At 35.1% G+C, this 133786-nt stretch overlaps 5 protein-coding genes across 7 annotated transcripts; 3 read left to right on the top strand and 2 right to left on the bottom strand.

Annotated features, from left to right (window-relative positions):
* Positions 1–14195: 14195 nt before the first annotated feature.
* Positions 14196–16542, top strand: LOC113117814 (stonustoxin subunit beta-like). Its single transcript, XM_026286744.1, has 3 exons — positions 14196–14353; positions 14623–14669; positions 14786–16542. Exons 1-3 carry the CDS (start codon positions 14205–14207, stop codon positions 15325–15327), a joined length of 738 nt encoding a protein of 245 aa, XP_026142529.1. The 5' UTR covers positions 14196–14204; the 3' UTR covers positions 15328–16542.
* Positions 16543–19471: 2929 nt separating this feature from the next.
* Positions 19472–24968, bottom strand: LOC113117817 (protein FAM167A). Its single transcript, XM_026286747.1, has 3 exons — positions 24867–24968; positions 21022–21592; positions 19472–20122 (listed from the first exon to the last, which is right to left on the bottom strand). Exons 2-3 carry the CDS (start codon positions 21331–21333, stop codon positions 19862–19864), a joined length of 573 nt encoding a protein of 190 aa, XP_026142532.1. The 5' UTR covers positions 21334–21592; positions 24867–24968; the 3' UTR covers positions 19472–19861.
* A 564-nt stretch (positions 24969–25532) lies between these two features.
* LOC113117799 (bis(5'-adenosyl)-triphosphatase enpp4-like) lies at positions 25533–31832 on the top strand. The gene is made up of 4 exons (XM_026286719.1): positions 25533–25689; positions 27211–28092; positions 28796–28966; positions 29108–31832. Exons 2-4 carry the CDS (start codon positions 27246–27248, stop codon positions 29476–29478), a joined length of 1389 nt encoding a protein of 462 aa, XP_026142504.1. The 5' UTR covers positions 25533–25689; positions 27211–27245; the 3' UTR covers positions 29479–31832.
* A 1621-nt stretch (positions 31833–33453) lies between these two features.
* On the top strand, positions 33454–38376 carry LOC113117813 (chloride intracellular channel protein 5). The gene is made up of 6 exons (XM_026286743.1): positions 33454–33713; positions 35578–35687; positions 35888–36013; positions 36094–36200; positions 36424–36605; positions 38011–38376. Exons 1-6 carry the CDS (start codon positions 33663–33665, stop codon positions 38173–38175), a joined length of 741 nt encoding a protein of 246 aa, XP_026142528.1. The 5' UTR covers positions 33454–33662; the 3' UTR covers positions 38176–38376.
* A 20958-nt stretch (positions 38377–59334) lies between these two features.
* On the bottom strand, positions 59335–122745 carry LOC113117801 (runt-related transcription factor 2). 3 transcript variants are annotated; one of them, XM_026286724.1, is made up of 8 exons: positions 122332–122745; positions 122108–122216; positions 98088–98335; positions 96465–96621; positions 91177–91281; positions 72146–72322; positions 69890–70051; positions 59335–63332 (listed from the first exon to the last, which is right to left on the bottom strand). In XM_026286724.1, the coding sequence occupies exons 2-8, from the start codon at positions 122163–122165 to the stop codon at positions 62836–62838; spliced, it is 1404 nt and encodes a 467-aa protein (XP_026142509.1). In that variant the 5' UTR covers positions 122166–122216; positions 122332–122745; the 3' UTR covers positions 59335–62835. The 3 variants fall into 3 exon arrangements, with proteins under 3 accessions (XP_026142509.1, XP_026142507.1, XP_026142508.1); XM_026286722.1 differs by lacking the exons at positions 122108–122216; positions 122332–122745 and having other exon boundaries at positions 98088–98914; XM_026286723.1 differs by lacking the exons at positions 72146–72322; positions 122108–122216; positions 122332–122745 and having other exon boundaries at positions 98088–98914.
* Between the last annotated feature and the right edge of the window lie 11041 nt (positions 122746–133786).

Here is a 133786-nt window from a genome sequence, read left to right as displayed (position 1 = left end):
AAAAAAACTTTAAGTCTGATCAGTCTGAAAAGATATAGCAACCAGCACCGCTCTATCCCGCAGGTGTCTGCCGAGTTTGGGCTCGTGGCTTTAAAGCCCTAGGAGGAGTAGCGTTCAGAATTTCTGTCAGAAAAAATAATAATAAGAAAAAAAAAAGAAGTTTAAATAGCAAACAGTATGTTGGCTTGTTGCCAAGCCAACATAACTAGAATTAAAAGTTAGTGAACTAACTTTGATGTTGGCTTTGGCCATCTTTGCCATGGAGCAAAAGAGCCAAAAGTACTTGTGTGCCAACATGAGTTGCCCCGCTGCAAAATTAATACACATAATAATGCCATAAAAAATACACCTGCAACAGTCTTTTTCCATGCTCCCTTGCTGTTTTCTTTTTTTAATAAAAAGCCTGGGCTATGTAACAGCTATGACAGGGTTGTCTTAGCTGGATGTGAAATAAGTCATGCCTATTTTTCTCGTGTATGTATTTCACAGTCCTGCCACCGTTGCGTTGTGGGGCAACGACCACACAGATTACTGAAACAATGCATTTTAAATCAAGGAGATCATAAGGGGTCCAAGCACAATGGTTGTATAGATGATGCAGTTACACACTGTTTAAAATTGTTTAATTTGTACTGTATGTTCATTCTATTTATTTATTTGTGCTATTTACATAATGTTTACTTTTTTTACGTTGTTTTTTTTTAATGTAAAATAGCACTGCATAGTCTTCACTGTAAGATAAAATACACAATCAAACCAAAATGTATTCAGGACACTTCAACATTTTTCACATAATCACAGTTTATTTTGCCTGTAGTTTAGAAACTTGGTAATAATATATGACAATAACTCAGAACAAATTCATCTTGATAATTTCGGATAACTTTTGATAAAAAGATATGTAATGGAATCAACCAAAACTTCAGACTGTCAGTATGACAATATTTTACACAACTATCAATACTTTGTTGAACAGTTACCAAGCAAGAAATGCTTAATTTGGTTCAGTCTGTGGTGTGAAAAGGTTGCATTAACAATTAAAGAAAGAAACACTTAAGCAAAACATGGGCAGGTCCTTAATTATTATTTTTTTTTAAATCAATTTCACTGGTAGCCTACTGTATGAAGAATTAGTGGGTATAATATTTCACAGATCACTATTTTGCCATACTCACTTACATAAATGAACTAGTGGCCTGCACCCACTAGTAAACAATCTTCTTATTTTTGGATTGACTTTGGATAAATTCTTGTACTACAAGGTAATTCAGTCAAGAGCAGTGAGTGATTTACTTTCATTTTCATACATTAAAGACTCTGACAGCAGAGCTAGTAATTAGGCGCGGTCCCTTTAAGAGACAAACGCATCCATTATGATGATACACATCCGATTTTTTTTTTTGCAAATCTTTACTTTCACTTAAGACATAACCACATACTTATTCGAACACACTTTCCAACACGGGTATTTCGACATATTTTGTATGTATTTGTTGTCGGTACAAAAGCAAGAAGACTTTGAGACGCGTCTCTGCTTGCTCCCTGAACAACACCGCGCTGCTTGAATGAGCTCTTTTGCTGTTCGCTCTTTTTTCTGTTTATTTAAACTGCGATTTGAATTTGTTCGTTCAGGTCCAGGAGGAAGTGAACGTCCTGAACGACAGCTCTGTTCAGTGTTGCTGTCCCTGTCCGCGATACGCGCGGCTCTCTCTCGTGCACACGCGCCATCAGCTGCTCAGTTCAGCTTTCCCAGCAGCGCGGGGCTGAAGCCAACTTGATGTGTTGAATGCTCGGAGCACGTTATAAAACGTATTCTTAAAATACACATTTCTGTTTTAATAAATGGTCATATTAATCATAGCATAACACATAAGTAGGTACAAAAATAATCAGTGATGCAATGCGACCCTTTTGGTCTCAGTGTAGCTTCCCTGCTTTAACCATGTTATGCAACGCTGAGCAATTGCTGCGACGTTAAGCCTGACAGAGAAATCTCACAAGCACATATAAACACTCATTTTCATATGTGTAATATATTCTTCTAATTGTTTTGTGCCGTTTCGCTGCAGTGTTTTAATGTGAAAGGCTGTAAATGTGTACTTCAAGTGTTCAGACAAATACATCGCGAGCTCATCTGTGACGTTCAGCATGATGATTCAGTTAGAAACCAGCTAAGACCAGCGTGACAGTGGCCAAAACTACTTTAAAACCATATAATATATTATTCTAATTGTTTTGTGCCGTTTCGGTGCAGTGTTTTTAATGCGAAAGGCTGTAAATTCTCTGTGGACTTCAAGTGTTCAGAGAAATACATCGCCAGCTCGCGAGCAGTTGGCTGCCGCGAATATATAATGTTATTACTTTAAACAGTTCAGAAACATCTGAATTTAGCTCTTGGTGTGTTCTAACGTGTGGATTGCGTGTAATCGCGTTCTTAAAAGGTCTTAAATAAGAATGAATTCGCTAGTTCTCGGCTCCGTGTAGACAGCCTGGGCTGAGCAGCAGTATTTTTAACCAGTTTAAAAGTGAAACGAAACCCGACTCCGCCCCTAATGTCATTGCAACTGTAGGGGCGCAATTTTTCTCAGGCAATGTAAGTCTATGGGTAATGAATTTTGACATTTAAAAATTAATTTAAAAAAAACTTTAAGTCTGATCACTCTGAAAAGATATAGCACACACCACCGCTCTATCCCGCAGGTGTCTGCCGAGTTTGGGGCTTGTGGCTTTAAAGCCCTAGGAGGAGTAGCGTACAGAATTTCTGTCAGAAAAATAATAATAAGAAAAAGAAGAAGTTTAAATAGCATAACAGTATGTTGGCTTGTTGCCAAGCCAACATAATAATAACTAGAATTAAAAGTTAGTGAACTAACTTTGATGTTGGCTTGGCCATCTTGGCCATGGGGCAAAAGAGCCACAGTACTTGTGTGCCCAACATTCTTGAGTTGCCCTGCTGCAAAAAAATAAAAATAATAATACCATAAAAAAATACACCTGCAACAGTCTTTTTCCATGGTCCCTTGCTGTTTTTCTTTTTTTAATAAAAAGCCTAGGCTATGATAACAGCTACGACAGGGTTATCTAGCAGAATGCGAAATAAGTCATGCAAAACCATAATCTCCTAAATACCATTCAATGTAATCTTATTTTAATAGTACTGACAACATATTTTAAGTTATCACACATTACTGAAAATTAAAGAAGGGACACTATATATAGTATACTTTGGCGAGTCAAGAGCTAAACAAAAAGTCCTGTTTCATTACAAAATACTGTAACTTTTATAAACTTTATACTATCACCACAAAATTTTAATTAATATTTATTATAAAATAAATATTTCATAAAACTGAAACTTAAATATATTATTTCTATAGGCTATACAAAACAGAAAGAAAAAAGACTAAATAATAAAGCTGAATAAGCTGATCTATAGCATGTTAAATGGTGGTTGACTGTCTATGAATGGTACAGCCCTCTAAGCTCACAGAAGTGGTTTGACCCAAGTCCTCAGCAGCCAATGAAATTGACCTCTTCAAACTGATTTTTAACGTGTACTTCACGTGTATTTCACGTGTATTTCAACATGAAATACATGTTAAATACCCGCTGATTTTTCACGTGTAAACAACATGTATTTAACGTGTTAAACAATATTGGATATAATATCGGAGTAATTTAGTATTTTAAGAAGCTATTAAAAAATATACAAATGACTTTACCATGTTGTGCAGTGCCGATAAATAAATAATATTAAATACGTGTTGTCTACGCATGAAATACACGTATTTAACGTGTTGTTGACGCGTTAAAATTCACGTGTATTTGACCCTCTTGGCCTTCCATACACATTAAACGTGAAAAAAGGACATCGCGTTGTTTTGATATGGATTACTTTATCACAGAATATTTGTTCGGGAGCACTTGTTTGGTTTAAAAGTAGACATGTCAAGTTTTCTATAGATATATCTCTCATGTCTCTTCGTTGAGTATTCATGGAGTTACAGTTCATTTTAATGTCGTGTTTGTAAATGAAGATCAGCGCAGACCAAGGCTGCAGACAGCACACCTTGTTTGTTATCTTTATTTTATAAGTGCCCAAAGTTTTGTTGTTATTATGTTTGTATCCAAAAAAAGTAGACCCTTTACAGAGACACGTTAAAATTCACGTGTATTTGACCCTCTTGGCCTTCCATACACATTAGACGTGAAAAATGGACATCGCGTTGTTTTGATATGGATTACTTTATCACAGAAATATTTGTTCGGCAGCACTTGTTTTGTTTAAAAGTAGACATGTCAAGCTTTCTATAGATATATCTCTCATGTCTCTTCGTTGAATATTCATGGAGTTACAGTTCATTTTAATGACGTGTTTGTAAATGAAGATCAGCGCAGACCAAGGCTGCACCTTGTTTGTTATATTTATTTTATAAGTGCACAAAGTTTTGTTGTTATTATGTTTGTATCCATAAAAAAGTAGACCCTTTACAGATTCGATTGATGTATTGCTCGATTAAAACTGAAAGTTTAATTTAAGTAAATTTCGGGGTTATCAGGAGAAAATGACTCAAAACGCGTATATGCGTTAATAGACTCCAGAGTTAAAAGGCTGTCGTGACTTTTTTTCCTTCCAGTATTCATAAGCTGTATCACGCTGTCAAATTATATTTCATTTTGCACACATAAACAGTTCAAAAACACCTGAATTCTGCTCTTGTTGTGTTCTAATGGGTGGATTCGTGCAATTCGCTGTGATATTATTTTTGGAAGCGCTCATTTCTCTCTCGTCTTTCTCTCTGTTCTTTGGCCAGAGACATAATTTACGTTATAAAACGTATTCTTAAAATACACATTTCTGTTTTAATAAATGGTCATATTAAATCATAGCATAACACATAAGTAGGTACAAAAATAATCAGTGATGCATGCGACCCTTTTGGTCTCAGTGTAGCTCCCTGCTTTACCATGTTATGCAACGCTGAGCAATCGCTGCGATGTTCAGCCTGACAGATAAATCTCACAAGCACATATAAACACTCATTTTCATGTGTATAATATATTCTTCTAATTGTTTTGTGCCGTTTCGCTGCAGTGTTTTAATGTGAAAGGCTGTAATTTCTCTGTGGACTTCAAGTGTTCAGAGAAATACATCGCTAGCTCGCGGGCAGTTGGCTGCCGCGAATATATCATGTTATTACTTTAAACAGTTCAGAAACATCTGAATTTAGCTCTTGGTGTGCTCTAACGTGTGGATTGCGTGCAATCGCCGTTTTAAAAAGGTCTTAAATAAGAATATATTCGCTCGTTGTGAGCTCTAAGAGACAATGCCTCCAGCAGCTGACCAGCCGTGATTCTTCTCTCGTCTGACTGGTCTCTGCCCAGAAATAAATTATTAATGAGCCCTGACCCCTGTAATCAGATATGTTGGTTTAGCTTGTCAGTTTGAGGGAAATTGTATTATTTACTTGTATTTTTAACCAATGTAAAAGTGAAAGTAAACAAAACTCCGGGTATTGCAACCAGTAGGGGCGCGATTTTTCTCAGACAATGGAAGTCTATGGGTAATGAGTTTTTACATTTAAAAATTAATAAAAAAAAAACTTTAAGTCTGATCATTCTGAAAAGATATAGCAACCTGCACCGCTCTATCCCGCAGGTGTCTGCCGAGTTTGGGGCTTGTGGCTTTAAAGCCCTAGGAGGAGTAGCGTAGATATAGCAACCTGCACCGCTCTATCCCGCAGGTGTCTGCCGAGTTTGGGGCTTGTGGCTTTAAAGCCCTAGGAGGAGTAGCGTTTGACATTGCTCAGAAAAATAATAAGAAAAAAAATAAAAATAAGAAGTTTAAATAGCATAACAGTATGTTGGCTTGTTGCCAAGCCAACATAATAAGATTAAATAGTAGATCAGTAAGTTGGCTTTTTCAAGCCAACTTAATTAAAAGTTAGTGAACTAACTTTGATGTTGGCTTGGCCATCTTGGCCATGGAGCAAAAGAGCCAAAGTACTTGTGTGCCCAACATTGAGTTGCCCCGCTGCAAAATTAATACACATAATAATGCCATAAAAAAATACACCTGCAACAGTCTTTTTCCATGCTCCCTTGCTGTTTTCTTTTTTTAATAAAAAGCCTGGGCTATGATAACAGCTATGACAGGGTTGTCTAGCTGGATGTGAAATAAGTCATGCCTATTTTTCTCGTGTATGTATTTCACAGTCCTGCCACCGTTGCGTTGTGGGCAACGACACACAAGATTATTGAAACAATGCATTTTAAATCAAGGAGATCAAAAGGGGTCCAAGCACAATGGTTTGTATAGATGATGCAGTTACACACTGTTTAAAATTGTTTAATTTGTACTGTATGTTCATTCTATTTATTTATTTGTGCTATTTACATAATGTTTACTTTTTTTAAGTTTGTTTTTGTTAATGTAAAATAGCACTGCATAGTCTTCACTGTAAGATAAAATACACAATCAAACCAAAATGTATTCAGACACCTTCAACATTTCTCACATAATCACAGTTTATTTGCTGTAGTTTAGAAACTGGTAATAATATATGACAATAACTCAGAACAAATTCATCTTGATAATTTCGGATAACTTTGATAAAAAGATATGTAATGGAATCAACCAAAACTTCAGACTGTCAGTATGACAATATTTACACAACTATCAATACTTTGTTGAACAGTTACCAAGCAAGAAATGCTTAATTTGGTTCAGTCTGTGGTGTGAAAAGGTTGCATTAACAATTAAAGAAAGAAACACTTAAGCAAAACATGGGCAGGTCCTTAATTATTATTTTTTTTAAATCAATTTCACTGGTAGCCTACTGTATGAAGAATTAGTGGGTATAATATTTCACAGATCACTATTTTGCCATACTCACTTACATAAATGAACTAGTGGCCTGCACCCACTAGTAAAACAATTCTATCTTATTTTTGGATTGACTTTGGATAAATTCTTGTACTACAAGGTAATTCAGTCAAGAGCAGTGAGTGATTTACTTTCATTTTCATACATTAAAGACTCTGACAGCAGAGCTAGTAAATTAGGCGCGGTCCCTTTAAGAGACAAACGCATCCATTATGATGATACACATCCGATTTTTTTTTTTTGCAAATCTTTACTTTCACTTAAGACATAACCACATACTTATTCGAACACACTTTCCAACACGGGTATTTCGACATATTTTGTATGTATTTGTTGTCGGTACAAAAGCAAGAAGACTTTGAGACGCGTCTCTGCTTGCTCCCTGAACAACACCGCGCTGCTGAATTGAGCTCTTTTGCTTTTCGCTCTTTTTTCTGTTTATTTAAACTGCGATTTGAATTTGTTCGTTCAGGTCCAGGAGGAAGTGAACGTCCTGAACGACAGCTCTCTTCAGTGTTGCTGTCCCTGTCCGCGATACGCGCGGCTCTCTCTCGTGCACACGCGCCATCAGCTGCTCAGTTCAGTTTCCCGCAGCGCGGGGCTGAAGCCAACTTGATGTGTTGAATGCTCGGAGCACGTTATAAAACGTATTCTTAAAATACACATTTCTGTTTTAATAAATGGTCATATTAAATCATAGCATAACACATAAGTAGGTACAAAAATAATCAGTGATGCATGCGACCCTTTTGGTCTCAGTGTAGCTCCCTGCTTTACCATGTTATGCAACGCTGAGCAATTGCTGCGACGTTAAGCCTGACAGAGAAATCTCACAAGCACATATAAACACTCATTTTCATATGTGTAATATATTCTTCTAATTGTTTTGTGCCGTTTCGCTGCAGTGTTTTAATGTGAAAGGCTGTAAATGTGTACTTCAAGTGTTCAGAGAAATAGGCTACATCGCAAGCTCATCTGTGACGTTCAGCATGATGATTCAGTTAGAAACCAGCTAAGACCAGCGTGACAGTGGCCAAAACTACTTTAAAACCATATAATATATTATTCTAATTGTTTTGTGCCGTTTCGCTGCAGTGTTTTAATGCGAAAGGCTGTAAATTCTCTGTGGACTTCAAGTGTTCAGAGAAATACATCGCCAGCTCGCGAGCAGTTGGCTGCCGCGAATATATCATGTTATTACTTTAAACAGTTCAGAAACATCTGAATTTAGCTCTTGGTGTGTTCTAACGTGTGGATTGCGTGCAATCGCCGTTTTAAAAGGTCTTAAATTAGAATGAATTCGCTCGTTGTGAGCTCCGTGGAGACAGACTGAGCTGAGCAGCAGTGATTCTTCTCTCGTCTTTCTGACTGCTCTCTGCCCAGAAATAAATTATTAATGAGCCCTGACCCCTGTAATAATCAGATATGTTGGTTTAGCTTGTCAGTTTGAAGGAAATTGTATTATTTACTTGTATTTTTAACGGTTTAAAAGTGAAACGAAACCCGACTCCGCCCCTAAATCTCATTGCAACTGTAGGGGCGCAATTTTTCTCAGACAATGTAAGTCTATGGGTAATGAATTTTGACATTTAAAAATTAATAAAAAAAAAACTTTAAGTCTGATCAGTCTGAAAAGATATAGCAACCAGCACCGCTCTATCCCGCAGGTGTCTGCCGAGTTTGGGGCTTGTGGCTTTAAAGCCCTAGGAGGAGTAGCGTACAGAATTTCTGTCAGAAAAATAATAATAAGAAAAAAAAGAAGAAGTTTAAATAGCATAACAGTATGTTGGCTTGTTGCCAAGCCAACATAACTAGAATTAAAAGTTAGTGAACTAACTTTGATGTTGGCTTGGCCATCTTGGCCATGGGGCAAAAGAGCCACAGTACTTGTGTGCCCAACATTCTTGAGTTGCCCTGCTGCAAAAAAATAAAAATAATAATACCATAAAAAAATACCATAATCTCCTAAATACCATTCAATGTAATCTTATTTTAATAGTACTGACAACATATTTTAAGTTATCACACATTACTGAAAAATTAAAGAAGGGACACTATATATAGTATACTTTGGCGAGTCAAGAGCTAAACAAAAAGTCCTGTTTCATTACAAAATACTGTAACTTTTATAAACTTTATACTATCACCACAAAATTTTAATTAATATTTATTATAAAATAAATATTTCATAAAACTGAAACTTAAATATATTATTTCTATAGGCTATACAAAACAGAAAAGAAAAAAGACTAAATAATAAAGCTGAATAAGCTGATCTATAGCATGTTAAATGGTGGTTGACTGTCTATGAATGGTACAGCCCTCTAAGCTCACAGAAGTGGTTTGACCCAAGTCCTCAGCAGCCAATGAAATTGACCTCTTCAAACTGATTTTTAACGTGTACTTCAGTGTATTTCACGTGTATTTCAACATGAAATACATGTTAAATACCCGCTGATTTTTCACGTGTAAACAACATGTATTTAACGTGTTAAACAATATTGGATATAATATCGGAGTAATATAGTATTTTAAGAAGCTATTAAAAAATATATAAATGACTTTACCATGTTGTGCAGTGCCGATAAATAAATAATATTAAATACGTGTTGTCTACGCATGAAATACACGTATTTAACGTGTTGTTGACGCGTTAAAATTCACGTGTATTTGACCCTCTTGGCCTTCCATACACATTAAACGTGAAAAAAGGATATCGCGTTGTTTTGATATGGATTACTTTATCACAGAATATTTGTTCGGGAGCACTTGTTTGGTTTAAAAGTAGACATGTCAAGTTTTCTATAGATATATCTCTCATGTCTCTTCGTTGAGTATTCATGGAGTTACAGTTCATTTTAATGTCGTGTTTGTAAATGAAGATCAGCGCAGACCAAGGCTGCAGACAGCACACCTTGTTTGTTATCTTTATTTTATAAGTGCCCAAAGTTTTGTTGTTATTATGTTTGTATCCAAAAAAAGTAGACCCTTTACAGAGACACGTTAAAATTCACGTCTATTTGACCCTCTTGGCCTTCCATACACATTAGACGTGAAAAATGGACATCGCGTTGTTTTGATATGGATTACTTTATCACAGAATATTTGTTCGGCAGCACTTGTTTTGTTTAAAAGTAGACATGTCAAGCTTTCTATAGATATATCTCTCATGTCTCTTCGTTGAATATTCATGGAGTTACAGTTCATTTTAATGACGTGTTTGTAAATGAAGATCAGCGAAGACCAAGGCTGCACCTTGTTTGTTATATTTATTTTATAAGTGCACAAAGTTTTGTTGTTATTATGTTTGTATCCAAAAAAAAGTAGACCCTTTACAGATTCGATTGATGTATTGCTCGATTAAAACTGAAAGTTTAATTTAGTAAATTTCGGGGTTATCAGGAGAAAATGACTCAAAACGCGTATATGCGTTAATAGACTCCAGAGTTAAAAGGCTGTCGTGACTTTTTTTCCTTCCAGTATTCATAAGCTGTATCACGCTGTCAAATTATATTTCATTTTGCACACATAAACAGTTCAAAAACACCTGAATTCTGCTCTTGTTGTGTTCTAATGGGTGGATTCGTGCAATTCGCTGTGATATTATTTTTGGAAGCGCTCATTTCTCTCTCGTCTTTCTCTCTGTTCTTTGGCCAGAGACATAATTTACGTTATAAAACGTATTCTTAAAATACACATTTCTGTTTTAATAAATGGTCATATTAAATCATAGCATAACACATAAGTAGGTACAAAAATAATCAGTGATGCATGCGACCCTTTTGGTCTCAGTGTAGCTCCCTGCTTTACCATGTTATGCAACGCTGAGCAATCGCTGCGATGTTCAGCCTGACAGATAAATCTCACAAGCACATATAAACACTCATTTTCATGTGTATAATATATTCTTCTAATTGTTTTGTGCCGTTTCGCTGCAGTGTTTTAATGTGAAAGGCTGTAATTTCTCTGTGGACTTCAAGTGTTCAGAGAAATACATCGCTAGCTCGCGGGCAGTTGGCTGCCGCGAATATATCATGTTATTACTTTAAACAGTTCAGAAACATCTGAATTTAGCTCTTGGTGTGCTCTAACGTGTGGATTGCGTGCAATCGCCGTCTTAAAAGGTCTTAAATAAGAATAAATTCGCTCGTTGTGAGCTCTAAGAGACAATGCCTCCAGCAGCTGACCAGCCGTGATTCTTCTCTCGTCTGACTGGTCTCTGCCCAGAAATAAATTATTAATGAGCCCTGACCCCTATCAGATATGTTGGTTTAGCTTGTCAGTTTGAGGGAAATTGTATTATTTACTTGTATTTTTAACCAATGTAAAAGTGAAAGTAAACAAAACTCCGGGTATTGCAACCAGTAGGGGCGCGATTTTTCTCAGACAATGTAAGTCTATGGGTAATGAATTTTGACATTTAAAAATTAATAAAAAAAAAAACTTTAAGTCTGATCATTCTGAAAAGATATAGCAACCTGCACCGCTCTATCCCGCAGGTGTCTGCCGAGTTTGGGGCTTGTGGCTTTAAAGCCCTAGGAGGAGTAGCGTTCAGAATTTCTGTGTCAGAAAAATAATTATAAGAAAAAGAAGAAGTTTAAATAGCATAACAGTATGTTGGCTTGTTGCCAAGCCAACATAATAATAAGATTAAATAGTAGATCAGTAAGTTGGCTTTTTCAAGCCAACTTAATTATGTGCTCATGTACTGCATTTTAATGCAGCCAAAATACTTAATAAAATGTTTTTTTCTATTATATGTTAATGTTTCTGTTGTCCGACAATGGAATTAATATTATAATGACTGAAACGCTGTCCATTAAGACTAAATAACCAGCTCTTAAAGATGTTAATCTCTGCACTAAAATCCTATTCACAACATTGTTTAATGAGATCACATACACATAAGATTAAGACAATGGTTGTACTGTGATTTTGGCTATACTTGTATGTAAAATAGAGTCGGAAGAAACAGAATATCTTTTTTTAACTGAAAGTGCTGCTCCTCTCTGCTCGTTGAATAGAGCAGATGCAGAGAGAGAGAGGCGTGTGCGCGCGCTGGGAGAAAGAGAGAGAGAGAGAGAGAGAGAGAGAGAGAGACAGATCGTGCGGCAGTACCGGAGAGTCTCATAGACTAAATAAGGTCTGTCAAAAAAAGTCGCTAGATTTGTCGATAGTCCCTTTTTTGGAAAAAAGTCGCTAAATCTAACGACAAAGTTGCTAAGTTGGCAACACTGGTTCCTGTCGCTCAAGTGGTAGAGCATTGTATTAGCAAGCACAGGGTTGGGGGTTCAAATCCCAAGGAACACATGTTAGGAGAAATTGTTAGCCTGAATGCAAATGTAAGTCTCTTTGGATAAAAGCGTCTGCTAAATGAAATCCATAAACATGCTTGCAAACAGAATCGCAAAGTAGATTTTAAACAAATCAACTAGTGAATTACCCACTGCTTTAAAACAGGTATATTTTGGACATTATCCAAGTTAAATGCATAAGCACACAAACACATTAAGTAACATTAAATCTTACTGAAAATGGCCGATTAAGCAGTTCATATTCTGAAACTTATTTCTAGGTTGTGTTCTGTGTACATTTAATTACATTTGGATGTAAATGGTCTTTTTTTCTGACATAAATGTAAAACACTGTGCTGCTGAGGGAGCATCTAATGGATCACCTTTACGGTGCTGTCGGGGTCTGGAGTCTACCTTCATCTCTCTTTATTTTGGTTAGGTACAGATCCTCTGCAGTTGTTGTATGTTGTTAAAAATAAAACACACTAAATATCCATTTATGTCGTGCAACAGCATGCAACAGGCAAGCATAAGCTTTATCCGCCAAAATGCAGATTCGTCACGCGCCAACATCTTACGCAAGTAAGATTGGGAAAACCTGTTAGTAAGTTTGATTTTATTTATTAATTTACTTACAATAAATAACAGTAAAATATATTAAATTAACTACATTATGTGCATACGCACTTTTGAGCTGAAAATATTATTAATAAAAAAATATATATTTAGTCAAATCTTTCAGTTGTTGGGGGGGACAAGGCCTCAATCTCTGCCTATGTTTCTACTATGTTAAAATAGCAGGACATTTTGCTAATTACCTTTTGCAAATAGTGGAAATTAAAAGCACATCAATATATACATATTCCGTATTTTACATATCAGTATATGTAATACATTATAAACGAGTATGCAATAACTGTTGAGTGTAAATTTTAATTAAAATTATTAAAGGCATGCCATCATATTGGGAAAAAAGCCCTCCCTACACCTACCCTAACCCTACCTGATACTTTATTTTCAACTTTTTGATGATTTTCTTCAATTTATATATATATATATTTTATATATAAACAAATTATTTTCTGATGCAGATTCCAACCCAGGTTGATAGCGTCAAAATGAATAGAATGTCAAAGTCTTTACCACCACTGGATTTGACTGTTAGCAATAGTTTTTTTTTTAATATTGACTAGCACAATCATAATCCACCAACAATACTACTTGAACTTGTTTAGTGTAAAATAGACACCTTTTTTTTTCAACAATTAAACAAATGCCCACAGAAAAAAAAAAAACGGGGTGCTGCAGCACTCACAGCACCTACGCTTCCCACGACTATGTATAAGATACTGTGCAAATAGAATTTCCAGTGTAAACTTTTATACAGAATACCACTGTAGTACTTCTTATTTCCTATCTTATTTATTTATTTATTATTTAAATAAATGAAGTTTGATGTATCCCTTGATAATTATATCACAAAGTAAAGTAAGTGCATGGAAGTAATGATACAATTATTATTGTTTACTCATTATTAATGTAATTATATTGCTCTTTACTGTTTGTAGAAGATATTCCCCTGCACACCTTACTTAAGATACCTGTCAAGTGTCTACTAGAGATGCATACAAATTTCTCCACTTCTCTATTACTCAAGCATGTCTACTGGCATTGTTTGCAGAGTCGGATGACATCTCGTTCTTTTTAAACAATATCACTTAGGACTAAGTTAGTGTTCCACTAACCTGCAGCACAGCAGTAACCTGACAGACTTCAAACAATTCCTTTAAATATGCTTTAATTACTGCCAGATGGACCTCATACCAATCACAGAGAATCCGTACCTCAAAAGGAATGCAATAGTTTATTTAGCATATAGGTGCATTGCAAAGATGACAACCCCCCTTCTGTTACACTTCCATAATACAAATTATGTTGCTAGATCCCCCCCCCCCCCCCCCCCCAAGGCAATAAAAGAGATGCGATGTTAAGTGTGTGTGTGTGTTTGTAGATTATCTGGCTGTATGGTGACAGAGGAAGGCTGTTGTTTTCTGGCTTCAGCTCTGAGTTTAAACCCCTCACACCTGAGAGAGCTGGATCTGAGCTACAATCACCCAGGACAATCATTAGTCAAGCTGCTCTCTGATCCATACTACAGACTGGACACACTCAAGTATGTTCAACACTAACAATGTATGTTATAAGATTGTATTGCAAAAATGTAACAAACTAGCTGATCTTCTGAAGGCGACAGAGTAAAATTATGTTGTTTGATGCATCTCTTTGTCAACAATAAACCAATAAAATAGATTGTGAGAAAATAAGAGCATGAAAAACAGTGTTTCTGAACAACCATATAGTCTTTCATTTGGCAAAAAAAAAAATTCTCCCTTACATAAATTGAGTGTGATCTTTTGTTTGTGTCATCTTTTGTTTTTATAGTCTGGATCATGGAGGAGAGATCAGGATTAAACCAGGACTAAAGAAATGTAGGTCTCTATCTCTCTCTATAAATCTCATTCTCACTCACAATCTCACTCACACACACATAGCTCAGTCATTTGTTTTATGTTATAAGTGTTAAAGTCTCTCTTCTTGTGTTCAGATGCATGTGATCTCACACTGGATTTAAACACCGCACACACTCAACTTGCCCTGTATGAGATGAACAGAACAGTGGAATTTGTGAGAGAGAAGCAGCCGTATCCTGATAATCCCGACAGATTTGATAACTGTAATCAGGTTCTGTGTAGAGAGAGTCTGTCTGGACGCTGTTACTGGGAGGCTGAATGGTGTGGGAGGGCAGTTTCTGTATCAGTGACATATAAAGGAATCAGCAGGAAAGAATGCAGTGATGACTGCTGGTTTGGATTCAATGACAAGTCTTGGAGTCTAAACTGGTTTATTGACAGATTCTCTGCCCGTCACAATAATAAGTGCACAGAAATATCTGTCCCTTCACATCACTCTAACAGAGTAGGAGTGTATCTGAACTCGTCAGCTGGCATTCTGTCCTTCTACAGCGTCTCTGACACACACACACGCACACACTTACACACATTCACCAGCACATTCACTGAACCCCTCTATGCTGGATTTACAGTTTTTTATGATTCTTCAGTGTCTCTGTGTGAGATTAACCATTAAAGACAGACAGTCACTCAAAGCTAAAAATAACTTTTTTTAACTGCTAATACAATCTGAATGCTTTAAAGAGTCATTAGTATGAGATTCTCTTCTGTTCAGAGGTATTTATTTCAAATATGTCGTGTAACAGTCTCAGTTGGACATTCAGCGGCTCCATAGTTAATGTGGTCATATTTTGATCAGTAATGGTTTATCAAGTCTGTTCTTCTGAGCAAAACAGGAGTGACTGTTGATGCTAAGATACCCAGATTGGTTCATACTGTCATCTACTCAGTAAAGGTAGGTTTTGGTTTTCTTTGGAAATCTGAACAAATGCAATGTGAAAGTAGTAGTGTAGATGCATATAAAACACAAAATAACAGATTTGCATGACAGTACATTCGGACAAAGCATAGCAAAACAGATAGGGTGCACGAAACCAAAAACAAGAATGAAACAGCAGTACATATCAGATAAAGCAATGAAATCAAGTAGCTAGGCAATATCCCAGTAGGATACCTTTAATTCAGATGTCTGGTGCAGTGAGGAGGAGTACTGCCAAGGGATCAGTCCATCTGGTGGTTTTATCATGTAAATAAATAAGTTTATACTTTGTGAGGATCTGTTTAATTGCACTCAGTATATTTATCACTCATTTTGTGTGTAATTTATAAAAATCATTTGGACTGTTTATATTTTTGTTTTGTTTATATTTTTGTTGTTTTTACTATTTACTACCTTGATTGTGTTTGTTGTTTATGTTCAGATTGAAAATATATCTCTTAAAAAAGCCACTTTTGCTTCCGTGTTCTGTTATTATATAATAATCTTTATTATATTATGAAACTTTACCCCCTGAATGTTTTGGACACTTCTTGTCAGTAAATAAAATAGTTTTTCCACTGAAAATGCCAATAATTATATTGTTATAGCTTGCTATAAATTGCTTATGGAATTGTAGTTGTAGAAATAATTTCATTCGGAATTGTGTAACATTTTAAAGTATAACTAAAGAAGAAGAAGAAAAATTGTTGCTAATGTTTTTCTTAAAATGTCTGTCAAATTCAACCATTTGTAAGAAAGCAAATGTAAAATTGGGACTTTAAATCAATTAACGTGAAACTTCAAGTTCTTAATATATGGCATCTGATGCCGACTGCTAAAATACAGTAAGTTTGAAAAACAAAGTACAGACAGGTCATGTGCCCCAAACGTTCTTTTTGAAGGGTGAAACAGCTTCCTGTGAGAAACAACTGAGACACACAGGCTGATTCATTATATTTTTACAGTTTTCTATAATATTCCAATCGTTTAAGACATTGTGGTTTTTACATAAGTAATATGTGATTTCCAAAGCTATTTTTTCAACAAAAAAATATCATCTTACACTATATTTCTTCCTTAATAATCCTAATTTTAATTTTATTATTGATTTGCTGATTACTAAATATGATTAACTTTAGTTTGCTTAAATTCAGTGATAGACTGTTAACATCAAAACATTCTCTTAAAATTCATTTGTCTTACAATCACAGTGAAACTGATTGTTCAATAGAAATGAAGATGTGGGTCAAATTAAATGATACATTTGTGTTAAGAAAATTGTAGTGATTGTTATGTTTTGATCGGTTCCATGACCAATTTCAAAATCAGTAACATGATGGTTTGGTATTTTTAATATCAAATGAGTGTGTTAATCCTGTGCAATATGTTTATCTCAACACCAGAGGTTATTTTTATTTATTTATTCTTAAGATAGATAGATAGATAGATAGATAGATAGATAGATAGATAGATAGATAGATAGATAGATAGATAGATAGATAGATAGATAGATAGATAGATAGATAGATAGATAGATAGATTGCAACGTTGCAGGTTGACACTGCTCTTTATTGACACTGATTTATGAAGATTTTTGAAATATGAAATATGCAAGTATGAAATATGGTTGAAGTAACCATAAAAAAGTTGGTTTTATTTCCCTTTTATGGCCAAATTTAAACAATAATAAAAAAAGAAAATAATGAATTAAAATAGTAATTATGTTTTTGCTCTGATAAAATATGACAACAAATGATATTGACAACATTACTAAAATTTTAATTCCTAAAATTATACTTTAGTGAGATTTAAATTAAAATAAAAACATAAATTCTTATAATATTATTAAAATATTGAAATATTAAATATATATTTAAAATAGTAAAATAAAATGTAACATAAAATCATCAGACCAATTTTGGCCGATAGAAAAGTTGTCACTACTTGCCATTTATGAAAAATACCCTTATCCAGTGAGCAGTTCAACATTTAATTTAAAATCTGCCTTTATTATGTTATAAAGACACTTATCTTATCCATGTGTTTTATCGTGCACTGTAAAATGCAGACTGACATGCAAATGTTGAAATTGAAGATTGGAGAATAAAATTCACAAAACTCATCCTAATGCGAGACAGTTTTACATTTTAGACAGGATTCATCAAACGTTCCTTCAGTGGAGCAATGCAGAAGATACGTTTCCCTCCAGCCGAGTCTTTGCTGTAGGCCTTATCCTCTTTTGACTGAACAAACAGGTTAAAATGGACAAAGAGGGAGAGGTTTGCAGATTAATGATGCACACAAACGTATTTCATAACAACAGCTGGCATTTTAAACAACATAAATCTTTTACTGTTGCACAGTATATCTGTGAGAGGATGTGATATTTGCCGCATACTGTTATGAAATATGATATTCAACATTCATTCAAACCATTTATTGTATTGTATGCAACAGATTCTGTAGGATATGTTGAATTAGTTTAAATAATCTAAATAGTGTTTGATCACAACACTAACATTAAATATGAACATTAATAGTAATGCTTATCTTGACAAACGCCACTTTTATTAACAGCAGTATTATTATTAATTAGGTGTCATATTTGAGGCTGTTCCTGACCTTCTATGAACTTCGCCCCAGGCTCTAAGATCTCAAACAGAAGGATAAAAAAAAAAAACAGTGTTCGTCTTTGGGAAAACCGGTTTGAACTGCTTGGAAGTATTGGCAGTACCATGTGGGGTTCCTCAGGGATCAATTATAGGACCACTGCTTTTTAATCTATGTATGTTACCTCTCGGTCACATCATCAAGAGGCATGGTACAGTATCTCTTTTCATAGCTATGCTGATGACACACAGTTGTATGTAGCCATGTCTCCTGATGACCCTTTGCAAATCGATACACTGCCAAATTGCTTCCAAGACATACATTTTTGGATGTCACAAAAATTCTTACTCAACCAAGATAAAACTGAAGTACTGATTATTGGATCAAAAGCGCAGAGTGTAATTCACCCCTAAATTAAATATACACTGATCAAACCCTAACAATGTGGCAGCTCTTTGTCTGAGCTGTCTTTATCATCTGAAGAACATTGCTAAAGTAAGGCATTTCTTTCTCTGAGCAACACAGAAAAAAATAATGCATGCATTTATAACTTGACTATTGTAATCCTCTTCATATTGTTCTACCAAAGTATATATTTTTAGTCTCTAGTTCTCTAAAGAACTAGTATATTTTATACATTTTTATACATTTTATACAATGTTTTGTTTTGCATCATTTTTAATGATTTATTTATATTTTAATCTTTATAAATGTTATTATTATCCATGTATTTTAATAGGTCTATTTTATTTTAATTCTTTTTAGTTACATTATTTTCTGTTTAGTTACATTTTATGAATTGCTGTATCATTGTTCCTTCATGTCTGTAAAGCACTTTGAATTGCATTAACCTATTTAGAAACCGGTTATATAAATAAAATTAGCTTGATTGCTAGTTTTTTGTTAAAAATGATTGTGGCATTTTTTATTCATCTCTGATAAAATATGTTTTAATCATACTAATACTTAGTGGCAACTGTGGAAGGTTTTTAGTTTCACTGCAAAAATAAATAAATATTAAATATACTATAATGCAGCTCGTTTTTAATGTCATTAAAATACAAATTATATATATATATATATATATATATATATATATATATATATATATATATATATATATATGTATATGTATATGTATATGTATATATATATATATATATATATATATATATATATATATATATATAATATTTCAATATTTGAATTTCTTCAATAAAATAATCAAGTATTGTTTGTTGTTGTTTTATTGACTCAAGTTCAGTTGTATGAAACAAACATTCAGCTCTAATGAAATAAAAGACACAGATGGAAATAAAAACAGCTGATAAGACACCCATTAGGTAAGTATTCAGATAATACAAGTAAAATTCAAGAAATAAATGACAAAGGTATTTTGAACATTTACAATTGTAACTGTCCCCCCAAATTATAGAAGTGTGTCATATCGAACACAAACTGTACAGATGATTGTTAAGATGAACTCAAAGCTTTAATTTTGAATTCAATGCAATGAAAGCACAACATCAGAGATGTTTTAAAAAATACCTTTATCCTTTAATATTTGATCATCTATAAAAGCACTCACAATCATTCGTGTAAGATAAATCTGTGTGCTGTGTTAGCACAGGGAGAACCGGCGAGAGTTGATGTTCATCTTGGTGACCCCGATGACCTTGAGTGACTCTGAGAGACCTAATCCAGGAGACATGGGGACATCACACAGGTCAGACATATCGTCCCGCTCCTCCAGCTCAAACGTGGCATCGTTCAGCATCTTGCGGTGCTGGTGACATGTCTGCACGATTCTCAGGCTGTTGATGTCAGTGCGCAGGTTCATTAGCTGATGCGCGAGCTGCTGATCCTGCAAACGCATCTCTGCCTGAAGCAGGAGGGTAAAGCACACACAGTTAAAACTTTCCTTGAATTCTGTATATGTAATGCAATTTATTGCAAGCCAGTACTGCAGTACTTATGCAGTAAATGGAGTTGTAATACTAATAATTTTAAAATTATTTAACTTTATTTTTTTTCCCAGTACTATTTATATTGTTACCAGCAGGTGGTGCCGTCAAATGTCCATGAATCAGTGATTGATTACAAATGGTCAGTATATAAAAATGCTGATCCAAATAAATAATAGTAAAAATATAAATTTTTAATAAAAATAATTTATAAAAATTGATATATATTTTTTTTTTAATCAAATTCAGGTTCAGTAAAAAATGTTTTTTTTTTTTAAAATACAAAAAAAAAAAAAGTCACAATGTAAATGGCCGCTGATATAACAAATCTGGGAGAAACAAAATTATTTAGATATATAAATGCCAACAAATTAAGTTAAATAAAATTATTAATAGTTCATTACACTACAGGAATAATAGTAAAAAGATTTTTTTAATTGATACAAATCAAAAATCTTAATTCATTTAGCTTTTTAGCTTAATAAATGAATAAATAAATAAATAAATCTGCTTTGTTTTTAAATAAAAACACTTTGTGTGTTTGTATAAACATGTACATACATATACATATATATATATATATATATATATATATATATATATATATATATATATATATATATATATATATATACATATACATATACATACAAGATTATTTTTCTAAATTAAGTATTTTATATATCTGTTTTACACACTAAAGTTTTTTTTTTATTTTAACTACAGTGTATACATTTTTTCCCCACAAATGACACCAAATCAGATTTATTTATTTGTTTTTCATTTATTAACACAGAAACCATGTTGAAAAACTCACCAGCTCGTTCCTGAGCCACTCCAGTGCTTGGTCTATACTTCCAAATCCCAGTGTGTTTCCTAACGCCTTCCTCCCTTCATGGAGCACACTAACAGGACCTGATGTTGTCTGTTTCTCTGTGTCACCGGCGGCCGCTGGCAGCTCTGAGTCTCTGTGGCTCTGGACAAGCATCGCCTCCAGCTGCGCTCTCCAGTCCAGGTAAGACGGCTTTCTGGTCTCCAGCTTCAGCTTCTCAGTCAAAGCCTTCAGACTGGAGAGGTGATCGACCTGTGACGTAACGAGGCTTTCTGGGGTCTTAGATGCATGGGACATTTCCACTGGCTTTTCACAGCGTTGCTTGCAGGAAAACTAAAATGTGTTTTAGTTTAGCAGACCAACATCACTAGATATAGTTTAAGTAACCTGGATCCATGGATGCAAAAATGCAAATATCTTTTGCTTTAGAGAACTTTTATTTTAACTTTTTTTTTTTATTCTTTTCTCTCAGTGTCGTCGAACTTCTTTTTCAGTTTCTCCAAACAAGACTTGCAGACAATGTTTCACTTCTGAGACTGCTGAAATAATGAGGCATCTGAAACACAAATAACATCGAACCATGCAACAAGTAAATATCACAATCTACTGTATGTTTTAATATGCTGTCGTATGATATAAAATGTAAAAATTGTCTTATAAAGAAACACACCTGTGCAGCTCTGTAACGATAATGACAAGTTTATTTCAACAGTAGTGCTTGTTTTACTAGTTAGTCTTCTTTTATAAAAACGACTTCCTTATAACTTTGTTCTTGACTCATTGTTTGCTCTTGTAAAATGACAGGCACTAATCCTTGTGCATAATATATCAGAGAAAACAAACTCTCAAGAAAATGGGTCAAAACTCAAAACAGGGGCCTATAATAACAATCTAAGCGCATGATCTAAAGCCATGGTGCAGGTGCACTCAGGGCCCTATCATTCACCAGCGCAAGTGTGTTTTCTAGTTTCAGCCCAATGCAGTTCTCATTTTCCTGCCCTGAGCCAAGTTGTTTAAATAGAAAATGCATTTGCACCCATAGGCGTGCTGGAAAAAATATAAATGTGTTGAGGCACATTGTTTGTGCGTTGTTATTTTGAGGAGCTGAAAATAGACTGCGCCACAGACCAACACAAACCTGGTCCTAAAGTCTGGCACAATATTTTTTCTTTCTTATTTAAAAGAGTGCCCTAGTAATATACAGCTATAGGCGGGTGCACAACGCACCAACTTTGCTTATTACACACACAGGTACACACAGCAGCACACAAACATTTATTTAAAAAAAAAAATTACATTCCACCATGTAAATAGCAAACCTGCCATGGCACGAGTGCAACTGGCTTTTAGTGGGATGGGAGATAAGACTCTGATTAATTTATTGCACGTTATGTCATAAAAACACCCATTACTCATTAAGAGAATTGGGACAACCTGTTTAGACCGTGCACATTGTCCCTATTCTCTTCATGAGTAATGGGTGTTTTTGGGGTGTAACGTGTAATTAACCAGCCCATCCCCTTTAATTGGCAGTTGCGCTCATGAAAAAGCAGATTTGCTATTTACACGGTGCTTGTGTGTGAACAAATAGTTAGCCTGTTTCTGATACATGCAATGTATTCATTATTTTTGTTTTTCACCTTTGTTTCTGTGTAAATAATTAATTAATAAATAAATCTGCGTTATGTTCTGTTTTCATTTTAAATTTTAGTAATTCACACGGACCCTTTTTTTTGTGTGTTTTGTCATTTTTATTATTTATTTTTAAAATGCCTTTATAGTTTTATTTTTAATTTATAGTTTTAGTTAAGTACTTCAACTTAAACTAGTGAAAATTAGAAATGTTGCCCTGGCAGTCAGTTAGCGGAAATAAAATGAGTTTACAGTTTTTTATATTTTAGCTTATTTTAGCTTATTAGTTTACTTTATTTCAAGTAATGAATGAGTTGACGTGTCCATAATGCATGAGTTAACAGCAGCTTTTGTATTAATGGATGAACAGATGCATTGTAACCAGAACACAGTATTTATTGTGCTAACAATTTGTCTGTTTTTTTTACACGGCAGGTGATTTGTGATATCATGCAATCAATTAATTACAGTCAGGAGATTCCCATATACCTCTGTCATGACAGTGTCACTTAAGGAGAAATTTCGAAATGGTTCCAAAGTTCTAATAACATTCTTTTTGGAATTCTGACAAGCAGCACTGTTACAATGTTAAGAGTTTCTTCGAATGCACTGAGTCATATATAGAAGCAGACTGTTTACATGTGATACTGGTGACAGTCTGCTGGACTCATATGACTGTGGAGGAGTTTGAGCACTGAACTAGGACACAGCAGCAGCTGCCTGCTAAACTGGGAACCCCTCGAGTCCATCGTGTCTCTGAGTGATTCTAGTTCTCATCAACCAGAGCAGACCAGTCAAACACCTAATGTGACCAAATCAAATCATACGATCATATCTTATCAGCATCACACTATGCAAATTCTGTTCCCTGTGCTTAAAAGAAAAGTTCACCCAAAATGAACAATTGCTGAAAAAATACTCAATCTCAGGCCGTGCGAAATCTGAGTTTGTTTCTTCATCAGATTTGGAGAAATGTAGCATTGCATCACTTTCTCAACAAATGATTCTCTGCAGTGAATGGGTGCCATCCGAATGAGAGTCCAAACAGCTGATAAAAACAATAAAAGTAATCGAACACTACTCCAGTCCATCAGTTAACACCCTTTAAGCAAATCCATCATTAATATATGTTTCTGACCAAAATTTTGGTCCATAATCCATAATAATGCTTCCATCATGGTGAACAAGTCTTAAACTGTTTTCATTAGTAAGTGCTTGATCTGTGCAGATGTCTCTCCAGATTCAGATGAGATTACTTTCACTAAAGAAAATATTATGGATTATGGATACTTTAGCTGAAAGCAACCGTCCGAAAGTCTTAACTTCACAAGATGTTAAACAATGTACATATTTGATGGAGTCAGTTTCCAGCAAAGTTTCATTTTTGGGTGAACTATTCCTTTAAAAGGGGGAATCCTCTAGTGACAGACTTTCCACAAGACTGTGTGAGAAATGCAACTCATTATATTAGAAATTCAAGAAAAATACTTGGAGGACCAACTAAAGAAAAAGTTGGCTAAGTAAACAGAGAGTCCACTGTGGAAAATGTAATGGATGAAATGGCTACAAATAGTTTCCCGCTGTTCAGTATTTTTGCAATGTTCTGATTCGTGGAAAAGTCCCCATTACACTGAGCAACAGGACGCTGTCCCTCAAAAAGAAAGAATACAATAAGAACATGCAGAGAGTCTGTTGACCTTTGTCATGGTGCCTAAACCACTCAGAAAAGGGAGCCTTGCGAAAATTGTGTGTACTTACATATATTATATAATTACAACTTTTAATATTTAAAATACAAAAAATATTTTACAAATTCTAAATAAAAATGTTATTAATATTTATTTTATATTATTTTATTCATTATTTACTTTTTAGATTATCTCATTTATTATCTTTCGTTTCATGAAAGATAATTTAGGTAAAAAAACAAAAATAATAATAAATAAAAAACAGCCTTAATTAATACACAGATCTCTCTAAAAACTAATATTCGTGTTTTCTTAAAGGATGGAAAGCTCGAAATCAGCCGTGATGTCATTTCTACAAATACAGTATCAGCACAGAGGAAATATTACAGACGACACGCTGAGAAAACACACCAGTCAAGAACTGCATTCCACTGACAGAGCTTGCGTGATCCCTCTGTATGTTACTATTATAGAGATATGAGGAATAAAAATGTGTTAATAACAACCTACCTTCACCAAACCGCATTAAACACGGAGTCAAACCCATCTGCTGCGAATGAACGCGTCCGTGCCGCGTCGCGTCTAGGAGGTCGTTCATTGGTCGACTGGGTACTGATGAAGCCGCGTAGCGCGGCGCTCATTATAATACGAGCGCTCTGATTGGTCAACTTCGCTTGTTATGTTTGCGTCGCGTCACACTGGAACGTTTTTATGAACTTTCCGTGTCAAACGCATCAAGAAGCGTTGGAATGCGTATTTTATATTATTAATAAGTGCGTATGTTTGAAAACTAAAGTATCAGAATGGTGTAGAAAAATCTGCGTCCTTCCTTAGCGGAGCTGGTTGTCACATTTGTCACTCAGATGCTAGATTTATTTATTTATTTTTAATGTAAAATGTTGTATAGAAACAAACCTTTAAGCTGTCTGTGTGGTTTTATTGTTTATTCAACAGCTATCAAAAATATGATATTGGATTTTCGGAAGAGAAAATTAAATATAAAATATTCAGTCTTAAGAAGATGTATTATTTTCACATTAGCTGTGCTTAATTCAAACAAATGTCGTATAAACAATAAATAAATAAAAATAGTAACTGTAGATCAGTGCTTATGAAAAGTGAATTGCACCTGCAGTGGGACGTACCTCGCGTCTATTGGCTGCTGGATCTGTCAGTCATGCGGTGACGTCATGTGGGTATTGTGTTTGAGGAAACGCAAGAAACTGCATCGAACCTGAAACATATTTGACTTTCTTAAATCATATCGACATCAACGAAGAGTTTAATGTGACTGCACTTAAAATATACGATTTCCAACGTCCCGAGCAAAAAAGGTATGCTAACATTTCGTCTGTTTTGAGTTCATTAATGGCTAAGTTTGGGTTAGCGTCATTGAACATGTATGTCATAATCAATGCATCATCAGTAATAATGTTATCAGATCCGTGTTCAGTGATAAACTGTCAAATTTTCCTTTTAAGTTGCAGTTTTTTGTAGTTTGTTGAAACCATTTTGTCTTTGAAAGGGCAGGTGGACGTTATATAGAATATCAGTGTATTATAAATGAGTTTTGATCAGGCCTCTATTGATTATTAGTTATTGATCTGCTCCATTGTATGTTTTGCACAAGCTCAATATCAGCATGAGATTAGAAGCACCTAATTTGTCCTCAGGTGTTTCCTGTAATGCTTCCTTGTTACACAAAACACATAAACAAAAGTTCTACTTATGAAATATATAGAGATGTTAATAATTATATGTCATTTTTTTTCTTAGTTAAATTAAGGGAAATCTGACATTTATTAGGTGAAACTTCCTCTGGACTGTCCAGTATTGACTAACAGTTGAAGTTCCTGGTCATGTGGTCAGAGCTGCAATACGTTTATAAATACATGCATGTGATTCTTCAAGAAAAATGTATTTATTATATATATCGTGTGATGGTTTGATAATACTTATTTAACACTTATTTAAATGGACTTTGAATTAAAATGATAAAAAAAAAAAAACTTTTTTTAAACGAAATACTTGATTAAAAAAAGTATAATTATTACTGAGACCTCAACTAGTAATTATTTTGATAATTGATTAATCAGTGAATCAGTTGTTTATACAGTATATATGAAAACTAAATTCATTTCAATGCATCATTTAATATGAAAACATTATGTGCAATGAAACATTATGTGAAGTTATCTGACTTGATTATCAATTATTAGTCTTTATATTTCATCTAGTTGTCCCTAAGTCTCTCCCTATAGCATTAAATCAACACTATGACTGCAGTTAAAATATTTAATATCCTCTGCATTCATAATTGTCTTAAACATAATAATAAAACTACTAATGAAAGCAGTTTTTGTGGAAAACAGTATGTGCAAGTGTTGCATGTATGACATATATTGACATTTTTAAAAAGTTGCCTTTACAACAACCTAAATTAGTTAACGTTTTAGTAATTTTATTGCTTTTTTGTCATTTTTTATGTATGTACATAGTTTATTAGTTTATTTGTTTTAATTTATTTTAGTACTTCAACTTAAAATAAATAAAAATTAAAAATGCCAGCTATCTAAAATAAGGAAGAATAAGTTAATGTTGTGTTTTTGTCTTTTGTCCTTTGGCAACCGGTTGAAATAAAGTGAGTTTTAAGTTAAGTTTAAGTTGTGCATGTGGTCAGTAAAGTTCAGGGTGGGTTAGTAATAGTTTGTAACATGCACAAGTTAAGTAGAGTCATAGTCTGCTGAAAAGAGTGTCTGTTAATGAGGAAATGCTGACTTGTGGGTAAAAATTCATTTAATTGTGGGACTTTAACTTGAACAAGCGGTGGTCTGTCTCTCTGTTATAAATTGCCAGTGAGGAAAGTGACTGCCACATCCGCAGCTCAGGATGCAGGTCAGCGGTCATCTCTGCGCTCTCATCGCCTGTTTTGGATTAACCCTGTCAGCGCTGGCCGGAAACCAAACGCGACTGGATTCTGGAAACACTGCGCCGCCGCTCCTCTTGGTGTCGTTTGATGGTTTCCGCGCAGACTACCTAAAGAAATACTCCTTTCCCAATCTGGAGAAGTTCTTCTCTGAAGGCGTCCTTGTGCACGAGCTGACCAATGTGTTCATAACGAAAACCTTCCCCAATCATTACAGTCTAGTCACGGGCCTGTACGCCGAGAGCCACGGCATGCTTGCCAGTGTTATGTACGACTCAGTGTCCAAAAAGACATTCTCCATTCAGAACGACAGTGACCCTTTCTGGTGGAACGAAGCCACTCCGATCTGGGTGTCCGTGGAGGAGTCTGGGTCCAAGGCAGCCGCTGCAATGTGGCCAGGAACGGACGTCAATATCCAAAACCACACGTTAACTTACCAGTTCGAATACGACCCCAAGGTGACTTTCCAAGAAAGGCTGGGAAACCTCACGCAGTGGATGACCGCAGACAAATCAGTGAAGTTTTCCGCTCTGTATTGGGAAGAGCCCGACCGGAGCGGACACATGTACGGCCCGGATAACACCACAGAGATGAGCAGGGTTTTAAAGGAAGTGGATGGTCACATTGGCTTCCTGATGGAGCAGCTCAACAGAACGGGATTATGGGGGAAGATAAACGTCATCATCACTAGTGATCACGGCATGGCGCAGTGTTCTCAAGAGCGTCTTATTAAACTGGATGACTGCATCCATCCGAGCAGCTACAAGGTGGTGGATCTTACTCCTGTGGCCGCCATAATCCCACTGGAAGGTACTTCTTGATTTTTTTATACTATGTTTAATTCATTCATTGTTTTCCATAGTGAACTGTGATTTTGTTGCTATATAGGTTTTTTTTTTAAGAGTTTAGGGAGACCATTGACCAGTATGTACATGAAAAATGGGATATTAAGAATGTGTTTTATATATGCATGTACTGTATATGTATATGTGACCACAAAACCGCTCATAAGAGTCAATTCCTTAAAATTTAGATTTCAGCATCTGAAAGCTGAATAAACAAGCTTTCCATAAATCCATTGATGTATGGTTTATTAGGATCGGACAATATTTGGCTGAGATAAAACTATTTCGAAATCTGGAATCTGAGTGCAAAAAAAATCGAAATATTGAGAAAATTATCTTTAAATTGTCCAAATGAATTCTTAGCAATGCATGTTACTAATCAAAAATTTAGTTTTGATATATTTACGGTAGGAAATTGACAAAATATCTTCATGGATCATGATCTTTACTTAATATCTTAATGATTTTTGGCATTACATTTTTCTTTATAATTTTGACCCGTACAATCTTTTTTGGCTATCTTAGCTCGATTTTATGCTTTTTACTTCGTTTATATTAATTCCACAATCCCCCAATGTTTCCTTCCAAAGTCCAAAGATTTTATCTGGACCTGCGAATAAGCATGTTTCCTCATAATTACTTTATTATTATTTTAATTTAATTGACAGATAATTCGACTGTGTACAAAAACCTGTCCAGCTGTCACCATCACATGAAAGCGTACCTGAAAGACGATGTTCCCGATCAGTTGCACTACAAAAACAATGAAAGGATCCAGCCGATCCTTCTGGTGGCGGATGAAGGCTGGACGATTGTCAAAAATGGCAAACTCCCGCGCCGTAAGTGTTCCCACGAAAGCAATGTTTGAGTCTGAATTTGCATTGAATCAATCAAATTCAATTGAATTCATTGATAGCATTCATAAAACTGCTTATTGTGGCAATTGTGAATTGTTTTCATGAGTTTATTTTCGTTCGCAGTGGGCGATCATGGCTATGACAATACGCTTCCCAGCATGCACCCCTTCCTGGCCGCCCATGGGCCTGCGTTCCGCAAAGGCTACAAGATGTCGAGCATTAACAGCGTGGATCTCTACCCGCTCATGTGCCACCTCGTGGGCGTCCCTCCGAAGCCCAACAACGGCAGCTTCGCTCACGTGCGCTGTGCGCTAGCTAACGAGCAGTGCGGAGAGCTAGCGCTAGCGGTGGGCCTCGTCATCGGGGTTCTGATCATCCTGACCATCTTCACCTGTCTCTTCAAGCTGATGAAGAACAGAGATGTCTCGTCTCCTCGTCCGTTCGCCCGCTTGGAGTTAGAGGACGACGGTGATGATGAGCCGCTGCTGGAATGAAGCCTGTTATTAGGTGTTAGCAGGTAAAGCGACTTGATTCAAACACATACGTTAAAGGAATCGTTTACTGACCTACAGTTTAAGGTGAACTGTTCCTTTAAATGAAAATGAAATGCTGCAGAGATCATACTGAAACTGAAAGAGAGAAATGGAGCCATTGTAAAGCCAGTAACATACACTGAAGACACAATAATGATAATGAGTCATCGTTAGTACTAAACAACATGACAAAACACGTCCTCAACATTATCAACAGCTGCTGATGCTTTAAAATGAGTTCTTAAAGGGACAGTACGCCCCAAAATTAAAACTCTGTTGTTCCAAACCTGTATGACTCTCAAATCGTTCCACAAAAAGTTCCAAGACTTTCTTTCTTCTGTTAAACATAAAAGAAGATATTTTGAAGAACGTGAGTGATCAGACATTTGCCAGTCGCCATTGACTTCCATAGAATGGGGGAAAATATTTTGGAAGTCAATGGTGACTGGCAACTGTTTGGCAACCAACATTCTTCAAAATGTTTAAGAGGAGAAAGAAACTCTTGGAACCGGTTTAAAAAACACAAAATGAGGAATTTGTATTTTTAGGTGAACTATCGCTGAATGAGTTCACTGGTGTGGAATCTTTACTACAGAATAAAAAATAAAAAGGTAGCTGTGACTGTTTATCTCATAATTCTGATTTCTTCCCTCAGAAATGTGAGATATAAAGTCAGAATTGGAGCACATAAATTTGAAATTTTAAACTTTTTGCCTTGGCATTGAAGAATAAAGATATTTGCTACTTTTTATCTCACAATTCTGACTTTATTTGTTGCAGATCTCATGCATTTACCTTTACCCAGAACTGCAAGATAGAAACCTAGAATCGTGATATTAAGGATTGCAATTTATAAACTCACATTTATAAGGAAAAAGTCTATCTTGTTTTTGCCATGGAATTAGAATAAAAAACACAATATTTGCCATATATAAACTCAAAATAGCGAGATTAAAAATAAATAAAAAGATCAGAGGAAAAAGTTAATTTGTTTTTGGCAAAAATTGCAGGTTATAAACTTGAGCTTCTCATGGAATAAAAAAAAATCTCAGAGTAAATCTGATTTATCTCACAATTCTGAGTTTATGTCTCACAATAGTTTTCCCCTCATAATAGTGAGATAAAAATTCATAATTCTGAGGAAAAACTCAAAAAAAAAAAAAAGGGAATGATGAGTTTATATCTTGTATTTTTCCCCTTAATATTGCAAGATATAAACTTAAATTTGTGAGATATAAACTCATTTTGAGAAAAAAATTTCAGAATTGCAATGAGGAAAAAAGTCAAGCTTGTTTCTGTCATGAAAGAAAAAATACAAAATTGTAATTGTCTATTTATCTCACAATTAATTATACAATTATTAATTCAGACTTTTTCTCAAAGTAGTGACAAAATACTGAGAAGTCTTTTTTCATGGCGGAAATAAGTTTCCATACCATGTACAGAAATAGTTTAAATGTGTGAGATAATTTCCTTGAAAATCTCACACGCACAAGTCTCTTCGAATGATTAAATCATGCTACTTCCTGTAATGCTTTTTAGCATTATCATATGCATATAAATATTGCTTTATATCTATGCACTCTGTGTGTTAGCGGTCAGGTTACTGAGGTACGCTTCATGCTTTTAAACTGCTGTTTCATCCAAATGCATCGAAACAATGATTTCTACTTAGGATTGCTATGCTTTAGGAAAATGCAGAACAAAAAACAAAAAAAAGTGCAGAACGTAAGCAATAATAATTATTACTCTAGCTTCTTTTCAGTAAGAAACAGGATACTGAGGTTACTTGAAAACGCTGTACTGATGTTGCTCGTAGTGAAACTTTATTTATTAAGTCACTTTTCATCTGTTCTCACCGTCGGGGAAATACACAACCAGTTAAATCTGAATATTTATTTTCTTTTTCTAGAAGTTGCTTAGTCTTTGTTTCTTTTCAGAAAAGGTGTATTTAGATCAGATGCAACTAAAGGAATGCTAAATAAATCTCATGTTTCTTCTTGAGTCCCTACTGGGGAATGTTTCTGTAGGGTTTCTGAGGGCTTTTCCCTGAATGTTTCTGAGTGTTGAATGTTTCTCAGAGATTGTTGTGTGTGTAAATACACTGTAAAGCTTGTGTTTTTGCTTGTTGCACTGTAATCTGTAGGTTCAGATTTGGGGGAAGGGGATTTTTATTCATGCTTTAAAATGTTTCCTATTTTTCAAAAGTGTTTTGGACTTTTAATGCTGGTTTTTGACTGTTGACTTGAAATGACATTGACTTTTTATCCATGGCTTGTCATTTTCTAAATATTTCTTGCCGTTTTTTTTCTGTGCATTTAGCCGCGTTTAGTATTATTTCACATCAATCTTTAGTTACAGAGTGGAAGGTTACTGAAACATAGGAAATGAAATCACTCCGGCTTGTGCAGTATTTGGTTATCAAATGTTTGTGGCTACATTTTCACAGCTTTTTGAATCTTCATGAAACTATGCAAAGCAAAGACTACATATAACATTTTGTCACTCCAGAGTCATGACATTTGTCATCTGAAAATCTAATAAAATATATTTATTTCAGATATTTAAAGTGTGTGGATTTATTTATTTATTGTGCATGTGTGTGGGTAACTTGTTATTGTTATAGGTCGATTTTTGTAATGACGTCAAGCAACCACTAGAGGTCTCGCTTTGTTGTCCAACTACCAGGTGAACTACAGGTTACTGTATTTCTATCATGACACTACTGTGAGGACAATCAGTTGTGACTTATTCAGTCAAGAGAAACATGATGTGTTTTTATATACAGAAGTGATTTTAATATAGCAGAAATATGTATGGCTCTTGGCTCATATGCATATTTGTGTGTGTACATACACACCAACACAAAATGCTGCTATTCAAAAATCCTTAAATTATTTTTGAATCTCTTCTGCTCACCAAGGATGCATTCATTTGATTAAAAATACACTAAAGCCAGTAATATTGTGAAATATTATTCCAGTTTAAAAGAACAGTTTTCTATTTGAATATATATTAGATTGTAATTTATTCTTGTGATCAAAGCTGGATTTTCTTGAGTCTTGAGTGTCACATGATCTTCAGAAATCATTCTAATATGCTGATTTGGTTATCAGTTCTTAAAAATAGCTATTTCTTATTATTATCAATATGGAATACAGTTGGAGCGCATGATATTTTAAATATGTTATTCCTTTTTTTAGGATTTTTTTTATTGAATATACAGCATTGATTTGAAATAGAACTCTTTACTGTCAATTTTGATACATTTAACATTCAGTTTGCTAAAAAAAAGCATTCAATTATTTAAAATAATTAAACAAAAAATTACTTACTATTATTTATGATCAATCTAAAGCATTTCTGCTGAATAAAATTGATAACTTCTTTTAAAATATTACATCTTATGACCCAAATATGGTGATGTGTATATATAAAACTTATTCGAAAATGTCAATGTGCCCAATCTAATACGACTTACCACAAATACTTATCTGCTCAGTTGGTGTTCAAAAGAGTGACTTTTTTAGTGTGTGACTGTTACCGAACCGTTCTGAGGTCAGTAATCATGTCTAAACCAGTGTTCGAGGAGGCTACTGCTCTATATTTAGAGAGAACTTACTGGAATGGTTTCCCCACAACCCTCCCAAACTGATTATGAAGCCCAAGCGGCCTGAGAGACAGTGACCCAATTAAACGTGTTACTTACTGTACCCCACATCTGCCATCCCACTAAAAACCACTTGAACACCAGCTGACTCGAAGATGATGTGCAAAAACGGTTATGTTAGTGAGGAAAAGACTACTAAACACAGTTTGGATTTTCTCTTCAGTGCTGTGAGAGGTCAGTGTTTCGTGACTCAAGTTCTGACAGGAAGGATTGAAATATGATTCATCATGTTTCTATAAAGGTCCCGAGCGACCATGAGCTGGTGTAGGTGACACTGAACGCTTGGAGGCTATTTGTGGCCCTTCTGTGACATTTAGAGCGGCTCTCACCGACAGCTGACCGCAGGGGCCTGATCAAAACAAGCAAACCACCCAGAGACCATCACAACATAACGGCCGGACACATAACAGACTCAAGGAAAAGAGATTACATATAGTTCTCCATCAGCTTCTGAACTGGAGTGAGCTTCAGCGATATGACCTCAAATGAGGAGGACACAGATCATGATATTGAACTCTTCGTGAAGGTAAGCATTAGTGACCTGCGGGTCTGAACTCTCTGGCTGTGTTTGTGTGTTGCATACTTAATCAATAGTCAGAAATCAATGCTGGCATTACTTTTAAAAGCTTTCGGACAGTTCTAGCTGTTAAGATGGGCGTTTGACACGGAGAGGGGTTGAAAAATGTTGTGTTTACTATTGATACATGACCTTATTGATGTTTGTTAAGTTGCATAAACAGAGTTAGTGATTCGACTAAATTTTAGTATGATCATTTCACATACTGTGTAACAGACATGTATAATTCACTCACCTTCGATTTGTATGAGTTTCTTTCTTCTGTTGAACACACAAAAAAAGATGTTTTAAACAATGTTTTGTAACCAAACAAAAAATGACTTTACTATGGAAGTCAATGGCTACCGTCAACTGTTGGTTACCAGCATTCTTCAAAATAATTTTTTTTTAGTCCTCTATACAAGAACAAATTGATATAGATTTTTTGGCTAAACTATCCACCAACACTTTAAAAAAATAAATGTTTCAAAAGCAAATGCCCTAAAATAACTTTTCAATTAACATTTGGGTGTTCATGCACCTTTTTTCCCCTTTTTTCCATTATAAAGAACCTTTTGTGCAATGGAAAGATTCTAAGCATGTTAAAGGTCCTTCATGGAACCATAGATAATTAATAAATAAACTTTATTTTCAAAGTTTTGCATGAACAGAAAAATCTAAGAAATCCAATGCACAGAGAGTCATAAAACACTATGACTATCTGTTTGACCAAAAAAATAACTTTAACCCTCTAGAGTCAGAAGTTTTGTCATGCCCTGATATCTGTGCTTTTTTCAGTTTCTTATAAATATCTAAATGGGTAAAGTCTAATCTCACAATATCATTATATTTCATCCCTGCTCTGAATACACTTTCTCCCATGGGAAGGTGGATTGAGGGATGTCAGATTGAAAGATCTTGCATATCACATACTGTAAATATCTCTGCGTGTGAGCAGAACCTCAGCTTTGCATCAGCAATAACTCGGACATTAATTGTCTGAATGCATTTTATCCCAGCATAGTTAAGTGCTAAACAAATTAATTTTAGGTGGCGAGGGTGGTGTCTACCTCATAGTTGTGTTGACAGGTACAGTATGACCCCAAACCCCTTTGCTGTGTGCTATTGGTGCAGGTAATGGAATATCCATGCATAATTCAACTTAAGCACGGATCTGATGTCCAGCTCAGGTTACTGGCCCAGTTTATAAGGATGCCATTGGATAGCTCTATCACCTAATTTCAGATATGGAAATTCGGCACTCAATCCCCATTGGTTGTTTATTGTCTGCTGTTGTACTGAAGATTACAAATCATGCACTAAATGGTGAATGACTTTTTTAGGGGTTTAATAATTTCACATTTGCCCTAACATGCATGTATTTTTCTTTTTTTTTTTAGAAAATGCATGTTTTCTATTTTGATATACTTTGAAATATAATTTATTCCTGTGATGCGCAGCTGAATTTTCAGCATCATTCCTCCAGTGTACATGATCTTCAGAAATCATTATAATATACTGATTTATAATCAGTATTGGAATCTTGTGATACTAACATTTTCAAGATTTAATGACTGTAATATGCTGAATATTTTTTTTACAATTATGCAACAGTATTTTGTATATAAAGCACTCACACACTCGCACTTTAATTTTATATAATTTTCTTGAAATACTTTAAATCTGTTGAGCATGTATGAATAATCTTATATAATATGTAATTTATTCATAATGTTTTCAAGACCTTGCCTACACAATTATTTTTTTTTTTAAATAAAAATGGTGTTGTATTTCTATGATGTGATGTATTGATTTATCAGTTTGTGTTCTTCAGGCTGGCAGTGATGGAAAAAGCATTGGAAACTGTCCTTTTTCTCAAAGGCTTTTCATGATCCTGTGGCTGAAGGGAGTCGTGTTCAACGTCACCACCGTCGACCTGAAAAGGTAACGAATTGCACTTAAAAATATGCTTCTGGCATAGCTTTCAGGTTTATTAGCTTTAGACAGACGTCCCACCCAAATGTCCTGTTTCAACTCCTTTAGAAATACATTAACAAAGCAAAGTAACCCATGCAACCTATGCAAAAATCAAACTCAGATGTTAATGTGCAAAAAAAATCAACAGTTTTCAATTATTCTTCAAGGAAACCAGCTGATCTTCATAATCTTGCTCCCGGGACTCCTCCACCATTCCTTACCTTCAATGGCGAGCTGCGGACGGATATCAACAAAATCGAGGAATTCTTGGACGAGATGCTAGCGCCTCCCAAGTAGGTTGACAGAATGTTCACAGATGAATTAATTTTTTATGTAGGTTAAAAAGCAGACTTTTTTTCATGCATGCCCAAAGGTATCCAAAACTGGCTGCGAAGAACAAGGAGTCCAACACGGCGGGAAACGACATCTTCGCAAAGTTCTCAGCCTACATCAAGAACACAAATCCAGGAGCCAATGCAAGTGAGTTTAACGTCTGCTCTTTGACTTATTAGACAGGTTCAAGGAATATCTACAGCTCTTTATGGATGCTCTGCTGTCAACGGGGAAATATGGAGCCACATGTCATCCAGAGCTCTTTCACATTCTGCTAGGCTTACACAGGGATTGTCTTGACTTAAAGCCGCTGTATTTCTTCAGATAAAAACATTCAGCACAAGCACATATCAAACTTTTGGCTGTGCAGGTCTGGAGAAGGGGCTACTGAAAGCTCTGAAGAATCTGGACAACTTCCTGAACTCCCCTCTGCCGGACGAGATTGATGTCGATAGTACGGTGGAAGAGAAGTGCTCCGACCGCAAGTACTTGGACGGCAATGAATTAACGCTCGCAGACTGCAACCTCCTCCCAAAACTGCACATAGTGAAGGTGACGTACCGCTGGGAGATCTGCTGTGTATAAAATAGTGGCGATTCTTGAAAGGAAAAGTTCCAAAAACATTCATTTTTTATCGCAGTGATTGATTCTTGGGGTGGATTTATTTTTTATAAAAGTCAGTTTCTGTGTAGACACACACCTTTCCAGCTAACAGGGAACGTTCTTACAACTTTCAATGTTTTGTAAAAGTTATAGGATAAAATTATCTTTTAGTAAAGTTAATGGAACTTTCTTATAACGTTATTAAGAGGCTACTTAATATCCCTTCTCATAATGTTGAGAGAAAATGTTTTTAGATTATAAAAATAAACGTTAAAGTTAATAGAATCTTAAATTTAAAAGGAATGTTTTATTAATCTTTAAATAATGTTCTAATTATGGACATTTTAACAGTATTCAAAAAAAGAATGTTGTAAGAAATGTGTTCGCAACTTTTAAATAACATTCGAATCATGACGAGAAATTGGAAATTTGAAGATTTTAAATGTTTCCTGTTATTTGAAGGGAATGATTTCTCAGGGTAGGTTTACATTTTAAAGTACATTTTTGCACAGATACACATTTTAAAGTCTTTTGAACGATCTCTCCACTTCTGGCCATTAAAACAACAACAACGGGGCATGTTGTCACCTCATGGGGTAAATTGTCGAAACAGGATCCTAAAGATTTTTGACACTGATTCAAGATGAAAACCTTTTCTGAAATATGAAATATTACCTAAATTAAAATAAAAAGTAATCGTCCACATAATACCTGCATTTAAAATGTATTAAAGGCAAATTAATGGATAAAGCAAATTTCAATAAATCCTTGCATGTTGCATTTACATTTTTATTTTTGATGAATTGCAACTTGCAGTTAATGAATTGCATAAAAATACAACATATAAAACACGTGATAACTTGCCCCCACCTAACATTTATTAAAAATCTCTTGATTTGTTCAGATTATAAATGAGTAGATTCAGTTGTTGTTTTATTTCCGCATTATTTTTCATCCCACATTCAGATGGTTTGTAATTACAACATTTCAGCACAGACACACACCTTTTGAACATTCCTAGTATTGCCAAGGAGAAACATAAAAGGGGCATTACATCACACTATGTATTAAATAAGGGGTAAGTTGTCACAAAGAGACCCTAGAGTTTATTGAAGAATGCCTTTTCTCAAAAAAAAAAAAAAAAAAAGATTCTACCTAATCTATCAGAAAAAAGTCATATGCTTTTAAAATGTATTATAGCCTAATTAACGGCTAAACTGAAATGGTAAAATGTTGCATAAAATTAAAAACATATAAGCCACATGTAACAACTTGCTCCAATTTAACAACTAAAATCTTTATATTATGATTGGTTTGGATCATTAACTAGCATCATGTTTCTTTCCACATACAGGTGGTTTCTAAGAAGTACCGTAACTTTGAGATCCCATCAGAGTTCAGTGGGGTCTGGAGGTACCTGCAGAACGCCTACGCCAGGGACGAATTCACCAACACCTGTGCGGCAGACAGAGAGATTGAAGTGGCCTATCAGGACGTAGCCAAGAGGCTGGGCCAATGAAAATGCGTGAATCAGTGAATCCAATAATCATATGCAAAACTGCTAAAGTGGGGACCTTTGCCTTGGTGTCAATGTCTCATTTTCCTTCAGCAGTTGTTGAGCAGAACCTGACATGCTTGTGTTTAGGTCTTCACATTCTGTTGCCATTGTGTTCACTGTCTGTAAGTGACATAACCTCTATTAGTGTTGCTTTAAAAAAAACTGTGCCACTGTTTCTCTGCAGCTTTTCAGTGTTGGATTGTGATTCTCCTCATTTAAAGTCCAAATCTTGTTGCATAAAAATTATTTTTTTAATTTTTCTAATGTGCTTCATCTAAGAGCAAGATTTTTAACCCTAGGTTTTGGTTAATGTGTGTTAATCTCCACAGGAGAAAAGAATTAGCTTGTGAACAATTCTATTTAAGCACACAGCCCCACCTAGTGGAGAAAGTAATAAAGCAGAGCTATTTAAATTAGTCTCATTCTGCAGTTTATATAAAGGATATATATATATATATATATATATATATATATATATATATATATATATATATATATATATATATACACACACACACACACACACACACACACACACATAATAGTGCAAAATGTATATATAGTATACAAAAGTAATGATTGTTTCTAAGCCATCACATAAAATAGGCACATGTTTAGGTCTCAGGTATCTTTAGCCCTGTCTGGACTTTTCCTATATTTAAAGTAAACAGCAATATTGTGTCTTATTAATAAAAAATATATATTTTTTTCAATAAGCTTTCAATGTTTCGTTTGTGTTTAATCATGTTTCATACTGAAAGATGAATATTTCAAGTTGAAAAAAAACCTCTCACCTCATCTCATTGATTAGCACAGATAATCGACTCATCTCTCATCAAAGCTCAGATTAAAATTAGGTCACCAAAAAAATGCATTTTTGTTTAATTAATTCTTCTATACAAAATCTGTATTATGTAAAGTTGTCGAAATCGTCGAAGTAGCTGCGGAACTAGTTTTCTGGGCATATTACTCATAGACATATAAATACCTAGACGCCTCATTGGCCGCTCTGTGTTCATCTTCAGGTCTCTCTTCACAGCAGTTCAGTCAGTGTACTGTTTGAGTAAATTAATTACTCCGGGATATTGGTTTGTTTGAACTCAGAGGGAGTGTCAGCCACATTAAAAAAAGTTAACAGCTTAAGTCACTTGTGAATTAATGCTTATTGGAGATGCAAACCGTTTAAAACGATTAAGTTCGATTTTTATGAACTGGTTCAAGAAGATCCAGTTACATCGAATGATTCGTTCGCGAACCGGATATGACAAACTGCTTTGTTTTGATCTCTTTCACAACAGACACGGAAGAGAAGACAATGCTGAATAAAGTCACAGTTTTTGATAATTTTGGACAAAAATGTGTGTGGTAAGTGGGGCGGGGCCGAGAGGCGTGGGAACGAGGAGTGAGGCCATGTAGTGATTGGAGATGAGCTACACCTGCGCCCCACCGCCAGTATCGAGTCCCACGTCTCTCGGCCCCGCCCCACTCGCCACAATGTGTTTTCGATGCTTTAAAATATTCTAACGGACCCTCTGATGTAACATGGACTACTTTGATGATGTTTTTCTTACCTTTCTGGACATGGACAGTAGACCATACACACAGCTTCAATGGAGGGACTGAGAGCTCTCGGACTAAATCTAAAATATCTTAAACTGTGTTCTGAAGATAAATGGAGGTCTAACTCGTTTAGAACGACATGAGGGTGAGTTATTAATGACATAATTTTGATTTTTGGGTGAACTATCCCTTTAACTAATGTTAACAAGCACAACTTTTGATTTAAATAATGCATTAGTAAATGTTGAAATGAACAAGATTAATAAATGCTGTAGAAGGATTGTTCTTGTTTAGATCATGTTAACTAAAGTAGTTAACTAATATTAACTAATGGACCGTTATTACTGATTAAGTTTATTATCACTTGATTTCATTGCTTTTCATAAAACTGTGAACAGATTCTATGTATTCTTTTTTTCTTCCCTTTTAGCCATTTGCAAACAGGACAAGGACAGCCATAAGGAAAGCTGAGGAACGCTGTTCTCTGCATTTCCAAGAGACAAGACTATTCCTCCCTAGACTAGTGTTGTGTTTGTACTAAACCGAGCAGCCCTGAATGAATCGACAGAATGGCCCAGCTCATATTCTAATACTATAGACTGCATTTAAAAATTACGAGTTAATTTGTTTAAAAAGTAATGCTACGGTATTAGTTACTGTCAAAAGTAACTGTGTTACAGTAACGCATTACTAATAATGTAACTGCCCAACACTGGACAACACTTTTAAAGAAAGGGTTCATTGGGGTTCTATAAAGAACCATAGGGTTCTTTACTCAACTTTTATGCTAAAAAGGTTCTATAATGACAAGAAAGAACCCTTTTGGCACAAAGGTTCTTTATTATTCATTCATATATTACATTATTCTGCAACATTTTGTATTTGTTATTAAATTATTGTTTGTAGTAACTTAATATCACATTTTAATCATGCTGATTTTTAGAGAAAAACTGAAATGGCACTCTTCGTGTGTTATTGATTTTAACTAGCCTACATAAAATGATATAAATATATACATTTTCCAACCCCCATATCTTGAATTTTGTGATCATTCACATGGATTCATAAATGCATTTGAATACACCGTATAATGCAGTGAAAGAACGCACTCAAACTGCACACGCGCCACACACACTATGACTAGTGTATCATGTAACTTTACATTAGCCCAGATGCGTGCACTTTTTAGGCACGATTTGTTTAGTTTTTGAATATACTTGATACTGATAAAAGGCACATCATTAAAACAAAAAAATACGATGTCACATATCACACATAAACACGCGTAGAAAACGTAATTAGAACCAGTGTTAATTTTGACAGCAAATTCGGATTTAGTCTTAGTCTTAGTCTTTTGAATAACACACCATTTAGTTTTAGTCACATTTTAGTCATCTGAAATGTTTTAGTCTTAGTCTAGTTTTAGTCGACTAAATATCATAAGAGTTTTAGTCTTAGTCTAGTCTTTAGTCTTTTAGTCTTAGTCTAGTTTTTTTTTTTAGTAGAACAAAGTCAACTTAGTTGACTTGACTAAATGTTTCCATCAGTCTGTTATGGAATGGTATTTATAAAATAAACATAAGGCCTGCTCTCAATGAAAAATATACATGCTCTCTGAAAAAGATATGCATTCGTCCTGAATGATATGCAATGCATATGACATTCTTTCAAGATGAAGTACAGTATTATTGAAATAGACAACCACCTATATTATATTTGTATGTTCATTCTATTTCTTTATTTGTGCTATTTACACAAAGTTTACATTTTTTTTAAAGTTTGTTTTTGTTCATTTAAAATAGCACTGCATAGTCTTCACTGTAAAATAAAATACACAATCAAACCAAAATGTATTCAGACACCTTCAACGTTTCTTACAATATCACAGTTTATTTGCTGTAGTTTAGAAATTGGTAATAAAATATGACAATAACTCAGGGTTAAACTGTGTCAGAACAACAAATTCATCTTGATAATGTCTGACGCAATGGTTAATTTGGTTCAGTCTGTGGTGTGAAAAGGTTGCATTAGCAATTAAAGAAAGAAACACTTAAGCAAAACATGCTCAGGTCCCTAATAATGTTTTTTTTTTTTTTTTTTTTGTCACTAGTAAAACAATATAATCTATTCTATCTGATTTTTGGATTGACTTTGGATAAATTCTTGTTAAAACTACAAAGTAATTCAATCAAGAGCAGTGAGTGATTTACTTTCATTTTCATACATTAAAGACACTGACAGCAGAGCTAGTAAATTAGGCGCGGTCACTTTAAGAGACAAATGCATCCATTATAAAGATAGGCATCCGATTTCTTTCCAACGCTTTACTTTCACTGAAGACATAACTACAGACTTTTTCGAACACACTTTCCAAGACGGCTATTTCGACATATTTAGTATGTATTTGTTGTCGGTACAAAAGCAAGAAGACTTTGAGACGCGTCTCTGCTTGCTCCCTGAACAGCAGAACACCGCGCTGCTGAATTGAGCTCTTTCACTTTTCGCTCTTTTTCTTATGTTTATTTAAAATGCGATTTGTATTTGTTCATTCAGGTGCAGGAGGACGCAAACGTCCTGAAGGAGAGCTCGATTCAGTGTGTGTTGAATGCTCGGAGCATGTTATAAAACGTATTCTTAAAATACACATTTCTGTTTTAATAAATGCTCATATTAAAACATAGCATTACACATAAGTAGGTACAAAAATAATCAGTGATACATTTACGACCCCATAAAAATTTGGGTCGCAAAGGCATTTCAAAAGGTTGCAGTGTAGTTCCCTGTGTAAACAACTAAACTGTTATAAAAACGTCCTCGAAACTGTGCGAATTTCTGCAAACTCATCTTTGTTCTCTTTTCTGTGTAACTGCTGCTTTGTTTAGCTGTTGCGCTTGCATTTGCCGCGGCTTTTTAAAATGGCTCGTCAGCTTCTGCATAGATCAACCTACCCTCAAAGATTCACTCTGATTGGATCTCTTCTCCATTCGTCCCTCCCATATATTTTCGTCTCATTTTTATTCGTTGACTAAAGTGTCAGTTATATTTCGTCACGTTTTTCGTCATCATATCTGACTTTTTATTTAGTTTTTATTTAGTTTTCGTCCGTGAAAAAGGTTAGTTGACGAATATTTTTCGTCATAGTCTTCGTCAACGAAATTAACACTGATTAGAACTAGCTACTAAATTAGTTAAAAATGCCTATCCATAAACAGCCATGATTTGCAAACCGCAAACTCACTCAAATAATTCGCGAACTTGCTCCAAACTTACAAACTGACATAAACGATTCGCGAACCCGCTACGAACTCCCGGACTGATTCAAATGATTCGCGATCCCGCTCCGAACTCCCGAACTGACTCAGATGATTCGCGATCCCCAAACTGACTCAAATGATTCGCGAACCCCAAACTGACTCAAATGATTCGCGAACCTGCTCCAAACTTTTAAACTGACTCAAAATGATTCGCGAACCCGTTCCGAACTCCCGAACTGACTTAAATGATTCGCGAACAACAAACTGACTAAAATGATTCGACAACCTGCTCCAAACTTCCAAACTGACTCAAATGATTTGCGAACCAGCCACGAACTCCCGAACTGACTCAAATGATTCACGCTCCGAACTCCCAAACTGACTCAAATGATTCGCAAACCTGCTTTAAACTCCTAGACTGATTCAAATGATTCGCTAACCCGCTCCGAACTCCCGAAATGAATCAAATGATTCGCAATCCCCGAATTAACTCAAATTACTCGTGATCACGCTCCAAACTCCCAAAATGACTCACATGATTCGTGATCCCGAAACTGACTCATTTTGACCCCAAAATGATCCTGCTGCAAGCTCCCGAACTTATTAAAATGATTTACGCTCCGAACTCCCAAACTGACTCAAATGATTCGCGATGCGAACCCGCTCTAAACTGATAATTTTTTTGCGTTATGTCATTAGTTGTGTCTTAATTTGATTAATAATTATTACACAAATAGTATTTTAAAATTACATTTTTTTATTTTTTATTTTACTCTTTAATTTACTTTTAATTTATTCTTAAATTTTGTCTATTCTGTATTATTCCACCCTTGATATTACATACAGAAAATTACATTACATTAGAGAAAAATCCATGTAAATCCAAAGATTTACCTTATTTAAAATATACAAAAACAATAAAAACAAAAACAAATTTAAAACATTTTATTTAAAGTATTGAGGAAAATACATTAATTAAGAATTGCAAAACAAATGAAACAGCGCAAAAGCAATGATTTTGCAATACATATTTTCCATGGTCATATCTATTAATTTATTTGCAATGCTGCTTTTATTTTGAGTGTCAGTCTATTTTGAGCTTCCAATACCATTTTTCCTTTGCGCTTCACTTTTCTGCACGTCTCTCTTTGTGGCACCGTTTTTGACGTGGGGGCGGAGTCAATGGACGGGGGCGTGTACAACATGCCTCCATGGAAGTGACGTCATCGGCCCGAGACGCAACTCACTGATCCAGGTCCTGTCATGATGAGCAGAGACTTTCGACTGGATCGTTTATTTTTATTCAGTAGCATTTAAACATTCATATTTTGTTTTATTTATTTTATTAACATGTATGTGTATTAGCAGCATTTGAAAGAAGAATCAGAAGTTGTTAACAAGAATCAGAAGTTGTTAACATGAACATCTGCTGTTTATTTCTCTCGATGTGCACACTTTTATAGCATTATGTGTATTGGGATCGCAAATCATTTGAGTCAGTTCGGGAGTTCGTAGCAGGTTCGCGAATCATTTGAGTCAGTTCGGGAGTTCTTAACGGGATCGCAATTCATTTGAATAAGTTCGGGAGTTCGTAGCGGGATCGCGAATCATTTGAGTCAATTTGGGGATCGCGAATCATTTGAATAAGTTCGGGAGTTCGTAGCGGGATCGCGAATCATTTGAGTCAATTTGGGGATCGCGAATCATTTGAATAAGTTCGGGAGTTCGTAGCGGGATCGCGAATCATTTGAGTCAGTTTGGGGATCGCGAATCATTTGAATAAGTTCGGGAGTTCGTAGCGGGATCGCGAATCATTTGAGTCAATTTGGGGATCGCGAATCATTTGAATAAGTTCGGGAGTGCATAGCGGGATCGCGAATCATTTGAGTCATCTGACTCCAGTTTGGGAGTTTGAGCGGGATCGCGAATCATTTGAGTCAGTTCGGGAGTTCGTAGCGGGATCGCGAATCATTTGAGTCATTTTGAGGATCACGAATCATTTGAATCAGTTCGGGAGTTCATAGCGGGATCGCGAATCATTTGAGTCAGTTTGGGTTCGTAAATCATAGCTGTATATGGATAGGCATTTGTAACTAATTTAGTAGCTAGTTATAATTAAATTTTCCACGCTTGCTTAGGTGTGAAATGTGAACTCGTATTTTTTGTTTTAATGATGTGCCTTTTAACAGTATCAAGTATATTCAAAAACTAAACAAATCGTACCTAAAAAGTGCATGCATCTAGGCTAATATAAAGTTACATGATGAAGTCATACTAGTGCGCGTGTGCATTTTGAGTGCGTTCTTTCACTGCATTATACGGTGTATTCAAATGAATTTATGAATGCATCTGAATGATCACAAAATTCAAGATATGAACCCTTTGTGCCAAAAGGGTTCTTTCTTGTCATTATAGAACCTTTTTAGCATGAAAGGTTCTTTGGAGTTGAGTAAAGAACCCTATGGTTCTATATAGAACCCCAATGATCCCTTTCTTCTAACAGTTTGTTGTCTTAAGCAGGGTTGGTTCTAGGGTGAGTGGAGATCCATGTATGTGACTTTTTATTTTAATAAATCAGAAATATTTACCTAGTTTAAAATATACAAAAACAATAAAAACAAATTTAAAACATTTTATTTAAAGTTTATCCCTTGTATCCTGACACATATGCTGATGTTGTGTCTCTATCTCACTTTTTTTTTTTTTTTTTTTTTTTTTGTCTCTGTCTCTGTTTTATTTTATTTTCCAATCCTTTTATTTTCCAATCCTAACTGGCTACACTCGTCCTGGTAGAACAGGGATAAGAAGCAAACATGAAGCAGTGCACTGAAATACTCTTACTCTATAAAGATATACCGGTCAAAGGACTTTATCTCTGTGTTTAAAGCCAAGTATAATTATAAACGCAGGGCTCTATACACTTATATTTTTGAAGGAGGACTTACACAGCACTTACAAATTGCATAAATAATCATAAGAAGGTTAATGTATCATATATACAATCTGGAATAGGCTACAGAAATATGAAATTATGAAAAAAAATTAGAATGGTACTTTGCCACTAGGTGGCGGCATGCCACTGCCTTAATGAGTGAGTCGGTCAGTCATTTAATCAATGGATTCGTTAGAAACGGATGATTCATTCAGAAAAAGTGTGTGTGTATGTGTGTGTGTGTGCGCGCGCGCGCGCGCGTGTGTGTGTGTCCTACAGACTGTGCTGCGCAACCGTTAACTGTTCGATGTTCAAAATGTCTCCAAAAGATCTCACTTCATTGGCTGGATCGTACAGACTCTCATCGATGGTTGGCCAGTTTACATGTCAGTTAAAAGCACTAGAATCTGTGGGCGGTTTTCGTCGGGAGTGAATGACAACGCGTACTTACTTGGGTAAATTTACAGACACTGTGGACTTGAGTCGAGAGATATTTATTTATTTATTTAAATTCTAATATAAATTACTTTATTGGGCATGAAAACTCATTGATGGCATGGTGGTAATAAAAACATTCGGGGCTTTACTGAAAACATTCGGGGCTCCAGCCCCCTTAGCCCACCCCTAACGCCGCCCCTGTCACATACCGGTATATTATTGTACCGTTGTACTCGCTTTTCATATTATTCACTTTACTTTAAGTTGTACTAATACTTTTTAATATAAAATATCACTTTTACTATATTTCTTCTGGCCACTGTATCAGTGCATATTTTCATTTTCACTGGATCCATAGCCTCATCAGTTACATGTGTTATTATTTGTTGTGGAGTTCATCTGTAGGCTCTCAAAATGAAAAGCAGACTACAAGTGTGTCAATTTTTGATTTGTATTTACTTATTTTATTAATTTTTTTCAACGTAAGTAAATTATTAGTGTTTAAAGATGTATTATTTAGGTTTTATCCCAGTATTTCAAAGGGATTGAGTTGTGTTCTGACCTGAGACACAAGAAACCCTTATGAAACAAAAATATATGCAGTATATTGGAAAATATCATGTAATATATTAGGCATATTCTTATATATATATTATTTTTTTCAAAGCGGCAATCATTTGTATATTTTGCAATATATTATATAATATATGTATCATCAATATATTATTAAATGTATTCAAATATATAAAATATTAGAAAATAAAAAGGGAAAATAATATATTACAATATATCACAATATATTTTAAGAAATATATTGGTAAATATGTTTTCCTTTCGTAAGGGAAGAGAAAAAAAAAGAAAGAAAAATGTTGGGATTGAACACAGAGAAAGCAATAAAACAACTACATGTCATGTAATGTACATTCAAATTACATTACATGAATATGACACAGTTATACTAAATTAACAGATTTGTAAACCGAAAAAAATCAATTAAATCAACAAGTGAGACAAATGTGAGCTTTCAATTAATAATTTTCCAAACCTAACTAAATAACTGGAGGCAAAGTTTTTTTTAACTGCACGTAGATCACAAACCTTTGAAATCGGTTAATAAATGTGAACGTTATCGTGTATTTATTCAGTAAAAACCGCAGCTCCCCCGTTTACTTCCATTTGTTTTAAGGCAGTCTTGCCCTCACTAACATGGCGGACGCGTTGACGACGTATCGCGGAAACAGCTCAAAGCGGCAATGAGGTGTCCAGGTATTTATATTTCTATGGTATTACTTGCGTTAAATGACGCTCCTGATTTGTATCCTTCCGCGTGTCGTTAGAAAGTTATTAAAGTTGCCGCGTTTTTCGACTTGACAAGATTTGAAAAATTCAGGTAAGTAAACGATTTTAACAGTCCACTCTCATGTTTACACTGCAGTTTGTATTGTTGTTGCTCTACCTAAGTTTATTTTAAACGTTTGTTCTTGTCTAGACTTATAAGAAGAAGCGTTTTTGACGCCAAGTCTTAATTTAACGTGTTATATGTTTTGAATAGGGTGTATTGAACATTTAGCATTAATTTTCCCTGAAAACAACCAACAAACAAACAAACAAACACATAGATGAAACCAGTCTATTACAGACTGCTGGTTTCTGTCAATATGGTTTACTTCGATGGTTTTTGAGGTGTTTTAGGCACTTCTCAGCTGGCCAGGCTGGGAGACCATGACCAGTTAAACATTGAAAGCCAGCCTACCATATCAAGTTGGTTTAATTGTTTGTGTTTGTTTCAGCAGAATATAGATTCAAAATAATTGTTAAATAACTTTGAATGACGCTGCAATTGGTAACATTGGTTTTGACTTGGTGTGGTTAAAGCCAAACATCTGCTGAGCTGCAGCAGCACCATCAGCTGGATACAATATGAGACACTTAAGATAATATTTCACAAAAACCAAATGGTCATCGTCTATCAAACTGTCAAGTAGGTGTGAAAAAAGTTGTCGTTCCATCTGATTTCCAGCACGTTACGTCTATACTTCAGGTTCAGTTGGCAGCTGAATAATATTGCTTTATACGAGCACAGAGATCAGATTTGAACCCAGGCCGAAACAGGAGAGGTTTTCCTCTGGTAGCTCAGGGCCGCTTGGCCTCATGGGTTTTAATTACTCTACTTCCTGTTGAGGAAGCCCTTTCACCATCTCTGAGCAGTCCAACACATTTCTTTCACTGCAAATTCAAACCATCTGCATTTATGTCTGCAGTCTTTATGTGGGCAGTGGGGCAAAGGACCGGTCAAACATGCACTTGGCTCCTTCCTTGATTGTTTCAGCAAGTCTTGCACTGTTCTGAATGAAATGTCCTGCGGCCTCAAGCGCACGGAAGGCCCGATCGACTCACTCACACTCCACACATCACACACCAAACACACAATCATCTGTCTTTAGATGGAAATCCTTCTCCAACACGCTATTCTTTTTCCTCCAGAACAATTTTTTTCTGTGAGGAATCTTCAGTTACACAACATGCAAGCATGATTTATTGAATAATGTGTTGTTTTCCCAATGTGCATTGAAGGAGTGATCAAAATATTGACTTGTTCACTTCATGTAACCTAACTAATCGAATTCAGTTCAACTAGGCATCCTATTCCATCTACTCTTGGCTATATACAGAAGATAGAAAAATATACTTCCATGATGATGCTAATCATTGTGCCTGAGTTTTGCAGTTGCTTCATACATATATTTTCATATATTTATAATTGCTCGCTCGTGTAGATTATGGGGCTTAAAAACCTCTGCATTTTAATGCATTTCTCTATTTGGGTGGAGTACATTTTACATGCGTTGCCTAAAGAATCAAATGCATTTAATCTTGGCTGACCCTTACGAAAGGAAAATATATTTACCAATATATTTCTTAAAATATATTGTGATATATTGTAATATATTATTTTCCCTTTTTATTTCCTAATATTTTATATATTTAAATACATTTAATAATATATTGATGATACATATATTATATAATATATTGCAAAATATTCAAATGATTGCCGCTTTTAATATATTGCAATATATTGGAAAAAATAAATGTATATAAGAATATATGCCTAATATATTAAATGATATTTTCCAATATACTGCAATATATTTTTCTTTCATAAGGGGATATGCATCTCAAATGCACCTTGAAGGGTGTTTACACTTGGTCTGAGTGTAGATAGATGTCTAATAATAAAAACTTATGAAATATACATGTAAATACCTCCATATTAGAGACTCTAAGGTGAGAACAAAAAAAACACCTTTGCTACTGCATTGCAAAGCCCTGGTGGATGCTTTAGCATAATAGAGGTACGTTTTTCACTCACATTTGTTTCAGGAAATGTACAAATAATTTTTATGTCTTTACAGTATTTACAATAACTGGAGTATCTTTTATTTTGACAGAAACTGTTGTAACTGTGTTTGGATGGAAGAAAGCAAGAATGATACTATCACAGGACTGGAAAAAGCACATTATATGTCCTGGAACTGACAATTACATGAGAGAAAATTAGTCTTTTCCTGAATGCTTCTGCCTTTCTTGAAGGGTGTCAAGGCATTGGCATCCGCTGACTTCACTGCTTACTTCCCACCTGATTTAACTTATGCTGAAGTGGCAATTGCATTTTCATAGCTCAAAACCCAAAGCTAATCTAAAGCAGAGCCCACTCCATGGACACTGCCAAAGCACCACGCAAAAAAGGCATGTGATTCCTCCACAGTTCGGCTTGGATAACCAACATCAGAGGATTTCAGGGCATTAAAGGCAAGGCAACCTGTACAGCTGTATACAAACATTTTGGGAATAGCACAGATGTTACTATGATATACTGAAGTATAATTACATGAATTCCATAAGTGTCAATGGCTTTTATTGACAATTACAATAAGTTTATGCAAAGAATGGCCCTGGCATGCTGTCAATCAACTTCTGAGCCACATCCAGACTGATGGCAACCCATTCTTACATATTCAGTGCTTGGAGTTTGTCAGTTTTTGTTTATCCACCCGCCTCTTGAGGATTGACCACAAATTCTCAATGGGATTAAGGACTGGGGAGCTTCTTGGCCATGGACCAAAAATATTGATGTTTTGCTCCCTGAGCCACTTAATTATCACTTTTGCCTTATAGCAAGGTGCTCCATCATGCTGGAAAAGGCATTGTTCATCACCAAACTGTTCTTGGATGGTTGGGAGAAGGTGCTCTCAGAAGATGTTTTTTGCCATTCTGTATTCATGGCTGTGTTCTTATGCAAAATTGTGATTGCCCCAACTCCCTTGGCTGAGAAGCAACTCCACACATGAATGGATTCAGGATGCTTTACTGTTGGCATGACACAGGACTGATGGGAGCGCTCGCCATTTCTTCGCTAGATTAGCCTTTTACCGGATGCCCCAAACAATCGTAAACGACATCATCAGAGAATAAGACTTTACCCTAGTCCTCAGCAGTCCAATCCCTGTGCCTTTTGGGGGATATCAGTCTGTCCCTGATGTCTTTCCTGGAGAGAAGTGGTTCCTTGTTGCCCTTCTTGACACCAGTCCATTCTTCAACAGTCTTCTCCTCACTGTGCATGCAACTGCTGCCATTCCTGAGCAAGCCCTGCACTGGTGGTGTCCCGATCCCGCAGCTAAAATAACTTTAGGAGATGGACTTGCTGGACTTTCTATAGGAACAATGAAACCTTTAAACCTGTAAATCCCTTTTTGTGCAATAATAACTGCACATATTTCATTGCAGGTAACCGTAGTTAAAGGGAAGGACAATGATTTCAAGCACCACCCTCCTTTTAAAGCTTGAAGTCTGTTATTCTAACTCAATTGGCATGACGAGTGATCTCTAGCCTTGGTCTCATCAACACCCTCACCTGTGTTAATGAGAGAATCACTGTCAGGATCCTCCTGGCAAAGCTGAAATGCAGTGGAAATGATTTTGGGATTAAGTTGATTTTCATGGCGAAGAGGGACTTTGCAATTATTGGCAATTCATCTGATTATTCTTCTTGAAGTATATACAAATTGCCATCATAAAAACTGAGGCATGCAGACTTTGTGAAAATTAATATTGGTTTCATTCTCAAATCTTTTGGCCACGGCTGTAGTTCAGTCCGACCGTTTTATCAAAACAAGCATTTGCTTGAGTCTTATAATTATAGGTTAACACACAGGGTTGGATTCAAGCATCACTGCACAGTAATATCCTTCGAGATCTTGTTGGATTTGTGACTGTGGATCGGTTGTGCATCAGTGACATCGCCTGGGCTCTAAATGATACCAAATGTTGAAGTTTCAAACAGCAGGGTAATTGTGGGTATGCATCAGTCAGATCTTGATTTAGACTTCAGTGCTGTCTGTCTGCACCTCATGAGGAGATCCAAGAGGTTTCACATTTTATGGTGGAAAATTAAAAGTCTTCATGCTGAGAGTATATGAAATGGCATTTGGTATTGTTTGCTTTGGTAGGAATATTTTATTTTGTCCATCGCCAACTTGCCTTTTGGGAGTTCGGGATACACTTTTATCTACTTAAAATTTCCATCTCGCTGTATGTGTTCATTATGCTTTCATGTGTTCCCCATCTGTCCATCTTAGCGTTTAGATCTGCATCACAATATAATGAAAGTTTATTTTCTGTTTTTCCATTGAAAAGCCTAAAGGGATAGTTCACCCCAGCATTAAAATATACTCATTGAGTCACCCTCATGTTGGGCAAAAGATTATTTAAATTAGATATTTTGGGGGGGAAATGGCTTCTATTTTTTTGTATCAGGGTTATTATAGTTAATTTAATGTAAATCTATTAAAATTATGTTAATAAATGTTGATTTAAATAAAATATAACAACATATGTCATTGGCATATTTGCCAAGGCAACATATCAAATTTTTATTTAATGCATCTTGATGAACTAAAACTAAAACGGAAACAAAAATGTATAAAGCCATATTTAAAAATAAATAAATTTGAAAACAACTTACAAAACCTGACCTAAAAAAAAACTAACCTCAAAAAGGCCACAAAAAAAAAAAAAGTTTCTACAATTTGTGTGCTGTATTTTAAGTCATTCAATAGTTTTGCATACAGAAATAGACTGATTATATGAGGTAAATTCACTCGTAAGGAATCAAAGACTGGAAATAAAGTGTAAAAAAGAAAATTATGGTGCCCTTCATGTCCTTTTTGGAGCTTGGCAACTCTATGCTTTCATCATTTATGGAAAAGCAGCAAGAAAAAAAAAGTCCTTTGGGTTTGGATCAACATTTCAGCGAGTACGTGATGACAGTATTTATTTATGGGTGATCTATTTATCTAATTCGATATGTTAAACCAAATGTTTTAATGAAAAAGCTTGTGATGTCATCAGAACACCTCGACATCATCTTTTGAAGTAAAACCTCAAAAGAACTGCGAGAACAAACCTCAGTTAGTGTAAACAGCTGCTACCTACTGGCAGTAAGTCACTGTATCGCTCTGTAGAGCGTGGAATGACCCTTCTGCGGTCACGATATGAGCCGTTCCAATGGTGTCAGGCCCCGCTGCATGCTGGGAAGATAGAGAGGGTGAGAGTGATGAGGTGGAACAATGTCTCTCACACACGTGTGTCTGTTTAGGCTTTGGCACGCGGCGGCTTCCAGCGAGGTGTCAGAACGAAGCCTCACTTCTGTTTCACACGTCCTTTTTCTGAAACTAGAGCACATGTCGCGCAGAGCTCAAAAAGAATGATTAAAGCATTGCTGCATGTTCTTACATTTAGTGTGGTCATGATATCAAACGTTTATCAATACCAGTAAAGTTTCATGATTCTAACCATGTAATAATCAAATGACCACCATGTTTTCTGAAAAAAAAAGTAAATTAATACAATATTACAATTGTGTGTGTGTGTGTGTGTGTGTGTTTGTGTGTGTGATATTTCTGTCCTGAACATTCACATTCACAAAAAACAAACTGTCTTGTCATAATTTCATATCATTTTTATTTTACTTTATGACAAAGCAAGCACAATGAAGCCTTGATGCTAGTTTATAATTATGCACACACTCACACACACACACACACACACACACACAGACTTTTTCAGATAAATAAATGAGATTACATTTAATTTGTGTCTTTTTTTCCCCCAGTTTATTGTAGATGCTTCACTTTCACCAAACTATACATATGAAAATGTACTTCTTTCTCCAAATTACTGACTTAGAAACCACCATGACTGTGATCAGAGACATCCATAATCAGACTCGGATTAATATTTCTGCTTGTGCATCAGAAAATTGCTTTTTCATGGTTTCTAAGGGCCGCCATCCACCGTCTCTGACTCATAACTGTATTTATGGAGACCGAATGACTGATCTTTGGCTCTCTGTGCACAAATCTCCTCCTCACCTCCTCCATCCACCCTCGCCTCTCCTTAGCTAGAGGAAATCCCAAGTTTACCATGACGTAACCACATTTTCCATCAAAATACCATATTTACTGCAGGCTGGCCAATAAGAACACACTCTTGCAACTGTATATCAGTATCGTGTTTTTTCAAGCATCCATACTGTCGTGCACAAGCATGTTTTAGATTTTAAGTAGCTTGTAATTATCATGCTTCAACATGCTTTGAAAGTAATACTGAGAAGAGATTGAATTAGTATTCATTCATGTTTATTTTGTGTTTTTGTTGCAGCTCCAGCTTGGGTTTAATGAAGTAGTTGCAAAGAGTTGTAAACACCCACAAGAGGGCAGTGTTTCTTAAAATTTGTCTAAAGCAAGTGAGGTGATGATGCATTTGAGGTCTTACATTCATTCAGTTTTGCACCCTTTTTAAATTCCATCCCTGCATATATAAATCTCTGTAAGAAAAAAGACTGAAAGAAACTATCACTGATGCAGGACCTTTTCAAAAGGTCCTCTCCAAAAAAACTTTAAATTCTTTTATTTTTTCCAAAAATGCTTTAGAATTCTTATCGTGTTAATGTAAAACATCTTGTGTAGATTTAATTATTGTATCTTTCTATTACAATGCATCCATTTGGGGTAAATATGGTAAAGATGTGAACCATTTCAAAATACAGTCCCTGTGACAGTTTTTGTAATGCACTAACATTCAAATGTTTGGGCAATGAAAGATAAAAAAAAAAAATTAAGAAATTACTTACTTTCAAATAGGCTACTTTTATAAAACAAGGATGCATTTAAGTTGATCAAACGTGACAGTAAAGACATTTCTAGATTTAAATTTCAAATAAATTCTATTCATTGTAATTTCATTCAGACTTTAATATTTCAGATCAGTCAAAGAATCCTGAAAAAAACATCTCAAAAACATTCCATAAAAATATTAACATTAAAAAACAAAACAAAAAAATGTATACTTTAAAGTATGTGTATAGTATATATAATAGAATATATAAAAACAATTGTTTTAATTGTAATAATATAAAAAATAATTCTGTTTACTGTAATTTCGATCAAATAAATGCACCCTTGGTGAGCAAAAGAGACTTCTTTCCAAAACATTATAAAATCATATTATTCTGAATCTTTGTTTGGAAGCATCTGGAAATATTCCTTACTATTGCACTTCATTGAGTTTCATTTACATTTATGCATTTAGCAGATGCTTTTATCCACAGTGTATTCAGGCTAACAGTTTTTACCTAACGTGTTCCCTGGGAATCGAACCCACAACCTTTTGCGCAGCTAATGCAATGCTCTACCACTGAGCCACAGGACAGAACACTTTAAATTAGTTATATGGCTACCACTGTTTTTGTTTGACAGGATTGTTGATCAAGGACAAACGACGCTGATCCAGGAACACGTCCTACTTGGCAACTTCACAGTCAAGTTTTTTTAGCAGAGGATGAATCGTGTGCTTACAGGTGCGATCAGCTTTAGATAACACCTCTATGCATTACTTCCACCCCCTCTTGCAAAGTGTCCCGTTTACTGCCGGCGTGCTGGAGGTGTTTAAGGATTGCGCCCCGCTGCCTCCGTGCTCCCGTGAGCTTCACACTTCATTTGTACGGAAACTTCCCAGCGGCAGCAAATACTTCACGAGCGCTGCCAGCATAAATCATCAGGACCGACAAACCCGTCTGCAACCTTCAGACAGCCGTGGGACACTAAGGGTCTCTATTTTCAGATGTCCCGCAGGTTTCACCCTGTTAAAGGCGTCGAGGCATTGTCCTTGGCACACCTCCAGCCAAACTGGGACAGCACTATGCAGATTTGATTGCTTGTGAAGTGATTTGGAGCAGCCAGGGGCTAAACTGTGTGAGAAATGACTGACCCTCACAACACGCTGTGAAAGCAGAAGCCTCCTGTTTCACCCGGAGAGAGCGATAGGAAATGATGCGTAAATCAGACACTGAGGTGTTCGGAGAAAAGACTTCTGTTCTGTTCTTACACTTAAGAAAAAAAAAAAAATTAAGAAAAACATCCTAGCAATTAAATTAGATACTTTCAAAAGAAAATTAAAAAAATTAATAATTTTTTTTCATAGTCTTCAGTTAACAAAAGTACAAATTTAAATGTTTTTTTTTTTTTTTTAATATCTTTTTTTTTTTTTTACCTACCTTGGCTGCCTACCTAATAATTATTTTATTAATTATTTAATTAATAATTATATTTTATCTGACATACAAAAATAAACAAACAGTACAATAATCAAGAAAATCAACATTTATATTATAATTTATTTTATTTTTAAATAAAGTAAAATTTAATAAACTGTTTAAGTAGATGATCTGAATTCAATGTTGTTTTTATTATTGTAATGAATTATGACTAAAAAGGGATATCAGATATAAAAAATAAAAATGTATATAAAAAATAGTTTTCAGCCCTCCAAAATAATGAGGCAGTGTTTTGTTGTTGTTGTTGTTGTTGTTGTTTTGAGCATGGCACAAGAAACTATACAATCCATTTATCAGCAGCTGCTCTGAGATTTGTCTTTAAAAGGCAGAGATGATGTTCCTAATTCTTAGACCGTCTCAGCATTTGGCTTTTGCACTATCAACCCCACTTTTATTTGATACGGAAAGACCATCATTAGTTCTCTCTCTCTCTCTCAGTACTTGTTTATTTTCACTTAAAACAGTCAGGCAACGTGCCGACCCACGAATGAAAACAGAATCTGAGAACTTTTATCAATTAGCCCTGATAAAGATGACAGAACATTGAGCACAATGTTCATTTTCAAAAGGAAACGCACGTGTTTTGTCTTAAAACAATGTAATAGTGTCGAACTCACTCTAAGTAGCACTAAATAAGCCCATTGAGTCGTTTCCTGGCTGAGGTGATCCAAACCAAACATTGATCCAAGCTGAACTTATGGATGTTTGTGTTCATTGATAGGGCCGTTTAAAGACCCTCAGTGCAGTTTTAGACAAACAGTTGGCAATGTGTTTGAACAGCTCACAGCATTAACCGATCCGTTGCATCTGACACATTAACGGCGATTAATCATCACATGCTGCAGAATGGAGCATTTGTCCGTCTTGAACTGTATGTTATGAAAGTCTCCAGTGGAAATTCAGGAAAAGTGACAGGAAATCATCTAAAATCTCATGGAGATTTGGGCCTACATATTCTGGCAAGATATGCACAGATAAGACCCGTTCAACAAACTCGAGGAAGTTTACACATCGCTATGCTCTTCAAGTTAAAGTACCGTAGCACAATGTAAACCAGGACCAAAAAGCTCTCTCAGATTTTCATCAGAGCTGTTGAGAAAGCCATATTTACTTTCAGCATGTATGACAAGGAAGTGTAATGTAAAATGCAGACCAGCTATATCTTTCATTCTTTGGAAAGATTAAGAAATGCGAACTCATAAAACCCGCAGGAGGCCGACACAGCGGCAGTACAACTTTAGTTCTGTTCAGTTTAATTCAGTGTAGGTCAGTTTAGTTGCTGCTGGCAAATGTAATTTCTACAGAAAAAAATAGCAGATGTTTCAAGTTTTAATTTCCAGTCCAGCTATGTTAAGTTCAGTTCGGTTCTGCTCTGTTAAATTCACTTCAGTTCAACAAAGTTGAGATCAATTTTAGCGTCAATTCAGTTCATTAAACTACTGATGACCTTGTTCAGTGCAGTTAAATTCAGTTCTGTTTACTTCAGTTTGGCTTTGTTCAGCGAGTTCAGTTTAGTGTCCATTCAGTAAACTGATCTCTATATGTAATTTATAAATGTTCTCTTTTTATATTTGGTTCAGTTTGGTTAAATTCAGTTTGGTATTTCCCTTATTGAATTCAGTCCAAGATAGTTGAGTTCAGTTTTATTAAGTTCAAGAAAATTGGCAAATGTAATTTCTAAATTTAGCAGAAGTTTCTTGTTTTCGTTCGCAATCGGTTCAGCTATGTTTAATTCAATTTTTGGATTCAATTCAGTTAACTTCATTTCAGTTTAGTTAAATTTTAGCATCAGTTCAGTTTATTAAAATACTGATTGCATGTTTCAGTTCAATTCTGTTTACTTCAGTTTGGCTTAGTTCAGTGTAGACTGAATCAGTTTTGTATCAATTCAGTAAACTATTAATGGCTAAATGTAATTTCAAAAATTTCCTCTATTTTTATTTATATTTAGTTCAGGCCAGCTAAGTTCAGTTAAATTCAGTTTGGTTCAGTTAAATTTAATTAAGTTCAATAACATTTTGACAGTTGAACATAGTTTAGTTCAGCTCAACCAGTCTTACTTCTTTTAAATTGTTCAGTTTATTTCATTTAAGATCAGTAGTTAAATTCAACAAAATTGCTGGCAAATGTAATTTCTAGCAGATGTTTATTATTTTCCTTTCCAGTCTGTTCAGCTGTTAATTAAAATGTCATGCAGTTCAATTCAGTTCACTTCATTTAGATTCTGTTCAGTTTCATAGTCAATAAAGTTCAACAAAACTGTTGTTAGCAAAATTCCTGTTTTTGAGTATAATAAATTAATTTCAGCTATGTTCAGATAAATTTTATTACATTTGAAGTTCAACTGCCTTAAAATTAATTCCGTTAATTGGTTTATCCAATGCTATCTCGCGACCAATTCGTACGTATTTTACGAGGTGGCTTATTCGTACGAATTTGTACGACCTCACTCGTACGATTTTATACGATTTGTCTAAACCCCTGTGACGGTTAGGTTTAGGGGCGGGGTTAGGTGTAGGTCATTCGTACAAATTCATACAAATTGTGCAACTCGTAAAATACGTACGATTTGGCAAAAATCGTATAAATTTGTACGAGTGTGGTCGTACAAATTCGTACGAATAAGCCACCTCGTGAAAAATTTACGAATTGCTGTGAGATCGGCTTGGTTTATCCCTTCTGTTCTGTTTAGTTCAATATGGTTGAGTTCAGTTTGGTGTAAATTCTGTTGAGTTCAGCTCAGTTCAGCTTATTTATTAGCTGCTGAATGCCAATTTTATAAGACATTTCTAAATGTAACAGAACGTGGACGTGTTTGAGTAACTGTGATTTAGATACAGACGTTGTAATGAAGTACTTCCTTGATGATTAGAACTTTTTTTTGGTCGTGGGAGTTTTCCAGTGCAGCCATATACATATATAATACAGACTGTCAAACCAGCAGTGCCTGAGGTTGTTATTTAAATAAAGCTCAGTTAAACAGCAGTGAATGTAGTTTTTCTTGCTCCCCTTGGTGCTTCCAACACAAGTTCACGTTTTCTAGGAAGCACCTGCTCTTGAGGTTTTTTTTTTTATGAAGTCAATCACGATTGCAAGACTTTTTATTCTTGAAAAGGGGTTCAAAATAAATCTACAGTTTGTGTAAAACTGCTTATTTTAACAGTGGTACATACGGACAATGTAATGACCAAAAGAAAACGGTGAGTTATAACAAAAAGCATTTTTATTCTCAAAGACAAATGATACAATTGTCAGAAATGCTTGAAAATCTCACAATTTTATTTTATTTTTTTACTGGATTGTTAGTCCCATACAGACAGGTTAAAGTTTCCCAAACTCAATGGATGAAACAGGACGAAAGATTGTCGAAACTGAAACATCTGTACATTATGTGCAAGGAAGTAATGCTCCTGTTGTTTACAAACCAAGGATTGTGTCCAATCAAAATGATGCATATTTCAATAGCAGGATTTTCAGGGTTTCAAATACGAAACGCTTCCGTTAACAGTTCAGAAACGAGAACAATGGAGCGCAAAAGACGCCACAGAAGCATTTGGTTTTCTTCATGTGTTAATCTGACCTTGTAAATGAAATTTGCAAAGAAGCCCAAAACTTTCTGTGTGTCTGTGATGATGACAGAATGAAATCTCAATTTTTTTTTGTAATGTATAGTATGAATATAAATAGCCTCATGGAAGGAATCTCTGCTATTGAACCATAAAACCGACTCGTGCAAGGGTACTACATATAAAAGGGTCAATGAAAAACATGGTCTATAGCCTAAAAGCATATAAATATTTGGCCCTGTGACATGTTTGATTAAGACACACCAATGCTGTTCTCGTGTTATCAGGCATATTGAAGCAATTAAACACGGATTCATACAAAGTTAACAGTGCAGAGGTTTTCTTTACATTTGCAGTTACCTGCTTGCAGCTTTTTGTAAACATTCTGTAAACATAAACGCTCTCCTTACTACCAGAAGACACCACGGTAAAAGAAAAGGCTAAATCAAATAGTGGGGCAGTTAAGAACAGCAGTGTAAGTGTAGTTATTGTAACCGAACTCAAAGAATTGGAGTTTAATACTGTACAGAAGAAATGACAAATGTGGGTGGTACACACATACAGGTTTGTTTTAAGCTCAGATGAGTTGTTTCTGCCATGACCTTTGTGACCTAATTTTGGCCGATTTTCTCAAAACTGATCTTGTTCAGGTTATATTTCATCACACACACAAGAAGGAAAAAATAAACATGATATTATATTTTTAGGACCACGTTTGGTATTTGCAATTATTATTTACTACAAATTTACATTTATCAAAAATTATTTATACTATCATTACCAGTTTGCTATAATTTGGAATACGATTTTTCACGTTAAAGCAGTTTTTCCTGAAAAAAATAAATAAAAAATGTTGTAAAAATTTAAATTTATTTTCTTCATGCTAAATGTAACTTCTAGAGTAAAATATAACCCGAACATTCATTTGCGTTTTTGTTTTTGCCATTTATGCTTTGTTTTACATCCCTTTAAAAGAAGAAGTGCTTTGTTCTAAACAAAAATAGAAATAAAGAGACAAGTGACGTTTGTTTCAGAAGGGCGCTGCCAGCAGCCTATTAACTTACATTGGGACAAACATTAAATCAAGTACCACTTGTTGTTGAATCCAAAAGCATACACAATATTCTTCAGAGACGCCAATTACAAAGTGTAAAGAAAATTGGATTAATAAAAATATAATTGTTTCAAAATCGTTCTCTTTGTCAGTGATAGTTTCATCCCAACTCATTATGGATTGCTGACCAATAAATAAATTCTAGAAATGGAGATGATGAACTTTTCTGGTAAACATCCTTTGTGTAATTTGGGCCACTCAATTTGTTCGTCCGTTCAGTAAAATGTCTTGCAGCTCAAAGATTCTGTCATCTAACATGCCATTAATATCAAAGTACTTGATTATATTGTACCTCAAGAACATTAGCACACAGCAAAGAGACATTTCTGAGTTTGATTGTTGTTGTAAAGTTTGCATAGTGTTTAACTAACCAACAAAGTGCAGTTAACAATCCAGTTATAGAACAAAAGGCTGTCGATCGTATTGGTTTCATATCTGCACAAGAGACGGAAACTGTTCGTTTTATTATTGCAAGTGCATGCGTGAGATTTGATCATGTCTGTATCTGGAGATGCAAAGGTTTAGGCCACTGCTGCAAGAGTTTGGTCATTCTTGTAGTCACCGAAAAACATTAAATAAAAAATACATCTAAAATAAATTAACTAGATAAACACCGGATACCAAAATCAAACAAGTGGAGAGCGCAGCACGTCGACTCCCGTAACATATCTTTGTACATTTATTGATCGTTTTTTGTTACTTGCTCAGATGTACTCAGTCTAAAACATTTCTGGATGTTTTAATGCTTATTAATGTCTAACATTTTTGACTGAGAACAATCCACAAACATTTAATTGTGGATATAGTCTTACAATGAAATGTCCTTCCTTCATTGCTGACGTATGATTGGCTTTTCTTTTTTGGTTGCTTTAACATAACAATAAAAATAACAAAACATTTAAATTACAAAACGAGTAAATATTTCATTAAGTTATTAATAGATGTCCCAAAAATAATATTCAAACGCCTTAAATTTTGTCCCTCTCAACACATTGCATAATTTAAAGTTTATATGGCTTCTATTGCTTCTCGAATCAGTACTGTTTGTTACCATTTCATTCTTAAATTAAAATAATTAGAGGGAATAAGCCAGTACTGTTTCAAATAGCTGACTTCTAGCACGCATAAATAAAAAACAAACAAACAATTGCTTTCAGTGTTAAGAAATGCTAAATCATACCGAGTTAGTATAAAAATATTCTGCGCCAATAGTGTGGATGCATTCCTATTGCAATGAAAGTTTACTCAAGGACAGAAAAAGGGATAGTTCATCCAAAAATAAACATTCTGGCATCATTTTCTCATTGCTTTGCACAAAGCTATTGAATGAGCTCACATAGACCAATCTGTTGGTACTTTTTGGAGTTTAAAACCCCCAAACACCAGAATTTTCGGGAGAAAGACAGTGACAGTACACTTTTGTCAATCTAAATGTGCAGCATCAGCATTGTGCCAAATATTTAATTTTAAAGAAAGAAAGTCATACGGGTTTGGAACAAAATGAAGGTGAATGTATAAACATTTTTGGCTGAACTATTCCTTTAAATTCAGTGACTTGCATTATATGTAATGTCACCGATGAACTGGAATGTCAGATGAATTAGACTAAAGATGCGACCTCATTTACCATTGCTCTGTAATATTGCTAATATGATCGCACCTTAATGCCGTAGATCACTCCCGGTAAGGGTAATTTGTTTTATATAATATCATAAAAATACACTGCAACCATTCAATATTGTACCAGTTAGTACCAGTGAGTACCGGTGAGTACCAGTGAGTACCAGTGAGTACCAATGAGTACCAGTGAGTACCAGTGAGTACCAATGAGTACCAGTGAGTACCAATGAGTACCAGTGAGTACCAGTGAGTACCAATGAGTACCAGTGAGTACCAGTGAGTACCAGTGAGTACCAATGAGTACCAGTGAGTACCAATGAGTACCAATGAGTACCAGTGAGTACCAGTGAGTACCAATGAGTTTGTGCTTCTAATCCAACGATTCTTTCATGCAATTATCTCTCGCTCTTTGTCTTTAAGGCTAACAGTGCTGCATTGAGGTCTTGTTCAACCAGACCGTCTCAGTATGGTCTCCAAACGGACTCGTCCATCCTCCCGCTGGAGTTGAGAACGGTTGGCGAGCTGCTGTGGCTGCCGTCCGCATCGCCTCCGTCCGTCTGATTGGGCAGGTTGGGGTTGATGAGGGTGCTGCCGGTGGATGCGCTAGTGCAAGGCGGCAGCATCCTGGAGGGGGATCGATCTCCACCTGGCACCATAGAGAACTGGTACGACCCGGACGAGGCGCCGTAGTAGAGGTACGGCGTGCTGCTGGTCTGGAAGGGCCCGCTTTGGTTTTGGGTGGATCCGGGGTACGGCGGAGGCAGGTAGGTGTGGTAATGGCTGGTGGTGGACATGCCCAGAGACATGCCCGAAGTGACCGGTGTAGGGGTGTATGTGAAGGTCGCGGGATAGTGCATTCTGGGACTGGGGAAACGGGAGTCTGTGAGGGAGGACAGACCGGGAAATTGACGTTCAAACTGCCGCGGGTCGGCCGAGAACGGACTGAGATCCGACGTACCTGGTGGAGAGAAAAGAACAGCTTTTTTAGTGATATTAAAATCAAGAAAAAGGTTTGAGCATGCCTTTTTTGTGCATTTTTTTTTCAATTGCTATATACTTTTCAGTACAATTTCTGTTATATAATCAGAGCATTTATATGGTATGAAAACAATCAGTAAAATTAGGTTAAAAAGGTACAACATAATGATTATTACAGTTCAACATGATGTAAATTTTACTCATTGTTTTTTGTATAAGATGAATGCTCTGATTATATAAATAAATTGTCTAATCTGATGTTTATCTGATGTTCGTGCATCCATTTTTTAAAATTGAGATGTATACATTTTCTTAAAGCAGAATAAATAATCTTTTCATTGATGTATGTTTTATTTAATGATAGGACAATATTTGGTTGTGATACAACTATTTGAAAATATGGAATTTGAGGGTGCAAAATCAAAGTATCAGGAAAATCATCTTTTAAATTTGTAGTTTAAATTAAGTTCTTAGCAATGCATGCTAATAATCAAAAATTAAGTTTTGATATATTTACAGTGGGATATTTACTGAATATCTTCAATGGAACATTGGGGGGGGGCTATTTACTTATCTATCATGTTGAAAAAGTGCAGAATCTGACAAATTTTAATTTTGGCATTCAACATTTTCTTTGTATCTATTTTTTAATCATAAAAAAAGTTACATGATATATTACATAATTTATTGTAAGACTTTTGGGCCCCATTTCATAAAACATTCAAATCAGTTCATGAAAATAAATCAAAATTTCAACATTGATTCATTAGTTTATTTCAGTCAATGGAAGTTTCATACCATTATATTTTTTGTAGTTAAATGTGTAGTTTTGCCAAATGCTGCTGGTTCTCTTCAACTCTTTTCAACTTATGCATTAACTCATCTGTGACACCCTACATTGTTTTTGTACTAGATGCATGCTTTGACTTTTCTGGGACTACTTTAAATTAAGAGTAACTTGAGTTTCATAGTAGCTTCATCCACATTAATTGAGACTGAAATGAATAAAGGAACACCATTAAATCAGACAGAAGAGGGCGCTTTCAAACTTAATTTCCATACAGCTTTAACTAGCCTGCCACACAAAACTCCCTTTTATAAATTACATGCAACTTTATCTGCATTTCTCGTGCAAATAATGGATGTAAAAAATAATTGGAAGTAAATACGAAGAGACTCTCCCAAACAATTTAATTAGAGTGAAAACAGTTTTGTCTTTGTTATTATACGAGTCAGTGTTTGAAATATCCCAAGTCATGAAAACATCAGAATGACACTTCAAAGTGCAAGAAAAAAGTTCATATTGTTGCTCAGTGATGCCGTTTGTGACTCCACATGAACCGATTCCCTTTACAAGCTCAGTCTGAGGAATTTTAATCAAGGAAACTGCAATAAATTTTAACCGACCGACAAGAGAGACTGGCTCATCTTGCATGTCAGCAGTTTAATTACTCTAGCAAACATAAACTGAATTAAATGTTTATTTGCAACCTGGATTACACAATACTTGGGTTGATTCAAGGTCAAGACGAAGACTAATGCTGCAAAAATGTCACCGGGCCGTAAGGGTTCAGTATGCAAACGAAGTGTCAAAAGGCGCTGACGTGCTGCTGAAAGATTGTGAGTTTGGCTTCTGGCTGTTTGTTTCTTTAGCGGCGTTTGCTGAAAGTTGTCTGGGGGTTTGTATGCAAACGCGTCGTGTGCGTTCACGCTCACATGTGCAAGCACATGCATCCTTGCATTTATATGAATATCAAAGAGAAATGTCGGAATAAACTGCGAGCGCACATGGAACCGCTTAGAGGAAAAAAACGTTTCCACAGGATGCATAATGAGCAGTCTCAGATGTGGTGGCATGTCTGCGATTAGCCAAAGAGAAGGGCCGATCTTCTCTCTTAGAACCACAAGATGTTTTTAAATTATAAACCACTAATGGGCTGTGACTCCCAGATCCCCAGGAGAGAGAATCCCAGAGGAACGTCTTATCATCTCCACATCTGTCTATTTTTGCACTCTGTATTCTTCATGATCTGCTTTTCAAATGGAGCCGCCTGCTAAATTAAAGGCTATAAACAAACAATCCCTAACTCCTCTCCTCTTTTCCATTCCATCACATTTCCCCTTTCTTTTCCTTTTCTTTCTTTCAAACAAACCCAAACTCTTTTCTCTTCCTTTCTATTTCCCCTTTCCCATTTCAGTCAGTTACCCATTTTATTTCCTTTAGTTCACAGAAAAGTAACTACTCCTTTTTCCATTCCCACTTTTCTTTACTTCATAAAAACCCAAACTCTTTTCCTTTCCACGTCCCCTTCAGGAGACCTTTCCCATTTTAATTTCCTATTTTTTTTTCATCTGATTTTAAATTACCATTTCTTCTTTCCTTTGCCATTACGTTACTTCAATGAAACTCTTTCTGTTTCCAGTCCATGTTCTTTCATTTTTTTCAAACAAACCAAAATGATTTTCCTTGTCTTTCCATTTCCCATTTAACTAAAACACTTTTCCCCTTCCTGATAATTTCCCCTTTTCTTTTCTTTCCTTTACTTCAGACAAACTAAAACTCCTTTTCCTTTCCATTTCCCAGGTTATTTGACCATTTTCCTTCCTTTACTTCAAACAAACCGAAGTATTTTGCTTCCCATTTCCCATTTTCTTACCATATAATTTCCCCTTTTCATTTTCTCTACTTAAAAAAACCCCAGAATACATTTCCTCTTTCAAATGTCTATTTCCCTCTTTTCCTTTACATCAAACAAGCTTTACTTTCCATTTCTTGTTTCATTACTTTTCCCAACTTCAATTTCCCCTTACTCCAAACTAAAATCTTTTTCTGTCTGTTTTTCCATTCTTTTACATTTTCCAAACTACTTTTCTCTTTGAATTCAAATAAACCAAGTTTATTTTCCTTTCTGTTTCACCTTTTCCTTGTCCATTTGTCCTTTTCTTTCCTTCACGTCAAACAAAGTCTCTGATCTAATCACATCTCATCCTTCCTCTAACCCTGTTGCTGAGGTAAAGTACTGTTTTATGATGATAAATCCCATCAGTTGTCTGCTGGTTTCGGAGCGGTCGCGTGTCGTCCATGAGCGCTGCTTTATGAGTGACAGTTCGGCAAACTTTACAGAACATGTGTGGCCAATTATGAGCAGATTGTCTCTCCCCATTATCAACTCTTGACATTTCCAACCAAACAAAGAAGACACTTCAGGGAGACAGTGCAGAAGAGAGGAGACCCAAGTCACATTTCCAAAACAATGACAGAAATTCACATATACAACCTTCAATCACCATTAAACATCGCTCCTCGCTGCAGACATTCACGAGAATGAACCCATCATGCTTTCGGCTCTTGCCAAACCATTTTTGGCTTAACTTAATACAACATCAATCACTTTGTGTTACAGGGATGGTGTGGTCTAGTAGCTGAAGCTCAAGGCTAGAAACCAAGAGGAGCATGATGGCTCAAGCTGTGACCTATCATCAGTGTGATCTTGTGACCTTTGACCCCGGGTTGCTTCAGGGTTGCCTGCTTACTTTAAGAGCACATTAAGGGATACAGAAGCCACTAATAAAGATGCATCATGGAGTTTTGGGGTCAGTAAGATTAAATGAATACTTTAATTCACCAAGGATGCATTAAATTGATCCAAAGTAACAGTAAATATTTAAAGTGTTCCAAAAGTGTTCTATTTGGAATATATTAAAATAACATGGTTTATGTTTTTTTTTTTTTTTTTAATACCATAACACATTATGGTATATTTCAAAGCAACCATGGTATATACCAAAGAACCGTGTTTTGTGGATATGTACCATGATATTATTTGAAGATTCTTAGATGAAGATCAGTTTACTAATTTGGAAGATGACTTTTCATCAAGGTATATATTAGATTTGTTTATGCATTCTGTGTTATTGCATACATCAAAGTACTGAGATATTCAGACTTGATGCCATCATTGAGTCCGACAAACATGCTTTTTAAACACACTTCATACGGAAGGAAAAATCAAAGTTCTATACAGTTCTCCAGTGTCCCGTGATCCTGCTCTGATAATATTATGCATGCCTTCATCTGCGTGGTTATCAGTCACCAGGTCTCTGGCTGAAAGGTGTAACACGAGCCCATGCTTGAGAAGAATAACCACGCAAGCAGCTGCAGAGGGTGCGATGCATTTGGGACGTGTCTTCTCGAGCCATTCAGTGGTGCTCCGAGGAAGAACAGGGGCATTAGGACCAAGCGTGCGTGTGTCTCTTTGAGGAAAGAACAAAGGCTGACATCTCCAAGATGAAAGCGGGGTGAAATCTAAACTAATCAAACCCAACGAGGCAGCTGGCCGGGGTTCAAAAAGCAGCCACACCAAGAAGTCATTTAAACTTTCACATTCGCTCCAGGCTCAAAGAAAACAGTTAGGGTGGGGAGCCAAGAGAAAGAAAAAAAAAGTTCAAAAACCAACCTGGCGGAGAGTCAAACAGGTGTATTAAAGAAAACGTCCACACTGTGTGTTTGTTTCAGAACGAACCCCAAAGGGCGGGTGGACTGCAATCTGGTGCCTATTTCATTAATAAAGGCACGGTCACAGCAAGCTCTTCCTAGGGTTTGGACTCTAGGGCTTTGGGTAGTTGATGAGAATTGCCTTTGGAAAGCCCATCTAAAACTATTTTTAAAACCCCATCTAAAACTATTTTAAACAACATTCTCTTGTAATTGTTGTTCATGCAACCGTTATGAATGCATGTGAATTTAAATCCTATGTGGAATATTTGAATGTTTACAACAGGTCATTTAAAATTATCTGGTATGATTTAAAAAATGCATAAGATTATGCATGAAATATATAAATTATTGTGCATGCAGTGTGTGTATGCAACTATTTATTTATTTTATCTCTTTAATATTAGATTTTTTTATTATTTCATTTATACTACTTTTCATTTATTAGCTTTAAATGCAACGTTTGTGCATTTAAAAAATGCATTTGTGTATAATATATATATATATAATTTCATTTCATTTACTTATACGACAAAATAATAATAAAAAAGTATAAATGAAATAAATTTAAATATGTAAAATATATTATTTCATATTAATGTTCAATATATATTTTGAGCTCATATGAAGTGAAATACTATCTGCAATATTCTAGAAATCTATTTTTTTACAATGCATGATCATTTAAAATAAAAAGGAAAATACAACTGAATGAATAAAATAACATTAAAGAGATAAAGAAATAGTGATCAGTTACACAAGTTATGACATAAACTTTCCCTGCATTCAAAATAATTATATTATAAAATCCAATAGACGTGTTATGCAGCAACTACCCATTTACTTTGTGAGGTCCGTGAGTCAGAAACTCTAGTCTGTTTTATTGTTCCTTTTCAAGGCATTTCAAAAGAGAATTGAGTTCAAAGACTCTATTGGAGAGGATGGGGTTAGGGCAGATATTCTTTCAAATGCTCTCTATTTTTAAAGGTGCTATTGCTTGGAAGCCATTTGCCCACGGGCGACGTATCAAACGCTTACAAAGCAGAAAGTTAACACTGGAAAAATGCTTTGATTCAACTTCAGCGAATGAGTGTTTGGACAAATGTTCACGGCTAACACGATCAGCTAAGAAAGTAAATACAGGCACGTTGAGACACTCCATTTCCCACATTTCTGAAATGAGTGGGTGGCAGAGAAAGCGATATGGGCCAGAGGAGAATTTTATTGTTCAGAGCTCGCTCTTTTATTGCGCAGTTGTGATTTCATGTGGAGTCAACAAGTGAAAAACACACTTTACTTCTGTAATCCCACATCTGTCTGAGTGAAACAGGATGTTCAATGCATAACAATCAGATTCATCTTTAATTGATTGGGTAATAAAAATGGTTGCTAAAACAGCCTGAAAATTTTTGATTTCAATTTTGATTTGACTCAAAAAAATGTAATTAAACTTTAGGAAAAATAAGTAAATAATATAAAAAAATAAAATAAAATAGGACAATTAAAAATAAAAAAAACTTGGAAAAAATATAAACAGACAACATGTTTTTAAAAGATGATCACTAAGACATATATATTTCTATTTCAAATAAATGTTGTTATCGATTAAATAATCATGAACAAAATATAATAAGCTGTTTTCAGCATTAGTTATAATAAGAACTATTTTTAATAATTGAGTTGTAATAATAATTGAAAATGAGTGAGCAACAAATCAGCATATTATAATGATTTCTGATGCTGAAGATTCAGTTTTGCATAGCAAGTATAAATTACATCTGTAAATATTTAGCTAAAAATATTTTTTAAATTATAGGAATATATCACAATTTGACTGTATTTGTGCCTCGGTAAGATGGACCCTCTTTTAAAAACATTTAAAAAATAATTAGCATTTCAAACTTTTAGCCATTGGGCATAAAAAGAAGGTTGATTTGAGTTTATACTGAGCCATATCCGAGCACAGTTTGAGATTGATTGTCGCATTTGAGATAATAGAGCTCTTGTCTGTTGATTTGACTTTCTTTAAGGTGTTAGTTTACCTGAGAGGCGTCTTGGCACGTCGCTGATGGAGGGGAGGCCCGTGGCGCGGGTGGAGGACAGCGGGGTGGTGGAGTGGATGGAGGGAGATGTCATTTGGCTCAGGTAAGGAGTGTAGGGCTGCTCGTAGGACCAGGGCGGAGAGGACTGCGTCTGCCGTGGATCTGTGAACATGACAAATGAGACGACTCCAGTCAACATCAGCACGACAGAATCCTCAAAGATGTGTTTGGGTGTGATTGGAGCCTCTTCTCTCGGGACCACAGCAGTGCTTTTATAGCTCCGTGATGTTTACAACAGTGACCTCAAAAATGAACGGTATCACACACCACCACACACACACACAAAAAAGAGTCAGTCTTGTGAAAGCTGTCCGGAACACAGGTTATGTTTCACTATTAAAACAAAAGAAAATTTTGTTTTGCAAATACTCTATTTTTATAACCATAAAGCATTGTTATATCTTTTATATATATATATATATATATATATATATATATATATATATATATATATATATATATATATATATATATATATATATATATATATATATATATCATTATTTTAATGACACACACTACACACAACACACACTCTCGCTGTAATGCATCCTATTAATTTTTTTTTTTTTTTTTATTAATAAAAGTTTTATTTACTTTAATTTATCTCTCTCTCTCTCTCTCTGTCTATATATATATATATATATATATATATATATATATATATATATATATATATATTGAAATTAAAGTAAATAAAACATTTTATTAATTAAAAAAACAAATTAATAGGATGCATTACAGCGAGAGTGTGTGTTGTCTTTAATTGTCATTAAAATAATTATGCAAAAGAAAAAAGTAATGCTTTGCAGAATTTTTATGTTTTTGCAAATGAAAAGAAAATTTATTCTATTTTTAAGACAATTCAGATGTTTTGCATTATATATAAATATATATATATATATATATATATATATATATATATATATATATACACACACACACACACACACACACACACACACACACACACACACTGAAATTAAATTAAAGTACATTTAATAAAACTAAATAATAATAAATATGATGCATTACAGGGAGAGGGTGTGTTGTGTATAATTGTCATGAAAATAATGTGACAATACACAAGAAATTTATATATATATATATATATATATATATATATATATATATATATATATATATATATATATATATATATATATATATATATATACACACACATATATGTAATTATGTTTTTGAGATTCAATCTCAGAAGAGTCCTTCCTGGTGAGCCAAATGTAAAGATTTGTTGTGCACACAAAGTGGGTGACCTTTCTTTTTATAACAATAAAGAGCGAGACAGAGCAGACTTGTATAAAAAGCTGTGGTATGTAAATAGCTTAATCACATTCAGAGCCAAGAACAGTTTCCTGTTTGCTTTCTACAGTATTCTAGTAAACACAGCGTCCGCTCTGACACGAGAGGGAATGGTAAACATTATGCAAACTTTAAAGCTGAGCGCATATGAGAAAAAAGAAAAAAAGCCCACGCTCCAATTGCCAAAAGTGAAGCAGGAACTAATGAAAATATTTGGACAAATGTAATGGAATTAAAGCAATAGCTCACCCAGAAATGAAAATCTGTCATTATTTACTCACTCTCATGTCGGTCCAAACCCGTAAGCTGTTATTTTTTCCGTGGAACAAAAAAAAAAGGAGGAATCTTCATCAGTCTTCGCCAGAACCTGGTCTGCACCGTTCTGACTCAGATTTGGGTCTGTTCCTCACTTAAACAATCATAGGATTTCTGAAGACTTGAATGGACTGATGCTTTTCTGTCCTTCAAAGACGTCATTTGATCGATGAATAGAAGCACAGAGTTTCATCAAAAACATATTTGTGTTCCAGTAAATTAAAGAAACTCAGATTAAAATGAGGGTGAGTAAACAATGAGTTTTCATTTTTTGGGTGAACTATCCCTTTAAGGTGATGTAAGCAGCCAGTCCCAAAGAAAGATAATGCCTCATTCCCGTGCCTCAATATCTCCTGTTTAAATCTGATTGACGCTGTCGAAATCTCCATTTCTTGCATCATTCTGGCGTTTATCTTCGCAGGTTAACCTTCAGCAAATCAGGCCTCTTAAATAAACCTACCTGTTCTCCAAACACTGATGTTTGTACAGTACATAAACCACAGCGATTCTCCAGTAAAGCTCACGGCTGGTGGCCAGAGAGGCTGATGGCCGGTTTACCTGAGATCTGAGTTTGCCCCTGCGGGTTGAAGGAGTTCGGCGTGGCGTTGAGAGACGGCCGGGGACTCTGGGTTTGCATGGCAACTCTCATGGTGGTCTGGCGCAAACGCTCTAACTCGCTCAGGCGCTCGGAGAAGAGCGGCGGTTTAGGGGGGTCTTCCAGTTTCTGTCTGTGTCCTACCGAACAATATCAGACAGAAATTGCAGTTAATACACCTACTGCTCGATTCTGACCAGCTTTAAAGGGATAGTTCACTCAAAAATGAACATTCTGGCATCATCCACACACCCTCATATTGTTGCAAACCTGTATGATACAGTATATAATTCGTCTGAGAAACTCAAAAAGAGATATTATACGGAATGTTCAAGCTGCTCTTTCTATGCAATGAAAGTGAATGGGACAGAAAAAAAAGCAGTTTTGTGTGACAAATAGATGCAAATGAGCCTTTTAGATTGGTAACATCTTAAATTTAGACACAGATCTATTGTATTGTACTTAAATAAAGCACGTCTTGTGGACCATTTTCATGGCACTTTTAATGTCATTTTTGATCAGTGTTTACTTCTATTGTATGGAAAACATCAGTTTGTAGATTCCCAAAATTTCTTAAAATGTCATTAGAGTTAATAAATGATGACAGTACTGTCATTTTTGGGGCAAATTGTACTCCTTTACATGGATAGTTGGCCAAATAATTAACATTTTGGCATCATTTACACACCCTTGTGTTTTTTTGTTTACTTTCTTCTGGGAGACTCAGAAATACAGTAAATGTTATGCAAAATATTCAAGCTGCTCTTTCTATACAGTGAAAGCACTGTAAAAGTAATCCGTTATCTGTTTTATCAAGGCATGTGATTGCTTTGTGTGACAAATAGATGCAAATGAGCCATTTAGATTAATAATACCTTATATTTTAGACACAGATCTATTTTATGGTTTCAGAAGAGAGCAAATAAAGCACAAAAGTCACGTGGACCGTTTTCATGGCACTGTATGGAAAAGATAAGTTTCTAGATTTCCCAAATTTCTTAAAATGAATAAATTATGTCATTTTTTGACTCCTTTAGGTGCCAAAATGTTCTAGCTGCTTTTTCTTTACAGTGGAAGTGAATGAGAAAGTAGCTCTAAAAACACGGTAAAACAATTAAAAAGCAACTTACATTTCTGGCACAAATCTGCTGCTTGGTTTCAGATCACTTGCAATAAAGCATTTTCACTGTTCTTTAATGCCGTTTTTGTGACTGTACAGAAAAGTTCAGTTCGTGGATTTCCCGAAATATCCTATGATGACATTACGGTGAATAACTTACGACGGAAGTGTCATTTATGGCTGAATTGTTGTCTCACACCTGCTGGATTGTTCTCTTTCTGGGTAACCAACTCAATGAAAGTGATACGATGAATGGTGCCAAGCTCCAAAAAAGACTATTTCTTCCTATACTTGTTCTTCTTTTAAGTCTCTTGAAGTCATATGACTGCTTTGTGTGTTGAAGAGAAGTCGGAGAGGTTTCAGAGCTCAAATAACAACTGCAATTTGAACACAAAGCAATTGTAGGACTTCATAACAAATCATATCGACTATTTTCATGGTGTATTTCTTACTTTCGGTCAGTTTCACTGTATGGAAATGATCAGTTTTGAAATATTCAACGATGAAGGATTGATGACAGAAGGGTCATTTTCTGGGTGAGCAAATAATGAACATTCAGGCATCATCTACACACCCTCACCTTGGTTGAAACCTGATAGTCGTATGAGAGAAACAGACCACAACTAATTAAAATAGTCATTACTCAATGAAGTGTAATGAGATTTGAGATCTACAGCTGAAGGCAAGATTACAGTCTGTTCCACCCAAGCAGCTATTGTATGACTTCAGGAGACATGAAATATAAAATTATCATTACGGTGCATCCACAGAAAACATGTTTCAAACAACACGGTGTCCAAAGTTTGAGGTATTTGGGTGAACTGTCTCTCAATGGCCAACCAAACAATTAAACCTCGTTATTTACCAAACAGCACGACATGTGTGTCAGATGCATCAGCGATCTCTGGGTCTCTCAGTTTTCACAATAGCGACTGGCGCACAAAAGGAGGGGAAGTAATTCGACTTTCTACCTGTCCGTACATGCCGTTGTTTAACACGGTGGCGTGGATCCAAAAGAATTCACAGTCAAATTACACAACTGCTTCATTTCCCTATTATTCCTATCATGCTTGAAACTATGTCTGTGAGTCACGACAAAAGAATGACCCGCCAATGTTTATTCAATCATTTCCCATAAAAGAGGACAAACTCAGTCCTCTATCCTGCAATAAAGAGTACGAGTCACGCCATGCCCCCACGTCCACCCCTTTCCCCTTCACGTGAACCACCCTTTCTAGCTCAACATCTCCACTAAAGAACCTGACTTCACTGGAACCGCATCGTTGTGTCAATACTGGAGAAGAATATGTGTTAAAGAGGGACTTAGGCTTATTTTCTGTGCTTGTCTGTCTCGCCCCGGTCGGTTGCTCTGAATAGCTGTAAAGTAAATATCACATAGAAGAAAAGAGAAACTCCTGCAAAAGCTTGGCGGCTCTCCAGTCGGTACCTCCAATCTCGCAAAACCTGATTGTGCTCTGGAGTTCACTTGAACAAACACAGCTCCTCATTCACAGTTGAATGTCGAGCACTTTGCGTTGAGAGCGCGAGTAATTCCCTAATGGTTCCTCTCGCTGGACGCTATTAAAGAAGCACAATCAATACTGCAGCTGCTGAAAAAAAGGAACTGGTTTTATTTAGTTTATGGTGAATACGGCCCACTGTGTGTGTGTGTGTGTGTGTGTGTGAGTGTGCATGAAGGTGCATGGGATAAAAAAATAATAATAATTCATTTCACAAACTTTTTTCACAATACAAAAAAAGGCAAAATTGCAGGATATAAATTATGAATTGCAAAAAAACAACAACAACAACAACAAAAAAGTTGCAATAGCCAGAGTGCAAGATGAAAACTACAATATAGAAGGGGAAAAAAAGTCAGAACTGAGAGATAAAAATGTGTAAATCTTACTTTTTTTCTCAGAATTGTGAGTCTAAATATAACAGTTTTGATTTACATAAACTCAGAATTTTCAAGATGTTAACTCTAAATTGCAACAACAAAAAAAGAATAGTCGCAATTAACGAGATGTGAGATGAAAACTAAGAATACAGAGAAAAAAAGTCGAGTGAGATTTTAACTCGTAATGCTGACCTTTTTTATATATCAGAATAGTGTTAAAATCTTAGTTTTAAACACACATCTTACAGTTTAAATGTAACAGACTTTAACCCATAATTGCATAAAAAAAAAAAAGATAATTTAAAATTTGGAATCGCAAGGAAAAAAGTTTAAATCCCTTTTTTTCAGAATTTTGAAAAACTAAATCAGAATTGTGTGATTTGAATTTAGAACTGTGAGGGAAAAAAGTCAGAACTGTGAGATAAAAATTTGAATTTGAATTTTTTCATTCTGTGCCAGAAACAAGCTTCCATATGAAGTAACATTGCTGTAGCTATAGATATCAATGCAGATTACAGAATGCAAACCGGTGAAGTCAAAACATCAACACGTAATGTCAAGGTCTTCGTGAGTCTATAAACTCTTTAATGTATTGCTCTTTAGTTGCTCAGGAGACATAAAGGAGACCATTAAAGTATCAGCAGATGTTTCCTTGGGAAAGCAGACGAATAGAGAAAACAGTTGTAAAAACAATAAAAGTACGTTTTTAAGAGAAATCATTTTTTACCTTTGAGGAGAAAGATTCCTGAACATGTTTTGAGCACTGCTGGAGAGTATGAAGCTTTTATAGGCGAGATCATTTTTGAGATAACTTTTTAAGTGTTCATAATGCGATTTCTGACTTTTGATAGCAGACTTGGGCAGTTCTGAAACTCTGACAGGGAACATTAATTTCACGTACAATTATGGCATTCAGCAGATGCTTGTATCCCGAGAGCCTTGGATATCACGTTTAACGCTGTCATGTGTGTCTCATGAACACGTTCTGAGCACCGCTGGAGAGACCCAAGACTACATTTCCAGAATGAAAAAAGGGGGATGCGAATGATTCAGCACGAACGAAAGGAAAATTCCTAATGCTCATCATATGAGACATGCAGTGTGCTCTTACGTTTACATCAGTGCCAAAAACATCTCTCAGCGCTAGAGCTCAAACACTCAAATGGACACGTCTGCAATAAAGTAAAAAGATCCTGTTACAGCAAAAACAAAAATTGGATTATTAGTTTAAGGAACAAGACTTTAGGTGGGGGGAAGAAAGTAGTCTCTACAAAACTTCCTGGCACAATGTTGGAATGTTATGGATGGTTGCCAGGTTGGTGTTATGCGGTTGCTAAGGTGTTCTGAATAGGTTGTTATTTGGTTCTTATAATGTTGAAACCTCTTCTGCTCACCAAGGCTGCATTAATTTGATCAAAAATACAGTAAAATTGTGAAATAGTTTTACAATTTAAAATCACTGATTTGCATTTGAATATGTTGTAAACTGTAATTTATTCTTATGATGCAAAGCTGAATTTTCAGCATCATTACTCCAGTCTTCAGTGTCACATGATCTTTCAGAAATTATTTATAAATGCTGATTCGCTGCTCAAGAATAATTTCTGATGATCCTCAGCGTTGAAATGATGTGTGCTCCATACTGTTGTGGAAACTTTGACGCATTTTATTTTTCAAGATTTTTTGATGGATGGAAAGCAATTTAATGCATCGTTGCTGAATAAAAGTATTCATATTCATGTACGTATGCATATTACAGAGGTCAAACATTAGAGTGTGGAGAAAAACTGAATAAATAAGCTTTCCACTGATGTATGGTTTTTAGGATTGGACAATATTTGGTAAAGATACAATTATTTGAAAATCTGAGGGTGCGAAAAAAATCTAAATAATGAGAAAATCATCTTTAAAGTTGTCCAAATGAAGTTCTTAGCAATGCATATTACTAATCTTATATGAAGTTTTGATATATTTAAGGCAGGAAATTTACAAAATATCTTCATGGAACATGATCTTTACTTAATACCCTAATGCTTTTTCGGCATAAAAGAAAAATCGATAATTTTGACCCATACCATGTATTTTGGGCTATTGCTACAAATATACCCCAGAGACTCAAGACTGCTTGTGTGCTCCAGGGTCACATGACCCACAGTAACACCCTGTGCTCGTTAAACACCAGCACGCTTTCAACATCAAATATCAGCCAGAGCCGTCAGAGCGCATCAATCACGCCGCGGCGACAAGGGGAATAAAACGCATGGAAGAAGAAAGGGAAACATATATCCGTCTAGATTTCATTTCTCTAATTGGCGTGCCGCGGAGGGCCGACTCCTCTGAAGAGTCAAACAATGGATTATTTCACATGGCAGCTCCCGCGAAATTAGCAAAGTGGGGGAAGAAAGCTTTTTAAGGACAGAACGGTGGGCTGAACGCCGGCTCAGTCTGAGGATCAGAAGTAGACGGAGAGGAGGGAGAGAAATGGAGAAAGCTGACGGCAGCCAAGCAGCGCTGGAGGTTTGCCAGTCGCCTGTGTGGTCCGTGTGTTCAGAGCTTCAGGAAGTCGACTTCGCCAAGAAGGGGCACACATGCTACTACAGCTTTATAAATCGATGGGCCGACTGCAACAATCAGACACCATGCGAGCGTATGACTCCAACAAGCAAAGTTTTATTTCAGGGCCAACACGGGTTTGTTTGAGGGGTGATCTGGGGCCAGACTCGGTGCCGTAGGGTAATTGGCCGCCAGTTGACAAAAAAATCTATTCGATTTGCCCCGTGTGCATCGTAAATGCAGCAGACACAGTGTCTCACAGTGTGTGTGTGTCTCAAAAACCCTGAAAAGCGAAGATGATCTATGTGTGGATCTAGTCTGGTTAAGTTGCAATGATCCCTAAAACACACATCTTCTGATTTGTACACTGAACTCAAAAAATATATCGTAACAGAAACATTTAAGTGATGTTTTTAAATGTTTTAAGTTTGCATAAAATAAAAAATTACATTTCCAGTTGCCTCCATGTTATCTAATAAATATCGACATTTCTCAACTTATAATTAGGGAGTAATTCGCTCAAAATGTTCTCTGTTTTTCAACTCATATAATGTGGGAAATACACCCAAATTCTGTCATTTGCTGTCCATCCTCATCCCTGACACTAACACTACAAAACCAGCATAACAGAAACCTTTGTAAATCCTAACATAACACAACATTTAAGTACTTTAAGAACTTGTGTCCCTATATGTTAATCTTGTATAAAAACACACTTAATTTCTACATTTATTTTCCTTGTTTTCTGATGCAAAGCATGCTGGGAACTAGAAAACGCAAACATTTTAAGTTCACCTCACTACAACAAAATTTTCAATTTTTTAAATCGAGTCCAATTAACTATTTCATTTGATTAATTTCACTGTTCGGTTTTGACACAACAGTCAGTCTATATTGTTGAAAAGAATGATTTCTGATTTCTGATTTCATATTAGAATGATTTCTGGAGACTGGAGGAATGATGCATCATCACAGGAATCAGTTTTACAATATTGTCACATAGAAGACAGCTATTTTAAATTGTAATAATATTACATAATTGTCATTTTGGGGGGTTGAACTTTTCCTTTAATGAATATCAATGGTGCAATTTAGTGAAATGTAAAAGGCAGCTCACTCTGAGTTTTCTGGGTCATCTTGACCCGGGAGGATTTTCTTTTTCCCGAAAATTCTAGTTACTGTTTTCACACCGGACTAAAACTAACTGACTTTGCTGACACAGGATGTAACAACTCACCAAAAAAATATGTTTCGATGTACTTTTGGGGGAATTATTTCTCTCTCCGTGTTCCCGGTCAAAAATGGCCAGCCTAGAAAAAGTTGCTTAGTAATTTCTCATATTATAACCAAATATCAGATTCATTATTTTTATCAACTTGTTTTGTTTCATTTAGCACCGTTCTTGTATTATTTAGCTTATGAAACTCGTGTTTTTGAGTAAACCTTGTCAAAATGATGCACAAATAATGCTTTTTTAACTGCATCAGTGAAGTCTGTGACCAGTCAGTACCAAACAAACACTAAAACTGTGCTAAATGAAATAAAACAAGGCTGAATCCAGTATGTGATGATAAGGTAGCTTAATAAGAGCTTAGTGAGATGCCAACCATTAATATAAACCAACACAAATTCCCTAAAAAATTCCCTAAGCATGCATTATTTCCATAAGGGCCAATACATCGGTGAAATGCGAGTTGTTGTTGATGGAAGCCATCAAGTTTCTCCCCTAACAGCAACAGTCATGTGCTTTTTCAGCCATCCTGCATTAGCTTTATTTTCAATGTCCTGCCTTGGTTTTGTCTGGAGGCCTGCTGTATGTGTTTTGTGTATTCTACCTGTCCGGACTCGCAGAGCCAGGTTCAAAGAGAGAGAAACATCACAGGTTCACAGCTAACGCTCATCTCAGCACTGAGCAATTAGAGCGGCTCCACGCAAACCACAACGTAAACAATCAGACTTCAATAGAAGATTTGATGTGCAACATATTGATTGTGTGAAGCTGTTATGCAAACAATACACTGAAACGTTTGGTGACACAACACTGAGGCTGAGGAGAAAGATTTATTCATGCCTTTAGCCTGTGAAAGCTTTCGAGCTTCTTTTGCGTATAGGACAACAGGACTAATAAGGAAATGGGATTATATTATTTATTTAATAATACAAAATTCAGGTAAAAATTTATTTAAATGTGATTATTATTATTTGAGCACTGAATAACATTTGTGTAAAAAGAAATGGCAAAACTTGCTTTGATTAAACCCCAAAATTGCGTGCAAATTTTGAAATTTGATATTTAATTTGACAATTAATATGTTAATGTTTTTTTATTTAGTATTTAGTAATGTATTTTATTTATTTATTTATTTATTTATTAAAATGACTTTTGTTGGAAAATATTTATTTTTAGTAAGAAAATATGATTTGTCTTTATATATATATATATATATATATATATATATATATATATATATATATATATATATATATATATATATATATATATATATATATATCTATATCTATATATATATAACTTAAAACTTTTTGGTGGAAAATATTTTTTTGGATTAAGTAGCCTTATTTAAAAAGAAATGGTAAAATATGGGTTTTTTGTTTTGTTTTGTTTTTTGTATAAACCACAAAATTGCATGCAAATTTAGGCTTTTTTGCAGAGTGATTACAATGTAGGTTAATGTAGTGATTTTGTTATTTATTATTTTTATTTAGCATTTTATTTATTTATTTAAAAAGTATTTTTAGTGAGATACATTTTTTTATATATATTTTATCATTATATTATTTTTATAAAAAGAAATGGTGCTTTGATTAAATTCTCAAAACTGAATGCAAATTTAAAATTTAATATTTATATTACATTTTTTTTATCTGGTGTTTTGGTTGTTTAGTTTTTTGTTATTATTTTGTATTTTATTTATTTTTTAAAAACATTTTCTGGTGGGAATTATATTCAATTTTAGTAAGGGATTGTGATTCATTTTTATTCTTCGTATGTAAAAACTAACATTTGCTGGTGTAAATATATATTTAATTTTATTCAGTATTGATTAACAACATTTGTGTAAAAAAATTATAGCACAAGCAGGTGATGTTATATGATATTAATGTGGTTGTTTTGTGTTTTAGAATTACAAAATACAATCAGTGCCTTTTATCCCAGGGTCCTTAATTCTTGATGTACCCTACTCGAATGAGAAGTAAACTAGAAAGAAAGCAAGAGTTAAAATCAAAAAGAAGTTTGCAAATTAGATAGTGGTGGAAAAACTCGGTGAGCAGAACATTTACGCCATTTACCGTCCTGCTCTCTCTGTGAAACGTGTTTGGCTGAGTTCTGCATTAGTGAGACAATAGCTCTTTTCCAGCCGTCTTCATGGCAGTCAAAACACAGCGTCACAGATAATCTTGGCAAATACCTTTTGAAAAACAAGCCATGTTTTCCATCTCCCCAATATGATGTGGCATTAATTAACAGAGCCAACAAACACAGGCAAACTCCAGAGTGCACTCCTCACATAGATTCACCTTTAGAAGAACAGACTGTGCACAAAACTTCTGCTTAAAATGCTTTCTTATGTTTCACTGATGTTCCAGTAATGCCAAATCACAGCACTGGAGCCGAAGAGCTAATACAGGCCAGAAAATAAAAATACTGCATCTTTGTTGAAGAAAGTACATGCATCATTTATCATTTTATTATTAATGGTCCATCAGATGAAAATGTCGCATCTTATCAGTAAGTAAAGAAACAGCACACTTTTACACAACGAGACTTAATAAAAAAAAAAAAAAACTTTACATTTTAAATAAATGAAAAATGAAAAATGCACAAATCAAAACTAATTCAAATTATTAATAAACATGATGAATTCTCCCAAATTATAATACCCTATTTTACTCAATCTCAACCATTAAAACATTGAAATAAACATGCTCTAAAATACAATATTAAAAATATGATACTTAAAGAGCTAAAACTGAAATAAAAAATGAGCATAATGAAGTAAAACATGCAAAAACTACTAATTCAAAGTATTACTAATTATTAATACTCTCAAGACACTGAAATAAAATGTATTTAAAAATATAAAGATATATTTAAAAACTATTTAAAAAAATATCTAAAAAATAATAAGCTAAAAATAAAAATGGAAACTATTATTTAATAATTGTATTTTAAAATTAAAAGCATAAATATTTTTATACTATGCAAATTAATAATAAAAATTAATACATAAATTATTATTAACTCAAAATATTAATTTTGGAAGAGTTTTCTTTTTTTTTACGCACATAAATTACAAAAATGAAAATGGATATAGAAAATATATAAGAATAAAAATATTAATAAAAAATATATTACTATATCTCAGTGGATACTACAATAGCACAAACTCAAACTCTGATTTGCATTTCAAATGTTTATATTTAGTCTATTAAAAAATGATTCTATACTCTTTATATCTAGGGTTCATAAGCCAACTTTTCCATAAATTTTCCATATGTGTGCGTCTGTATTTAGTGGCACCTGTCTGTTTTTTTCGTTTGTTTTTTTTACGTGAGATTATAAGAATCAGTTGGCATGACTGTATATTGATTTTGTTCTTTTCCCTCTCCCATGCTTTCACGTGTCAAGCCCACCAACAAACCAGCGCTAAAGGATCAGATATCGATGTAAGAATGGCTCTATTATGATGGTGTGAGGAACACTGGCAGTCATATTGGGAAGAGTAACAGAGCCCCTTCTCTGAGCCGCTCCTCCCGCTCTATTAGTCCAAATTACTCTTAATAACCACAGTTACACCAGATTACAGCACCGACTCCAGCCAGCCCTGCGTCTGATCACTCGCTCAAGTAACAAGCATTCACTTGACTTCACCAGCTACAGCAATAACACTGATGCTTGTCTTCTTGTGTGTCTTGGCTCTCATTGGCTGAAGATAATTGGTTCAGTCTCGTAAGTGATATTTTCTTTACAAATGAGCAGGAATTTCACGCTAGACAAAATATCTGCACTTTATCAATAGATTTAACAGTTAGGGAAACGTGTGGAGCAACTCAGTAAGAATCTAAACACAAACTAATCGAGCAGTCTTATGTTTTCTGCTGAAGTCTACTGAGATCCCAATTAGGGTTATTATAATGAACTAAAAACATAAAAACATTGTTACTGTTTAAAGTAAATTAAAATGCTATCTGAAATTAAAGAAAGTATAAAACAAAACTTATTTAGTTACAGCTAGTTGCTGAGAGAACATTTCTCAAAGACTCAAAAAAATAGACAAATAAATAAATTAAAATGACAAATACGAGTTGTATACATTATTGATACTCTACGTATAATACTTTATTTTATTTTACTATACTATACTAATCAATAATAATACAATTAACTCTCAATCTCAAATTGAACAAAAAACTAAAATTAAATACAGACAATTCAAAGTATTAATAATATTTTGTTTTAATTATCAAAGCACTGAAAGAGTTTAAGAAAACTAAGATATGTTTGAAAAAATATTTAAATTACAAAAAATAATTGATAGATTCATTCTCAATCTCAACCTTTTAAAAAAACATTATTTGAACATTTTCTGAAATACAGTATTTTTAACAATGTACTACAATATTGTATAAAATAGAAATACAGCTAATTCAGAGTATTAATTATTATTAATATTATCATGAAACAGAATTAAAATGAATAGAAACTATAAAGATATTTTTAAAAACTTGTAAAAATATTACAGAAACACCCAACACAATTACAAAAATTCATTAAAATTAAAATAAAAATGGAAATGATACAAATCGAAACTAATTTAACCTATTAATAATTATTAATACTCTCAGTGATAAAAACAGCATAGTAAAATTATAAAAATATGATGTACTACAATATTGTATAAAATAAAATACAACTAAAAGTGTTATAAATTATTTTTTATATTATCAAATGGAATTAAAATTAATAGAAACTATAAATATATTTTTAAAAACTTGTAAAACAATTCTAGAAACACTACAAAATTACTAAAATTAAAATAAAAAATTATTAAACTAATTTAACCTATTAATAATTATTTATACGCTCAGTGATTTTAAAAAAAACAGACATAAAATAATAAAATATATATAACAAAAACGCAACAAAATGGCTAAAACTTTCAAATGAAAATATAAAATATAAAATAGTTAAAACTATTAATAAAAATATATAAAAATGGTATCTGGTGTCTAGTAGGTTAAAGCTGGTCTGGTTGTTTGCTGCTGGTCTATCAGCTAATGACTAACTAGAAATTTACATTTATGCATTCAGGCTACACATTTTTTTTTTTTTTACCAGACAGTATGCGTGTTCCCTGGGAATCGAACCCACAACCTTTTTGCACTGCCAACACAATGCACTACCATTGAGCCACAGGAACACAATGAAACCGATGCAATTTCACGTGCCTCCTCTGATATTTCAGAAGATCTCAACAATGTCTCGGACAGACGGACAGATTCATTCTGCTGCTCTGTGCTCTTACACACTGCATGAACAGCTGATACATAAACACAACAGAGAACTCAATGAGCAATGAGACTGTCCTTTGGGAAAGATCTGTGTGACGCTGAAGCTTAATTAAAGGCCTGAATGTCTGTCTGTGTCTCTGAATGCGACTTTTTGTGTGTGTCTCTCTGTTTTTCTCTCTTAAGCGCAGGAGGAATGTGTAAACAGGCAGAGGCAGCTACACAACACACACTCACAGGACGTTACACAACTCGAGATGCCTCTGAATGTGTCATTTCCTGCCTGGCCACCTGCCTTAAGCTTACACACAGCAGCATGCTCGTGAGAAATACACTACGAGGTAGATCGTGTGGGATAGAAGGAAAGGAGCTGACCTGAAACATTATTTGCTTAAAAATAAAAGCCATTAAATGAATGTGATTGTGTTCTTATTCTCTGTAAAGGAAAGTTTCTGGTTCTATGAAGAATCTTGAACATCCATAGAATCTGTCTGTTGCACAAACGACTATTTATTATGGAAAAAAAATAAAGATTGTTTAGATGATTACAAATTTGATCTTTTATGAGCTACTCACTAAAATTCTTTTGGATCCTAATAAAATGGATCTTGTTCATTTAAATGTCCCTGGTCTTGTTTGTGATTCATTGTTGCATGATATTCAAAAGGAAAATAATTTGACTTTCCTTTTCAGAAGACGTCACCAAGTCTCTCTTATTTCTCTCATACAGGTTGGCCTTTTTTGTTTTTTGAGTACATTTTTCTTTGCTGATGGACAGATATTTCAATGTACATGTTTATACCAGTATTATTTAAGTATACAGTATAAGTATTTTGTACACTATAAAAAAAAAAGTACAGGTAATTTTCTGCCCTGAGATTTTTGTTAACTCTAAAACACAGTCCAAAATAAAAAATATAAGTAAAACACCTGTTTAAAATACATAATGCCATATCTTTACGGGATTTTATTTATTTCGTATAGTTTTTTTTTTTCAGTGTACTATTATAATTTTTTATAATAATTGTAATTATTATATATATATTAGGGGTGTAACGATACGCGTATTCGTATTGAACCGTTCGGTACGACGCTTTCGGTTCGGTACGCGGTACGCATTATGTATACCGAACGGTTCGTTGGAGTATTTAATTATATTTGAAAAAAAAAAAAAAAAAGAGAGAGAGAGAAATATAATGATATGCGTTCAACAAGGTAGCCCAATAACCCAAACAACGTAACAGGCAACGCCCCTGACACTCCCGAAGAAGAAAAAAACACCATCTTATATGTTGATGTTAGGCTACTCAGCAGGCGCTCGCTCACTCAGTACGCGCTGAAGGCTCGTTGCAAAATAGCCAATGCGTTTAACAGACTAGAAATGAGAAGATCCTCCAATAACCAACAGGTCTGGTGTTTGGGTGCACTTTGGATTCCCTTTAAGCTATAATGGTGATGGCAAGAGAGTGGTTTCCTTTCCAAAGCGCTCGGGCAGAAGCGCTCATGAGGCGTCTGTCTTTGCTAAGCAACAATGACGTGCTCTCTCCATGAGACGCGGAAATTTCAGCGAAGGATAAATGGATTTGCAGCTCTAAAAATCGCTTGCAGTAGCTCTGCTACTAAATTTATTTCAAAATTGCAATCCATATACAACTATGATCAGCTGATCCTTCATCTTGGCTGAGCTCTCAACGTTGTTACGGGAAAGGATGAAGCTGATTGGTTGGTTCTTGTCACATGACCCGCGGTGCGCTTGCGGCATTCTGAAAAGTTGAGATGTTTTTACATTTCGCTGTATCTAAAACGTATCGAACCGAACCGAACCGAACCGTGACATCAGTGTATCGTATCGAACCGAACCGTGAATTTTGTGAACCGTTACACCCCTAATATATATTATATGTTATATATAAAATAAATAATATATATATCATAAAAATATTATACAGTATATATATATAGTGCTTTAAGGGGTCCGGTTCGGAGCTCGGAGCGGGTTAGCGAATCATTGAGTCAGTTTGGGGATCGCAAATCATTTGAATCAATTCGGGAGTTCGGAGCGGCTTCGCGGATCATTTGAATCAGTTCGGGAGTTCGTAGCAGATTTGTGAATCATTTGAGTCAGTTCGGGAGTTCAAAGCGGGTTCGCGAATCGTATGAGTCAGGAACGCGAATCATTTGAATCAGTTCGGGAGTTCGGAGTGGGATCGCGAATTTGAGTCAGTTCGGGAGCTCAAAGCGGATTCTCCAATCATATGAGTCAGTTTGGGGAACGCGAATCATTTGAATCAGTTCGGGAGTTCGTAGCGGGTTCGCGAATCATTTGAGTCAGTTCGGGAGTTCGTAGCGGGTTCGCGAATCATTTGAATCAGTTCGGGAGTTCGTAGCGGGTTCGCGAATCATTTGAGTCAGTTCGGGGATCGCGAATTATTTGAATCAGTTCGGGAGTTCGGAGCGTGATTCATTTGAGTCAGTTCGGGAGACCAGAGCTGGTTCACGAATCATTTGAGTCAGTTTGGAGGTTTGAATGCAGTAATGCAGTAGCTCTTTCTAAGGATATTTTTTTCAAAATCCTTTTGCACATTTTATTTATGTTACTTAACTGATAGTAATTATCAAAATTAAATGTAATTATGCCAACTACAATTCTAGTCGGCACATTAAAACAGTTGTGTTTACACCAACAGAAGCTGTGTTTGGAAGTCATGACTGGCATTTTCCTCGATAAACACACACACAAAGTCAGAAAGAAAAGCTGAAGATGAATGAGGCGAGTGAGATGAAAGGCCGTCACATCAGAGATGCCCGAGGGTGCGATTAATCCGTAATGAATGAAGATCACACACTGGCATAAAGTGCCTCTGAAACACCGCTGCCAGATGTGTTAATTGAGACGAGGAGGGGAAAAGGGAAGAAAACAAGACGTTAAGAAGCGATATTGTTGGTTTTGCGGGCAGAAAGTTATCTCTGAGGACGAGGCCAGTGGCAACAGCTGTGTGCCAGGCAGGTTGGCATAGAGCCGGATCTACAGCAGCGCTCATCAGACTCTGTGTCTCTGTGTATGACGCCATGAGGTAATTTATCACACCGAATGTTGATGTTGCAGTATTGTGGGTGGTAACCAGGGCTTTGCTATGGGGTAGCTAAGGTGTCCTGAGGGATACATTGTAACAGTCATGAAAATTCCATTTATCTCCTCCATATTGAAATAGATTTTTAGTGATAAAGCCTTAACTCTCATGTTGGATTCCCCCTGAAAAATTAATAATTTTAGTGTTTTTTTATGGAAGCATATGGGTAGCAAAATTTATTTTGAAATGTAATATGCAAAATAATACAATATGTAAAATAGCAATACATATCTGCATTCAAATATACATTTTCCCATACATAAGTGCAAATTTAAGTGCAAAATGAAAATTGAAATTCAATCATATAAATTAATTTTTTTACACTAGTTCTGTAAAATAAAAACCTATTTTAACACTTTATAAGTTGAAAAAAATAAAATGATTAGCTATGTTTAACATGTCCAAGCAAAAGCTGCTGCAAAATGATCATTTAAATGGCATTTTTTCCCAAATTTGAGTTCCAAAACTTGAGATTGCATGTTCATTGTGATACGGTGTGATAGTTGAAGCAAAATGCAGTGCGAATTTCCAAATGCATTCTGAGCCAAATGTGCAGCAAAATGGTGATTTAAATGTATTTTTTTAAATGCAATGACACTAACACTTAAGAGGTCTGAATTGCATTTTCATTAAATGCCCCGTGATAATGTAGTTTAAGTCAATGTGGATTTGAAAATGCACTCCGAACCGATCATGCCCCCAACCTTTCAATAATTACATTAAGGCAGGGCTCGGATACAAGATGCACAATATCAATATTCCCCAATAACCAAATGCTTTTCACCTGCCTCAACATCTCTCATTGTTTTGCACATAAGATGCATGCATATAAGCGTTACATTTCAAAATATATTTTGCTACCCATATGCTTCCATACTTCATACTCCATACTTTTTGGGGTATTTTTCCAACCTTGTTAATAAACTCATGGTGTTCCCGGTCCAAAATGACCAGCCTTAAAAAAATTGCTTAAAATTGCACATTATGCTACATTATTGCCAAAACTTTGATTTAATATATTCATCAACCCATTTCCCTTCAAATAACACAGGTTTTGTATTATGTAACTTACTGTATATGCACAGTTTTGAGTGAATATTGCCAAGGTGCATTAGATCAGATCAAAGAGGCCTACGATCATTCAGTTCTACAAACAAGTGCAAAACCTGTTCAAACTGAAAGAAAACAAGTTGACTAGATTGAGTCCAAGTATGATAATATAGCATTAAGATAGGTTTACAAGCCATTTTTAAAAGGCTGACAGGAAGACCGAATTATGTAAAGGATTCATAAAGGGTTAAAGACAGATATATTGTAACATCCGAGGCTGTTAATCGTTGGTATTTGCTTTTTTTGAAGCCATTATTTCAACTTATTTTTTAAAGCATCATGTTTAATAGTGAAATTTGGGGTGAAAACAACATTCCCCATGATTCTGTGAAGAAAATCCCACCAATCACAGAGCAACAGTGAGCTCTGCTTTTAAATTCCACCAATTGCAGAGTAGTGTTGATCATTGCTTTTAAATTTCACCAATCAGAGAGTCGTGATGAGCTTTGTTTTTTAATTCCACCAATCACAGAGTAGTGTTGATCACTGCTTTTAAATTTCACCAATCAGAGAGTCGTGATGAGCTTTGTTTTTTAATTCCACCAATCACAGAGTAGTGTTGATCACTGCTTTTAAATTTCACCAATCAGGGGGTCGTGATGAGGCTTTGCTTTTAAATTCCACCAATCACAGAGTAGTGTTGATAACTGCTTTTAAATTCCACCAATCACAGAGTAGTGTTTATCACTGCTTTTAAATTCCACCAATCAGTGGGTCGTGATGAGGCTTTGCTTTTAAATTCCACCAATCACAGAGCAGTGTTGATCATTGCTTTTAAATTCCACCAATCACAGAGTAGTGTTGATCATTGCTTTTAAATTCCACCAATCACAGAGTAGTGTTGATAACTGCTTTTAAATTCCACCAATAAGGGGTCGTGATGATAGCTTTTAAATTTCACCATTATTTTTAATTAGATCATGTCAGTCGAAATGCTTCAAGGGATTGTAGTTTTTCCCCTCCTTAAAGCTCTTAAGTTCAGAGTCTTGTACCGTTGTGTTTTCGTCAGATTTTCAAATACTATTTTGAGTCAAAGTTTGTACTGCTGTGATTCGCCTCATAGCTGGTTGGTTTAGTTCATGGCTTACAATGCTTCAACAAAGACTTTTTATAGACATGTTGCTATTGTGGTTGCTGCCGGCCCAAGTCAGTTTTATGATATTATGGTCCCTCTTTGAATTTTAATGGGATTGCAATCATTTAGAAACATATGCTAAAGCACATTTTAAGCCTGCTGTCATATCACGAAAGCTTTGAGTCATTTCACCACTGAAAGCAAACAGTTTTGCATAAAACGTAAGCGTAAGAAACATCTGCCAGTCACCGTTAACGGCTGACTTTCATTAGGTTATCCCGCCACAAAAGGTCGACTTGTGAAGAACTTTGGCCGTAATGTCAGACTGCAACAGACTTCAATGTAAACACACACTAAAGAGAGTCGAGCACGGCGTGTTCCTGGTTCCATTCTCTGCCACATGAAAGTAATTCATGACAGCTTGTGTGTATTTACTGGTCCTGGGGATCAGTGTGAAAACTGAAATTTGGCAGCGTCCTCTAACAGCTTTTTTTTTCAGGTAGAAAGAGTAACTGAGAAGTTGAAGCAAACAGCACACACAACTCACAAGTCCAGGCATCAACTCAGATGAAGCGGCTTTTTCATAATTGAAGGACAACTGGAGCTTTTTGCCAGATCATGTTCCTCTGAGAGAGAAAACACTGGGCTGTTTCTCTTTTCCGTGACACGTCTCTGTTCTATGTATCGGGAAAACTTTAAAGTGTTTCTTTTTTTGTCTGAGAAATGTCTCAATGGTTTCTTATAAATCTAGCTGATCGCATAATGACTCAATATTGATGCACAAAATGGATTTTGTCTGGAAATACATCCTGACCTTCTTTGTAACCCAACCATAGGATGGATTACTCCTTCAATGCATCATATACAGCACTAAGAGCATTGATGTGTTCTTGCATACTTTTCTTGATGTGCACAGTATGTGAAATTTCTGTATGCATGGAATGAAATTTCCAATTGTTGAACGTCCCAAAATGCACGCTTTTACATCTTTATCCCAAAATGCTCGCTTTTACATCTTTATCTTGGGATCTTGGGATTTATCTTTATCAGTTTTTCAAAGTGTATCTACTGTATTTCGCACTTTTTTGATACAATTAATTTATTTTTAATTAATTTATTAAATTTATAGTCAGAAAATGCTAAATAGATGTTAGTTACTGCTAACATTGTTCGTGTTTCTTCAGCACGCAGGAAGTTGAGCGGGTTTAAAACAGCAGACAGTATGCAGTTTGCAGTGTGCTATTATTCCATTGAGAAGACAGGCAGAGCACAGGTCAGAGGTCGAGGGGTTCGTATGGGCGCACGCTCTTAAGAGCACGTTGACGGACAGACACAAGAGGCCAATACAGTAAACATTTTCACAAGTCACATTAGTGTTTGTATTTGCCTCTCGCTGAACACGGCTGCTGCTTCTCAAAGGCCGTCTTTGTGCATTGAGGCTTGCTGAATCCATTTTTAAAACAGTACCGTAACACAATCTATGCATCAGTTCATGCATCAGACCGTGCAATCATTATTCATCTGCTTTTGCGTGCGCTAGTCACATGGTGTGTGATATTTGGGGTGGTACTCACTCCGCGGCTCCCGCGGTCCGTCCACTGTGACCTTTATGGCTCGGTGGTAAGTAGCCACTTGCGGTGGGTTCGTGAATACTGTGATTGTCAGCGTGAAGCTCTTTCCTGCAAAACACAAAAAGGTTCAAACCCGATTAATCCGCTGGACAATGTGTCGCATTCATCGCCACGCGTCATTTGCATTTCTCTGCTGGTGACGGTGGGATTTTAACTGCGAGGAACTCGGCCGATTGAAAAGGCCTGGGCGCAACAGACAAGAATGGAGTTAGTTTGGAAAGTGCCCCTTGATGACTATCTAATTTTTCAGTTGTTGGGCATGACAAATCAGAAATGCATTAAAAAGTCCATGTTAGAATTCATATAGCATTCATTCAAGTGGAATGAATCGTGTATGTCTCATTCAACAGTGGCTTTATAATATTATTAATAAAAATGTGTATAAAGCATATATGAAAATATATATCTTAAAGTAATATATATATAAATACATTCTTTATTAGCTATTTTACCGCCAAAAAATAAATAAATAAATATATATACAATACAATAAATTTGTATTTTTTCATGCACTGCCATTTGGGTTTCCTTCCTAAAACAATCAACAATGCACATCCACAGCAGTGAACAGTGCAGTTATTAGTCATTATTCTTTAATGTGTGAACATGTGAGGGTTGGGTGTGAAGGTGTGGTCCTGCGCTCATCTTACATGACCTTTGACTAATCAACATTTCCTTGAAATGTTTAGAAATGTGTGAACTTGTAATAAAAAAAAAAAAAAAAAAAAAAAACCTTCAACACAAAATATTTTTGTGCTAAAGAGGTGATGCTTTCTGCCAGTAGCACGCAGGAAATACTGAGATACTTCTAATGAGGCAAACTCAGCAGTAATGTGCAAAGCATGCTGTGAAGTCAGGCATGACACATTTTCAGAGCCCCGATCTGCAATAAGACAGGAAGAAGTGGGTGGAAAGGACTGACACAATACAGCCGGCAGCTACATTTGGCTTAGACTTCTTTCTGTGGATTGTGAATCAGACCAAATGGATCAAAACTGGGATTAATTGAGTAACTCTTGGAATGGGGAGAACTTCCAAACAAATATAACGTCACAAGACTATTGTTTGAGTTGTATGCTTCATTAGTATTCCCTGAGATTCAGTTTTGACTCAGAAATTGACGTTTTCCCAAATAATTAAGATTATCAAGTAGATAAACGAAGAAAGTATGTTGTAAACCCTAATCTCTAATATTAACCAATTTACCAAAATCGTACAAGCTTGCGACTAGGACCAATAAACACTCAAAAACTCAATTTTATAGAATATGAATGAATGCATTGTCTAGAATTGCAACTTTTTTGAGTCACCTAAGATTGTTGTTAAATGTTACACAATAATTCTTGCTCAAGTAATTCGTCATTCAAAAATTAACTGAATATGCAAGTCATCAAACAACATATTTTCCCAGCTAACTCAAGAATGTTTTGCTAATGTTCCCATTAAGTTGGTTCTGAATGTTCTCTGATCGTTCAGAACGTCCCGTTTTTAAAAAAAAAATGTTTTCAAAACACATTTTTCTTGGTGATGTGGATGTTAAAGGAACATTCCGTTTGAGCGTTTTGCAAATGTTGTGGGAATGTTACCGTCAAATGTTCTCTGGACGAAACAAGTAGTAACATTTAAAAAACCTTAGACAAACGTCCAACTAAACTGTTTCAGGAAAAAGCATTCATGAATAATGTATAAATAAAAAGAATTGTGCAAATGTTTTGAGAACTCTATTAAAGACCAGGCAACTCTGAACGAACATTCTATTAACGTTACTGGAAGAATGTTTGTTCAGAACATTAAGAGAACCTTGCCAGAACGTTCATCAAACTTCCTGTTAGCTGGGATAGAACTGAGTGTTCAAATTCAATTAAACACGGTTTTATTGAATAAACAGTCATGTATTTCCCATATGCATTTTCTAGATCTGCCACAGTTTCTGATTTTCCAGCATTCTTGTACATTTCTTACAACAAATCTGTCTAAAGTAACTGGTCTTTCTATTTAATAAAATCTTAGAGAAGAAAATGCATTTATCATATACACAAGTATTTTCTAGAACTGTAATATTTACTGACATTCCAGTTGACCTTATGCAGTAAGTCTTGCAAAATTACTCTTTCTAACATAAATAAAGCATATAATTAATTAAACAGCATATTTTAGAATAAACAGTCATGCATTTCTCATATGTTGTCTTGCAGCATTTTTTTTATTTTACTTTCATTTCTAACTTTAGAAAATAAGGTCTTACTGCAGTAATAACTCTTTTTAACTGTAACTGATCATATAATTAACCAGCATATTTTGTAGAATAAACAGTCATGCATTTTTCATATGAAGAACTCCCAGATTTTTGGTTTCCTGAAATGCATGTTATGCACTAAGTCTGGCTAAAGTAATTACTCTTTCTATTATTAATTGAATATATAATTATTTTAAATAACATTTTGGAGAAGAAAAGGTCATGCATTTCCCATATACACTAGTATTTTATAAATGTTTTATATTTTTATTATTTAATGACATTCTGTTTAACCGTATGCAATAAGTCTTACTCTTTCTAACATTAATTGAACATATAATTAATTAAGCAAAGCTAATTTTATAGAATAAACAGTCATGCATTTCTTATATGCATGCTTTTTCTGGAACTCCAACATTTTTGGTTTCCTGATATTCTTGTGCATGTTATGCAATAAGTCTTGCTAAAGTAATTTGTTTTTCTTTTCTCCCACAAGAATCCGTCCATGATCCCCCAAAAGCACGTTCACAGACCCACCCAGCGAGCAAATACCATCCATGCCATCCATCCAACGGTTGCTGTCCAGCTGCTAAAAATATCCTAAACGCTGGCTCATGCAGAAGGGTTTTTCTGTTTGAAATGATTTCCTAAACAGAACGAGACAGACTGCATATGAAAGGCATAAAGTCCTGCTCAACAACAAACATCCCGCCCTGTCCTATCCGAAGCAGCATACCCAAATCTATTCATAAATAAAGGTGCAGTACTTCTGAAAACACAAAAGCGCTTCTGCATAAATCAAGTGTTTTGTCTGAGGAAACACAGTTGCTTTTAGTAACTCGAGGCGGCTTATTTTTTCTGATGTCATTTGTTTGATTGTAGTCGATTTTATTCTAATCTTCCACATCACGCCTCGTATCGTTTTCCATATTTAATTTCCTTATGCTGCGCTATCTCCTCCCTGACTTCCTCTTCCAGATCCCGTGTCATAGATAGAAGAAACTTAAGCCTGTGAAGGTGTGGGTCTCCATGCGGGCCAAGGCTCTGTTGACTGTGACAGCTGTGTGGAGATAACACGGATGCGCACACATGCACACTGATAGCGTGTTGAGGGTGTGTGAGGACATGCATTGAAAACCACCGTCTGCACGGCCACATCCACCCTGACTGATAACCCATACACAGCAAATAAAGCCACAGACCTAAAAACTTCCAATAGACTGATTTATTGAGCGAATTATTGGCAAATTCAGATCCAAATGGCGTTTTGGTTTTTTTCTTCATAATTGTTCCAAAATCTATCAGCAGCCCTGTAAATGGATGATAAAAAAATATATTTTTTGAATATTTATTGTGCATTTAGTGTTATTCAGTTAATTATCGTGTAAAATAGTGGTTAACTGATTTAACTGTTCTTTTTATTAGCTAAAGCTCAAAACATTAGCAATATCTACAAAACAGGATAGTTGATGACCAATGTATAATAATATAATATAATATAATATAATATAATATAATATAATATAATATAATATAATATAATATAATATAATATAATATAATATAATATAATGGGTATGCATTATGTGTGTATATATATCTATATATATATCTATTTATATATATATATATATATATATATATATATATATATATATATATATATATATATATACACACACACACACACACACACACACACACACACACACACACAAATACATATGACATTTTATTTATTATAATAAAATATATTTATATAATTATGTCAAAATATATCTGAAATATTTAAAAAAATATATTTGTAATTTTCAGTCTGGCCCAATGCAGTTAAATCATTTTATATAATAATAATAATAATAAAAATAATCATAAAATAAATGAATAAAAACAAATACTACTATTTTACACTTTATTTATTAATGCACTATTATTATATATTTTTATATTTTCTTTTTAGATTTTGGAATTAACACTGGCAGACCATTTCTGTTAGTAGTAATAAATCTCAAAATAACCAAAAAGCAGACAACATTGATGTTTATCTCATTCTACAGTACATACTGTAAGCCCATAGAGGTGGAGCGCACTTCCCCGAACCCCTGGAGCTGTTTGAGTGTTTTGAGTCTGTAGTTTGTGGGCACCGTGCGAGGGATTCCCTGCTGCACACGTCCGTGCCGTGCCTCTCTTTAAGTGCCCGTGTGGATTATAAGGGCAAGTCTAGACCGCACGCCCGAGAATACGCAGCCTCCAGCGGCAGACAGACCGCTCCTCTGATCTCACTGTCTGTCCCGGGACGCTTCAAAGACCTGCGCGCTCAATGCCTTCTTCCGACAGGATCACAAGAGCGGGGTTTTGTCTTTGACAATAATTGCAAGCATATCAAAAGCAGCATTCATCAACACATAAGCGGTCTGTGATCCCGCGTTCACGTCTTAAAGACTTTCTTGTTTTGTTTGGGTGTGTAGGGTGGATGTAAAGGAAAAGCATTAGATAGGAAATTCCAGTGAATGCAATATTTTTACACCAGTCTTGTTTTACTTTTAAGCTTCGGGAATACTTAAATGACAGTCTTTTTTGGAAAGCACCCTTTTTCTTTATTCTCAACATGGAAGCACTCAAGTTGTTGGACGCTGATGGAAAATAATAATGAATTTCTGTGATTCTCTTCCAATTCTGCAGCTCTTTCTTTTCAATATTTCTGTAAGGGAGGAATCTTGGACAGTGTCCTGCTGTGTTCATGTAAAACATGCAATGTTTAATTTGCATTAAAATAAAAAGGCTACAATAGAAGCAATGTTTTAAATTATAATGAATATATTTTATCCGACTATTTGTGGTAGACCTCGACCTTCAGTCCATTTGGCTTGTGCATGCCGAAATTTTATTTCCAACGTGTCGTTTATTGTAAACAAAGCATCTCTTTTTTATGATTTTGCCAAAGCAAATGAAGCAGCCAGTGAAGAATAAATAGAATTAAGGTGGAAGTACCAACCTCTTCCACTCCTGCCAACAAATCTCAGGTCGTTGAAACGTGCCACCTGATTCTTCATGACAGCCGAGGCGTTTCGCAGCTCTCCCGAATAGTTCTCGTCATTTCCTGCCATAACTGTCACCACCGTCCCATCAGGAACATCTCCCAGAGCTACAACCTGAACAGAAACGGACACGCTGTGACTGTCCCGCTGTAATTCACCTTGCATTTCACTGCAGTCTGACTCTTTATTCATAGGCTGATGAAAACAGGCCCGTGATACTGATTATAAATGACTTTATGAAGCGAGACAATAAATGAGTTAAAACCTGCTAGAAACAAAAGCTAGATTGTTCTTAAATGTGACCTTTTAAATTGTGCATGTAAGACATTCCACTTAAATTGGTCAGAAACATCTGATGAGGTCAGTACAACTCAAAGAGTGATTCAGCAAAAAAAAAAAAAATTCTAAAGCAAATTTATTCAACAGAAAAATAAATATGATTATTTTAATATTCTAATTTTATTGAAATGTAAGCATTATCAAATTTTAAATGAATGTAAAACAACATTTAGTTGTCAAAAAATTATATAGATGCTTTTTTTATGCACTGTTTTATTCTGAAGGCTATTTCTTGCCTCTTTTTTCTCTTTTGAAACATGGATTTTGCTACATAATGCAGCAACTAAATCCTACTTGATAAACATTTAAAAAATTGCACAAAATGAGATTGAGTTGAGGGGAATGTTTTGATGTTCAGTGTGAGCAGGGGGCTGGTTCAGCTTCACAAGCTCCAATAAATGAACAAAAGTATGTTTACAGAAACAGTTCCTGTGTACACACAGTCTGTTCTTATGAAATACTCTATCTTCGGTCAAAGTATTAATAGTTGTGTGTAATTTAGGCCGTGTGATTAAACATGCATGTGTTTGTATCTATGAATAGCTTTAAATCTCTCAGATTTCACTTCTCTCTCTCTCCAGCACTGCAGGATTTCTCATTTTAAACATCAGTTTCTCACATAAAAAAAATATATTAGCTAATAATAAAAAAATAAAAATTCGGATCTGAACATGTGAATAATAATAAAACTATTGTTAAAACTACTGTTATTAATAAAGCACATGGAAAACGTTGAAAAGAAACACTATAAATATAAATAATCTCATATATAGCCTAAGTCATTACAATCGGGAAAAAAAAGCTCAGATATTTTGGTTAAAAGTAGTTGAAAGTGATAAAAAAATGATTTGATATAAAATCTATATATAACCTTTCATGCAAACTGTCCAGAAACATTTACAGTAAATAATCAGTAAGAAAACGTTTATTGAAACGATCGCGTTTTCTTTCCTTCTCACATTAAAGTGTGTTTTTTGTGTAATGGTGTGTTTTGAATGATTTCTGGATCTGTGCCAGAGATTTGAATCTGAATGGGACCAGTGATTACCTGGTTTAAATTAACAGGCTAATAATACAATAAATATTCGTATAGCCTACGAATGTATAAAAGTGTACTGATCTATTAAAATATTAATGCCAGACTGAACAGAACGCAAGTTAATGCACATACAAATAGCTAGAAATCATATATATGCTACTACATATGGTTTACATGCTTCCTAATAAACCGTCTTTCTGACCTTGAACGCCACCGGGAGAGTTTTGTTGCACCTCCAGTGGGACGGCAGCACCGAGCACAGAAAGTTGGGGCTGTCCGTCCGCACGAGTTCGGCGGGGTGGTCCGCGATGATCTCCACCATCGTCCGGTTGTCGTGCTGTCGGAGTCTCGGCAGCGCCGCGTTCTGCTCCTGCGGCGCATCGCTCATCTTCCCCGCCACCGGCTGAAGGCTGCTGGACGGCGGACTGAACCTGCGGCTGGTGCTCGGATCTACCGGGATGCGCATCACAACAATGTCAGCAAAGGTAAGGGCACTTCAAACCAGCACCAAAGTCTGAGTTCTCGATTCAAAATAGATGGGATCTAGCTACGTGAAATCCGTTCGGCGCTTTCCTGAATGCGAAAAAAAGTTGGAGAAGCTCGGCTCCACTCGGGCTTTACGCGCGAGCGCTACAGGTGGATCGCGTGGAAAGAAAGGCACGGGAGCTTCTGGACGCGCTCTGGAGAAGCACCGACATAATTTACAATGCGATTTAGCTTCCTCTTCGCAGTAGCGAACGTCAAAATCCGGAATAAAACCGAGTCGCTTTGCATTACGCGCGGCGCTCGCGCGGAGAGAGTTCGCTTCAGCGCGCGTCTCTAAACTCTCCACCGTATAAGAAGTTCAAAAGAAAGTTAAGAGGTTTTGCACAAGTCCTTAAAACCTTTCTTTCTCCATGCAGAGTCTTTGTTAAAGGGTTAAAAGGTGATTCCGAAGGCTGTGGTTAGAGAAGAAGAAAGCCGCAGTGTTTTGTCTCGCTGTGTGGTTTGTCTTAGGAGGCAGGGACTTGGGTGAGCTCAGGTTTTTTGTGGTTTATATATATATATGCAGAAGCAGGAGGATTATTATGCTGATGAGTCTTGAGCACGTCACGTCTCCAAGCACCATTTCGTGGCATCAAAATAAATGAGCAGTTTGATGTCGGGTTTTATGTTTTTATCCTCTTACCAAAGCAATGCAGAGAGTGGATGTTACACTGAGACTATAGCCTACAGCACGGTTGTGATTTAAAGATAAAGATTCAAGTCCAGCAAGGGCATAAAAGATACATTTTAAAAACATATTAAGCAAATTATTTAACAGTTAATGAATTATTATGGCAACGGGTTGAAGAGTTTTCTTTGACTGTTACTGTTTGCTAAAAATGTGAGACATAAAGGCTCATAAAGAGACGTAAACACAACTCATTAAGCCAGACAGAAAGCAAACAAGCACAGAAGAGAAGTGACTCATTTCCTGTTTCTAAAGAAAGATAAAGAGCCCGGGCTAAAGTTAATATTATACACGACAACAACATTCATATATATGGAACTAAATTATGTTTTTTAACGGCCCTTTGTTCAAATTTAATATGTATATATAGCATATTTTTGGGTTCGTTATTTTTTATTTTGATAGGCTATGCAAAGAAAAAAAAGGAAAAATGAATACCATAGAAGTTCAGGCAATAACACTTAAAAATAAAAACAATATTACTAGCGTATTATTAATAATAAAATACAAAATAATAAAGTCATTAATATTTTCTAGTGTTTTTTTTTTATGTACTACTACGCAGTTAAACTACGTTATGTTAATATTGTTGAGGCTATTCATGTTTCATATAATTATTATTTTTTTCATATGTTTTTTAGGCGTATTAATCTGAAAAGGTCTTTTGGTGGCGCTCTTTTACGTTTAAATTTGTCTTTTATTAAAACGAAGAACTACAGCAGCGAACCTTTAAAAACTCCATTACCCATAATCCCTTAGAGAGCCGTGTGACGTCAAATTAACACGCGCTGACCGGTGTGTTTACATCAGAGACAAGTACCTTGCGGTTTGAAAGAGCAAGATTGAGTAATTCATAACCTAAGGTAAAAATGTTCAGTCACTTAAACGTGTGAGGTTAAAACTCAGTTCGGGTCTTTTGTTTATTTAGGTGGAAAGTCAAGCGAAAGCGACGCTCGAAAGGTTCTGTTTGTCCGGTTCGAGTCAATGTTTATGTTTATATTTCAAAAAGTGTCCAATAAACAGTTTTACAACCATCATTATACCTTTTATAATGTTGAAACATGTTATTTAAAATACTTTAAGCTGTTTGGTTTCTCTGAAAAGAAGTTGCTAGTTTTAGTAAATAGCTTTATGACAGCTCATTACGTTATAACAGCGTGCTAAGACAAAATGAGCTAGCTTTCAGCGAAAATGCTTATTAAGTATGGAAATTGATTGGGCTAAATCACTATTAGATGTCCCGTGTGCCTGTATTAGCTGAGGTTTCATGCGTTATTCCTTCTTCACAGTCAATTCTGTGTTATGTTCTAGAAAAAAACAAGTAGGAAAAAATCACATCCCCGCTCTTGTGTCTAGCCTGACTTTCCCTCATGTGTATTGTTGGTTAAACCTTGGCTGTTTGAAAGACTGTAGGAAGAGTGATTTCAGCACTCCAGTGAAGTCTGACTCTGTGGAAACTTCACACACACACACACATACACACACTCTCTCTCTCTCTCTCTCTCTCTCTCTCTCTCTCTCTCTAACACACACTCACACACGCATTCACAGACACACACACTCACACACACACACACACACACACAGACAGAGACAGACATTCACTCTCTCACACACACAAACACACTAGTTCTGTCTATATATATATATATATATATATATATATATATATATATATATATATATATAAATTATATCTCAATATTGTCAAGATTTTTACGATATTCATCAATATATATCTCAATATTTTTGCATTTGCTTTTGCATAAAAAATAAAAATAAAAATCTAGCCTAAGTGATCCCTTCCAGCTCTTTATTAAATGAACACACATAGTGCAAAACAAGTACAGAAAGTACATTCTTTCAGCTTTTTTTAGTGCATGCAATTCACTATTTAAACTATGCAACTGGAAGAAATAACTAAACTGGGAAAGTTTTTATAAAAAAATCTTTTACAAGTTTTTTAAGAACTCAAGTCTGTCAACTGTCTGTCAATGCTTTTTAGGTATTAACTAATATACATATATATATATATATATATATATATATATATATATATATATATATATATATATATATATTAGTTAAATAAATATAAATAGTAACAGTGAAAATCCCTAATAGTAACACACACGCACACAGATGATGGAGATTTGAACGTGTGAGCCATTCTCCTCCTTCTTCCTGTCCAAGTACTCGTCCGAGAGCCTTTAATCTACACATTTCGGTGTGAGAGAAATAGATTTCGCATGATTGCATGTCTTTTGCAGACGTGTGTGGCGAGGATGTAGGAGGGAAATAAAACATCCAATGGCTCTGAATCGCATTTGCCACTTCATTAGGGCCTCGAGAAAGACACGCTATTAAGTTACATTTCCTTCTTCGGTGACTGCGTGCGCCAGATATGTTTCTGATTTTCCCCCAGTTATGATGATGGTCTGTAAATTTATGAGACAGCTGAGTTGGGGTAATTGTAATTAATGAAAAATATAGTCGAATGTATATTGAAACAGCATGTGGCGGAAGGTTGGAGTTGGAGGTCTTGGATGAAGAAGAAATAAATATGTTGGAGGTCTTTGAATGCTGATATTTGTGGGCTGTAGTAAAATTTTAGGTCGCCGAGATTCATCCACATTTACACTCTAGGACTACTGCTTTTTGGCAGAATCGCAGAAGACACAAATCTCGTGCCCGCGACTAAATGAGTGAATTAACTAGGCGTCTGTAGAAACGACAGAAAAGACGTGGAAGCTACATAAAAGTCCTGACTATTTAATTACACAGAGGAAAATGCAATAAATAGAAAGGCTCCCTTTTCTGTTCTCTCAAAGCCTTCTGCATGTTGAAGTAATCTTGATTCATTTGCCACATCTGAATTCGTTTTGCCCAGTATGGCGACCATCTGCCTTCAGCAGTCAAAGCTAAAGCTTTATCTTTCATCCAACAGAGGGGGCGAAAACAGAAGGACATTTTACGCCGCGATGTGTTTATTGAAGAAAAGAGCTCTGCTTTTTGCTTTGGTGACACTTCAGTTTCATGTCGCTCTGAGACAGAATTAAGATTTATATTGGCTCTGATTAAAGGAGAGCTTCGCTGAAAAATGACAATTCGGCCTTCGTTTATTCACCTTCATGTCCTTCCAAACCCGAATGCTGTTGTTATTCTTGTGGGACGCGGAATAAGAAATTCGGGACGTATCATGTCAAACTCCAAAATGATTAAAGGTAGTCTGTATGATTTGTGCTGTATTTTGAGTCTTCTGAAGCCTTACGACTAAACTAAACATCTTTCTGTTGCCTGGCTCTGAAATCTCACTCTCACTTTTCAATCGGGAGCTTTGTTCAGATTCAAGAGCGATATGCTACAAATATTTGGTATTATTATTATTATTATTGGTAATATATACTGAAAAGCATATATATATATATATATATATATATATATATATATTATTTTATGTTACTTAATTTAATTTATACTGAAAAGCATATATATATTTAAATTATTATTATCATTATATTATTATTTTAGATAGTAATGCCACATATTTTATAAATATTTGATATACTCTGTATTGTTGATTTTTTGTTATTCATGAGTTAAATTTGTATTTTATTTTCATTAGGTATACTTAATTTATACCAAAAAAGTACAAATATTTTATGTTACTATTATTATATTGTTTTAAATAATAATATCATATTTATAGTTTTAGATATGTTGTGTATAATGTGTAACCTGTATAACACTGGAAATTCACAAAATAAAATATTTAATTATATTTTTTTGTGTGAATTGAGTAATTTTTATGTGAAATTTATACAGAAAATTATATGTAAGTTGTATACTAAAATTATATCAAAGTATAAATGTTTGATATTATTATGTATTTGTTTTAAATAATTGTCACATTTTATATTTTTAGATATTTTGTCTATGTGTAAACTGTAATCAGTAACTGGAAATTTATTTCAAAACATTTATTATCTTTGTTGTGAATTATGTTGTATACTCAGTTCATACCGACAAGTGTGAATATTTAATTAACCTTATTTTTAGGGCTGCACGATTATGACAAAAAGCATAATTGTGGATTATTCGCTTGAAATTGTAATTGCGTTTATTAATTACGATTATCACAATTGGAATGATGTTTATACCATTGTTTGTTGCAATTGCATGCATCATATTTTCTATATGAAAATAAGCTGAAAACACTAACTGAAAAAATTTTAGTGCTTTTATATAGTTTTAAGCCTCAAATTGCAAATATATATCTGCTTGTTTTCTTTAATTTATATATATATATAAATATAGGTCTATCTGTGAATAAAGGCTTCAGTGTAATTCTGGCAGATGAACTGTTTAATGATCAGTGCACAGAAGTGTGTCAGACTTCAGCACTGATAGGGATTACGTCTCATCTACGTGAGATTTGATAGTCTGATGCTGGAGGAAGGCTGTGGTTTCTGAGTCAGCTTCAGGTTCAAACAGACCAAGGGTTTGTTCAAATAAAGCTGGTGGTCCGTGACGATTCACCTGCCGTGAGTCCAAATGGAAATTTTTGCACACATTTGAATTTGACAAGCTGCATCTCTGGGATTGTGTCATCATCCTGTTAATTAGTTTTCTTTGCATTGGAGGAAGTGTAACTGGAAACTGTGCAGATAGCTGTGTGATGAATGTTAACTGCTCGAGGATGTGCTACGATAATTCAGAATAAGTCAGATACTCATAACGAGCAAATAATAATAAACTAATATCTGAAAGATAGATATGTTGCGTCTCATAATGCAAATGTATCAGCTGATTAATCAACCAGGCTTCCAAGTTTCTGCAAACATCTTGATCTGTGCATGGAGCATAATATGGTTTTCAGATATAATTATCAAAAAATAATGTTTTTCTTTTTTTTCTTTTTCTTTTTTGGGTGTGAATAAGTCATTTACTAAGTTCACACTGAAAATGAACACAAAGTGTAAATATTTGTATATATTTTTTATAATGACATATTAAATAATATTATATTATATTATATTATATTATATTATATTATATTATATTATATTATATTATATTATTCTTAAGTAATAGAAATATCCAATATTTAAAATGTTTATTTATTTGTTTATACTTTATACAGTTTTTGTATTATTATTACAATGATTATTATATTTTGTGAATTATGAGTATAAATTGTATACTTTATTCATACTGAAAATTAACAAAAAATATTACAATATTTATTACATTTAATATTTATTTTGTTATCATTATTATTATTAAATATATATTTTTATTTATATATATATATATATATATATATATATATATATATATATATATATATATATATATATATATATATATATATATATATATATATATATTATTATTATTATATATATATATATATATATATATATATATATATATATATATATATATATTATTATATTATATTAGATTATTATTTCAATATAGTCCACATGGGAAATCTGGAATTCAAAGTTAAACATGTTATGATATAGGTTTAAGTAAAAAAAAAAAAAAAAAAAAAAAAAAATATATATATATATATATAATAAAACAAGAATTTTAATATATAAAAATTTCTAGGCACTAATAAGTTTTAAACTAAATTTCAACAAGCTTTTTAAAAATACATTTTAATTAACTATTACTCTATAGCCTAATAATTTTATATATTGACCCCTATATGTAAATATAATTAAACCCTTTTTTTAAGTCATTTGTGTGTTTTGTTTTTCAATATATAATCAATATATATTTCAGATTTAGTGCTAAAATGTTAAAATGTATGTGCTTTTAAGATCAAACGTTTGTAAACATTAGACCAAAACAGACTTTAAACACGTCCGCTGTTCTCTTTGAACTAAAAGATCATTTATCAATCATTGCTTACAGTAGTTGACCCAGCCTTGCTTTGTTCATTAAAATAGTTTAGTCTCACATGCTAAAAAAATGCAGATCTGTCTCTCTCTCTGAGCAGCGTTTGTCATTGATCCCGGGTTGAACGTGTCCGGATCTGAACATGTGGCGTGTTTCCCGTCCTGTCGCTGGACGCATCAGGAAGCGTTTTGTGTGTGAAGTGGCTTTCTAATTGCTCAGGCTTTGAGTGTGTGTTGTGTGTGTTTCAGATGAGCAACAGCACTCCGAGCCCAATGGCAGCCGGACGCACATCCGGAAAAGACCACAAGCTTCATCCCTGAGCTCCAGAGCATGATGTAAGTGCACGAGTTTTCCTGTCTTAAAGTCATTGAGAAAACTTTAATGTGTTCCAGCACTCACAGCTAGAAATATGGAGGTGCTTTGATGCTAATAACCTAATATGGTAATGACTCATTAGCATATTCATCTGTTATTTACATAGAACATGGTAAGAATTGGTCTAGATGGAACAATTGACCTTCCATACATTAACACACATGTGTCTCTAGTATTGCTGTTTCATTTCTACAATGTGGAGACGCGGATGGAATTGCGGCTACACACTTAATCAAAATGCGATATAGACAATTGTCTGAATATTAAACTGCAAAATGTCTATTAAAATATGAGGTCTGCCTGTTCTGTGTGTTTCAGTTGGGCGAAAATATAGTATTTTATACCCACAGAAACTTCCTAGCAACCCGTCAAAATAAGAGTTTGGCTTAACTTGAAGAAATTGTTACAGAAATACATTGCAGTTGTACCGAATGTACTTCTCAAAGTAATAGTAATGATTATTATTACAACTTTAAGGATGTCACCTAATTTTAAACAGTTTAAAATTGTTTTAATTTTAACTGTAAACCTGAAAATAAAATAAGTTTTTTTTTTAATTTTACAATTACACATTTTGATTACCAATGCTTTTGATAATGAATTTGTATTAAATCAACAATCCTGAAAAGTCGAACGTACAGCGCAGAATTTGAGAAAAAATATTATTGTGAATAAAAAGTTACTATTGCCCTATTATTGTAAAGTAATTTATAACTGAAATATTTAAAGCTTCAGTTGATTAGACATGCTTTTTGAGTATTAAAATCTAATTAAAATATTAAAATGGAATCCAGTAAAATTTAATTTAATTAAATTTAAAATTTAGAGTATGAGAAAAGTTAAATGAAATTTCATTTTTGTTCAAACTTTCATTTAATTTAGTAAGACTTCCTTTTTGGTTACAAAAAATGTATTTAAAATTTAAAATATAGTCCAGAAAAAAAGGAATCTGAAAAAAAATGGAATGTGGGAAAAATTAAAAAAGTAAATCAAATAAATAAATAAAATGAAAATAAAAAATAAAATAAAATGAAATGAACATACTCCATTGGCCTCAAAAATGTAAAAAAAAAAAAAAAAAAGATGATTTTGATTAATTTTTTTTATTTATTTTATTATTATATGAATACATGTTTTGAATACTAAAATTTTATTTTAACCATTAAAATGTAGTGCAAGAATGGAACAGAAAAAGTGGAATGCAGAAAAAAGATAATTTCGGGGTAGAAAGGATTTTATAGAGCCCTACTCAAGTTATCGCAGAACCTTTATGCAACATAAATCATTTTCTGTAGCGATGCAGGTCTGGATTTGCCATCATCAGCAGAAGACCACTTTATAGTTTACTAAAGTAGCAATTAATGCTTATTATTTCATTCGTCAGAAACAAGGAGGGATTGCACACTGGAAAGCGTGTCAGTGATTGCGGTTCTGTTGATGTACTTCGGCACACGACCGTATTTTCATCAGAAACCCTGTTTTTACTTCAAAAACGTTAAGTGTAGTTGATCTTGGAATGAAAAATATTAAGCTCAATCTATAAAGCGAGCGTCCAGGTCTACAAAACTGCTTCACCGAAAGCACAAAGGAGTCATAAAGAACATTTACATGCCGATCCATTGACTTCCCTCCAACTGAGCGTTTGCGGTTTGACCTAGTGAGAGATGTTCTTTAGGAAAGCCACAGTGAAATTCATCCTGTCGTTCTGCTTTGAATCCCACCTGAGGAGACCTTCAGACTCATGCAAATCACAACAACACAGTTTTCCTGCGTGTTTACTTCATATGGAGCGATGATACTGAAATACACTCCAGCTTTTGTAGAATAATAAAAACGCCACCCCTTTTTGTTCAGCCGGTAGAAATGGAGGAATAAAGGTCGCTCCTCTAGTCAAAAACGGAGACAATAGCTGGTCAACAGAAGGTTTATGCACTTATGTTTTGCATGAAGAAATAAAAAGGTTATTTTATTTTTATTTTATTGTATTTGTTTTCCATTGTGACAATACTTTTTATGACTATTTTCTTCGCATATATTCCTATTACTATAATGTAGAAAATTGCATTATCATTATTATAATGCACACATATCATTGAGATACTATTATAGTCTTTATTAATATTTTAAATTAGTTTTTATTTTTATATTTTGGTTTCATTTAAATTTTTTGTAATTTTATTGTAATTATTATTATTTTTTAAAATATGTCTATAAATTGTAGTATTGTTTTATTTTCAGTTAATTTAGTCTTATTTAGTTAATCTTAATACAAATTAGAAACATTGGCTTGGAAACTAGCTACTAACTGTATTTAATTTAATGTTTTATATAACTTTTACTATAATAATACTAGTCCACAATTATTTAATAAAATATATATATATATTTTTTTTTACATAATAAATATAATAAAATGTATTAATAAAATCTGCGTATAATATATTCAGTAAATACTGTATTTATACTGTATTTTAGTTATTATACAATTTGTAAAATTTCCAGAATGTACCTAATCGTCATGAAAATATTATTGCATTAAAAACAAAATTTATTATGGTCATGCAAAATATAATTGCATTTTTTTAGTCTTTTGATTTTGCTTTCTTTTCTTGACAGTTTTCAGTTTTTAATAATTTTAGGTGCTTTTCTTGCACAAACGTAAATGCAATCATCCCAGCCAAGATGAGAAGAAGAAATATCTCTTGTTTTTAACAGCTTACTTGGCCTGAACAGCAGCCTAAAATAATGAGACGTCTCTTATATCCGTCGGCCGATTCATTTTGTTGTTGTTGTTGTTTCAAGCCTTAAATCTGAAATGCTCCATGCCTGTTGAATTTCACATCTTCAACTGCACACACTTCTGTCATTTTATACTTTATTTGGTTGAAAAAGAAAATCACACGACCCTGCGACTCCACAAAGGGCTCCGGATTGCAGTCTTATATTTTCGAAAGACATTTAATTATAGCTTGCATTCAAAGGCATTTTTGATGGAGACTAAATGGCCTCCAATTGCAAAGATTTTTTCTTCTTCCTCTGGCAGACGCTGCACCGAGTGATGATATGGAGATATTATATTCCAGCTTCTAACAATCTGTTGCATTCATCTGTGTCACACTGCACGGTTGTGATGTGCTTTTGTGATTTGCAGTTGAAACTGAAGTGTGAAAAAGCAGGGATAAAGTCAGTCGGGCGTCTGTGAATGCATACTGTAAAACAGACTCTGTTTCTGACGCTGTCTGCTCTGGGCACGCCGGCCGTCTGGAAAAGAGAGGGAGGAAAATGTAAAGACAGTTTCCTCTGCCGCCCCGTGCCTTCACGGAGGTCTCTAATTGAGATCACTTGTACTTATAAATGGTAGGAAGTTTTGTGGTTCAATGAGAGGAGCATTAGAAGCGTAGTGTGTGCCTCTTAAAATTAAAACGAGGCTACCGTTTAACTTTCTTAATCAACTAAATACTTCTCTCCCGAGGCATTTTTCTGCTTTTTCATCTTAACGGAGTCGTTTTTAATAGTGGCAGACCCTGATGTCTAAAGAGCAGATAAGGCTGGCATTATTGTGTTCAAATTTACTTGAAGCATTAGCATTTTAAACAAACATCTAAAAACGGAGGAAAAAGTGCATTATTGTAAGCAAAATATGACTTTATTTTTGTGCTCTCACAAGATAATATTGTGGATTAATTGGCCTTGCCAATGCTTTACTTGACAGTCTGTCACTTTTATGGCAATTAAGCATCTTATTTTCTTCATATTATTATTTATTTCAGTTTTAACTAGTTATTTTATTACTATCAAGTTAAATTAAATGAAAATGAGAAATTGTATCTATCCTATTAAAATTAGCCTAAAGTTGCAGACCAATGTGGGGCTTGCAAATTTAAATTAACTACAAAAAAGTTTGATTTGGTTTCTATTTTGTATGTGCTAAAATAGCAAAGTATCTCTTAATTTTTCTAATGCAAACTTGAGTAATTAACATCTCTATTCTTTCATAAGATGGTATTTGTGATTAATTAATTAGCCTTGCCAATACATTCCTTGACAGTCTGTCACCTAATGACAATTAAGCACATTTTCATTGCGTATTGTATTATTACTATAATGTAGAAAATTGCATTCTCATTAGTTATGAAGAGCAATATGAGGTTGCACATTTTGCAAATTAATTGCAATTTTAAATTAACAAATAAGAGAAAAACTGCATTATTTAGTTGGCAAAGCATTTGATTTTGGAAGGGTTAAAACAGCAAATTATCACTTAAGGTAATTAGCCTAACCAATGCATTTCTCGATGGTTTGTCACTACTGAAAAAAAAAAAGTTTTGACTCAGAAATTCCTAGTTAGTTTCATAATAAATTGCAAAGGAATGGTGGAAAATACATTGAATTAAACACAAACGTTCAAGTAGACAAACTTTTTTTTTGTAGAACTCCAAAATTCCTTGGTTTAAGCTTGACAGAAATCTTTTATTTTTATTTATTTACTTAAAAAGTGTGTTCACATCATGCAAATTTGAACGAACATATGAAAATAAAATAAAAAGTGCATCATTATTTGGCAAAGCTTTTGATTTTGGAAGTGTTAAAAACAAAATATTAATAATATTGTAGTTGAAATAACTTTGCCAATGCTTTCCTTGACGGTCTGTTTAAGAACACATTTAACTATTGTTTTGTCATCCTCTGTCTTTTCATGAGCAGATCTTTTTGAAATGACAACATGACCATGATTACAGTGTGGTCAGGTAAAGGTGATGTCTGCAGCGGTGTGCGCTAAATTACACCTTCGCTGGGATTGTTTTTGTGAAAGCATCTCCTTACAAAAACAATCGTGACCACAGAGGTGTTTTCAGTGCACTGACATGTTGCTAATTTACTGTTTGACAGCAAAACACTTCTACATGTGGTCTGAAGCGTATTATGATGAAATACATTTTTTAATACGCTTCCAATCGTTCAGTCGTGTTAGAAAGAGTGCTAACTTTGTCCAGGGGTTTCCATGATACATGCATAAGGTGCTAAAGATAATACAGACGGTTTAATATGGCCACAGATTCGATATCTTCCTCTCTCAAAGCCCCCGGTTGATTAAAACACATTTATTGTACTTCACTAATGTAAGCAGTGTCTGTAATGATGGATGGTTTTGTAGCCAGAAAACGAGAAAGGACTAGACACCGAACACCAGAGCTAGGATCTGAAAAGTAGACTAAAACTTCATTATTATGTTTATTATAAAGCGTGGGTGGGGGAAAAAATAATATTAAACAATCGTATTCCATTGGATGAAGTCGCACCCTTCGTTATTTCCCACTGGATATTTAGAGATACGCTTTATTTACAGCATGTTTACTTTGTGCGCTGCGATCCATCGCCGTCAAATGCTAATTCACTGTCAGCTTCAATCGAATAAATAAACACAAACGGCAAATTTAAACAAAGAAGCGAAAAACCAATCAACTGGCGGGTTTGATTCGGGACTGATTTGTCTATCGGCACCGCGATGCTTCAGTCTGAGCTCATATTGAATGTGTGTTTTATCACGGCTTCGCTTTAACCGCTGCACACTTCAAGTGTATTATCATGGCCTGTGGTTGTAACCTGATCGAGGCCAGTCCTCTGTGAACTCCAGGGTTCATCACTGAAGACTGCATCACATTCTTCTGCTGAAGTGATTTAAAAATTGTGGCATCAGAAATTTCACTCGCTTTTAACATGTTGGCAAATACTTGAAGTCGTCACCTATTTTATTTTCCCGCAATTATTTGCGGCACGGTGTTAGTACTACTGTTCCCACACCAGCATTTTTGTGGCTTGCAAGTCCTGCCTGGTTTTTCTTTCATAATGCAGTTTCAAGAACACTAAACCTCCTAGATCTGAAATGCATTGTTGAAATATGGAAAAGGCAAACGGTGGCTTTTATACTGCTTGGGCTGCACTGACAGAAATTTCCCGACTGTCGTTTAACAGCCATCAATTTGACAAAACAACGTAGAACTAATGACGTAAATGCATAAGTGCGATTTTTAATGCCTTCTAAAACCAATTGCATGCCCATACACTGTTTTTTAAAAGAGGTATTGCTAATTAAACGTGACGTATTTTGTGTTTTTGTCTTACTGTCTGTAATTAGTGGCCGTGAGCAGAGAATCATACGACATCTACGCCATGAGCTGTTTGTAATGTCAGTCCCTTTATTATGATGGGCTGTGTCATTGCTTTTTTGCCAGTGTATAAACTCACGTTACATTCACAAGCTGCTGTCACTTACATAAAAATTCAGAATTGCATCTTATAAATAAATTTCATTTTATCAGATATTAACATGTAAAACAGCTTTTTAGAATCGGAATAATATTTCACAATTTTAATGCTGACAATAAGAGACTAAAACACAGAAGAATTAAAAAACTTTAGAATAGTAGTGTGTGTAGCAGATTGTTTAAAGGTATGAATAGAGGTATAAATGCCATATTTTTAAAACATGGACCATGCTAATGCTTTGGTATTCTCTGAAGTTTCTTAATTTTTTTTTAGATACTTAATACACTGAAATACTTCCAAAGTACCATACTATTACCATGTGTACCATGAGATGAGCTGAATCTAACATCGCTGACTTTCTCTCTGAGTTTGAAGCAGGATTTTTTTCCCACAGTGTTCTTTCATTTATTTAAGAGCCATTGTGAAATAAATCTTCCCTGAAAGGGTCATATAATATCTGGGAGCAAAACACGATCATATTTTATATTCAGGAAAAAGTTGCTGATGGAAAAGCCATTTATGTGTCTTTGTGGGAGCGTAATGAGACTGAGTGAATGTAGCACTTTAATTTACTCCCAACAATTAGGTGAATGTCAGCCACTTACTGTAATTAAATACGGCATTAAGATTCAGAGTTGTCGGGAAGCGTCGAGTGGCATTCCCAGGCAATGCTTTCAGACGTCTAACCGCATTTACAGCGATCCACTACAGGACCTGGGTGAAACCAAGGGCCGTTGACTAGCAACCTGTAGGCATTGGTCTAATTCGGGCTTCTGTCTCCTGGGCTGCAGCCTGTATAAAAACCCCCTTTGCTTTCAAGGCCCCTCGAATGTTTTCGTAAACTTGGATGGAGACGAGTCGCATTGGAAGCAAACATCAGTAATGAGCTGGCACACAGACTCTCTGGTTAACCAGACTGTAATTTGGGGACTGAAAAGAACCTCTCATCACTATTGAGTATTTGTTTACCACGGTTTAACTCTAGTGTTTCTGCACAGAGCCTCTTTCTGAAAGACGCTTTAACTGTTGCTGTTCTGATCTGATCGTACTAGACGTGGAATGACCATGTAGTCAAATAGAGATGGCTTTTGCTGTCATTTTTCTGTCATTTTTTACAGGAAATGTCTGCAGTTACTGTACTTATGCCATCGCATAGGCTCTTTTCTGAGCCTATATTCTAAGGCAGCATTCTAACTGAGACGAAATATTTTAAGCGAGTGATTTAAGCAACTCTAGTGTATTTCGGTATCGAAGAAAGCACACTAGAAGTCTGGCATTAACATGTTGCTAAGCTAATGGCACGATACTCTAAGAGTTAAAAACAGGGCACACAAATATTTAGGAAAATAATTCAATTGGACAATTTGTTAAAACATTTGGGTTTTGAACGAATTAAAAGTATTCTCTACCTTTCAAATTAGATTTTTTAAAATGGTTTTTAAATTTTTGTTTATCAGCAAGGATGCATTAACTTGAACAAAATGAGTCAAAACATTTATAATGTTACAAGAGGTTATATATTTTAATATTTTAAGTAAATGCTTTTTCAAATTTTAATCAAAAATCAAAGGAATAAATCAAAATGTAAAATATATTTAAATAGAAAACTTTTAATTTAAATTAGCTAAAAAAAAAAAAAAAAAAAAATATATATATATATATATATATATATATATATATATATATATATATATATATATTTTTTTTTTTTTTTTTTTAGCCAAATTAAGGCAACATTGCATCTTTCCTTTATAGAGAAAAACAATAAACAGGCATCCGTGTCTATCTATGATGTCTTAAACTCGCTATGTTTTGGAACAGAATCAGTGAATTCGTTCTGATTCTTCAGTTTTAATAGTGTCTGTAACATGAAGGCAATATCAACAAACAAGAATGATTATATTTGACTCCTTGGCCTGATGGTGCATATTTTTAACGTTCTTTGTGTCCTTCCTAGCAGCTGACAGCAGTAAATTAAAGAACAATATGCTCTGGAAGCCTTTATTTACTTCATAATGAACTCCCTACCAAACAATGCCAGTAAGCCAACTGCAGTCTCGCCCATTGCATCTCGCAATACTTCTGGGAAAAGGCTCGGAACAATAGAGAGATTCCTGAATGTATGAAGCTGGCGTTTTGAAGTCGAAACAGAAAAAGTAGGTGCTATAGATGCTCTGTGTTCTTCTCGCTTGAGGTTTTTACGAATGCTGGACTGCTAGAGCGGTAATGATCGATGGCTTGATGTGCACAAAACAAAAATCAGAGAACCTTCTTATTAAAAGCATACATAGTTGATCTGCATGCTTTCTATAGAAATAACTTTTGAATTGATTGACGATGCATTCGAACTAGGACGAGACTCCAACCTTGTTTTGATATAAACGGAGAAACTCTTCACTCGTCGCCCATCAATATTTAAGCACCTTCAAATGATCTTATCCGAGAATTGTTCGTGCATTTACACGCTTCCTCTCGCATTAATTGTAGCGCATTTGCGATCATGTTTATTAATAAGAAGCTGTGAGAACGTCTGTTGTTGTCTTTGTCAGCAAAACACACTCTGAAGTCCACGGGAAGCTCTTTCAAACAAGAGCATCAAACTCCAGCGTTACTCCTCATTTTTCAGTGGAAAACAACTTCTTTGGAGATTCGCCTTTGGACGTCTAATGCATATTTAACAGTGAGGAGGAACGTTTTAATAGACAGTGTCAACCTCGGTGAGGGAGTCTTTCTGATTAATTTTACATAAGGTCTTGCCTTTATACTCCACTGAGTGGCTGTTATTTCCCCAAAGGATTCAGTGATATACCGAAACACCTTTACAAGTAGTTTTGTGCTCGCAGTGCACACACGAGACAATGAAACAGGAGCCGTGATGTCTAGTTGAGAAACTATAGCACCCTGCCGAATGCCGTCAGAGGATGAGTCAACAGCCGTTCCAATCAGAAAAACAGTGTTGTTGACAACACGCTCGGTTGTGGGGTTAATTCTTAATGACTGTTTTTCTCCTCTGAGCTTTAACCTGCCTCCCGTTTGGTGTCTCAGCTTCTCCCAAAATCATTCTTGGCCCATTTGTAGCACATTGATAATCGATTGATTTCATTTACGCTGCATGCATCCATTAAATTGGTGGATCTCAGACCTGTCTGTGCGAAAAAAACAGTGTGGAATGCAAATAATCGAATGCAGCGAACCATATAAGTGTGCACAAATTGGCTTATTTTGATTTAGCTCTACCTTTTTGTATGCTGATACTATAGAACATTATTAAAATGTAAATCATTTCTGCTTTTATGCATTTACAAAATGGTCATTTCAGAATTCAGCGATAAATAAAGGCACATGGAGCCAGAATTAATATCAATAACATTTGTCTTTGATTTTTTGTAGGATGAACTATTGTCGTCAGTGCTTGGTTTCCAATGTAAAATCTGGGTCCTGAAGCCAAACCATTTGAGAAGTACTTGATTAACCCACATGAATGATTTAGTTCTGATGACACATGGTGATTATGTTCTGGTCGGCGTGTTCTTATTTTCTACAGATTATAAGTAATGAAGTTTAATGAGAAAATAAGATACTTTGTATATTTTGAGGGTCCAGAGATTCCAGTGTTCCATGTTTAGTTTAAAAAGCAAGACTCACATGCAACGGATTGGCCAAGGATTGGCAGGAATTCCGGGCTTTCCTTCCTAGAAGCATTGCAAGATTTTATGGTTGAATTCCCAATTCTTCTCAAGATGTGCCACACAGTCTTAAGGTCTTCAGAAGGTCTTAAAAAGTTTTTGTTCAATCTTCCAAAATGTACAAAGCTTGAATCAGAAGTGCATTAATTGGCATTAAATGTTGCATGCACTGTTTTTGTTTTCCAATGCATATATGTAAATAATGTTAAATCAAGGTACATTAACTTGAGATGAAAATGTGAATTCTTGAAAATTAAGTAAATCTATGCTTAAAACAAGAACAAACATCTGTCAATGGGGAATGAAACCTAGTTTTCCTTTTTAATTAAGCTGTTTTTTTTTTTTTTTCTGAGGCCGCTGGTAAATGTTTTTTCGTTTTTTTGATCAGTATCACAGAAAACAAAACTTGCTAATTAATTTTGCTTTCAAGTAAATGTATGTTGATTTAAGAGTATTTAAACATTTGCACTGGAAAACATGACAGAAATACTGTCTACTCCCTAGACATTAACTTTAAGAGACTATTTTTGTGTTCTCTTCAATTTGTTCCTGGAATTGTCTTTACTTGGTCTTAAACAGATCTTAAATGTACCTGCAGAAACCCTGAGTAATATCTGTAAGCGCCGTGGATGTGGCTTAAAGACCTTGAAAATCTGTGAGATGACAAAGTGTTTCTTTTGTGGTTTCAAAACACTTGTAACCGAAGACGAGAACTGGATACTATAGAATCAAACCTCTGCGTGGCTCCCCGAGCGGATATCCGATACGCTCAGGTGTGTGTGCGTGGTGCTTGCTGTGGTCAGATGACCGTGCCAGTTAGAGAGGGCTATTTTGGCCTTTAAAGCTAATGTTTGGATTTCTGTGTGCGTTCTGCACGCTGCTCACACTCACACGCCGGCTTTCGTAATTAACCCTGATGCGTTCGCTGGCATGAGAGCGTGTGTGTGTTGATTGGCAGGCACATGAAGTCATTTCAGCCCTGTTTTTCGCCATCGCGCTCTCCTGTGGCATTAGTGTTGTTTGAATAATTCTCTGCTCTTTTGTGGACGTGTTTACATCAGTTAACTCGAATTTAAATCTGCAATCACAATATGTGTTTTTCCAGCATTTTTCGGCGCCAGAGACACTTTGTCTCCCAGCTCTTCCCTTATTGTTTACATATCAAAAATGTACATTTTTAGGGGGAAATAAAGCATTACAAGGGCCTGTTTGAAAACAGTCCATTTCCCCTGCGGTGAGCAGCGGAGACACAGTTGGAAAAGGAAGCCAAGGCTGAGGAGGAACGCCAATGCAGCGCGTCTAATGCAGAGTCTCATTCCGGGCATTTTTACATTCTGCTTTTCCTTATAGCCCTTGTGCGTATCGTATTCTACATATTTTAAAGTGATGTTCTGGCTTGAGAAAGGTCTGCATTCCTGTCGAGGTTAAATCAATGCGGCTGTGGGGAACAGGTAAAGCCTTGTTAAATGCAGTTGCTGGAATCACTTCATTACGGCAAAATCAAAACCGCCAACTTATCTGAACATTGACCCTTGAAACCGCCTGAGGCTTTGACTGCAGGGTCGCATGAGTTGCCTGATAAATTTAGCAATATTTCTTTTTGAAAGAAAAAGCTGCTTTGGATTTATACGGTGTGGTTTTTCTGTAGCAGGACTCGTCCTGTCTTTGCCAACTGCGACAGGAAAGCAAATAAGAAACCTAGGAGGCCTTTAACGTCAAAATATGCCAGTGTGTCTGCAAGCATGCTAGTGTTTCTGATGCGAACGTCGTTGTTGTTTAATATCACTTTGGTTTTATTGATTGGTATTCTGTGATGCCTCAGAATTAGCGGTGTGTTAGTCCTGCTAAAGTCGAATTTTGCTTGACCGCAAACTTAAACTTGTGCCAAAGAAAGCCAAGAAGCGGATTCGGCAGATATATTCAGGCTAAATATATATACAATGGAAATTTAAAAGTCTGAAACCACTGGCTTATTATTTAGACATGAAAATGTTGAAATGTGTGTAAATAAAAAATATTTAAGAAAGATTCGGTGCTATTTCTTGATGGTTACATTAGTGATGTTGATCATATTAATTTATTTTTGGGGGGGACACAATGTCTTAAATCGTGCTGGATTATATGGATCATCAGGTTTTGTCCATGCCAGCTCATCTTTTGATGTAAAATAGTTAAAAAAGTGTTGCTGTGGCTGTTGAAAAGCATGCTTTATTTGCCATTCCACAAATGAAGGCCTTAAAAAGGTCTTAAATCAGAGGAGAAAGACTTAAATTCATAAAGTGCAACTGCAAAAAAAATAAAAAATTAAATGTTTAATGTCTTTCTCCATATTTTAGTTTTCGTTTCCAGTGCAAATATCTAAACATCCTTAAATCAAGATACATTTACTAGACAAAGAAATGATGTCTTGTTTTCTGAGAAATTGAATAAAAATTAAGTGTTTATGCTTAAAACGATAACAAATATCTGTTGATGGAGAATGAAAACTTTGCGTTTTTGAATTAGGTCGATTTTTCTGAATCAACTGGCAGATTTGTACTTGTTTTAATCATGATCTCACTCTATTGGAAGTTGTATTTTTAACCTTTGAAGCACTGCTATTATAAGACATTTACTTTTAGAGACATACACCATACATTTTCTTCACTTGGTGTTAAATGCACCTGAACAAACCTTGTAAAGAAAGTGTTGTGTTAAATTAGAAGCACTTTTAGTAGTGCTCACCTCAGTTTTATTTATTATTATCACTTTAAATATATATCTGTAAAGTACTGTTCTCTAAATCAGAGATCTCTATACTTTTCATCGCTGAGATGGTCTCAGCTCGTGGTTTGAGGGGGCCATTCATTATCAAAGCTGTTTGACTTTATTCCAGCTCTGTAATCCTCCTCTTTAAATACACTTACATCAACCATTGGCTCCGTCCCTTGTACACAATCCGCTGCCTATGAATTCAGTATTTTCATGTGAATTTCCATCAGCGACTGCTTCAAATGGTGATATATCAGAGGCGCTGGCTTGGCTGGCTATGATTTAAAGATGGTTTGTGGCCACTCTGATGGTTTGTTGACTGGGTTTCCACGTTACAGAAGTCGGGTCTCTGCGTGTTATGCGACTATTTATTGTTTCCCACTTTTAATGTTATGTTTGGCCGACTGAGACCTCCATGGTTAAGTGTTTGATTATTTTCTAAGAAGCTCCCTCCAAGTTTGTATGAGACATCAATGCCCCTCTTTGTCATGTAGAGAAGCACATTGGATATGGTGTGTGGCGCATGATCGGTCGTCTTTGGTGTCCTGTCTAGCTGATTATGGAGTTTTGATTGCATTTGAAGTCTAATGAAATTTAGGTAATTTATTTTTAAATGCATTTTTGTAGTATTAAGATAATGCCCTATCATGCATTCTTTTAAAGAGCCAGGCAATGCTTCTTAAGTACTGCATAGAAATGCAATATAACACGAGCTGATAGTCAAGTTCTCCAGCATGATTTGGGATGTTTTAAAGCTTAACTAGAGTCAGATGTTCAGATTTACTCTTAGAAATGGTGCAGAATTTAAAATATTTATTTTTCATTGCACAATATGATGTTTTGCAAAGTTGAAAATCCTAAAACATAAACAAAATACCAGGACCTTTTGAGGTAAAGAAGCCAACACAGCTAAGATTTGTTCTCCTCTGGTTTCTCTGTTTGTTTTGAGCAGCTCCAGCAGAAATGAACTTCTGCATCCGTGTGTCTCGTATCACATTACAACCTCGTCCTCTGAGGAATCAAAGCTCAGTTTTCTTACCATTCACTCTGTAATCCGTCTAATTCTGTTTCCTTTCCTTGTTCTGTTGTTCATGTCTCGTTTTCCTGACTCACTGTCCTTTATCATTGATTCTGGTCTCTTGAAGCTGTCCGGTCGTGAGCGGGTAATTATAGATTTTGAGACCGATTATCGCACACTTTATGTTAGAGACAAACTCACGTTAAGGAAATGCACATGTCTGAGAGATGCAGTGATTTGGTTTTAACGTGTCGCACATGGCGTAAATTATTTCTGCTGCCAATACGACGTTATAAAAATGCGTAGATGTCCTTGATGTTGAAGCCAAGATAAATGCAAACTTTTTTTCCCTTCACAAATTAAGTTTTGATGATATAAAACAATGCAGCTAAGAAGCAAATAGCATTTCATTTGTCTCTCAATGCATAATATTAGTTTGACTGATTTTTACTATAAAATAATAGGGGATTTAAATTTCCCATTTTCAAAAACAAGTACTACGCCTGGCTATAGATATTGCATTTCAATAACTTTTTTTGAATAAGCTGGACGTCTCTGACTGCTCGTTCTCCGAGGTTTGGTTACCCAGGGCACGTTTTGTCTATTAATGTTGTTTCTCTAGCGTAAACGAGAGATGTGATTATCAATTAGCTGAATGAAGCCGCTCAATCCAGCCCAGGATATCAGCACTGGCTCTAAATGAGAAGCACATGTCACCTCTGAGCCCAACAACACGCTGCTAATTGATTAGTGACGCTCTTCGAGATTTGCCAAAGGATTGTTTAACATCTGTACGTGTTGCATGTGACGGCCGTTCATCACCTGAAGGAGTCTGAGCGTCATTAATAATATTTGTGTTTGTGTAAATGGGGAAATTAGACAAGATGTTTGTGCTGCTGCAATGCACTCTCATATTTCAGGCTCGCGTTCAGAGCAGCGTTGAGTTTTGACTGGTAATGTGAATCTAAATAACCACTGTTGGATGCATTTCAGCGTTCTAGTGTCTAGACCAGCACTTAGTGCAAGCATCATTATTAGAGTATCCCACTTTAAGTTAAGAGGGTTTATTCTCTTCCTGAACCCTGTTAACCCCGTTTAACTATGAACCCCATTCCAATCCAAATATATTATGCAATTATGAATTATTAACTTACAGGGAATCAAGAAATTAGATTAGTAGGTTAAGTTGTTAAGTACCTAAAAAAAGTTCCAGTCAATTGCCATTTTATTTATTTTTGCATGTTTTAAAAAGCATAAACTAATATGAATGCAAATATAGAGGAAAACTGAAGTGTTCGCATATTTAAGTGCTTTTTAGCTTATGTAGAATCAAGAACTGAAATTATTTTTGATGCTAAAACAGAAGCCTGTGATAGCGGACCTCAAAAATCTTTATAGACCACTTATTCAGGGTATTTTGTTAAAAATCTCCATTGAATTGGCATTTTATTCCTTTTGCATGCTCGAAAGCCTTGACTGTTCTGAAAAAAAAACAAGGAAGGAAACAAGGAAATTATTATTTTTTTTTTATCGTTTTTTTAACGTATAGATATTGAATGGTTTTTCAATTTTGATGCTAAAATAACAGTATGTTATTCGAATCAACATAATTTTTTAGACCCCTTCGTTTTGTTAATAATCTCTTTTCAGTTGGCATTTTCTTTTCTTTTGCATGTTTCAAAAAGCCTAACCTAAGCGGACAATTAAAGAGTTTGCATGTTAAAGTACTTTTAATTTACTGGGAATCAATAAGTGAAATGTTTTAACACTAGAACAACAGGATGTTATGTCGGACCTCAACAATAGTCCCCTTCTGCAGTGCATTTTGTTAAAAATCTCCTTTCATTTGGCATTTAATTTCCTTTTTCATGTTTGAAAAATCCCAGACTAAGATAAAAATAAAAATTAAAGGTTTTGAATGTTTGCTTGTTTGTGCTTTTTATCTTTATAGGGAATCAAGAAATTAAATGCCATCAATTTTGATGCTAGAAAAACATCTTTCTAGTGCCACTTTGTGCTTTTAATCAATGCAAGACACTTGAAATGGATGTTTCCTTATTTTGAAGTTGTGTAATGAAGGCATACATTTCCTAAATTAGAATTAGAATATAATAGCATAAAGTGGTTTATTCTAATGCTTTCGTGGCATGTGAGGTGTAACGCGCCTCTGCAGCCTCGGGTTTTTGAGACGCCACCTCGAACGCCTTGATGTGCATCGACATTGATGACAAAACCATGAAGCTCACGACGTCTGGCTCCGACTCAATATCCTGCCTCCATGCGTTTGTCTAGAAGGGCCTCTGATTATGTCGGCATGAGAAACTTGATGAGGAAAATACTGTAAGTACAGTCTGTGATCGCTCTGTCAACAGTGTTTTGTATTTGTATTTCCATACGTGCCGTGTGATAAGATGGAGATTTGTTTGGCTTTTACATGTTAGTATATTTTGAATAGCTGAGGTATTCAAATAGGTTTTGCATAGATTGTGTTTTACATGTGGCTTTTTTTGTGTGCTGCATAATGCCGGACTCAATTTTCACCGCCGGATGTCAGACCTAAAGACTTTGTTAAAAAGCTCAGTTTAATTTCCTTTTGGATGTTTGAAAAAGCCTAAACTAAGCTGAACGCAAATAAAAAGCGTGCATGTTTGTTAAAGCGCTTTTCATTCATAAGAATAAATACAAGCTCTTTAGTTAACCATTTATCAATTAGAATTAACCAGTGCAAGTCCTGCACTATTGCAAGCTTTCCACATCTTGTTCTAATGTAGCTCTGTAAATCGAAGCGGAGTGAATGTTTATACATCCAGGAGGGTTTTTCTCTGTTTGTCCCGCATATGCGTTTTCAGCTTACACCAAACAAGTCAGCATCTCGCATGCACGCACGCAAACCCAAACTTTTACCGTGCGCGTGCGCCGTCGCTTATCGACACGCTCGACTTCTGTGTGACCCGCCGCTGAACCGCAGTGAAATGAAAATAATTTTTCACAGCACTCACCCCAGAAAAAGTTCTGCTGACACGGAGCCACCGAGCTGAAAAGACTGTTAGACGCCATAGCCACACGTGGATCTCCTCTGGAGGTCGTGGTGACCCTTGAAGTCCTAAACTGGGAGCACAAATCATATCAAGGCATCAGAACGCAAACATACGGCCGCATGCTTCCCAGAGCGTTGAGGCACAGATATCAACGGCATATATGAGTGTGGTTAGAGCGTACTTACTGACTTGTTGGGTCTCTGTGACTGGGGTTGACCCACTCTGATTAACCATTTACGCCCCAGTGGCTCCCTCCTGTCGTCTTGGGGAAATCTCGTGCACCGCACTTGTGGTTCTGTGGTTGTTTGTGAGGGGAATGAGACATTCTCGCAATCCAAAAACGTGTAAGCTTTAAAACACACTTTTTTTCCCCTCCTGATGGGCTGTTACTGGAGAGGCTGGGTCATGTGTTCGGTGACATCAGAGCAGCCGAGAGGGTTCAGCCCTCTTGTCAGTGGTCCTGCGTTTCCTACTCACATCCAGCGGGATGCAACCTCAACTCCTGTCAGTCCGAAAGGAAGGGGCTGGGATTTTCGTCAGCTACGCTTCTGTCCTTCTCAGCCTCTCTCCGTGTCCCGGTCTCATTCCTGATCTAAGTAACTCTGCCGTTTAGGCTCCAGGTGTGTCTCCACGTAAGATGCATAATCGGCTCTTTGAGAAATGACAGTCGCTGTGTTGGCTCTTGGATCACGTCTGGCTCTCGATGGGTTTAACGAGCACATTAGGGTCCGTGATTCATCCGTCTGCTTTGCGCGCCTCACAGGTTTGGAGTTTGGCACACGGTCAGAGCGCACGCCTCAGGTGTTTGTGTAAGCGCGGAAAAACATGTGCTCTCTCTCTCTCTCTCTCTTTCTCTTTCTCTCTCTCTCTCTCTCTCCTGTTTCGGGGTCATGTAAGGTGCTGCACTGAATTTTGTGTGTGTTCATGTGACTTTAAAACCAAAGTGACACTTCCTAGTATCTAGACCACCACTTAAGTTAAAGGAGGGGCTGAGCCACAGAGCAGAGTATCAGTTGAGAGTCAACTCTTTTGATTTGGAGGAAGTATGCACCTTAGAACAGCCTAGCAACCACTCAGAACAGACATCCTGGCAACATTAGGGCAGCTTATCAACCATTCAGGACTGATTAGGGACCACTCAGAACAGCCTAGAAACTATTCAGGACCAGAGCATCATAGTAGCCATTAAGAAAACCCCAACAACCACTTAGAACACCCTAGCAACCATTCAACTATACCTAGCAACCACTTTGAACACCCTAGCAACCACTCAACTCTACCTAGCAATCACTTAGAACACCCTAGCAACCGCTCAAAACAGTGTAGAAACCACTCAGAACAGCCTAGGAACTATTGAGAACATCAGAGTCAAGAAAACATCAGAAAAGCCCAACAACCACTTATAACACCCTAGCAACCACTCAAATCTGCCTAGCAACCACTTAGAGCACCATAGACACCCCTCAGAACTTCCTAGCAACCACTTATTAAACCATAGCAATCACTCAGATCAGCTTTGCAAACACTTAGAACATCCTAGCGACCACTCAGAACTTCCTAGTAACCACTTTAAACAACCTAGCAACCACTTTAAACAACTTCACAACCACTTAAAACAACTTAACAACCACTCAGAACAACCTTGTAACCACTCAGAACATCCTAGCAACCAATCAGAACATCCTAGCAACCACTTTTAACAGCCTGGCAACCACTTTAAACAACCTAGCAACCAATGAGAACAATCCTAGCAACCACTTAGAACAACCTGGCAACCACTGAAAACAATCTAGCAACCACTGAGAACAATCCTAGCAACCAATCAGAAATTCCTAGGAACCACTTAAAACAACCTAACCCACACTCAGAACAACCTAGCAACCAATCAGAACATCATAGCAACAACTTAGAACAACCTGGCAACCACTTAAAACAATCTAGCAACCACTGAAAACAATCTAGCAACCACTGAGAACAATCCTAGCAACCAATCAGAAATTCCTAGGAACCACTTAAAACAACCTAACAACCACTCAGAATATCCTAGCAACCAATCAGAACATCATAGCAACCACTTAGAATAACCTGGCAACCACTTAAAACAACCTAACAACCACTCAGAATATCCTAGCAACCAATTAGAACATCCTAGCAACCACTTAGAACAACCTGGCAACCATCAATAAAAGCCTAGCATCGGCACTAACATATCTTTCAGAAACCGTAAAGATCTCCTGATGTTTCTCCTAGACTGCTTAAATTATGGGATGGCAGTGCGTATGAAAATGATGAAAATCTCATCTCGGAGAATGTGCTGTGTTCATGACAGAGATGTTTCCCCCTACACCAGTTCACTTAAAAATGTTTCGAAGAATGTTGGGTAACCAAACACTTGACGGTAGCCATTGACTTACATAGTATGGGGAAAAAATGCTATGGAAGTCAATGGCTACCGACAACATTTTTCAAAATATCTTCTCTTGTGTTAAGCATATGGGTTAAGAACAACATTAGGGTGTGTAAAGGAAGACAAATGTTTAATTTAAAGGTGGAAGTAATATTAATAATATAGAAGTTAATGGCTTCTGGAAACAGAAAAGTAATTGGGTGATTTTTACCTTTAAGTTCGTAAACCTTGGGCTCCTATAGTTTTGCGTCATGCATATTTAATTTTTAATTGAGTCATTGTCATTTTTTTTTTTTTTGACGATAATGGGGCTCATTATAGAATGCTGTTTATTTTCCATTTCCTGACACCAAATTACAGCCCACATAAGGCTTGCTGATTAACCAAGGTTTATGTTAATGGGATGTTTGTGTATATTTCTTAATGATAATTACACTAACTCTTGCATGGAGGAACTTCGCGATTTTAAACATAAATGCCGCTCACTGTCTTTTAGTCATATTTTGCATGCTTCAGTTTCGAGCAGTTATGTGATTTGTGTAGTTCCTTTAGTGACTGAAACAACACGGACATACAAATAAATGCTAGCAGGAGGGCAGTTCATGCTTAGCAAATCTACTTCTGTTCTTCATTTTCCAGCCCAGAATTTCTTGAATTCAATAACTGATTTAATAGAAATATTTTATTCATTATATTTTTTTTTGACAGTTTGTAATTAAATATGGAAAAATCGTCGGCTAAATGCATTAATTTAATTTAATTTAATTTGATTTATATTGCTTAATTTAAATGTTGCTTGTGAATTTTATGGATCCATTGCAATTTGAATAGATTTTTTTTATTTGAAAATATTTTTATTTTATTATTTATTTTATCTTTTTTAATTTTGCTTAAATTTGTTTTAATATTTTATATAAAAACCATTCACTCTTTATTCTTAATAATATTTATTTATTTGTTTATTTTTTAAGTAAGTACATGGGATGTTCAGTGAAGGAATTTTTATTTTTATTTTTATTGTTTTAAAGCCTGGATTTTTATTTAATTAACTGTATTTTATTTTATAAGAAAGGATGTTTAATTAGTAAAATGCTTTATTTGCAAAAGTTGTTTTAAAGGCATGATTTTATTTTATTTAAGAAAGGACTTTCAATTAGTAAAAATGCTTATTTTGCTAAATTTCAATTTATTTTATTTGATATAAGGCTGGATGTATTTTATTGTACTGGCATGCATTTATTAATCATTCACAGTAAGATTGTGTGTTAGGAAGTTTGTGATTTGTGTAGTTCCTTTAGTCACTCAGATGCTGAAACAACACAGACAGCATGTGCAAATAAATGCTTGCAGGCAGTGCGGTTCATTCCTAGTCAATTTATTGCCATTTCTCGTTCTCCACCTCAGAATTGAGTGATTTTTCACACTGGAAGGTCAAACGAGAAACTCCTGACTGCACATTCTGCTAATTATAGCCACTCACGAGACAGACTGTATTTTCATTCATGCCGCTGACTTTTTCTGCTGTCTTTGAACACGTCAGCGCCGCTGCGAATATCTGCTCTTTGTCGGCCGAGTGCTGGTGGTCTTCTGCAAGCATGGCTTCACTGTGGTCCTTGTGTGTGTGCCCTTCTTAGACCCGGCTTTAGCTTGGCCCGCTTCAGTTCGGACCACACAGGCATAAACAGGGCATTAGATGCTGAACATTATTCCTGGCTCCCGGAGGAAGTGTGCACTAACGCTTCCAGGAGACATTACACCCCTGCAGTGTTTCACACGTTCATTAATTCGAGCGGTTACTAGTTTACCATTAAAAAACAATTTTCTATTGACAGCATTAAACTATTAGAGGTTATGTTTAATTCTATCAGTGGCATCAGTTGGGCTTGTCGTACAGACTGATGCATCTTGATTTTGTTGTCACATGTGCACACATTATGAAATACAATGTGCCCCCCTTTTTTTTTTCTCCAATAACCTCTTTTTGTCTCCTGACATATTATTGTCTGTCACAAGGAGTTGAATCACTAAAATGTTTGCATTCAAAATATCTCTTTCAAGTGTAGAAATTAGGAGAGAAGTATTGGAATTTACCCTACAGCAAAAGTAATATACAGTGCAACTATTTTACAATATGACCGAATATGCATTACATCCCCCCTGAGTCAAACAGGTTAAAACAGACTCTAGATATTAAACTTAAATGCAAGATTTAATTTTTAAATGATATTTTATGTATGCAAATGTTATTTATTGGATCCAATGCAGATCAGATGATTGCATTCAGTATGGTTATTTATGATATAATTTATTTTTATGATTTTTGGTTGTTATTTCCTTGCCTATTTTGTCTTAGTATCAACAAAGAAGTAATTTCAAGGAGATAAATAATTTGTATTTTATTTTGTATAAAAATTAAGAAGTGTTTTTACTTGCTGGTTTGAAGGGGTAAAACTGTGTTGTTTTACACTACCATTGAGAAATTATAACCAAACTATGTTAAAGACTTTTAAGATTCTCATTAAGACCCTAAAGAGTCAACTTGTGGAAAATGGGCATCCAATAGTCCCTTTAAGAGTACTTTCTTTCTTTCTTTCTTTCTTAAATAACACTGATTAATCTGTCATTCATTTAAATAGTAAACAGTGCACACGATGTCTGTTGAATATCTTTTTTAATCTTCTTTTGTAAACCAAGCTGTTTGTTTTTTTTAGTGCACAGACATCTTTTCCATTCTCAGAAAATATAATTCCATAATTTACAGTCTCCAGGATGTTTTAATGAGTGTTGACGGTGATGTGAAAAGCTGTGGATTGATGTTGGCAAAGGTCAGGACGAGTTAAACCCCAGCTGTGATCTGAACTGTGATCGCAGGACTCTGGGACACGACAAGATCACACTTGGCAGGTCTCGCCAACCCCAGTGGCTTTCTCTTGCGGCGTGGGCACATCGTGAGAATGGCAATTAAAGGAGAAGAACCTGTTATTTCTGACAATTATCACAAGTCTGCTTGCCTGGTGAACAGGCAGTTTGAGCGCTGAGTGACGTTTGAAGAGACACGGTCACACATGCATGCTGTCTAATGTGACGCTGCATGTGGTGGAACGTGTCACGCTGTCATTTCAGCATTCATCTGACTAGTCACTTTTTCATTTTGTGTAAAAATAAATTTAAAAAAATTACATTTTCAATTTTTTTTTTTTTTTTTTTTTAGGCTTTTGCTAAACATTTAAGTGAAGCATCCTGTCTTTCTTAGACACACGTGGCTCATAGACAAAACATCCTCAAAACTCTCTTAGGCGCTTTATTGATCTGTTTTTTTGCCTCTATTATCACTTTTCAGACAGGAAAACCCATAAAAAAATTAAAAATAAAATGCAATTAATTTTAATAAATTGGAGTTTATATTATAGAGATTAAAAAAATTCTAGAAAATGTGAAAAGAAATAAGCCGACTAAATAACATTTTAGATTTGTTTGTTGGTTTGTTGTTTGCTTTTTGTGGCTTCACAAGCTCGATTTATTATAAATATATTCAAATAATCCCATCTAGATGGCTTCTTAAATCTGAAGTCCTCTTGTGTTTATTATTATTGATTTGTTTCACAATCTCCGTTTATTGTAATTTATCAGTCATGCATTTAGTTTACGTCTCAATCTTTTGTAAAGCTTAAAAATGTTCATCATTAATGTCACTCTTAGGGAAAAAAGCAGTTTTTCACTCATTGCGCTGATTTAGAAATGCTCTTCGAGACAAATGCGTGTTTAACACAAATAAAAGGCTGTTTTTGATGTCTAACGAGCTTCCCAATGTTTGCTGCGCTCAGTTGTGGTAATGAGCTTAAAGAGGAGGAGAGGAAATGATGCAAATCACATCAGCCTCCAAAAATATTTAAGAAAGCATTACAGTCTTCGTGCTGTTTATATCTGAATTAGATCCCTGGCTTTACTGGTGCCGTGTGTCTATTTTAGTGCTGATTTTAGTTTGATAAACACTTTCTTCATAACTTCTGTAATGTCTAAAATGACCCAGCGTTTCTGTGTTGTGCAACATCCTGATCTTGTGAATCATCATTTTAATTACATGGATATAAACAAAGAAGATTTCCTGAATAGTTCAATTTCTCAGACAGAGAAAAAGTCATCCAGGTTCATCATGTTGGTTTCCTTATGAAGCAGTCTGTGTAGTCTAATATCGACCAGGTTTAGTGTTATTCTGACACCTCTGCTGTTGTATTAAGTGCAGTGGCTGGTGTTTTCTGTCTTTGTGAAGTGTGATGATGATGACATTATTGCAGTGTTTTCCCCATGAGCTCTGTAAGGTCATGTAAACGCAGCCGCAAATAAAGACCGGTCATAGTTGAAGAGTTACTCCTCTGAGAGAAATGTTTCATCTCAAGCGTTTTAGCGAATCAGACTGGACAGAGAGAAGCTCACTGGATTAGACTTTAGTGCACGACATTCTGTTTCTATCTGCTAGTTAGAGACTACTTCAGTTTGACGTTCAGACTCTATTTTCTTGCTGGAAGTGACTGGAAGTTTGAGGTCAATATAAAGAACAGTTTTTTTCCTATTTTTATCTCTGTATTGTGACTATTATCAAAAGAAACAGGATATTAAATGAGAAAAAAATGCCAGAAACATTTTCTCTTGAAAAGGTGTTATTTTTATTTTATTTTCATAAACTGATCATTCACAAAAATAAAGTAAATGTGATATTTAGTTAACAAAAATGTAATAAAAAACTATATATATATATATATATATATATATATATATATATATATATATATATATATATATATATATATATATATATGTGTGTGTGTGTGTGTGTGTGTGTGTGTGTATATATATATATATATATATATATATATATATACATATATATATATACTTATATAAAATATATATAATTTTTTTTCAGAAATGGGATATTTTATCAGGATTCTTTTTTTAATTTTCATTAGCAAAAAAATAAAATAACATAAAGGCATTTTTTTATATTTCTTATTTAATTAAAATTTCTAAATTATTTTATTTAATACTTTTTAATTTTTACATTATTTAATTTTTATTAAATAATTATTAATTCTCAGTAAGAGCAAGATTGTGAATTAAAAATTGGAATGGGATAATGAAAAAAAAAAATGAACAAAATTTCAAATGAATGGTTAGGTTTTTTTTAAGTTGGTGTTTATTATTATTATTATTATTTTATTATTGAACTAACATGCTCAGATTAATAATTTACAGTAAGAGCAAAATTGTGTATTATGAAAGTATGGGATTTTCAATGAGAAAAAAATATTTTGTAAAGTTTCAGAGGAAGTTATATTATTTTATAACTACACAATTTAAATTTTTTTTAGAACGATACAATTTTATAACTAAATTGAGTCATATGCAGAAAGAGCAAAATGCTGTATTAATCAATGAAATGCAGTTAAATTAGCTAAATATAAACAAATATTGCCATCAGGACTGACAGTACTATATACACTTAGATTTGCAAGTCAGTGTCTCATAATGGACTTTATTTTCTTAAAGTCTGTTCAGAAGAGTTCATCCCAGTTGTCTTCCAGTAAGATGGTTATATAGCGAGTACAGTAGATCTGCTCTATTCGCCGTGTCTCTGTAGCAGCGGTTTGAGCTAATACGATACAGAGGCTTGTGTTAACATGTGGTAGCGTTCAGAGGGACCACACTTCAGTGTAATTCAGCTCTCCCTTCCTCTTACAGCGGGGTCTGGGAGTACTTCAAGGTTTCTGGCAGGTCTCTCATCATTTTCAGAGACCGTGTTTCTGGCAGCTCTTCCTCATGAGTGTGATGCCAGAAACATTCATTTCTAAATGAGAAGTGGATAGTGGCTGAACACTGGACAGTCAGGTACTGCTGCTCATATGACGTCACTGTGGGATTTTTCCCCTATATATTAATGTTTATTGAAGAGGTCTCTTATGCTTATCAAGGCATTTATTTTGATTTTAAAAAATCAGAAAAAAGTAATACTGTAAAATAATGTTACAGTTTCAAATAATAGTTTTCTATATACTGTACTTTCAAATATAATTTATTTCTGTGATGCAAAGCTGAATTTTTTATCGTCCATTACTTCAGTCTTCAGTAGGGATATAATGATATCAAAATCTCATGATACGATATCATGATACAATATTTATTGCAATATTTAAAATAGAAGAAAGACAAATGAAGAATTGGAAAATATTTTTTTTTTTTTACATTTGAAAGTTAAATTATTCTATCTAATGGACTTTGAGAGTTCAAAATTAAGAGCTCCAACCCGTCAGGAAAAAAATAAATAAAATATGTGAATTGACCTAAACTTTAAAAGAGTCTCAACCCTCTTTTTATTTCTGATATTCTGTGTCGGTCATATTGTAAAATAGTTGAAAATGAATATTTCAGAGGTATATTATTTTTTGCTTTACACTACAGTAGGTGAAATTCCAATACTTCTTCTTTCCTAATTTTTACACTTGAAAGAGATATTTTGAATTTGCACTGCATTTAAACCGCTAGTAATTAATGCTGCACTTAAAACTTTTATTTTGACGTAAATGGCAGCAGAGCTTTTATTTTGAAGGAAAACTCAAAAAACAAAAAAACCTTCCAGTGCAAATTTACAGTATCAGCCATAATATCAGTTATTGACCATAACATAAAAATAACTTTGGCCAAAATATTTTATTGGACAAAATTTCCACATCAGTGTAGCTGCAGTATTTCTCACAGATGCAACGACCAAACTGTGACCGGTGTGACTTTGGTCAAAATCTGGGCAGGCAGGGTGTGTAAATTCATGACTTTCCTCTCTAGTCATATTTGCCTATTGTGAGTGGTTAACAGAATTCAAATCAGTGGTGCAACTGGTCACCGCTCGGGCCAAAATTCAATATGAATTGTATTCAAACCAGCATTCAAATGAGCTGAAACGCAGCGACGCTGTTAAGACTGAATGATCTGCACAACTGAACTAATGGAGTTTGAGCTAAATGCACAATGAAACCTATTGTCACATCTTTGCCGTTTCCAAACATACTTACGAGAAATATTGATGTTACGATTAAAGCTCTCAGTAACCAGAATAAACATGGCTACACAGTTACTTAAACATTATCAAATGTCCAAAGACAAAAAGACGACTGTATTTGATTTGGAATAATGGCTGTTTTTAAATGGACGTTGGAGCTGCTGGCAGACGCTAATGGCTTTTCGTCTCTTTACTGATTTCCAGCAGTGTGAAACGAATCAGATGAAAGCCATCGCAGTCATGCATGTGTTTTCCAGGATCATTCTTGTTCCGGAAAGGACGGATGTTGGAGAACGCATTTGATTGAATGCTGAAACGTGTGAAGCACTAAACACACGGTGCATGCGTATCTGATGCCTTGATGTTTTTTACATCACTGTTATGTCTGGACTGATCTCTTGTTTGAGTTCAGTGACTTAGCGCTCTGATGTTTCATGGAAACATTTTGCTATTTAGTCTTGATATCACCTCCATGTGTCCTGTGAGGTGTTCCTGTTTCCCTGCGCGTTAGATCTCTAATCACTGTTTTTATGAGCTTATTGAGTCCTGTCTGGCTGCCATACAAGAACACGGCCCTCTTGCCTTCCCAGAAAGACAGTTCTTGTCCAATAACATCCAGATTTATCAGACGCACACTTGGGGTTCTTAAGTTGTGTGAGCGATGGAGTTGTTGTTTGTGTCTCAGTGGGGTGTGAGCAGTAATATCTCATGTTGAGCGTTGAGTTTTGTTGATGTAATGAAGACGTTTGCACATTATTCTGATGAACTGCCAATAACGACTAGATTTTTGAAGAAAGTGTGACTGGTATTTGACCTTGCAAAAGTTACTGCTGTGATTCTAGAGTGCTCTGGCTGGTTTTCAGGCCATTGCAATGCAGTGGTTTAGATTTCTGTATCATTTTTATTTCCGATGGAAAAAAGCAGGATTCACACTTAAAGGGGTGGTTGATTGTGATTTCACTTTTGTAACATTAGTTTAAGAGATAGTTATGGCATCCAGAATGTAAGTGACTTTGTTTCTTTGTTTTTAACTCAAACCGTTGTGGTCTGTCAGTTATATTATATAAGTGGATGGGAATCACAGCTCTGAGAGCCAAAAAAACTTACACAAACAAAACCAAATTAAACCCTGCAGCTTGTGTCGATACATTGATGCGTAAAGACATGAAACGATCAGTCTGTGCAAGAAACTGAAAAGTATTTATATAGTTTTTACCTCTGATTCACCGAAATGTCAGAAATGTCCTTAGCATGTCCTCGACACAGCAGGTTCTTCTTCTTCTTCTTGCTTTACGGCAGATCGCAGACTTATAAGTGCATTACCGCTACCTCTCTCTCAAATGGACCATTGACACTCTATCTACAATCTCAGTTAGGAGTGTCAATGGTCCATTTGAGAGATAGGTGATGGTAATGCACTTATAAGTCTGCATCCACTGTAAAGCAAGAAGAAGAAGAAACAAAGCACTCAGGACAGTTCTGTTATTGCGGGGAAACACAAAGCCGTGATTCCCATCCACCTACATTATATGACTGATAGACTGCAACAGTTTGAGTTAAAAAATGTTTGTTTGTGCTCTACTGAATAAACAAAGTCACCTACATCTTGGATGCCCTGGGGGTAAGCAGATAAAGATCAAATTTTTTGTTTTGGGCATAACATTTCCGTCACACGCTTGAGTTACTCAGCCAATCAGCATAAACCTCGTTTTTCAGATCGATGAGCTTTGTAAAAACCAATGCGTTTCAGAAAGGTCGGGCATAGAGGAGAAACAATAATGAACAGTTAGTGGAAAATAATTTGTCCCCCCCTAAACCGCATAAACACATTGCATTGAACCAAATACACAAGTAAGCAATGTCATATAACCCCTTTAAAAATCCAAATATTATGATTTTTTTTTTTTGCAAATCGAAAACCTGCAAATCATTAATCTAATCGGTTCACTGTCTACCCAAAGATATTTGTTTTAATAATGCACATCTATAACACAACAAATATTTATTTCTATATTGAATAAGGTCAGTTTTGACTTAATGTTGTCTTAAAAAAAAAAAAAAAAACAGCACAAAAACAAGCAGGCCTCAGGTAAGCAGCTAATGAACGGTTGCTTGCATTGTAAATTAGAGAATGTGCTGTTGTTTTAAAGTCTTTTCTATCAGGAAACAAGCTTCTAAAATA

This window comes from Carassius auratus, chromosome 17 (genome assembly GCF_003368295.1).
Source record: "Carassius auratus strain Wakin chromosome 17, ASM336829v1, whole genome shotgun sequence".
Lineage (NCBI taxonomy): Eukaryota > Metazoa > Chordata > Actinopteri > Cypriniformes > Cyprinidae > Carassius > Carassius auratus.
This window is presented reverse-complemented; position numbering and strand designations above follow the sequence as displayed.

What these genes read in the sequence shown, in the direction of transcription:
- LOC113117799 (XM_026286719.1), top strand. Translation starts at nt 27,246, where the DNA reads ATGCAGGTCAGCGGTCATCTCTGCGCTCTCATCGCCTGTTTTGGATTA. An exon ending in CGCCATAATCCCACTGGAAG is followed by an intron (nt 28,093 to 28,795) that starts GTACTTCTTGAT and finishes TTTAATTGACAG; the next exon opens with ATAATTCGACTGTGTACAAA. An exon ending in AAATGGCAAACTCCCGCGCC is followed by an intron (nt 28,967 to 29,107) that starts GTAAGTGTTCCC and finishes TTTCGTTCGCAG; the next exon opens with TGGGCGATCATGGCTATGAC.
- LOC113117813 (XM_026286743.1), top strand. Translation starts at nt 33,663, where the DNA reads ATGACCTCAAATGAGGAGGACACAGATCATGATATTGAACTCTTCGTG. An exon ending in ACCACCGTCGACCTGAAAAG is followed by an intron (nt 35,688 to 35,887) that starts GTAACGAATTGC and finishes TTATTCTTCAAG; the next exon opens with GAAACCAGCTGATCTTCATA. An exon ending in AAATCCAGGAGCCAATGCAA is followed by an intron (nt 36,201 to 36,423) that starts GTGAGTTTAACG and finishes TTGGCTGTGCAG; the next exon opens with GTCTGGAGAAGGGGCTACTG.
- LOC113117814 (XM_026286744.1), top strand. Translation starts at nt 14,205, where the DNA reads ATGGTGACAGAGGAAGGCTGTTGTTTTCTGGCTTCAGCTCTGAGTTTA. An exon ending in TACAGACTGGACACACTCAA is followed by an intron (nt 14,354 to 14,622) that starts GTATGTTCAACA and finishes TTGTTTTTATAG; the next exon opens with TCTGGATCATGGAGGAGAGA. An exon ending in TAAACCAGGACTAAAGAAAT is followed by an intron (nt 14,670 to 14,785) that starts GTAGGTCTCTAT and finishes TCTTGTGTTCAG; the next exon opens with ATGCATGTGATCTCACACTG.
- LOC113117817 (XM_026286747.1), bottom strand. Translation starts at nt 21,333, where the DNA reads ATGTCCCATGCATCTAAGACCCCAGAAAGCCTCGTTACGTCACAGGTC. An exon ending in AGTGGCTCAGGAACGAGCTG is followed by an intron (nt 20,123 to 21,021) that starts GTGAGTTTTTCA and finishes CTCCTGCTTCAG; the next exon opens with GCAGAGATGCGTTTGCAGGA.
- LOC113117801 (XM_026286724.1), bottom strand. Translation starts at nt 122,165, where the DNA reads ATGGCGTCTAACAGTCTTTTCAGCTCGGTGGCTCCGTGTCAGCAGAAC. An exon ending in CTCTCCCGGTGGCGTTCAAG is followed by an intron (nt 96,622 to 98,087) that starts GTCAGAAAGACG and finishes GTTTCTGTTCAG; the next exon opens with GTTGTAGCTCTGGGAGATGT. An exon ending in TGTTGGCAGGAGTGGAAGAG is followed by an intron (nt 91,282 to 96,464) that starts GTTGGTACTTCC and finishes TGTGTTTTGCAG; the next exon opens with GAAAGAGCTTCACGCTGACA.